The 121,401-nt window shown below is 28.6% G+C and overlaps 4 protein-coding genes and 1 pseudogene across 7 annotated transcripts; 2 read left to right on the top strand and 3 right to left on the bottom strand.

Annotated features, from left to right (window-relative positions):
• The first annotated feature begins 10,906 nt into the window (after positions 1 to 10,906).
• Positions 10,907 to 21,160, top strand: LOC135139826 (phosphoglucomutase-like; annotated as a pseudogene).
• On the bottom strand, positions 21,092 to 43,324 carry LOC135139827 (carbohydrate sulfotransferase 11-like). Its single transcript, XM_064070173.1, has 3 exons — positions 43,115 to 43,324; positions 21,607 to 21,858; positions 21,092 to 21,559 (listed from the first exon to the last, which is right to left on the bottom strand). The coding sequence occupies exons 1-3, from the start codon at positions 43,322 to 43,324 to the stop codon at positions 21,146 to 21,148; spliced, it is 876 nt and encodes a 291-aa protein (XP_063926243.1). The 3' UTR covers positions 21,092 to 21,145.
• A 7-nt stretch (positions 43,325 to 43,331) lies between these two features.
• On the bottom strand, positions 43,332 to 60,922 carry LOC135139829 (U11/U12 small nuclear ribonucleoprotein 25 kDa protein-like). 3 transcript variants are annotated; one of them, XM_064070175.1, is made up of 3 exons: positions 60,746 to 60,922; positions 55,370 to 55,601; positions 43,332 to 43,577 (listed from the first exon to the last, which is right to left on the bottom strand). In XM_064070175.1, exons 2-3 carry the CDS (start codon positions 55,598 to 55,600, stop codon positions 43,332 to 43,334), a joined length of 477 nt encoding a protein of 158 aa, XP_063926245.1. In that variant the 5' UTR covers position 55,601; positions 60,746 to 60,922. The 3 variants fall into 3 exon arrangements, with proteins under 3 accessions (XP_063926245.1, XP_063926244.1, XP_063926246.1); XM_064070174.1 differs by lacking the exon at positions 60,746 to 60,922 and adding an exon at positions 55,907 to 56,015; XM_064070176.1 differs by lacking the exon at positions 60,746 to 60,922 and having other exon boundaries at positions 55,370 to 55,689.
• On the top strand, positions 56,291 to 61,977 carry LOC135139830 (uncharacterized). Of its 2 annotated transcripts, none has more exons than XM_064070179.1 (4): positions 56,291 to 56,553; positions 56,609 to 56,767; positions 60,551 to 60,674; positions 61,738 to 61,977. In XM_064070179.1, exons 2-4 carry the CDS (start codon positions 56,613 to 56,615, stop codon positions 61,873 to 61,875), a joined length of 417 nt encoding a protein of 138 aa, XP_063926249.1. In that variant the 5' UTR covers positions 56,291 to 56,553; positions 56,609 to 56,612; the 3' UTR covers positions 61,876 to 61,977. The 2 variants fall into 2 exon arrangements, with proteins under 2 accessions (XP_063926249.1, XP_063926248.1); XM_064070178.1 differs by having other exon boundaries at positions 56,297 to 56,485.
• An 8,797-nt stretch (positions 61,978 to 70,774) lies between these two features.
• LOC135139825 (tyrosine-protein kinase transmembrane receptor Ror-like) lies at positions 70,775 to 111,817 on the bottom strand. Its single transcript, XM_064070172.1, has 10 exons — positions 111,754 to 111,817; positions 111,347 to 111,675; positions 104,932 to 105,422; positions 104,526 to 104,881; positions 104,329 to 104,473; positions 103,922 to 104,007; positions 103,751 to 103,869; positions 88,077 to 88,484; positions 87,781 to 88,013; positions 70,775 to 71,668 (listed from the first exon to the last, which is right to left on the bottom strand). The coding sequence occupies exons 1-10, from the start codon at positions 111,815 to 111,817 to the stop codon at positions 71,038 to 71,040; spliced, it is 2,862 nt and encodes a 953-aa protein (XP_063926242.1). The 3' UTR covers positions 70,775 to 71,037.
• Positions 111,818 to 121,401: the final 9,584 nt, after the last annotated feature.

The following is a 121,401-nucleotide window of genomic DNA, read 5'->3' as shown; positions in this document are numbered from 1 at the left end:
TAATTGTAAAATCCTTATTTTTCTACGAGAAATTACCATGTGAAATATGTTTTTAAGTAATCGTGTTGTACAAAGAAAACTAAATGTATTAATTAAAAAAGAAAAGCAAAAGAGAAGCCCCACCCATCCGTCTGGATTTCAATCGTGATGAATTTTTGATTCGTTGTAAAACCGAGGAGCGGAGCCTAATTGCAAAATCGATAATTTTCAACAAAAATTGTCAATAATTAACAATATTAAGAGCAGTCACCAGAATGAAGAGGGGGTGAGTGGGCGGGTCAACTGCTTGCTTGTAAAAGACTCTCTAGGAAAAAGCTTAAGTTAGCCCCGCCCACCCACCCGTTCTGTCATTACAGTACAACAAAAAAGTTACGATTAACGTTTTTTTCAGTTACTTAGCACTGCCACTTTGCAGAAGAACATATAATAAACCCCTCCCACCCACCCATCTCTATTTCGGTGATTAATTTTATAAAAAAAAGCACTACTAAAATTTATTGCAGCAGAAAGAAGACGAAATTTATTGATAAAAAAAATAACAGTTTAAATTTAACGAATTTAAAAATTAATGCCAAACTGTCCAAAATTTTTGGTCGGTTTAGACTATTACACTTGTATTTTATATTTTCCTTATTACACATTCTATTTTTTGGATTTTTATGTGACATGCCATTAACGTATGTTGTGTATGTAATATGGCGAATAAAATATCACTATCACTATCACTATAAACGAAGAAAAAAGCCTCGAAATACATACAAGGTATAGATCGAATAATTTATAAAAGGTGAATAACACTTTATCTGTTTTCTCACCATCGGTTTAACAGGTTTGCCGAAGATTGTAATAAGACAATAATTTTGTCAATAAATAATAGTATTAAGAGTGGTCACCAGAAGAAAGATGGGGCGGGTGGGCGGGGCTAATACTTGCCTGTAAAAGACTCTCTAGGAAAAAGTAAACTTAGCCCCACCCACCCACCCCCTCTTCTCTCACAGATTTTTCTTCTGAAATAAGAAATAAATCTTATAACAAATAGTACAACAAAAAAGTCACAATAGAGCTTTTTTACAGACTAGTTAGTATCAGTTACTTACCACTCCCACTCTGCAGAAGAATATATTGTAAACCACGCCCACATACCCGCCTCCATTTCGGTGATTAATTTTATTAAAACCGTACTTCTAAAATTTATTGTTTAAAAGAAAAAATTAACAGTTTAAATTTAGAGAATTTAAAAATTAATAACAAAATGTTCAAAATTTTGGTTGGTTTAGACTGTTTACACTTGTATTATTTATATATTTTATATTTTCCTTATTACACCTGCTATTTTTTGTATTTTTATCTCACACACCATAAACGAATGTTTTATGTATATGTAACATGGGGAATATAATGTTACTATCACTGTCACTATAAACCAAGAAAAAAATCCTCAAAATACATATAAGGTGTAGATCGAGTAATTTATAGAAGATGAATAACAATTTATCTGTTTTCTCACCATCGGTTTAACAAGTTTGCCGAAGATTGTAATAAGACAATAATTTTGTCAATAAATTAACAGTATTAAAAGTGGTCACCAGAATGAAGAGGGGGTGGGTGGGCGGGGCTAATACTTGCCTGTAAAAGACTCTCTAGGAAAAAGTAAACTTAGCCCCGCCCACCCACCCCCTCTTCTCTCATGGATTTTTCTTCTGAAATAATAAATAAATCTTATAACAAATAATACAACAAAAAAATCACAATAGAGCTTTTTTACAGGCTAGTTTGTATCAGTTACTTACCACTCCCACTCTGCAGAAGAATATATTTTAAACCACGCCCACATACCCGCCTCCTTTTCGGTCATGAATTTTATAAAAAAAAAGTACTACTAAAATTTATTGCAACACAAAGAAGGGGAAATTTATTGTGGAAAAGAAAAAATTAACGGTTTAAATTTATAAAATTTAAAAATTAATGACAAACTGTCCAAAATTTTGGTTGATTAATGACAAATTGATGATTGTAGGTAAATTTCGAATAAACGAAGAAGTGATTACGAATGCACTTAAATAACAAAAAAATTGAGGAGATGGCGCCTCGAGACTGTAGAAAAATCACTGTCGATTAAAATTTTTTGCGGTTCTTCAGGCTACGAATTTTTATTAAAATTAAAGTAGTTGTTGCCATCTTTACGTAGTTTACGTCGGAAAATAGAACATTCTACCCAGGTATATTACACGAAATTTTTTATTAATTAAATTTAAAAGTTGACAAAATCGAAGCAAAGAAGAAGAAGAAACTTAAAACATGTTTAAAGTGGTAAATTTTAGTAGAAAAATATGGATTTTGCAATTAAACTCCGCCCCTTTGTCTGATAACGAATAAAAAATTCATCACAACTGAGACAGGGGCGGGTGGGTGGGGCATAAATCTAATCTCAGATTTACTATTTAATATTTTAAGTATTTTATTGTTGAAAGAAGACTATGTATATGTACTAAAAAATCAAAGGGTAAGCCCCACCCACCCGCCCCGTCTCAATTGTGATGAATTTTTTATTCGTTATGAGATCGGGGGGCGGAGCTTAACTGCAAAGTATTCTCCCAAAAGCAAAAGGAGATCGAAAGAAGAAAACTATACAAAAATAAAAGATTTAATATTCATAGTTTGACTTCATCAAAAAGTCATAAAATCAGTGATCAGTTTTTTGACAATTGAATGACTTTTTAGTTAATTATTTCTGTCAGTTTTCGTCGCGTAATAATTATCTGTGTTCATTAATATTTTCTTTGTAAGGAATAACGAATGTATATATTTTTGTACTATTAAGATCGTGGTCGTAAACTGTGAAAATAAAGAAGTTAGATTATAATATTTTCTGTAATGGTTCAGAGAATAGTGTTCAGTGAGTTCCGTCTTGTAGCGATGGCTTTGGAGATGGCTTTCGGGAGGCTAAAAAGTCTTCGCTCCAACCAGAACAGGAAAAAACAATTTTTAAAGAGACTTATTTTGTGGTGAGTGTAAGAAAATATTTTTTTTTGTTGTTACTATACGAGTTCTAATGTCTTTTTGTTTAAGAATTAGTTTTTTTTTTTTCAAATTATACAATTTAGCAACGAAAGTGTGTCTGGATAATTTTAAATATTTTTTTATATTTTCATTTACATTTCGTCAGTGTAAAGGTTAAAAATCACATTTTTATTCAAGGTTTTTTGTGAATCTACAAAATAAATAAGCAGAAAAGCAAAAACACTCACCAAAAAAAAACACAAAACCGTTGAAACAAACTAATGCCATATAGCCCTTCAAAAGGCAGCTGGCAGCAATTACACGCTAGCTACCCCATGACGAGCCCTGTGGCACCAAGTTGACACCCAAACCCCAAACACCACCACAACTCCGACCAAAATAAACCCAAAAACCGTACTTTTCCTTTTATATCCCCACAGAGGAGGGGCTTTTTCCTGTCTTTCCGACTCGTGTCCTGCACCGATAGCGTTATCGCAGCGCTGCGGTTATTTTCCAACAATGCGAACCCAGCCCCCTGCACCCGACTTTCCTCACCCATCCCGGACCCACTACAGCCCAAAACCCCCCAAAAAACGTGTCAATTTTTTCTTTTTTCCAGTTTTCGGACCACCGGTCCAATTTTTCCACAAGCAACGCGATACCCCGCCGGAAGCAGCAGTCTCTTTTATCTCCGATAACGCACTCTTATCACTCCAGAACTCGCTGTCCAGCACACTAATTTACAAAAAATCTCGGTCTGACCACCGCTTCCCGGCCGCAATCAGCTTCCTTTCGATAATTCCAGCTCGTACTCGATACCGGGAATGTTGTTACGACACTTGTGTTAACACTCTTCGATACTGAAAAATTTGTTTGAAGCGCACAGAGCCGCCGATGGTGAAAAAATGGGCGACGCTTATGGCCGAGGGAATAGGGGCGAGAATCGCGGCTCGGCGCGATGGTAACGTGAGAATTCCGGCCGCCGACGAGGACGATGTTATGGTCGGGGAGCGAGTTGGAGTGAAATAATAATTGGGTGCGATATGAACAACGTCGATGCCACATGTGAAAAACAGAATCAACATGTGGTTTTCGATTGAAAGGGGAAAAAAATTGGAGGAGGCGGGCGCGGGGCGACGAACTGCTCGGAATTGAGAAAATTTTGACTATTGGTGCTTGGGCTTTTTGGCGGTGGAGATATTTGAAACGAATATTCCTGGTCCGAGAAACACAAGCAATACCGGAGCAATTCTGCATTTTGTTTTTAATGTTGTGGAGAAATATTAATTCGTGTGACAGAAATCACAGATTCGTCTCGATTCGAAGTTACATTTTTGAATAAAATAACATCGTGAAAGTCATTCTGGAGACGTCTAAAAGACTTCGTCCAAGATAATCTGAGTCGAAAGGAAAATTTTGTGTTTTTTGCTCGCATTTTTAGCGTGTTTTTTTTGTCTCTTTTTTGTTCGTTTTTGTTTTTAGGAGACCTTTTATTGTCGTTTTTGACACTTTGTTGATTCTTATCGCATTTTTTAGTCTAATTTTTGGGACTTATTTTCGCATTTTTGACTTTTTTCGTCAATTTTTGTGACAGTCGTCTTTTTAAGGATTTTTTCTCCTGTTTTTTTACCCTTTTTAGTCTCCTTTCTAACGTCTTTTTTCGCCTTCTTTTCCTTTCTTTTAGTTTCACTTTTTGTGGATTTTTTGTTCTTTTTTTGGAATTTTTTTTAACGATTTTTTGTCAACTTTTTGGTCTTTTTTTAACACCTTTTGATTTCCTTCTTTTAGTAACATTTTTGTCACATCTTTTCGCCGCTATTTTGTGACGTTTTGTAGTTTAATTTTTTGTTCGCATTTTTTTTTTCAGAATACCTTTTTTTGTCCAATTTTTGTAATTTTTTGTATCTTTTTTAAGGATTTCTTGTACTCTGTTTTTGTCACTTTTTGGTCGTTTTAATCGTCTTCTTTTTAATCACTTTTTATCGTTTTTTAGTCCTCTTTTGTAGTCTTTTTTGTATTTTTTTTGTGGCATTTTTTAACTTTCTTGTTTTAGACTAGTTTCGTGTGGATTTTTTTTTGCTTTTTTTTAACTTTTTCCGTCAATTGTTTGTAATTTTTTGTCCCATTTTTTAAAGAATTTTTTCTTCTGTTTTTGTCGTCTTTTTGGTCCTTTTTAAGCGCTTTTTTTATTTCCTTCTTTTAGTAACATTTCTGTCTTTTCGTCACCGTTTTTGTCACTTTTTGTAGTTTCATTTTTTTTTAGTCCCCATTTTTTTTAAGTGACCTTTTTTGTATTTTTTTCCCCTTTTTTGTGCCTTTTTGGTTGTTTTTTTCGTGTTTTTACGTCTCTTTTATGTTTTTTTCAATTTTTTGTGACATTTTTTTCTCTTTTTTTTGTTTCACTTTTTTTTGTCGATTTTTTGGGTGCTTTTTTCTCCATTCTTTGTAATTTTTTTTTTTGTAACTTTTTAAGGATTTTTCTATCACACTTTTTAGTCCTGTTTTTATTGTCTTTTTTATCGCCGTCTTTTCATTTCCTTCAATTAATAATATTTTTGTCATTTCTTTTCGCTTTTTTTGTCACTTTTATAATTTCCCTTTTTTTTGTTCGCATTTTTTTTCAGCCGAATTTTTTTGTCGCTTTTTTATCACTTTGTAATCACCTTTTTCTTGTTGTTTTTTATCGTGTTTTTTTGTCTTCGTTTATGGTCTTTTTTTGCAATATTTTGTGATCTTTTTTGAGCCCCTTTTTTTAGTTTCATTTCAGTATTTTTTTTGTCATTTTTTTGCTTTTTGTACTTCTTTTTTTTTCGAAAATTTTTGTGGTTTTTTTGTGACTGCAGCCGCTTTTTTATTGTTTTTTAGTCCTCTTTTATGTTTTTTTTTGTATTTTTTTGGTAGCATTTTTTTTATTCTTCTGTTTCAGTATCATTTTTTGTGGGCTTTCTTGACTTTTTTGCGTTTTTTAAACTTTATCCATTTGTAATTGTTTTTTGTCACATTTTTTAAAGATTTTTTTTTTCTTCTGTTTTGTCATCTTTTTGGTCCTTTTTAAGCGCTTTTTTTTATTTTCTTCTTTTAGTAACATTTTTGTCTTTTCTTCGCCGTTTTTGTCACTTTTTGTAGTTTCATTTTTTTTAGTTCCCATTTTTTTTCAAGTGATGTTTTTTGTCTTTTTTGTCCCTTTTTTGTACCTTTTTGGTTGTTTTTTTTTTCGTGTTTTTGCTTCTCTTTAATGGTTTTTTGCAATTTTTTGTGACATTTTTTTCTCCTTTTTTGTGTTTCATTTTTTTTTGTAGATTTTTTGGGTGTTTTTTTTTCCATTCTTTGTAATTTTTTTTTGTAACTTTTTTTTAGTCCTGTTTTTATTGTCTTTTTATCGCCTTCTTTTCATTTCCTTCAATTAATAATATTTTTGGCATTTCTTTTCGCTTTTTTTGTCACTTTTATAACTTCCCTTTTTTTGTTCGCATTTTGTTCAGCCGAATTTTTTGTCGCTTTTTTATCACTTTGTAATCGCCTTTTTCTTGTTATTTTTTATCGTATTTTTTGTCTTCTTTTATGGTCTTTTTTGCAATTTTTTGTGATCTTTTTTTGAGCCCCTTTTTTTAGTTTCATTTCTTGTGAATTTTTCGCGTTTTTTGACCTTTTTTTGTCAATTAAATTTGTAACTTTTTTTAGTTGTATTTTTTAAGGATTGTTTGTCCTCTTTTTGGTCCTTGTTTTATTGCCTTCTTTTGATTTCCTCCTTTCGTAAAATTTTTTCATTTTTTTTTTGCTTTTTTGTACTTTTTTTTTTCGAAAATTTTTGTCGTTTTTTTGTGACTTTGCAGTCGCCTTTTTGTTGTTTTTTAGTCCTCTTTTATGGTTTTTTTTTGTATTTTTTTGGTAGCATTTTTTTGACTCTTCTGTTTCAGTCTCATTTTTTGTGGACTTTTTGACTTTTTTGCGTTTTTTAAACTTTATCCATTTGTAATTTTTTTTGTCACATTTTTTAAAGATTTTTTTTTGTCCTCTGTTTTTGTCACCTTTTGGTCTTTTTTTATGGCCTTCTTTTGATTTCCTTCTTCCAGTAACATTTTTGTCTTTTCTTCGCCGTTGTTTTGTCACCTTTTGAAGTTTAATTTTTTTTTCGTCAATTTTTAGTCGTCTTTTTAAGGATTTTTGTTTTTGTTGCCGTTTTTAGTCTTCTTTCTAACGTCTTTTTTTCGCCTTCTTTTCACTTCCTTCTTTTAGTAACATTTTTTTTGCAACTTTTTTAAGGATTTTTCAGTATTTGTAACCGCTTTTTTGTCGTTTTTTAGTCTTCCTTTATAGTCTTTTAATGCATTTTTTGCGACATTTTTTTTATTCCTTTCTTTTAGTTTCACTTTTCGTGGGTTTTTTGTTCTTTTTTAACGATTTTGTCACCTTTTTGGTCTTTTTTTATCACCTTCTTTTGATTTCCTTCTTTTAGTAACATTTTTGTCATTTCTTTTCGCCGCTATTTTGTCACGTTTTGTAGTTTCATTTTTTTGTTCGCATTTTTTTCAGAATACATTTTTTGTCTTTTTTTGTCCCATTTTTTGTTGTTTTTTGTAGCGTTTTTGCTCTTCCTTTTTTTTATTTGTTTTGTGCTTTTTTTGACTCATTTCCATTAGTTACACTTTTATGGATTTTTTTGGATTCTTTTGACCATTTTTCGTAATGTTTTTGTAACTTTTTTAAGGATTTTTCGTACTCTGTTTTTGTCACTTTTTGGTCCTTTTTAATCGTCTTCTTTTTAATCAGTTTTTATCGTTTTTTAGTCCTCTTTTGTAGTCTTTTTTGCATTTTTTTATGGCATTTTTTTACTTTCTTGTTTTAGACTAGTTTTGTGTGGACTTTTTTTTGCTTTTTTTTTTAATTTTTCCGTCAATTGTTTGTAATTTTTTGTCACATTTTTTAAAGATTTTTTTTCTTCTGTTTTTGTCATCTTTTTGGTCCTTTTCAAGCGCTTTTTTTTATTTCCTTCTTTTAGTAACATTTTTGTCTTTTCTTCGCCGTTTTTGTCACTTTTTGTAGTTTCATTTTTTTTTAGTTCCCATTTTTTGTGTGACCTTTTTTGTAGTTTTTTGCAATTTTTTATGACATTTTTTTTTCTCGTTTTTTGTTTCATTTTTTTTTGTAGATTTTTTTGGTGTTTTTTTCTCCATTCTTTCTAATTTTTTTTTGTAACTTTTTAAGGATTTTTCTATCACACTTTTTAGTCCTGTTTTTATTGTCTTTTTTTTTGCCTCCTTTTTGTGCTTTTTTTTGTTGTTTTTTTGTCCCGTTTTCGCTCCTCTTTTATTTTTATTTTCGCTTTTTGCGGATTTTTTGGGCTTTTTTTGACCATTTACATATTTCTATTTTTTTTAACTTTTTTAAGGATTTTTCTGTCCTTTGTTTTTGTCACACTTTTTGGTCATGTTTTTATTGTCTGTTTTATGGCCTTCTTTTGATTTCCTTCATTCTGTAACATTTTTCTTTTTTTTTTCACATTTTTTTTACTCTCTTCTTTTAGTAGCATTTTTGTCTATTCTTCGCCTTTTTTTTTGTCACTTTTTGAATTTTAATTTTTTCATTCCCATTTTTTTACTTTTTTTAGTGGCTTTTTTGAAGCATTTTCTGTCCTCTGTTTTTATCATCTTTTTGTTCCTTTTTTTACCGTCTTTTTATCGCCTTCTTTGGACTTCCTCCTTTCGGTACCATTTTTGTGCTTTTTTGCCTTTTTTTTTGTACTTTCCTTTTTTTTATCGGTTTTTAGTCCTGTTTTATGGTCTTTTTTTGATTTTTTTTGTCGCATTTTTTTTGGCTCTCTTATTTTAGTCACATTTTCGCCGTTTTTTGTCTTTTTTTTATACTTCCATTTTTTTAGTTCGCATTTTTTTTCTTGTTGTTTTTTTTGTCGCGTTTTTCTCCTCTTTTATGTTTTTTTTGGAATTTTTGTGACTTTTTTTTCATTCTCGTTTTTCTAGTTTCACTTTTTTGGCGTTTTTTTGACCATTTTTTTGTAATTTTTCTGTCCTTTGTTTTTGTCATCCTTCTCTGTCCTGTCTTTATCATCTCTTTTATGGCCTTCTTTTGATTTTCTTCGTTTAGTCAAATCTTTTTAATTTTTTTCAGCATTTTTGTCACTTTTTGACTTTTCTTTTTTTGTCACAATTTTTTGTGACCCTTTCTTAAACTCCCTTCTTTCAGTCTCATTTTTTTGTTTATGTTTTCGCATTTTTTAAATTTTTTCGTTAATTTCTTATAATTTTTTTTTGAGTCGCATTTTTGAAGAATTTTTTTGTCACTTTTTTGGTCCTTTTGGCTTCCTTCTTTCAGTAACATTTTTTGTCACTTTTTATACTTTCCTTTTTTTTGTTCGCATTTTTTTCAGCAGACTTTTTCGTCGTTTTTTTTGTCACTTTGTAGTTGCCTTTTTTTGTAATTTTTTATTCCTCTGTTATGGTCTTCTTATTTTAATTCCATTTTTTGTGGACTTCTTTGCTTTTTTTTTTACTTTTTCCATCAATTGTTTGTAATTATTTTGTCCCTTTTTTAAGGATTTTTTGTACCTTTCCTAGTTCATGAATATGTAATATTTTATCACACTTTTAGTTCTTTTTTTTTGTCTTTTTGTTACAATTTCTTCTGCCTTTTTTTGACTCCCTTCTTTTAAACTCATTTTTAATATAATATTCGAGTTTTTTGACCCTTTTTTAATCAATTCGGTTGAACCAGTTTTAACCATTTTTTTTTGTAAAAATTTTGAAAAGTCAAAACTCTTTTTTGAATAAACGAGTTGTTGACGATTTCGGATTTGTAGTTGGCGGAAGATAATCTACAATTTAAGACCATTTTTCAGTCGATTGAACCCATTTTAACCATTTTCTTGGAAAAATTTTGAAAACTGTAGACTCATTTTTCACGTTTCTTTGTTTTTAGTAATGTGAAACCCCTGTTTTATTTTAAAACAAAGCAATTGGTTCCCGGAGATGGAGAAGGGGTGGGTGGGCGGGATAACTTTTTTTGAACTACAAAATTATTTAGGCCAAAGTTGCCTTTAGCACAACCAATACACCTGTAGAAAGAATTTGTTTCGTCGAAACGAATTAAAATTTTCCAGGGTCGGCACCCGCACGACTTTTTTTTTGCATTCGGGCAAAATTTACGCAAAAATTCCTTTTCAAAAGTCAAGCGCCTCCTAGAACCAAGTGATTTATTTAAAGCCAAGTATGTTGAACTTTTACAATAGAGTCATAACAAACAAGCCAATTAATTTTGGCACGTTACTTACACAAATTGAACTGATTCCAAGGCAATTTCATAGCGCCAGGGCCGCATAAAGAATTTTTGAGTCCCGAGATACATAAAAATATAAAAATAAATATTTCACATTTGCTTAGCAGCGAGATAACGGACTTGGTTGTGGTGGCTTGACAAACCACAAGTTGTGTAGCGTCATCTCAGAGATAACACCATCCGCTTGGAAATAAGGAAGTTGAAAAAAAATTAACCAACTACGAAATTAAACAATAAATTATTATCTCTTTTTAGTGTAACTAATATAGTATGAGTACATTTTTTATGAAATTGAGTCTTTAGAGTGGCCAACAATTGCCGCAATCCGGGCCTGTCCACTCAAACGTCAAATTCAAATCTCGCGCCGGTTTTTTACCCCACCCATGCGCACCATCGCTAACTTGACCTCTTTGACATTGAAAGTTCAAATTTCAAGAAATCGTAAAGATTAAAAACGGGATTAAAGCTAGATTAGACCGAATTACGCACCACAGACACGTATTAATCTAACCAAGGTAGGTGCTCGTCGCTTCAGTGAACCCCCCGACCAATTTCCTAACCTTAAAATTTTACAATTGCTCGTTTTCAATGAAAACTTTGTTCCCGTAGGCCGACAATGAGTCTCACTTCTGTCGTTATTCCCACTACCCCCTTTGAGGGGCAGAACCCGGCACCAGCGGGCTACGCAAGAAAGTCAAGGTGTTCATGGAGAAGAACTACACTGAGAACTTCGTACAGTGTATTTTGGACGCCTTGGGGGACAAGCTCAAGGGGGCGACGCTCATCGTAGGCGGCGATGGAAGGTACTTTTCGAAGCAGGCGATTAATATAATTATTAGGATCGCGGCGGCTAATGGGGTAATATTTTGTTTAAGGGTGTGTGAGTGTTTTTGTTTAATTGAGGGGTTGTTTTTAAGGTGGCCAAGTTGATCATCGGACAAAGGGGGATTTTGTCGACGCCTGCCGTGTCTTCGCTGATCCGCACACATAAAGTGTTAGGGGGGATTGTTTTGACGGCGTCGCATAATCCCGGGGGCATCAGGAACGACTTCGGGATTAAGTTTAATATTGAGAATGGGGGCCCGGCGCCTGATAGTTTCACGGATGCGGTGTACGAGCTCACGAAGAAGATTAGTCAGTATAAATTCACCCCGGATTTGGACTGCGAATTTTCGCAGACGGGGACCCAGACTTTCGAGGTCGACGGGAGGCAATTCGTGGTGGAAGTCATAGATTCTTCCGATGATTACGTTACTCTGATGAAGGAGATTTTCGATTTTGGGAAACTGAAGGAGCTGATTCGGGGGGATGGCAACAGGCCGCCTTTCAACGTGTTAATTGACTCCATGAACGGGGGTAAGTCTAAAAAAATTAATATTTATGGCCCCCATAATCACTCATGATAACGTCAATTAGTAAAAAAATTAACGATAAACTATCACTATTATTAGTCACTGGTGTCTACGTCACTCGAATTTTCGTGGAAGAATTAGGAGCCAGCCCTGATAACAACGTCCGTCGAATAATCCCCTTGGACAACTTCGGGGAAATCCACCCCGATCCTAATCTCACCTACGCCAAAGACCTCGTTGACAAGGTCAAAGACGACACCACCTACGACCTGGGGGCCGCCTTCGACGGAGACGGGGTAACCCTCATCTTCACACTCATACCAAGCCCTTAACAAATCTTACTCCAGGACCGCAACATGATCATCGGAAAGCACGCCTTCTTCGTCACCCCCAGCGACAGTCTGGCTGTGATCGCCAACAACCTGGACTGCATTCCGTACTTCAAGAGCAAGGGGGTGCATGGTTTCGCCAGGTCCATGCCGACGGCGGCGGCGGTGGACCGGGTCGCCGCCAAGCTGGGCAAGGAGATGTTCGAGGTGCCCACCGGGTGGAAGTACTTCGGGAATTTGATGGATGCAGGGCGGCTGTCGCTGTGCGGCGAGGAGAGTTTCGGGTGAGGGGCGGCGATAGCGTTATCGGGGGAATTGTGACGTAGCAAGGTCGGGTTTTAGAGGCGGCGTAAATGTTGTTTATGTTGGTAATTGGACTTTGTGGTTTGAGTTATTACTTTTTTTTGTTGGCTGAATTGATTGGTGGTATTGGGTAATTGATGGGTTATTATTTTTGCGATAAATATAGACGGCGCGGTTTTTTAATTAAGGCGGAAATGGGATTTATTGACGGTTGGTGGAGGTCGGGGTTATTTTAAATCCAGATTGGGTTTGGGTGTTTTCTTTTTTTTTGAAAAAAATCAGTTGGCAACATTTTTTTTCCCGGTTTTTGTGGCCCGTTTTTCGCATATATACAGTGACGCGGAAATCACCTTGTTTTGTAATTTTTTGTAGCGACGTTTTTTTTTCGAAATTGTTATGGAATTTTTTCATCTTGCGTTCTGTCACCTATTTTTGTCGCTTTTTTCCCATTGTTTTAACATGTTTTGTGGATTTTTTATCGCATTTTTTAGTTTTTTGGCACATTTTTTTATTCAAGTTTGTTGTAAATTTTATATAATATAAATTAGGAAACTTAAAAATCGAAAACGAACTATTATAAAATCGAAAATATTGAAAATTAAATTTTTCGGCTTTACAATTTTAAGAATTCTATAATTTTTCGATTTAATAATTTTTCGATTCGATTCGATTTTAAAGTTTTTCCATTTTTCGTTTTTCAATGTTTCGATTTTTCATTTCTTCAGTTTTTCGATTTGCAGTTTTTCGGATTTTGTAATTTACCGTTTTTTCAGCTTTTCGAATAAAAAAATGGAAAAATTGCAAAATTGTAAAATCAAAAGTGAAAAAAAAAAAACGAAAAAAGTATAAAACGAAAGCTTTGAAAAGTCTAAAAATTGGAAATCAAGAACTTGAAAAATTGAAGAAACGAAAAGTGCAAAAAAAAGCGAAATTAAAAAATCGAGAGATTGAAAAATAAAAATCAAGAACTGGGGAAACGAAAAATTGAAAAATCGCTTTTTGGCGTTTTTTTTCTACTTTTTTTTTGCAATTTTTTGTTCTCTGTTAGTGGCATTTTTTCGCATCTTTGTTTCGTCGCGTTTTTGTTTTTTTTGTATTTCTAATTTTTTAACGTGTTTTTTGGATTTTTTTGTTACCCTTTTTCTGAGTTTTTGGACACATTTTATAAATCTATTTGTGACTTTTTTTTTGTATTTTTTTTATTCAAGTTTTTTGTATTTTTTTTTCATTTTGTCTTCTGTTTTTTTCGCCCTTCTTTATAGAATTTTTTTAAAAATTAGTAAACTTAAAAATCGAAAAACGAAATATTATAAAATCGAAAATATTGAAAATTAAATTTTTCGGCTTTACAATTTTGAGAATTCTATAGTTTTTCGATTTAATAGTTTTTGGGTGTCCCAATTTTTCGATTCGATTCGATTTTAAAGTTTTTCCATTTTTCGTTTTTCAATGTTTCGATTTTTCATTTCTTCAGTTCTTCGATTTGCAGTTTTTCGGATTTTGTAATTTCCCGTTTTTCGAATAAAAAAATGGAAAAATTGCAAAATTGTAAAATCAAAAGTGAAAAAAAACGAAAAAAGTATAAAACGAAAGCTTTGAAAAGTCTAAAAATTGGAAATCAAGAACTTGAAAAATTGAAGAAACGAAAAGTGCAAAAAAAAGCGAAATTAAAAAATCGAGAGATTGAAAAATAAAAATCAAGAACTGGGGAAACGAAAAATTGAAAAATCGCTTTTTGGCGTTTTTTTTTCTACTTTTTTTTTGCAATTTTTTGTTCTCTGTTAGTGGCATTTTTTCGCATCTTTGTTTCGTCGCGTTTTTGTTTTTTTTTTGTAATTCTAATTTTTTAACGTGTTTTTTGGATTTTTTTGTTACCCTTTTTCTGAGTTTTTGGACACATTTTATAAATCTATTTGTGACTTTTTTTTGTATTTTTTTTATTCAAGTTTTTTGTATTTTTTTTTCATTTTGTCTTCTGTTTTTTTCGCCCTTCTTTATAGAATTTTTTTAAAAATCAGTAAAGTTAAAAATCGAAAAACGAAATATTATAAAATCGAAAATATTGAAAATTAAATTTTTTCGGCTTTACAATTTTGAGAATTCTATAGTTTTTCGATTTAATAATTTTTGGGTGTCCCAATTTTTCGATTCGATTCGATTTTAAGTTTTTCCATTTTTCGTTTTTCAATGTTTCGATTTTTCATTTCTTCAGTTCTTCGATTTGCAGTTTTTCGGATTTTGTAATTTCCCGTTTTTCGAATAAAAAAATGGAAAAATTGCAAAATTGTAAAATCAAAAGTGAAAAAAAAAACGAAAAAAGTATAAAACGAAAGCTTTGAAAAGTCTAAAAATTGGAAATCAAGAACTTGAAAAATTGAAGAAACGAAAAAGTGCAAAAAAAGCGAAATTAAAAAACGGATTGAAAAATAAAAATCAAGAACTGAGGAAACGAAAAATTGAAAAATCGCTTTTTGGCGTTTTTTTTCTACTTTTTTTTGCAATTTTTTGTTCTCTGTTGGTGGCATTTTTTCGCATCTTTGTTTCGTCGCGTTTTTGTTTTTTTTTTTGTAATTCTAATTTTTTAATGTGTTTTTTGGATTTTTTGTTACCCTTTTTCTGAGTTTTTGAACACATTTTATAAATCTATTTGTGACTTTTTTTTTGTATTTTTTTCTCTGTTTTTTGGCCCTTTTTTAACTCCATTTTTTTAGTTGCATTTTTTCTTGCTTTTCCATCACCTGTTTTTGTCAGTTTGAAAATTCAAAAAACTAGAAATCGATGTGTTCAAAAATTGCAAAATCGAAAGATAAAAATTAGGAAACTTAAAAATCGAAAAAGTGCAAAATCGAAAATATTGAAAATTAAAGAAATGGAAAATCGGATAATTGACAAATACAAAAATGAATCAAGAACTTGAAAAACTGGAGAAAAGACAAATTGAAAAATCGCTCTTGTTCGAATTTTTCATGGAATGTTTTATCTTGTGTTTTTGTCACCTATTTTTTGTTTTTGTTTTTTTTCCACATTTTTTTCGGACTTTTTTTGTGCTCTGTTACTCGCATTTTTTCTCACCTTTCTTTCGTCGTTTTTTTGTTTTTTTTTTTGTAATCCCATTTTTCGACTTTACAATTTTGACAATCCTATAATTTTTCGATTTAATAATTTTTGGGTTTCCCAATTTTTCGATTCGATTCGTTTTTTCCTCTTTTCAATTTTCGATTCAGTAATTTTTTTCGATTTTTAATTTTTTCCATTTTTCGTTTTTCAATGTTTCGATTTTTCATTTCTTCAGTTCTTCGACTTGCAGTTTTTCGGATTTTGTAAGTTTCCGTTTTTTCAGTTTTTCGATTTTTCAACTTTTCGAATAAAAAAATGGAAAAATTGCAAAATTGTAAAATCAAAAGTGAAAAAAATGCAAAAAGTATAAAACGAAAACTTTGAAAAATTGAAGAAACGAAAAAGTGCAAAATAAAAAAAACGAAATATTGAAAATTAAGAAAATCTGAATATTGAAAATTAGAGAAATCGGAAAATCGGTTAATTGAGAAATCCAAAAATTGCAAAATTCAAAATTTAAACTTGGAAAATCGAGGAATTGAAAAATTATAAAATCGGAAGAAGCATTGAAAAAATGAAGGAATGAAAAAACGAAACTGTCTGATATAAAATCGGGAAAATGTGAAATTAAAAAATCGAGAAATTGAAAAATAAAAATCAAGAATTGGGGAAACGAAAAATTGAAAAATCGCTTTTTGGCCTTTTTTTTCTACTTTTTTTTTTGCTATTTTCTGTTCTCTGTTAGTAGCATTTTTTTCGCATCTTTCTTTCGTCGCGTTTTTGTTTTTTTTGTAATCCCATTTTTTTAAAGTGTTTTTTGGATTTTTTGCTACCCTTTTTTTGAGTTTTTGGACACATTTTTTAAATTTACTTTTACACTTTTTTTTGTATTTTTTTTTAACGCCATTTTTTTTAGTTGCATTTTTTCCTGCTTTTTCATCACCTGTTTTTGTCAGTTTGAAAATTCAAAAAACTAGAAATCAATGTGTTTAAAAATTGGAAGATCGAAAGATAAAAAATTAGGAAACTTAAAAATCGAAAAAGTGCAAAATCGAAAAGAAGAAACGAAATATAAAATCGAAAATATTGAAAATTAAAGAAATGGAAAATCTGATAATTGACAAATACAAAAATGAATCAAGAACTTGAAAAACTGGAGCAAAGAAAAATTGAAAAATCGCTTTTGTTCGAATTTTTCATGGAATATTTTATCTTTTTTTTTTTGTAATCCCATTTTTTAACATGTATGGAATTTTTATCACATTTTTTTTTTAGTTTTTTGACACTTTTTTTTATTTTTTGTATTCCCGTTTTTTGTAGTTTTTCTGCGTGTTTTTTTTTTGTACAGTTTTCGTCGTAATTTTTGTTGCTCATTTTGTGACTTCTTTTTTTGTTCTCTTCGTTTAGTCGTTTTTTGCATCTTGTTTGGATTTTGGGTCCTCTGGTTTTTGGCTCTTTTTTGTCCTTTTTTTGTCAACTTTTTCCACTCCATTTTTTGTTCTCTTTTTCCCAGTGTTTTAACATGATTTGCGTTTTTTTATCGCATTTTTAGTTTTTTGGCACATTTTTTTTATTTTTTTATTCAAGTTTTTTGCAATTTTTTTTCAATTTGTCTTCTGGTTTTTTCGCCCTTCTTTATAGAATTTTTGCCTTATTAAAGGTTGTTTTGTTGCATTTTTTGTGACTTCTGTGACCTTCACTTGAAAAATTGAAAATCGGAAGATTAAAAATTACGAAACTTAAAAATCGAAAAACGAAATATTATAAAATCGAAAATATTGAAAATTAAATTTTTCGGCTTTACAATTTGGATAATTCTATAATTTTTCGATTTAATAATTTTTGGGTTTTCCAATTTTTCGATTCGATTCGTGTTTTCTTCTTTTCAATTTTTCGATTCAGTAATTTTTGTTCGATTTTAAAGTTTTTCCATTTTTCGTTGAACTTGAAAAACTGGAGAAAAGAAAAATCGCTTTTGTTCGAATTATTCATGGAATATTTTATCTTGTGTTTTTGTCACCTATTTTTGTTTTTGTTTTTTTTTACGACATTTTTTACGGACTTTTTTGTCCTCTGTTACTCGCATTTTTTCTCACCTTTCTTTCGCCTTTTTTTTGTAATCCCGTTTTTCGACTTTACAATTTTGACAATTCTATAATTTTTCGATTTAATAATTTTTGGGTTTCGCAATTTTTCGATTCGATTCGTTTTTTCTTGTTTTCAATTTTTCGATTCAGTAATTTTTGTTCGATTTTAAAGTTTTTCCATTTTTCGTTTTTTAATGTTTCGATTTTTCATTTCTTCAGTTCTTCGATTTGCAGTTTTTCGGATTTTGTAATTTCCCGTTTTTTCAGTTCTTCGATTTTTCAACTTTTCGAATTAAAAAAAAATGGAAAATTGCAAAATTGTAAAATCAAAAGTGAAAAAAATGAAAAATCTAAAAATTGGAAATCAAGAACTTGAAAAATTGAAGAAACCAAAAAGTGCAAAATAAAAAAACGAAATATTGAAAATTAAGAAAATCTGAATATTGGAAATTAGAGAAATCGGAAAATCGGTTAATTGAGAAATCCAAAAATTGCAAAATTCAAAATTTAAAAATTGGAAAATCGAGGAACTGAAAATACAAAATCGGAAGAATCATTGAAAAAGAAGGAAATGAAAAAACGAAAAAGTGTGATATAAAATCGGAAAAATGTGAAATTAAAAAATCGAGAGATTGAAAAATAAAAATCAAGAACTGGGGAAACGAAAAATTGAAAAATCGGTTTTTGGCGTTTTTTTTGCAATTTTTTGTTCTCTATTTTTGTTTCTTTCGTCGCGTTTTTGTTTTTTTTTTTTAATCCCATTTTTTTCAACGTGTTTTTTTGGGTTTTTTGTTACACTTTTTTTGAGTTTTTGGACACATTTTTTAAATTTATTTGTGACTTTTTTTTGTATTTTTTTAAATTTGTTTTTTTGGCCCTTTTTTAAACTCCATTTTTTTGTTGCATTTTTTCTTGCTTTTTCATCACCTGTTCTTGTGAGTTTGAAAACTCAAAACACTAGAAATCAATGTGTTCAAAAATTGAAAAATCGAAAGATGAAAAATTAGGAAACTTAAAAATCGAAAATATTGAAAATTGAAGAAATGGAAAATCGGATAATTGACAAATATAAAAATTGGAAAATCGAGAAATTGAAAAATTATAATATCAAGAAAATGAAAAATAAAAACTTGAAAAATTGGAGAAAAGAAAAATTGAAAACTCTAAAAATCGCTTTTTTTCGAATTTTTCATGGGATATTTTATCTTGTGTTTTTGTCACCTATTTTTGTTTTTGTTTTTTCCACATTTTTTACGGACTTTTTTAGTCCTCTGTTAGTCGCATTTTTTTACCTTTCTTTCGTCGCTTTTTTGTTTTTTTTGTAATCCCATTTTTTAACATGTATGGATTTTTTATCGCATTTTTTTGACACTTTTTTTTAATTTTTTGTAGTTTTTCTGCGTGTTTTTTTTTTTTTTGTACAGTTTTCGTCGTATTTTGTGACCTCTTTTTTTGTTCTAGTAGTTTTTTTTTTTTTTGGTCTCTTTATTACCATTTTTTGCATTTTGGGTTGTTTGCTCTTTTTTGTTGTCCTTTTTTTCACTCCATTTTTGTCGCATTTTTGTGTCTTTTTTTTGTTTGTTTTTCCCCTCGTGGTTACTTTTTATGGTTTCTTTACCGTCTATTTTTGTCTCCCCTTTTTTTATATTGAATCCATTTTTTTGTGGTTTTTTCTTTTTTGAGTGTTTTTCAGTCTTTTTACTCTCTTCTTTTTGTCGTATTTTTTGGTCTCTTTTTTATTGCCTTTTTTTGGACACTTGACCTTTAGTATTTTACTTTTTGTAGTCGCCTTTTTTTTCGCATTTTGTTTGCCCTTTTTTTAAACGTTTTTTTTTTGTTCCATTTAACCTATTCTGTCGCCTTTTTTTAACTCCATGAGCCGTCTTTATTTTTCTCTTTTTGTCCTTTTTTCTTATATCCTTACTTCCATTCAGTTTTCTAATCGCATTTTTTTTTGTTTCCATTCTTTTTTTTTTTGAAGCTTTTTTCCTATAGTCGCTTTTTTGTAACATTTTTGTTGATTCCCTTTTAGTCGCATTTTTTGATTTCGTTTTTTATGGCTTTTTTTAAATCATCTTTTCATTTTTGTCACTTTTGGTTTCTTGTTTTTTTTAACGTGGTTTTTAGTGGAATTTATTTGGTCCTTTTTTTCACATTTTATATGACCTGTTTTTATGGCCTTTTTTTGAGGACTTTTTTTATTCTCATTTGGTTGCATTTTTTTCTCACCTTTCTTTCATCACTTGTTTCTTGTTCTTAACAGTCGCCTCTTTTTAGCATTTTTAATTTTTTATCACTTTTTGTAGCTCCTTCTAATCGCTTTTTTTCCACATGTTTGTGAATTATTTTTTCAAATTTTACGTTTTTTCATCTTAATCACAAAATTTCATTATGAAAAATTGATTTGAAACGCAACAACATAGTTCTTTACCCCTGTAGCCAGTAAAAACGAGGGGTGGGTGGGCGGGCAGGGCTAATAGTTAAAAGTAGCTAGTATTTTCAGATGACGTTATCAGTTTTTTCGAGACAGCCAATAGACAAATTTTTGTTGGCATTTTACCATTTTTAGATATTCGTTAAAAGATTCTGCATCATGTGTATCAACATCTTTCACAAGAAAAACACGTGACGAATTTCACATTTTATAAAAATGCACATTCCGTGTCGTTACGCAACTTTCAAACAAAGCAAAAAGCGACATATGGCGACAAAAACTTCGATCCTCGTCAACTTTAATATTTATTTTGTAGCGTTAAGCTACCTTGAATGTTTTCTTGGAACGTCGTTAAATAAATAATGAATACATACTTTGCAAGGATAATTTGTTTATTGCAGCCTTTGTAACAATAAACAGTCGAGTAAATAGCGATTTCTGCACCACGCTATAATTATCCGTGAAGTCACACATAAAAAAAGTAGTTAAAACTAGTCGTAGTAATTATTTTAGCCGAAAACAAACAACTTGGAGTAGTTTACGTCAAAGTTTGTGCCACATGGGGTTTTGCAATTTTATAATTTTATTTGTTGTTGTTGTTGTCAGGACCGGCTCCGACCACATTCGCGAGAAAGACGGGATTTGGGCAGTCCTGGCATGGCTGTCCATCATCGCTCATAAGAACATGAGCGTGGAGGACATCCTCACCGAGCACTGGAAGACCTACGGCCGGAACTACTTCACCCGGTACGACTACGAGGAGTGCGACAGCGACGACGCTAATAAAATGATGGTCCACCTGGAGCACACCATCGCCGACGCCGCCTTCGTCGGGAAGACCTTCACGGCGGAGGGGAAAACCTACAAGGTCAAGCAAGCCGACAACTTCTCGTACGTGGACCCCATCGACAAGAGTTTCACCAAGAACCAGGTTCGAATAATCAAATAAATTAAAAACGGTTGTTAATTGTTTGACCTAGGGTATTCGGGTGCTCTTCGACGACGGCTCCCGAGTGATTTTCAGACTCTCTGGCACCGGCAGCAGCGGCGCCACCGTGCGCCTCTACATCGACAGCTACGAGAAGGACAACGTCACCTGCAGCGCCCAGACCATGCTGAAGCCCCTCATCAACGTGGCCCTCGACATCTCCCAACTCAAGAAGTTCACCGGGCGGGAGCAGCCCACCGTCATAACCTAAACCCTCCCCCGTAGAGTGGTGGCATTTATTGTGATCTTCGTTGCACATTTTCGATTGTTTTATTTGTCTATTTCTTTGTACAAAACTTAATAAATTACGGTAAATCAAAGCCGAGCAAGTCCTCGAGCGTGTACCCGAACAACCTGAAGTCGTACTCGTACTTCTTGTACAGTCCGCGGATGTCGTCCATGGACAGCTGCTGGAAGTACGTCCTGAGCTTGTGGGACGTGTTCGACGACCTGGTGAAGGGGAAGGCGATGGGCGGCGCGCCGATCATGTCGAGGAGGGCGGCGGCGTCCTCGACGAGGGTCTCGTACCGCCCGATGAAGCTGTAGTTGAGAGAGCAGGGGTGGCACAGGTCGAACACGGGCGCCCAGTGCTCGTTGGCGCTGCCGTCCTCCAGCACGTACCAGACGAACTCGCGGAAGGTCACGTTGGTGCCGGTGTCCAGGTCGCTGTCGGTGGCGTTGTGGCGGTACTTGCGGATGATGGTGCGGCCGTAGCGGAGCTGTAAGGGGGTGGAGTACTGGCACGACTTACTAGATTCGGGCTTACTTGGAAGTACTGGCTGTAGGTGTTCTCGAACTTGTTGCGGTAGGCGGAGAGGAGGCGCTCGAAGGGGTGGCGCACCATGACGAAGGCGGTGTAGTGCTCGAGGCAGTGGCGCACGGCGGGGGGGTCCAGCTGGGACAGCCTGAGGGTGGAGTTGTCGGCGTGGGCTAGGGACCCGGGGATGTCGACGAGGTTGGACGACGACGACGTGCCGGTCAAGACCATGAGGAGGCGCTTCCAGTTGGTGCAAGCCACCTGGACGACAAGTCAATTTTTAGAATTATTTATAAAGGTTTCATTTTCAGAATTTTTTAATTTCTATTTTCTCGATTTTTCAAAATTTTTTTTCACATTTTTTGGTTTTTTCATTTTTATTTTTCAATTATATTGAGTTTGAAAAAAAGTCGAATAAAAGAAAAAGTTTTAAAATCCAATAATTCAAAAATCTAGAAGTTGAAAAACGAAATTTGAAAACCGAAAAATTGAAAAAATAAAGACAATAAAAAATCGGAACGATTTGTTATTTCTTCAATTTTTCTGTTTTTCAAGGCACTGTTTTAATTTTTTCAATGTGACGTTTTCTAATTTTCGGATTTCTCAATTTTTGATTTGAAATTTTTCTAGTTTTCATTTTAAATATGTAGTGTTTCAATTTTTTTCACTGACTCGATTTTTCAATTTTTGGATTTTAAATTTTCAGTTTTTCGATCTTCCAGTGTTAGTTTTCGACATTATTTTTACGTTTCTCAATTTTTAGTTTTTCAGTGTTTCAATTTTTCGTTTCTTCAGTTCTTCGATTTGCAATTTTTTTTCAGTTTTTCGATTTATCAACTTTTCGAATAAAAAAAATGGAAAAATTGCAATATTGTGAAATTGAAAAAGCCAAAAATTGGAAATCAAGAGCTTGAAAAATTGAAAAATCCAAAAATTCAAAAAATAAAAGACTAGAAAAAACAGAAACAAAACATTGCAATCGAAAAATTGAAACATCCATAAGTTGGAAAATTTTTGACTTGAGTTTCTAAATTTTTCATATTTTTTTGTTTCTTCAGTTTTTCGATTTTCAAAAGTTTTGAATTTTACGTTTTTTTGATTTTGATGTGTGATTTTTTGTTTTTTCAATTTCTCATTTACTTCAGTTTTTCGATTCTTTATTTTTTCATTTATTGAAATTTTCGATTTTTCCATGTTCCGAATTATATTTTTTTTTAATTTTTCCTTGCTTGAATATTTCGATTACTGATTAAAATTTTTTTTCAATGTAGTTTTCTAATTTTTGGTTTGTAATTTTTCAAGTTTTCATTTTAAATATGTAATTATGATTTTTAAAATTTCACACTTATTTTCAACTTTTTTTCTTCAATTTTTTCGAAATGCGAATTTTCGAGTTTCCATTTTTAAATTTTTCAGTTTTTCCTTTTCTCACGTTTTGGATTTTTCAATGTTTCGTTCCTTGAATTTTCGATTTGCAATTTTTTCTAGTTTTCGTTTTAAATGTGTCAAGTATTTCAATTTTACTCTTAGGATTTTTCCATTTTTTAATTATTGGATTTTAAAATTTTTTCACTTCTTCGATTTTTCAGTGTTTTCGAATAAAAATTGCAAAAGTGTAAAACGAAAAGTTTAAAAAATCTAAAAATTGGAAAACAGACGAACTGAAAAATCAAAGATTGAAAATTTGAAAAATTGAATAAACGAAAAATTGCGATATAAAATCGAGAAAATGAAAAATTATAATTTCGAAATACTGCAAAATTGAAAAATTTGGAAGATCGTGAAATTGTTATTTATTCAATTTTTCATTTTGGTTTTTTATATTTTTAATTTGTTCAAATTTTCCGTTTTTCAATGTACTGATTAAATTTATTTTTCAATGTGTTTCAATTTTCCAATTTTTGAATTTTTCAAATTTAATAGTAATTTTTAAAATGTTACTTTTTCAATTTCAATTTTCAGAATTTCTCCATTTTTCAATTTTTCAGTTTTCGAATTTTTGATTTGCAATTTCTGGTTTCGATTTTTCCTTTTCTTTATTTTTTATATTTCCTCATAATTTTTTGTTTTTTCACTTTCAACTTTTCGATTTGCAATTTTAATTTTTACGACATGCGATTTTTCCAAGTTTTGATTTTTCATCTTTAAAGTGTTTCACTTTAAAGATGAAAAATAGAAAAATTTCACACTGAAAAGAGAAAAAAAAATTTAATATAAGAGCATTGAAAAACCGCGAAATTTTAAAAATAAAGACAATAAAAAACCGAAACGAAAAATTTAAGAAATAAAAAGTTGAAACATCCATAAGTTGGAAAATTTTTGACTTGAGTTTTTGAATTTTTCATTTTTTTTTGTTTTTTAGTTTTTCGATTTTTAGAACTTTACGTTTTTTAGATTTTGATGTGATTAATTTTTTTTTCAATGTAGAGTTTTCTAATTTTTGGATTTGCCAATTTTTGATTTGTAATTTTTCTAGTTTTCATTTTAAATATGTAATTATAATTTTTAAAATTACACACTTATTCTGTCATACGTTTTCAGAATTTCTCCATTTTTGATTTTCCATGTACTGATTAAATTTATTTTTCAATGTGTTTCAATTTTCCAATTATTGTTTTAAATTTATTCGATTTTCCATTTTCAATTTTTCGATTCTTGATTTTTAATTTTTTCGAATTTTTGATTTGCAATTTCTCGTTTCGATTTTTCATTTTTTTTGTTTTTACATGTTTTTCCTTTAATTTCACCACTTACGACTTTTCGAGTTTTCACTTTTAAATTTTATAATCTTTCGATTTTCAAACACTTGAATGTTTCAACTTATTTTTCGTTTTTTCACTTTTTGATTTCTCAGTTTTTGGATTTTTCAATACTTTTTCTTCAATATTTGATTTACCCTGTTTTTTGTTTTCATTTTAAATATGTAGTTTTTCAATTTTACTATTTTAGGATTTTTCCATTTTTCAATTATTGGATTCATTTATTCGATTTCCCATTTTCAATTTTGCATTCTTAAATTTTTTAGTTTTTTCATTTTAAATTTTCGAATTTTTCGATTTTCCAACTTTTTAATATTTCAACTTATTTTTCATTTTTTCACTGACTCGATTTTTCAATTTTTGGATTTTAAATTTTCAGTTTTTCGATCTTCCAGTGTTTTCGACATTATTTTTACGTTTCTCAATTTTTAGTTTTTCAATGTTTCAATTTTTCGTTTCTTCAGTTCTTCGATTTGCATTTTTTTTTTCAATTTTTCGATTTATCAACTTTTCGAATCAAAAAAATGGAAAAATTGCAATATTGTGAAATTGAAAAAGCTAAAAATTGGAAATCGAGAACTTGGAAAATTGAAAAATCCAAAAATTCAAAAAATAAAGACTAAAAAACCGAAACGAAACATTGCAATCGAAAAATTGAAACATCCATAAGTTGGAAAATTTTTGACTCGAGTTTCTAAATTTTTAATTTTTTTTTGTTTCTTCAGTTTTTCGATTTTCAAAAGTTTCGATTACTGATTAAATTTTTTTTTTTTCAATGTAGTTTTCTAATTTTTGGTTTGTAATTTTTCAAGTTTTCATTTAAATATGTAATTATGATTTTTAAAATTTCACACTTATTTTCAACTTTTTTTCTTCAATTTTTTCGAAATGCGACTTTTCGAGTTTCCATTTTTAAATTTTTCAGTTTTTCCTTTTCTCACGTTTTGGATTTTTCAATGTTTCGTTCCTTGAATTTTCGATTTGCAATTTTTTCTAGTTTTCGTTTTAAATGTGTAAAGTATTTCAATTTTACTCTTTGAGGATTTTTCCATTTTTTAATTATTGGATTTTAAAATTTTTTCACTTCTTCGATTTTTCAGTGTTTTCGAATAAAAAATTGCAAAAGTGTAAAACGAAAAGTTTAAAAAATCTTAAAATTGGAAAACAGACGAACTGAAATATCAAAGATTGAAAATTTGAAAAATTGCATAAACGAAAAATTGCGATATAAAATCGAGAAAATGAAAAATTATAATTTCGAAATACTGCAAAATTGAAAAATTTGGAAGATCGTGAAATTGTTATTTATTCATTTTTTCATTTCGGTTTTTTATATTTTTAATTTGTTCAAATTTTCCGTTTTTCAATGTACTGATTAAATTTATTTTTCAATGTGTTTCAATTTTTCAATTTTCCAATTTTTGAATTTTTCAAATTTAATAGTAATTTTTAAAATGTTACACTTTTTCAATTTCAATTTTCAGAATTTCTCCATTTTTCAATTTTTCAGTTTTTCGAATTTTTGATTTGCAATTTCTGGTTTCGATTTTTCCTTTTCTTTATTTTTTATATTTCCTCATAATTTTTTGTTTTTTCACTTTCAATTTTTCGATTTGCAATTTTAATTTTTACGACATGCGATTTTTCCAAGTTTTGAGTTTTCATCTTTATAGTGTTTCACTTTAAAGATGAAAAATAGAAAAATTTCACACTGAAAAGAGAAAAAAAATTTAATATAAGAGCATTGAAAAACCGCGAAATTTTAAAAATAAAGACAATAAAAACCCGAAACGAAAAATTTAAGAAATAAAAAGTTGAAACATCCATAAGTTGGAAAATTTTTGACTTGAGTTTTTGAATTTTTCATTTTTTTTTTGTTTTTTTAGTTTTTCGATTTTCGAAACTTTACGTTTTTTAGATTTTGATGTGATTAATTTTTTTTTCAATGTAGAGTTTTCTAATTTTTGGATTTGCCAATTTTTGATTTGTAATTTTTCTAGTTTTCATTTTAAATATGTAATTATAATTTTTAAAATTACACACTTATTCTGTCATACGTTTTCAGAATTTCTCCATTTTTCAATTATTGGATTCATTTATTCGATTTTTGATTTTCCATGTACTGATTAAATTTATTTTTCAATGGGTTTCAATTTTCCAATTTTTGGATTTTTCAATTTCACGTTTTCAGAATTTTTCCATTTTTCAATTATTGTATTAAATTTATTCGATTTTCCATTTTCAATTTTTCGATTCTTGATTTTTAATTTTTTCGAATTTTTGATTTGCAATTTCTCGTTTCGATTTTTCATTTTTTTTTTGTTTTTACATTTTTTTCCTTTAATTTCACGACTTGCGACTTTTCGAGTTTTCACTTTTAAATTTTATAATCTTTCGATTTTCCATCACTTCAATGTATCAACTTATTTTTCGTTTTTTCACTTTTTGATTTCTCAGTTTTTGGATTTTTCAATTTTTTTTCTTCAATTTTTGATTTACACTGTTTTTTTTGTTTTCATTTTAAATATGTAGTTTTTCAATTTCACTATTTTAGGATTTTTCCATTTTTCAATTATTGGATTTTAACATTTTTTCACTTACTTGATTTTCCAGTTTTTGGATTTTTCAATTATTGGATTCATTTATTCGATTTCCCATTTTCAATTGTGCATTCTTAAATGTTTTAGTTTTTTCATTTTAAATTTTCGAATTTTTCGATTTTCCAACTTTTTAATACTTCAACTTATTTTTCATTTTTTCACTTTTACATTTTTCAGTTTTTGGATTTTTGAATTTTTCGTTTCTTCGATTTTTGATTTGTAATTTTTTCTAGTTTTCATTTTAAATATGTAGTGTTTCAATTTTTTTCACTGACTCGATTTTTCAATTTTTGGATTTTAAATTTTCAGTTTTTCGATCTTCCAGTATTATTTTTACGTTTCTCAATTGTTAGTTTTTCAATGTTTCAATTTTTCGTTTCTTCAGTTCTTCGATTTGCAATTTTTTTTCATTTTTCGATTTATCAACTTTTCGAATCAAAAAAATGGAAAAATTGCAACATTGTGAAATTGAAAAAGCTAAAAATTGGAAATCAAGAGCTTGAAAAATGGAAAAATCCAAAAATTCAAAAAATAAAGAGTATAAAAAACCGAAACGAAACATTGCAATCGAAAAATTGAAACATCCATAAATTGGAAAATTTTTGACTTGACTTTTTTCAATTATTTTTTTTTTCTTCAATTTTTGAATTTTCAAAACTTTGCAATTTTCCAATTAGACCAATTTTTCTTTTTTTTCACGATATGTAACTGGGAAACGAAAAATTTAAGAAACAAAAAATTGAAACATCCATAAGTTGGAAAATTTTTGACTCGAGTTTCTAAATTTTTAATTTTTTTTTGTTTCTTCAGTTTTTCGATTTTCAAAAGTTTCGATTACTGATTAAATTTTTTTTTTCAATGTAGTTTTCTAATTTTTGGTTTGTAATTATTCAAGTTTTCATTTTAAATATGTAATTATGATTTTTAAAATTTCACACTTAATTTCAACTTTTTTTCTTCAATTTTTTCGAAATGCGACTTTTCGAGTCTCCATTTTTAAATTTTTCAGTTTTTCCTTTTCTCACGTTAGATTTTTCCGTTTTTGGATTTTTCAATGTTTCGTTTCTTGAATTTTCCATTTGCAATTTTTTCTAGTTTTCGTTTTAAATATGTAAAGTATTTCAATTTTACTATTTTAGGATTTTTCCATTTTTTAATTATTGGATTTTAAAATTTTTTCACTTCTTCGGTTTTTCAGTGTTTTCGAATAAAAAATTGCAAAAGTGTAAATCGAAAAGTTTAAAAAATCTAAAAATTGGAAAACAGACGAACTGAAAAATCAAAGATTGAAAATTTGAAAAATTGAATAAACGAAAAATTGCGATATAAAATCGAGAAAATGAAAAATTATAATTTCGAAATATTGCAAAATTGAAAAATTTGGAAGATCGTGAAATTGTTATTTATTCAATTTTTCATTTCGGTTTTTAATTTTTTTAATTTGTTCAAATTTTTCAGTTTTCGATTTGCATTTTTTTTCATTTTTTCGAAAAAAAAAAATGGAAAAATCGCAATATTGTAAAATTGAAAAAACGAAAAATTGAAAAATCGAACGTTGAAAACCGGAAGAAAATTGAAAAATCCAAAAATAGAAAAATTTCACACCGAAAAAAGAATAATGATAAAATTAGAACACTGAAAAACCGAAAAGTTGAAAAAATAAAGACGTTAAAAAACCGAAACAAAAAATTGGAAAATTTTTGACTTGATTTTTTCAATTTTTCATTTTTTTATTTTTTTGTTTCTTCAGTTTGAATTTTCAAAACTTTTCAATTTTCCAATCAGACCAATTTTTTTTGTTTTTTCGTTTCCATCTTAAAATTTTTTGGATTTTTCAATTTTTCCGCTTTGGGATTTTCAATTTTTTTAATTTCTTAATTTGTTCAGATTTTCGGTTTTTCAGTGTACTGATTCGTAATTTTTCTACTTTTCATTTTAAATATGTAATGATAATTTTTTAAATTTACCACTTTTTCAATTGTACGTTTTCAGAATTTCTCTATTTTTCAATAATTCATTTATTCGATTTTTGATTTACAATTTCTCGTTTCGATTTTTCATTTTCTGTATTTTATATATTTTTGCACATTTTTTTGTTTTTCCATTTTCAAAATTTAAAATTTTTCGATTTGCAATTTTTCAATTTTTTTTCTTCAATTTTACGAAACGCGACTTTTCGAGTTTCCATTTTAAAATTTTTTCACTTCTTCGATTTTCAGTGTTTCGGTGTTTCGACTTTTCGAATAAAAAATTGGAAAAACCGCAAAACTGTAAAATTGAAAAATCAAAAATGAAAAAGGGAAAAAGTGTAAAACGAAAACTTTAAAAAATCTAAAAATTGGAATCAAAAACTTGAAAAATTGAAGAAAGGAAAAATGAAAAATTGAGAAACTTAAAAATCGAAAAAACGAAATATTAAAAAATTGAAAAACCGACGAAATGAAAAATCAAAGATTGAAAATTTGAAAAGTTAAATAAACGAAAAATTCCGATATAAAATCGAGAAAATGAAAAAAATCGGGAAAATGAAAACTTATAATTTCGAAATATTGCAAAATTGAAAAATTTGGAAGGTCGAGAAATTGTTATTTATTCAATTTTTCATTTCGTTTTTTTATTTTTTTTATTTCTTCAAATTTTCCGTTTTTCAATGTACTGATTAAATTTATTTTTCAATATGTTTCAATTTTACAATTTTTGGATTTTTCAATTTCACGTTTTCAAAATTTTTCCGTTTTTCAATTGTTGTATTAAATTTATTCGATTTTCTATTTTCAATTTTTCGATTCTTGATTTTGAATTTTTTCGAATTTTTGATTTGCAATTTCTCGTTTCGATTTTTCATTTTTTTTTGTTTTTACATTTTTTTCCTTTAATTTCACGACTTGCGACTTTTCGAGTTTTCGCTTATTGATTTCTCAGTTTTTGGATTTTTCAATTTTTTTTCTTCAATTTTTGATTTACACTGTTTTTTTTGTTTTCATTTTAAATATGTAGTTTTTCAATTTTGCTATTTTTCCATTTTTCAATTAATTATTGGATTTTAACATTTTTTCACTTACTTGATTTTCCAATTTTTGGATTTTTCAATTTTAATAATAATTTTTAAAATTTTACAATTTTTAAATTTCACGTTTCCAGAAATTCTCCGTTTTTCAATTATTGGATTCATTTATTCGTTCTCCCATTTTCAATCGTGCATTCTTAAATTTTTAGTTTTTTCATTTTAAATTTTCGAATTTTTCGATTTTCCAACTTTTTAATATTTCAACTTATTTTTCATTTTTTCACTTTTAGATTTTTCAGTTTTTGGATTTTTGAATTTTTCGTTTCTTCGATTTCTGATTTGTAATTTTTTCTAGGTTTCATTTTTTAAATATGTAGTGTTTGAATTTTTTTCACTGACTCGATTTTTCAATTTTTGGATTTTAAATTTTCAGTTTTTCGATCTTCCAGTATTACAGTTTTCGACATTATTTTTACGTTTCTCAATTTTTAGTTTTTCAATGTTTCAATTTTTCGTTTCTTCAGTTCTTCGATTTGCAATTTTTTTCAGTTTTTCGATTTATCAACCTTTCGAATCAAAAAAATGGAAAAATTGCAACATTGTGAAATTGAAAAAGCTAAAAATTGGAAATCAAGAACTTGAAAAATCCAAAAATCCAAAAATTCAATTTTTTGAATTTTTGGATTTTTATAGTCTTTATTTTTATAAAGACTATAAAAAACCGAAACGACACATTGCAATCGAAAAATTGAAACATCCATAAATTGGTAAATTTTTGACTTGACTTTTTCAATTTTTAATTTTTTTTTCTTCAATTTTTGAATTTTTAAAACTTTGCAATTTTCCTATTAGACCAATTTTTTTGTTTTTCTAATTTCAATTTTTCTTTTTTTTTCTCGATGTGTAACTGGGAAACGAAAAATTTAAGAAACAAAAAATTGAAACATCCATAAGTTGGAAAATTTTTGACTCGAGTTTCTAAATTTTTAATTTTTTTTGTTTCTTCAGTTTTTCGATTTTCAAAAGTTTCGATTACTGATTAAATTTTTTTTTTTTCAATGTAGTTTTCTAATTTTTGGTTTGTAATTTTTCAAGTTTTCATTTTAAATATGTAAGTATGATTTTTAAAATTTCACACTTATTTTCAACTTTTTTCTTCAATTTTTTCGAAATGCGACTTTTCGAGTTTCCATTTTTAAATTTTTCAGTTTTTCCTTTTCTCACGTTTAGATTTTTCTGTTTTTGGATTTTTCAATGTTTCGTTTCTTGAATTTTCCATTTGCAATTTTTTCTAGTTTTCGTTTTAAATATGTAAAGTATTTCAATTTTACTATTTTAGGATTTTTCCATTTTTTAATTATTGGATTTTAAAATTTTTTCACTTCTTCGGTTTTTCAGTGTTTTCGAATAAAAAATTGCAAAAGTGTAAATCGAAAAGTTTAAAAAATCTAAAAATTGGAAAACAGACGAACTGAAAAATCAAAGATTGAAAATTTGAAAAATTGAATAAACGAAAAATTGCGATATAAAATCGAGAAAATGAAAAATTATAATTTCGAAATATTGCAAAATTGAAAAATTTGGAAGATCGTGAAATTGTTATTTATTCAATTTTTCATTTCGGTTTTTAATTTTTTTAATTTGTTCAAATTTTTCAGTTTTCGATTTGCATTTTTTTTCATTTTTTCGAAAAAAAAAAATGGAAAAATCGCAATATTGTAAAATTGAAAAAACGAAAAATTGAAAAATCGAACGTTGAAAACCGGAAGAAAATTGAAAAATCCAAAAATAGAAAAATTTCACACCGAAAAAAGAATAATGATAAAATTAGAACACTGAAAAACCGAAAAGTTGAAAAAATAAAGACGTTAAAAAACCGAAACAAAAAATTGGAAAATTTTTGACTTGATTTTTTCAATTTTTCATTTTTTTATTTTTTTGTTTCTTCAGTTTGAATTTTCAAAACTTTTCAATTTTCCAATCAGACCAATTTTTTTTGTTTTTTCGTTTCCATCTTAAAATTTTTTGGATTTTTCAATTTTTCCGCTTTGGGATTTTCAATTTTTTTAATTTCTTAATTTGTTCAGATTTTCGGTTTTTCAGTGTACTGATTCGTAATTTTTCTACTTTTCATTTTAAATATGTAATGATAATTTTTTAAATTTACCACTTTTTCAATTGTACGTTTTCAGAATTTCTCTATTTTTCAATAATTCATTTATTCGATTTTTGATTTACAATTTCTCGTTTCGATTTTTCATTTTCTGTATTTTATATATTTTTGCACATTTTTTTGTTTTTCCATTTTCAAAATTTAAAATTTTTCGATTTGCAATTTTTCAATTTTTTTTCTTCAATTTTACGAAACGCGACTTTTCGAGTTTCCATTTTAAAATTTTTTCACTTCTTCGATTTTCAGTGTTTCGGTGTTTCGACTTTTCGAATAAAAAATTGGAAAAACCGCAAAACTGTAAAATTGAAAAATCAAAAATGAAAAAGGGAAAAAGTGTAAAACGAAAACTTTAAAAAATCTAAAAATTGGAATCAAAAACTTGAAAAATTGAAGAAAGGAAAAATGAAAAATTGAGAAACTTAAAAATCGAAAAAACGAAATATTAAAAAATTGAAAAACCGACGAAATGAAAAATCAAAGATTGAAAATTTGAAAAGTTAAATAAACGAAAAATTCCGATATAAAATCGAGAAAATGAAAAAAATCGGGAAAATGAAAACTTATAATTTCGAAATATTGCAAAATTGAAAAATTTGGAAGGTCGAGAAATTGTTATTTATTCAATTTTTCATTTCGTTTTTTTATTTTTTTTATTTCTTCAAATTTTCCGTTTTTCAATGTACTGATTAAATTTATTTTTCAATATGTTTCAATTTTACAATTTTTGGATTTTTCAATTTCACGTTTTCAAAATTTTTCCGTTTTTCAATTGTTGTATTAAATTTATTCGATTTTCTATTTTCAATTTTTCGATTCTTGATTTTGAATTTTTTCGAATTTTTGATTTGCAATTTCTCGTTTCGATTTTTCATTTTTTTTTGTTTTTACATTTTTTTCCTTTAATTTCACGACTTGCGACTTTTCGAGTTTTCGCTTATTGATTTCTCAGTTTTTGGATTTTTCAATTTTTTTTCTTCAATTTTTGATTTACACTGTTTTTTTTGTTTTCATTTTAAATATGTAGTTTTTCAATTTTGCTATTTTTCCATTTTTCAATTAATTATTGGATTTTAACATTTTTTCACTTACTTGATTTTCCAATTTTTGGATTTTTCAATTTTAATAATAATTTTTAAAATTTTACAATTTTTAAATTTCACGTTTCCAGAAATTCTCCGTTTTTCAATTATTGGATTCATTTATTCGTTCTCCCATTTTCAATCGTGCATTCTTAAATTTTTAGTTTTTTCATTTTAAATTTTCGAATTTTTCGATTTTCCAACTTTTTAATATTTCAACTTATTTTTCATTTTTTCACTTTTAGATTTTTCAGTTTTTGGATTTTTGAATTTTTCGTTTCTTCGATTTCTGATTTGTAATTTTTTCTAGGTTTCATTTTTTAAATATGTAGTGTTTGAATTTTTTTCACTGACTCGATTTTTCAATTTTTGGATTTTAAATTTTCAGTTTTTCGATCTTCCAGTATTACAGTTTTCGACATTATTTTTACGTTTCTCAATTTTTAGTTTTTCAATGTTTCAATTTTTCGTTTCTTCAGTTCTTCGATTTGCAATTTTTTTCAGTTTTTCGATTTATCAACCTTTCGAATCAAAAAAATGGAAAAATTGCAACATTGTGAAATTGAAAAAGCTAAAAATTGGAAATCAAGAACTTGAAAAATCCAAAAATCCAAAAATTCAATTTTTTGAATTTTTGGATTTTTATAGTCTTTATTTTTATAAAGACTATAAAAAACCGAAACGACACATTGCAATCGAAAAATTGAAACATCCATAAATTGGTAAATTTTTGACTTGACTTTTTCAATTTTTAATTTTTTTTTCTTCAATTTTTGAATTTTTAAAACTTTGCAATTTTCCTATTAGACCAATTTTTTTGTTTTTCTAATTTCAATTTTTCTTTTTTTTTCTCGATGTGTAACTGGGAAACGAAAAATTTAAGAAACAAAAAATTGAAACATCCATAAGTTGGAAAATTTTTGACTCGAGTTTCTAAATTTTTAATTTTTTTTGTTTCTTCAGTTTTTCGATTTTCAAAAGTTTCGATTACTGATTAAATTTTTTTTTTTTCAATGTAGTTTTCTAATTTTTGGTTTGTAATTTTTCAAGTTTTCATTTTAAATATGTAAGTATGATTTTTAAAATTTCACACTTATTTTCAACTTTTTTCTTCAATTTTTTCGAAATGCGACTTTTCGAGTTTCCATTTTTAAATTTTTCAGTTTTTCCTTTTCTCACGTTTAGATTTTTCTGTTTTTGGATTTTTCAATGTTTCGTTTCTTGAATTTTCGATTTGCAATTTTTTCTAGTTTTCATTTTAAATGTGTAAAGTATTTCAATTTTACTCTTTTAGGATTTTTCCATTTTTTAATTATTGGATTTTAAAATTTTTTCACTTCTTCGATTTTTCAGTGTTTTCAAATAAAAAATTGCAAAAAGTGTAAAACGAAAAGTTTAAAAAATCTAAAAATTGGAAAACAGACGAACTGAAAAATCAAAGATTGAAAATTTGAAAAGTTGAATAAACGAAAAATTGCGATATAAAATCGAGAAAATGAAAAATTATAATTTTGAAATATTGCAAAATTGAAAAATTTGGAAGATCGTGAAATTGTTATTTATTCAATTTTTCATTTCGGTTTTTTATTTTTTTAATTTGTTCAAATTTTTCAGTTTTCGATTTGCATTTTTTTTTCATTTTTTCGAATAAAAAAAATGGAAAAATCGCAATATTGTAAAATCGAAAAAACTAAAAATTGGAAATCAAGAACTTGAAAAAACGAAAAATTGAAAAATCTAAAAGTTGAAAAATCGAAAGTTGAAAACCGGAAGAAAATTGAAAAATCCAAAAATGGAAAAATTTCACACCGAAAAATGAATAATGATAAAATTAGAACACTGAAAAACCGAAAAATTGAAAAAATAAAGACGTTAAAAACCGAAACAAAAAATTGGAAAATTTTTTAGTTGATTTTTTCAATTTTTCATTTTTTTTATTTTTTTGTTTCTTCAGTGTTTGAATTTTCAAAACTTTTCAATTTTCCAATCAGACCAATTTTTTTTGTTTTTTCGTTTCCATTTTGAAATTTTTTGGATTTTCAATTTTTTTAATTTCTTAATTTGTTCAGATTTTCGGTTTTTCAGTGTACTGATTCGTAATTTTTCTACTTTTCATTTTAAATATGTAATGATAATTTTTAAAATTTACCACTTTTTCAATTGTACGTTTTCAGAATTTCTCTATTTTTCAATAATTCATTTATTCGATTTTTGATTTACAATTTCTTGTTTCGATTTTTCATTTTCTGTATTTTATATATTTTTTCACATTTTTTTGTTTCTCCATTTTCAAAATTTAAAATTTTTCGATTTGCAATTTTTTAATTTTTTTTCTTCAATTTTACGAAACGCGACTTTTCGAGTTCCCATTTTAAAATTTTTCCGTTTTTCGTTTTTTCGATTGCACTATTTTAGGATTTTTCCATTTTTCAATTATTGGATTTTAAAACTTTTTCACTTCTTCGATTTTCAGTGTTTCGATGTTTCAACTTTTCGAATAAAAAATTGAAAAAACCGCAAAATTGTAAAATTGAAAAATCAAAAACGAAAAAGGGGAAAAGTGTAAAACGAAAACTTTAAAAAATCTAAAAATTGGAATCAAAAACTTGAAAAATTTAAGAAAGGAAAAATTGAAAATTGAGAAACTTAAAAATCGAAAAAACAAAATATTAAAAAATTGAAAAACCGACGAATTGAAAAATCAAAGATTGAAAATTTGAAAAGTTAAATAAACGAAAAATTCCGACATAAAATCGAGAAAATGAAAAAATCAGGAAAATGAAAACATAATTTCGAAATATTGCAAAATTGAAAAATTTGGAAGGTCGAGAAATTGTTATTTATTCAATTTTTCATTTCGTTTTTTTATTTTTTTAATTTGTTCAAATTTTCCGTTTTTCAATGTACTGATTAAATTTACTTTTCAATATGTTTCAATTTTACAATTTTTGGATTTTTCAATTTCACGTTTTCAAAATTTTTCCGTTTTTCAATTGTTGTATTAAATTTATTCGATTTTCTATTTTCAATTTTTCGATTCTTGATTTTGAATTTTTTCGAATTTTTGATTTGCAATTTCTCGTTTCGATTTTTCATTTTTTTTTGTTTTTACATTTTTTTCCTTTAATTTCACGACTTGCGACTTTTCGAGTTTTCGCTTATTGATTTCTCAGTTTTTGGATTTTTCAATTTTTTTTCTTCAATTTTTGATTTACACTGTTTTTTTTGTTTTCATTTTAAATATGTAGTTTTTCAATTTTGCTATTTTTCCATTTTTCAATTAATTATTGGATTTTAACATTTTTTCACTTACTTGATTTTCCAATTTTTGGATTTTTCAATTTTAATAATAATTTTTAAAATTTTACAATTTTTAAATTTCACGTTTCCAGAAATTCTCCGTTTTTCAATTATTGGATTCATTTATTCGTTCTCCCATTTTCAATCGTGCATTCTTAAATTTTTAGTTTTTTCATTTTAAATTTTCGAATTTTTCGATTTTCCAACTTTTTAATATTTCAACTTATTTTTCATTTTTTCACTTTTAGATTTTTCAGTTTTTGGATTTTTGAATTTTTCGTTTCTTCGATTTCTGATTTGTAATTTTTTCTAGGTTTCATTTTTTAAATATGTAGTGTTTGAATTTTTTTCACTGACTCGATTTTTCAATTTTTGGATTTTAAATTTTCAGTTTTTCGATCTTCCAGTATTACAGTTTTCGACATTATTTTTACGTTTCTCAATTTTTAGTTTTTCAATGTTTCAATTTTTCGTTTCTTCAGTTCTTCGATTTGCAATTTTTTTCAGTTTTTCGATTTATCAACCTTTCGAATCAAAAAAATGGAAAAATTGCAACATTGTGAAATTGAAAAAGCTAAAAATTGGAAATCAAGAACTTGAAAAATCCAAAAATCCAAAAATTCAATTTTTTGAATTTTTGGATTTTTATAGTCTTTATTTTTATAAAGACTATAAAAAACCGAAACGACACATTGCAATCGAAAAATTGAAACATCCATAAATTGGTAAATTTTTGACTTGACTTTTTCAATTTTTAATTTTTTTTTCTTCAATTTTTGAATTTTTAAAACTTTGCAATTTTCCTATTAGACCAATTTTTTTGTTTTTCTAATTTCAATTTTTCTTTTTTTTTCTCGATGTGTAACTGGGAAACGAAAAATTTAAGAAACAAAAAATTGAAACATCCATAAGTTGGAAAATTTTTGACTCGAGTTTCTAAATTTTTAATTTTTTTTGTTTCTTCAGTTTTTCGATTTTCAAAAGTTTCGATTACTGATTAAATTTTTTTTTTTTCAATGTAGTTTTCTAATTTTTGGTTTGTAATTTTTCAAGTTTTCATTTTAAATATGTAAGTATGATTTTTAAAATTTCACACTTATTTTCAACTTTTTTCTTCAATTTTTTCGAAATGCGACTTTTCGAGTTTCCATTTTTAAATTTTTCAGTTTTTCCTTTTCTCACGTTTAGATTTTTCTGTTTTTGGATTTTTCAATGTTTCGTTTCTTGAATTTTCCATTTGCAATTTTTTCTAGTTTTCGTTTTAAATATGTAAAGTATTTCAATTTTACTATTTTAGGATTTTTCCATTTTTTAATTATTGGATTTTAAAATTTTTTCACTTCTTCGGTTTTTCAGTGTTTTCGAATAAAAAATTGCAAAAGTGTAAATCGAAAAGTTTAAAAAATCTAAAAATTGGAAAACAGACGAACTGAAAAATCAAAGATTGAAAATTTGAAAAATTGAATAAACGAAAAATTGCGATATAAAATCGAGAAAATGAAAAATTATAATTTCGAAATATTGCAAAATTGAAAAATTTGGAAGATCGTGAAATTGTTATTTATTCAATTTTTCATTTCGGTTTTTAATTTTTTTAATTTGTTCAAATTTTTCAGTTTTCGATTTGCATTTTTTTTCATTTTTTCGAAAAAAAAAAATGGAAAAATCGCAATATTGTAAAATTGAAAAAACGAAAAATTGAAAAATCGAACGTTGAAAACCGGAAGAAAATTGAAAAATCCAAAAATAGAAAAATTTCACACCGAAAAAAGAATAATGATAAAATTAGAACACTGAAAAACCGAAAAGTTGAAAAAATAAAGACGTTAAAAAACCGAAACAAAAAATTGGAAAATTTTTGACTTGATTTTTTCAATTTTTCATTTTTTTATTTTTTTGTTTCTTCAGTTTGAATTTTCAAAACTTTTCAATTTTCCAATCAGACCAATTTTTTTTGTTTTTTCGTTTCCATCTTAAAATTTTTTGGATTTTTCAATTTTTCCGCTTTGGGATTTTCAATTTTTTTAATTTCTTAATTTGTTCAGATTTTCGGTTTTTCAGTGTACTGATTCGTAATTTTTCTACTTTTCATTTTAAATATGTAATGATAATTTTTTAAATTTACCACTTTTTCAATTGTACGTTTTCAGAATTTCTCTATTTTTCAATAATTCATTTATTCGATTTTTGATTTACAATTTCTCGTTTCGATTTTTCATTTTCTGTATTTTATATATTTTTGCACATTTTTTTGTTTTTCCATTTTCAAAATTTAAAATTTTTCGATTTGCAATTTTTCAATTTTTTTTCTTCAATTTTACGAAACGCGACTTTTCGAGTTTCCATTTTAAAATTTTTTCACTTCTTCGATTTTCAGTGTTTCGGTGTTTCGACTTTTCGAATAAAAAATTGGAAAAACCGCAAAACTGTAAAATTGAAAAATCAAAAATGAAAAAGGGAAAAAGTGTAAAACGAAAACTTTAAAAAATCTAAAAATTGGAATCAAAAACTTGAAAAATTGAAGAAAGGAAAAATGAAAAATTGAGAAACTTAAAAATCGAAAAAACGAAATATTAAAAAATTGAAAAACCGACGAAATGAAAAATCAAAGATTGAAAATTTGAAAAGTTAAATAAACGAAAAATTCCGATATAAAATCGAGAAAATGAAAAAAATCGGGAAAATGAAAACTTATAATTTCGAAATATTGCAAAATTGAAAAATTTGGAAGGTCGAGAAATTGTTATTTATTCAATTTTTCATTTCGTTTTTTTATTTTTTTTATTTCTTCAAATTTTCCGTTTTTCAATGTACTGATTAAATTTATTTTTCAATATGTTTCAATTTTACAATTTTTGGATTTTTCAATTTCACGTTTTCAAAATTTTTCCGTTTTTCAATTGTTGTATTAAATTTATTCGATTTTCTATTTTCAATTTTTCGATTCTTGATTTTGAATTTTTTCGAATTTTTGATTTGCAATTTCTCGTTTCGATTTTTCATTTTTTTTTTGTTTTTACATTTTTTTCCTTTAATTTCACGACTTGCGACTTTTCGAGTTTTCGCTTTTTGATTTCTCAGTTTTTGGATTTTTCAATTTTTTTTCTTCAATTTTTGATTTACACTGTTTTTTTGTTTTCATTTTAAATATGTAGTTTTTCAATTTTGCTATTTTCCATTTTTCAATTATTGGACTATATATAACATTTTTTCACTTACTTGATTTTCCAATTTTTGGATTTTTCAATTTTAATAATAATTTTTAAAATTTTACAATTTTTAAATTTCACGTTTCCAGAAATTCTCCGTTTTTCAATTATTGGATTCATTTATTCGATTTCCCATTTTCAATTTTGCATTCTTAAATTTTTTAGTTTTTTCATTTTAAATTTTCGAATTTTTCGATTTTCCAACTTTTTAATATTTCAACTTATTTTTCATTTTTTCACTTTTAGATTTTTCAGTTTTTGGATTTTTGAATTTTTCGTTTCTTCGATTTTTGATTTGTAATTTTTTCTAGTTTTCATTTTAAATATGTAGTGTTTCAATTTTTTTCACTGACTCGATTTTTCAATTTTTGGATTTTAAATTTTCAGTTTTTCGATCTTCCAGTGTTACAGTTTTCGACATTATTTTTACGTTTCTCAATTTTTAGTTTTTCGATGTTTCAATTTTTCGTTTCTTCAGTTCTTCGATTTGCAATTTTTTTTCAGTTTTTCGATTTATCAACTTTTCGGATCAAAAAATGGAAAAATTGCAATATTGTGAAATTGAAAAAGCTAAAAATTGGAAATCGAGAACTTGAAAAACTGAAAAATCCAAAAATTCAAAAAATAAAAACTATAAAAAGCCGAAACGAAACATTGCAATCGAACAATTGAAACATCCATAAATTGGAAAATTTTTGACTTGACTTTTTTCAATTTTCAATTTTTTTTTCTTCAATTTTTGAATTTTCAAAACTTTGCAATTTTCCAATTAGACCGATTTTTTTGTTTTTCCAATTTCAATTTTTTTTTTCACGATATGTAACTGGGAAATGAAAAATTTAAGAAACAAAAAATTGAAACATCCATAAGTTGGAAAATTTTTGACTTGAGTTTCTAAATTTTTCATTTTTTTTTGTTTCTTCAGTTTTTCGATTTTCAAAAGTTTTGAATTTTACATTTTTTTGATTTTGATGTGTGATTTTTTATTTTTTCAATTTCTCATTTACTTAGTTTTTCGATTCTTTATTTTTTCATTTATTGAAATTTTCGATTTTTCCATGTTCCGAATATTTTTTTTTAATTTTTCCTTGCTTGAATATTTCGACTGATTAAAAATTTTTTTTTCAGTGTAGTTTTCTAATTTTTGGTTTGCAATTTTTCAAGTTTTCATTTTAAATATGTAATTATGATTTTTAAAATTTCACACTTATTTTCAACTTTTTTTCTTCAATTTTTTCGAAATGCGACTTTTAGAGTTTCCATTTTTACATTTTTCAGTTTTTCCGTTTTTGGATTTTTCAATGTTTCGTTTCTTGAATTTTCGATTTGCAATTTTTTCTAGTTTTCGTTTTAAATATGTAAAGTATTTCAATTTTACTATTTTAGGATTTTTCCATTTTTCAATTATTGGATTTTAAAATTTTTTCACTTCTTCGATTTTTCAGTGTTTTCGAATAAAAAATTGCGAAAAGTGTAAATCGAAAAGTTTAAAAAATCTAAAAATTGGAATCAAGAACTTGAAAAATTGAAGAAAGGAAAAATTTAAAAATTGGAAAACAGACGAACTGAAAAATCAAAGATTGAAAATTTGAAAAGTTGAATAAACGAAAAATTGCGATATAAAATCGAGAAAATGAAAAATTATAATTTCGAAATATTGCAAAATTGAAAAATTTGGAAGATCGTGAAATTGTTATTTATTCAATTTTTCATTTCGGTTTTTTATTTTTTTAATTCGTTCAAATTTTTCAGTTTTCGATTTGCATTTTTTTTTTCATTTTTTCGAATAAAAAAAATGGAAAAACTAAAAATTGGAAATCAAGAACTTGAAAAAACGAAAAATTGAAAAATCTAAAAGTTGAAAAATCGAAAGTTGAAAACCGGCAGAAAATTGAAAAATCCAAAAATGGAAAAATTTCACACCGAAAAAATTAGGACACTGAAAAAATTGGAAAATTTTTGACTTGATTTTTTCAATTTTTCATTTTTTTTATTTTTTTGTTTCTTCAGCGTTTGAATTTTCAAAACTTTTCAATTTTCCAATCAGACCAATTTTTTTTGTTTTTTCGTTTCCATTTTTAAATTTTTTTGGATTTTTCAATTTTCCCACTTTTGGATTTTCAATTTTTTTAATTTCTTAATTTGTTCAGATTTTCGGTTTTTCAGTGTACTGATTCGTAATTTCTCTACTTTTCATTTTAAATATGTAATGATAATTTTTAAAATTTACCACTTTTTCAATTTTCAGAATTTCTCTATTTTTCAATAATTCATTTATTCGATTTTTGAATTACAATTTCTCGTTTCGATTTTTCATTTTCTGTATTTTTATATTTTTTCACATTTTTTTGTTTTTCCATTTTCAAAATTTAAAATTTTTCTATTTGCAATTTTTCAATTTTTTTTCTTCAATTTTACGAAACGCGACTGTTCGAGTTTCCATTTTAAAATTTTTCTGTTTTTCGTTTTTTCAATTTCACTATTTTAGAATTTTTCTATTTTTCAATTATTGGATTTTAAAATTTTTTCACTTCTTCGATTTTGTGTTTCGATGTTTCACTTTTTGATTTCTCAGTTTTTGGATTTTAAATTTTTTTTTTCAATTTTTGATTTACATTGTTTTTTTGTTTTCATTTGAAATATGTAGTTTTTCAATTTTACTATTTTAGGATTTTTTCACTTACTTGATTTTCCGATTTTTGATTTTTTCAATTTTAATAATAATTTTTAAAATTTTACAATTTTTAAATTTCACGTTCCCAGAAACTCTCCGTTTTTCAATTATTGGATTCATTTATTCGATTTCCCATTTTCAATTGTGCATTCTTAAATTTTTTAGTTTTTTCATTTTTTCACTTTTAGATTTTTCAGTTTTTGGATTTTTGAATTTTTCGTTTCTTCGATTTTTGATTTGCAATTTTTTCTAATTTTCATTTTAAATATTAAAGTTTTTCAATTTTACTATTTTAGGATTTTCGAATAAAAAAAATCGAATTATTGAAAATTATAGAAATCGGAAAATCGGATAATTGAAAAATCGAAAAATTTAAAAATTGGAAAATCGAGAACCTGCAAAATTATAAAATCGAAAGAAACAAAGTGAATAAATAAAAAAAATTGAGGAACTGAAAAATCAAAGATTGAAAAATTAAATAAATGAAAAATTGTGATACAAAATCGAGAAAATAAAAATGAAAAAAAAAAAATCATAAAAATAAAAAATCGAAATATTGCAAAACTGAAAAAACTTAAATTGCAAAATGTCGTCTAGGGTGAAAACTCACCACGGATTCATAGACCACAAATACAGAACTACCTCATTTTATTAAAATAAAAACAAATCAGCCAATTGTCGGTTGGTTTTTACCATCTACCCAGAAAAACACCCACCTTGGGCACGTAGCAATAGAGCATCTTGTGCTTATGGTCCACCAGTACGTGGTCGAGCTGGTCGTAGTCGATCCTGCGCGCGCCCCCGCCGTACCTGGTGCACCCTCTCGTCAGCTGCTCCTGCCTCGTCACCTGCTCCAGCCACGGGTACCGGCCCTGCACCACCAGCACCAACAACTGCCCGAAAATGAGTCTGTCGAACCCCACCATGCCCGCACTAACATGTCTCGGCTTTGCGCCGCAACTTCTTCCCGAAACGGATCTCCGACCTGTTCACCACCCCGTAGTTGCTCACCAGCTCGCCGTCCTTGCTCATCGGCTTGCCCCAGTGGAGCAGGTCGTACGTGCGCCAGACGTAGCCCCAGGAGATCTTGGTCTTGCTGCGGAGGCGCTGCTGGCGGAGGGTGAAGTTGCGCTGGATGGCGCGCTTGAGGTCGCGGACGGTCGTGCCCAGCTGGGGGATCTGGAATTCAGAAGGGTGTGATTTTCGGTATCGAAAAATTAAATTAAGTAAATGTTTTTGAAAATTTATTTAAAAAAAAATCGCATTCGGAGGGATGAGTGGGTCAACTCTTTGGTGAGAATTTTGATCAAAAATAAAGTTCACTGATTCATTCATTTTTTTTAATGACTTATATAAAATCTCAAAGTTCATTTTTTCAGACTAATTTAGGTTTTCAATAATTGAAAATTAACAGAAATTGAAAAATTCCCAAAATTGCGAAATCAAAACATCAAAAAGTCGTTAAATAAAAAACAGAGAAATCGAGAAACTGAAAAATCGACCTCAACTCTCCAAAAATTGGAAAATTGAAAAACCGAAAAATTGGAAAATCGAAAAAGCGAGGAACTGAAATAGCCCAAAATCGAAAAATTAATAACTGAAAAATTGAAAAACCCAAAAATTTAAAAATCAAGAAAATAATCAAAAAATGTAAAATTTTGGAAATCGAAAAATGGAAAAACCGAAAAATTGAAAAATAAAAAAAAAGAAACGGAGACATTCAAAAATCGAAGAATTAACTGAAAAATTTAAAATTCAAAAATTCCATAAATCGAAATATTGAAAAATCTATAGTTTAAAAAAACCGAAAAACCAACAATGGTAAAATTCCCAAAATTGAGAAATCTAAAAACCGGAAAATTGAAAAATCCAAAAATCGAGAAATTGAACAATCGAAAAATGAAAAATTTAAAATTGAAAAATCGAAAAAATCAATTTTAAAAACCAAAAAAACTTTTTTAATAAAAAATGTAAAACCGAAAAGTTGAAGGATGGAAAAATCGAATAATTAAAAAAATGAAACATCGGAATGTCGATAAATCAAAAAATGTTTAAAATTTAAAAAAATCGAAAAATTTTAAAACCCAGAATTGAGAAATCGAGAAGTTGAAAAATTCTAAAAATCGAAAAACACGAGGCTTGGGGGAGGGATATTAAAAAAATTTTAAAATCGGGAAACCTAAACATCAAAAAATCGAAAAATCGTCATGTGAAATTTAAAACATCGAAAAATTGAAAAATCGAAAATATAAAATTTACGAAATCGAAAACTCGAAAAACTGAACAATCAAAAAAAAAACCGAATTAAATTCTCGAAAAATTGGAAAATTGAATAACAGACACATGGAAAAATTGGAAAACCAAAAATAGAGAAATCCAGGAATTGAAATACATAATCCAAAATCAAAAAGTTTCAAATTAAAAAAATGGAAAAATTTAAATATCAAAAGAATTGAAAAATGTAAAAAATAAGAAACGGAGAAATTCAAAAACCGTAACATCTAGATATTGAAACAGTCCAAAATCGAAGAATTAACTGAAAAATTTTAAATTCAAAAATTCCATAAATCGAAATATTGAAAAATCTATAGTTTAAAAAAACCGAAAAATCAACAAATTGTAAAATTCCCAAAATTGAGAAATCGAAATATGGCAAAATTGAAAAATCCAAAAATCGAGAAATTGAACAATCGGAAAACCAAAATCACGCTCAATCGAGAAATCGAAAAATGAAAAGTGAAAAATTTAAAATTGAAAAATCGAAAAAATCAATTTTAAAAACCAAAAACACTTTTTTTTAATTAAAAATGTAAAACCGAAAAGTTGAACGATGGAAAAATCGAATAATTGAAAAAATGAAACATCGGAATGCCGATAAATCAAAAAATTTAAAAAATCGGAAAATTTAAAAACCAAAAAATGAAAAATTTTAACAATCGAAATCCGAAAAATCGAGCAATTGAAAAAACATTAAAAAATCGAAAAATTTTAAAATCCAGAAATTGAAAAATTCCCACAATTGAGAAATCGAGAAGTTGAAAAATTCTAAAAATCGAAAAACACGAGACTTGGGGGAGGGATATTAAAAGAATTTTAAATTCGGGAATCCTAAACATCAAAAAATCGAAAAATCGTCATGTGAAATTTAAAACATCGAAAAATTGAAAATTCGAAAATATAAAATTTAAGAAATCGAAAACTCGAAAAACTGAACAATCAAAAAAAAAACCGAATTAAATTCTCGAAAAATTGGAAAATTGAATAACCGACACATGGAAAAATTGGAAAACCAAAAAACCGAGAAATCCAGGAATTGAAATACATAATCCAAAATCAAAAAGTTTCAAACTAAAAAAATGGAAAAATTTAAATATCAGAAGAATTGAAAAATGTAAAAAAAAAGAAACGGAGAAATTCAAAAACCGTAACATCTAGATATTGAAACAGTCCAAAATCGAAGAATTAACTGAAAAATTTAAAATTCAAAAATTCCATAAATCGAAATATTGAAAAATCTATAGTTTAAAAAAACCGAAAAATCAACAAATTGTAAAATTCCCAAATTTGAGAAATCGAAATATGGGAAAATTGAAAAATCCAAAAGTCGAGAAATTGAACAATCGGAAAACCAAAATCACGCTCAATCGAGAAATCGAAAAATGAAAAGAGAAAAATTTAAAATTGAAAAATCGAAAAAAACAATTTTAAAAAGCAAAAAAACTTTTTTTTTAATTAAAAATGTAAAACCGAAAAGTTGGACGATGGAAAAATCGAATAATTGAAAAAATGAAACATCGGAATGTCGATAAATCAAAAAATTTAAAAAATCGGAAAATTTAAAAACCAAAAAATGAAAAATTTTAACAATCGAAATCCGAAAAATCGAGCAATTGAAAAAACATTAAAAAATCGAAAAATTTTAAAATCCAGAAATTGAAAAATTCCCACAATTGAGAAATCGAGAAGTTGAAAAATTCTAAAAATCGAAAAACATGAGACTTGGGGGAGGGATATTAAAAGAATTTTAAATTCGGGAATCCTAAACATCAAAAAATCGAAAAAATCGTCATGTGAAATTTAAAACATCGAAAAATTGAAAAACAGAACAATAAAAAAAAAACCGAATTAAATTCTCAAAAAATTGGAAAATTGAAAAACCGACACATGGAAAAATTGGAAAACCAAAAAACCGAGAAATCCAGGAATTGAAATACATAATCCAAAATCAAAAAGTTTCAAACTAAAAAAATTTAAATATCAAAAGAATTGAAAAATGTAAAAAAAAAGAAAAGGAGAAATTCAAAACCGTAACATCTATAGATATTGAAACTGTCCAAAATCGAAGAATTAACTGAAAAATTTTAAATTCAAAAATTCCATAAATCGAGATATTGAAAAATCCATAGTTTAAAAAAACCGAAAAATCAACGAATTGTAAAATTCCCAAAACTGAGAAATCGAAATATGGGAAAATTGAAAAATCCAAAAATCGAGAAATTGAACAATCGGAAAACCAAAATCACGCTCAATCGAGAAATCGAAAAAATGAAAAATTTAAAATTGAAAAATCGAAAAAATCATAATTTAAAAACCAAAAAAAATGAAAAATGTAAAGTCGACAAGTTGAAAGATTGAGAAAGTAAAAAATTGAAACATCTGAAATTAAAATAATTTAAAAATCTTTGAGAATTCTGGAATCTTTAAAGTCTCGGAATACCTCTGGAACTTTTGGGATCTTTATAATTTTCAGAATCCTTGGAAGTTTTAGAATCCGCAGAATTTTCAGAATTTTTAGAATTTCCAGAACCTTTAGAATCTTCCGAACCTTTCGAATCTCTGGAATTTCTAGCACCTTTGATATCTTTATAACCGTTGGAATTTTAAAGTATTTAGATTATTGGATCTTCAGCCTCCAAATTACTCAGAATCTTCAGAACCTTTAGAATATTCTGAATCTTTGGAGTCTTCAGAATCTTTAGAATTTCGGAAATTTCTAGAATCTCGGAAGATCCGGAATTATTGGAATTTCTAGAGTCCCGGAACATCCGGAATTTTTAAAATTCCTGAAATCTTTAGAATCTTTATATTCTTCAAAATCTTCAAAAATCTTAAGATTTTTTAGACTCTTCACTCTTCGAAATACTCATACTCTTCAGAATTTTTCGAATCTTTACAATCTTTGCAATCTACGGAATCTTCAGCCTTCAGATTTTGGAATTTCCAACCAAAAAAAAAACCTTCGAAATGCTCACAATATTTTGAAATTTCTGGAATTTTTAAATCTTTGGAATCTTTATAATCCAAAGTCTTAAGATTTTTTGGACTTTTCATGTTTTAGAATCTCTGGAAATTTTGGATTATTTGAAATTTTTAGAAGTTTTCAGTTTGCAGATTTTCTGGAATCTTCACTCTTGGAAAAATTCAGGGTCTTCAGAATCCTCAAAATCTTCAGAATATCTTTGGAATCTCCGTCGAAAATCTCGAAATTTCTGGAATCTCTGGAAGGTTTGGAATCTTTGAAATCTTCAATTTTCAAATTTTTTGGAATCTTTAGAACATTTAGAATTTTTAGAATCCCTGGAATCTCGGAATATCCAGAATCTTTGAGATTTCTACTATCTCTAAAATCTCGGAATAACTCTGGAACTTTTGGAATCTTTATAGTCTTCAGAATCTTTGAAATTTTTAGAACCTGAGGAATTTTCAGAATTTTTATAATCTCCAGAACCTTCAGAATCTTTCGGAATCTTCAGAGTATTCAAAATCTTTGGAATCCTCAGAATCTCCAGAATCTTAAGAATCTCGGGAATTTCTAGGGTCTCCAAGGATCCGGAATTATTGGAATTTTTGGAATCTCCAGAGTCCCGGAACAGCCGGAATTTTTTAATTTTCTGGAATCTCTGGACCTTTGCCAAATCAAAATGTCGAAACATCGGAATGTCGATAAATCAAAACATTTTCAAAATAGGAAAATCTAAAAACCGAAATCCGAAAAAGTCGAAAAATCAAGCAATTGAAGAAACATCAAAAAGTCGAAAAATCTAAAATTTATATAATCGAAAAACTAAAATATGGAAAAATATTAAAATCCAGAAATTGAAAAATTCCCAGAATTGAGAAATCGAAAGCTTGAAAAATTTTAAAAATCGAAAAACACGAGACGAAAAATTGGGATATTAAAAAATTTTTAAATCGGGAAACTCAAACGTCACAAAATCGTAAAATCGTCATGTAAAATTTAAAAAATCGAAAATGTACAATTAAAAAAATCGAAAACTTGGAAAACTGAAAAATCACAAAAAAACCCGAACTAAATTCTCGAAAAATTGGTAAATTGAAAAATTGAAAAACCGATACATTCAGATATTGAAATAGTCCAAAATCGAAGAATTAACTGAAAAATTTTAAATTCAAAAATTCCGCAATTGAAAAATCCAAAAATCGGGAAACTGAAAAATGAAAACCCGAAAAATCATAATTTAAAAACCAAAAAAAATGAAAATTGTAAAATCGACAAGTTGAAAAATTGAAACATCTGAAATTAAAATATTTAAAAAATCTTTGAGAATTCTAGAATCTTCAAAGTCTCGGAATACCTCTGGAACTTTTGGGATCTTTATAATCTTCAGAATCCTTGGAAGTTTTAGAATCCGCAGAATTTTCAGATTTTTTAGAATTTCCAGAACCTTTAGAATCTTTCGAATCTCTGGACTTTCTAGAACCTTTGATATCTTTATAACCTTTGCAATTTTAAAGTATTTAGATTATTGGATCTTCAGCCTCCGAATTACTCAGAATCTTCGGAACCTTTAGAATATTCTGAATCTTTGGAGTCTTCAGAATCTCCAGACTCTTTAGAATCTCGGAAGATCCGGAATTATTGGAATTCCTAGAGTCCCGGAACACCCGGAATTTTTAAAATTTGTGACATCTTTAGAATCTTTACATTCCTCAGAATCTTCAAAAATCTTAAGATTTTTTGGACTCTTCACTCTTCGAAATACTCATACTCTTCAGAATTTTTCGAATATTTACAATCTCTGCAATCTACGAAATCTTCAGTCTTCAGATTTTGGAATTTCCAACCAAAAAAAAACCTTCGAAATACTCACAATATTTTGAAATTTCTGGAATTTTTAAATCTTTGGAATCTTTATAATCCAAAGTCTTAAGATTTTTTGGACTTTTCAGTCTTCGAAATACTCAGAATCTTTAGAATCTCTGGAGTCTTGGACTTCATGGAATTTTTGAAATGTTTAGAATCTCCGGCAATTTTGGATTATTTGAAATTTTTGGAATCTCTATATTCGTTCGAAATTTTCAGTTTTCAGATTTTCTGGAATCTTCACTCTTAGAAAAATTCAGGGTCTTCAGAATCCTCAAAATCTTCAGAATATCTGGGAATCTCCACCTAGTCTCGAAATATTCGGAATTTTTGTGATTTCTGGAATCTCTGGAACGTTTGGAATCTTCGAAATCTTCAATTTTCAAATTTTTTGGAATCTTCAGAAACCTTGGAATCTTTAGAACATTTAGAATTATTAGAATCCCTGGAATCTCGGAATATCCAGAATCTTTGAGATTTCTACTATCTCTAAAGTCTCGGAATAACTCTGGAACTTTTGGGATCTTTATAGTCTTCAGAATCTTTAAAATTTTTAGAATCTGACGGATTTTTAGAATCTTTAGAATCTCCAGAACCTTCAGAATCTTTCGGACTCTTCAGACTATTCAGAATCCTTGGAATCCTCAGAATCTTAAGAAACTCCGGAATTTCTAGGATCCCGGAACATCCGGAATTTTTTAATTTTCTGGAATCTCTGGACCTTTGGAATCTTTATAATCTTTGCAATCTACGGAATCTTCAGTCTTCAAATGTTTTGAATTTTCAACCTTCGAAATACTCAGAATATTTTGAAATTCCTGGAATTTTTAAATCTTTGGAATCTTTATAATCCAAAGTCTTAAGATTTTTTGGACTTTCCGGTCTTCGAAATACTCAGAATCTTTAGAATCTCTGGAGTCTTGGACTCCATGGAATTTTTGAAATGTTTAGAATCTCCGGCAATTTTGGATTATTTGAAATTTTTGGAATCTTTATATTCGTTCGAAGTTTTCAGATTTTCTGGGATCTTCACTCTTAGAAAAATTCAGGGCCTTCAGAATCCTCAAAATCTTCAGAATATCTTCGGAATCTCCACCTAAAGTCTCGAAATATTCGGAATTTTTGTGATTTCTGGAATCTCTGGAACGTTTGGAATCTTCGAAATCTTCAATTTTCAAATTTTTTGGAATCTTCAGAAACCTTGGAATCTTTAGAACATTTAGAATTTTTAGAATCCCTGGAATCTCGGAATATCCAGAATCTTTGAGATTTCTGCTATCTCTAAAGTCTCGGAATAACTCCGGAACTTTTGGGATCTTTATAGTCTTCAGAATCTTTAAAATTTTTAGAATCTGACGGATTTTTAGAATCTTTAGAATCTCCAGAACCTTCAGAATCTTTCGGAATCTTCAGAGTATTCAGAATCCTTGGAATCCCCAGAATCTTTAAGAATCTCGGGAATTTCTAGGATCCCGGAACATCCGGAATTTTTTAATTTTCTGGAATCTCTGGACCTTTGGAATCTTTATAATCTTTGCAATCTACGGAATCTTCAGTCTTCAAATTTTTTGAATTTTCAACCTTCGAAATACTCAGAACATTTTGAAATTCCTGGAATTTTTAAATCTTTGGAATCTTTATAATCCAAAGTCTTAAGATTTTTTTGGACTTTTCAGTCTTCGAAATACTCAGAATCTTTAGAATCTCTGGAGTCTTGGACTTCATGGAATTTTTGAAATGTTTAGAATCTCCGGCAATTTTGGATTATTTGAAATTTTTGGAATCTTTATATTCGTTCGAAGTTTTCAGATTTTCTGGAATCTTCACTCTTAGAAAAATTCAGGGCCTTCAGAATCCTCAAAATCTTCAGAATATCTTTGGAATCTCCACCTAGTCTCGAAATATTCGGAATTTTTGTGATTTCTGGAATCTCTGGAACGTTTGGAATCTTCGAAATCTTCAATTTTCAAATTTTTTGGAATCTTCAGAAACCTTGGAATCTTTAGAACATTTAGAATTTTTAGAATCCCTGGAATCTCGGAATATCCAGAATCTTTGAGATTTCTACTATCTCTAAAGTCTCGGAATAACTCCGGAACTTTTGGGATCTTTATAGTCTTCAGAATCTTTAAAATTTTTAGAATCTGACGGATTTTTAGAATCTTTAGAATCTTCAGAACCTTCAGAATCTTTCGGAATCTTCAGAACCTTCAGAATCTTTCGGAATCTTCAGAGTATTCAGAATCCTTGGAATCCCCAGAATCTTTAAGAATCTCTGGAATTTCTAGGATCCCGGAACATCCGGAATTTTTTAATTTTCTGGAATCTCTGGACCTTTGGAATCTTTATAATCTTTGCAATCTACGGAATCTTCAGTCTTCAAATTTTTTGAATTTTCAACCTTCGAAATACTCAGAACATTTTGAAATTCCTGGAATTTTTAAATCTTTGGAATCTTTATAATCCAAAGTCTTAAGATTTTTTTGGACTTTTCAGTCTTCGAAATACTCAGAATCTTTAGAATCTCTGGAGTCTTGGACTTCATGGAATTTTTGAAATGTTTAGAATCTCCGGCAATTTTGGATTATTTGAAATTTTTGGAATCTTTATATTCGTTCGAAGTTTTCAGATTTTCTGGAATCTTCACTCTTAGAAAAATTCAGGGCCTTCAGAATCCTCAAAATCTTCAGAATATCTTTGGAATCTCCACCTAGTCTCGAAATATTCGGAATTTTTGTGATTTCTGGAATCTCTGGAACGTTTGGAATCTTCGAAATCTTCAATTTTCAAATTTTTTGGAATCTTCAGAAACCTTGGAATCTTTAGAACATTTAGAATTTTTAGAATCCCTGGAATCTCGGAATATCCAGAATCTTTGAGATTTCTACTATCTCTAAAGTCTCGGAATAACTCCGGAACTTTTGGGATCTTTATAGTCTTCAGAATCTTTAAAATTTTTAGAATCTGACGGATTTTTAGAATCTTTAGAATCTTCAGAACCTTCAGAATCTTTCGGAATCTTCAGAGTATTCAGAATCCTTGGAATCCTCAGAATCTCGGGAATTTCTAGGATCCCGGAACGTCCGGAATTTTTTAATTTTCTGGAATCTCTGGACCTTTGGAATCTTTATAATCTTTGCAATCTACGGAATCTTCAGTCTTCAGATTTTTGGAATTTTCAACCTTCGAAATACTCAGAGTTATTTTGAAATTCCTGGAATTTTTAAATCTTTGGAATCTTTATAATCCTCAGAATCTTCAGTCTTAAGATTTTTTGGACTTTCCGGTCTTCGAAATACTCAGAATCTTTGGAATCTCTAGTCTTGGACTATCCGAAATTTTTGAAATTTTTAGAACATCTGAGACCTTTGGATTCTTTATATTCGTTCGAAGTTTTCAGTTTTCTGAGATCTTCACTCTTAGAAAAATTCAGGGTTTTCAGAATCCTCAAAATCTTCAGAATATCTTTGGAATCTCCGTCTAACGTCTCGAAATATTCGGAATTTTTGAGATTTCTGGAATCTCTGGAACGTTTGGAATCTCTGAAATCTTAAGGATCTTTATAATAATGTTTACAATCTTCGAAATCTTCAATTTTCTAATTTTTTGGAACTTTCAGAAACCTTGGAATCTTTAGAACATGTAGAATCCCTGGAATCTCGGAATAACTCTGGAATTTTTGGAATCTTTATAGTCTTCAGAATCTTTGAAATTTTTAGAATCTGAGGGATTTTCAGAATCTTTAGAATCTCCAGAACCTTCAGAATCTTTCGGAATCTTCAGAATATTCAGAATCTTTGGAATCCTCTGAATCTTGCAATCTACAAAATGTTCAGTCTTCAGATTTTTGGAATTTTCAACCTTCGAAATACTCAATATTTTGAAATTCCTGGAATTTTTAAATCTTTGGAATCTTTATAATCCTCAGAATCTTCAGTCTTAAGATTTTTTGGACTTTCCAGTTTTCGAAATACTCAGAATCTTTCGAATCTCTGGAATCTCTAGTCTTGGACTCTCCGGAATTTTTGAAATTTTTAGAACATCTGAGACCTTTGGATTTTTTATATTCGTTCGAAGTTTTCAGTTTTCAGATTTTCTGGAATCTACACTCGTCGAAAGATTCAGGATCTTCAGAATCCTTGGAAACTTTAGAATGTTTAGAATATTTAGAATCCGTATTTTTCAAAACCGAAATGTGGAAAAATTGAGAACCCGAAATTTGAAAAATCGAGAAATCGAAAAATCTGATTTTTTTCCAAAAATCGCGATTCAAAAACCACAAGTTCAGGACTACGTTCCTTTTTAAACAACTACGGTAAATTCTTAATCAAAATGATGACGTCATCTCAAAATTTTGGCCAATAAATCCTAGTTAAAATGTTAATATTCTTTAGAATTGCTTACACAGGGTGAAAAAAAAATTGAGTCAATTTGTTGTATTGATTTAAACAGGAACTGCAAAATCGAATGATTTGAAATCTCGCAAATACATTTTTTAGAACTGTTTATACAGGTGACTCAAAGTGGATTAGCTCATTCATTAATTTTTTGAGTCACCTGTACAAATAACTACAAAAGCTATGAATGGAGTCCTAATATTTCGCCCATTACATCAACAACCTGAACGTACTCGCTGCGCTCGCATTCGAAAGGTTTGATTTTTTCAAGCAAAAGATTTATAATTACCAGACAGCTTCGTCGAAATTCTTTCTTAATTCCACGAGACTGAACAAGTTTCATTAAAAAAATTGGCACAAAACAAACAACAAAAATTTATCTCGAGAGTTTACCGCGAGATAATCTCGCATTTTCGTCAAGTTCGCAATTTTTACAAGCGCGACTTCCACGAAAGAAACCCAATCTGGTGACTCGAGCACGTTCATTTCCGCGAATATTTTCGAATATTAAATTTTATATTTAGAAACGGCGCAACGCGCTTTTACGAAAACAACCAAACCTTTACCACGAATCGGCTCAGTTATCGATTACCACATTTTATAGCCTTCCGGACAAACCTGAATCGGTTGAACAAACATCGTAAAACATCAATGAACGCATCACCGTTAGTCACAATTTACTTACTTACTTTCGATTTTATTGCAAAAACACGTGGTCGGCGTAAAATTTAATCGAGTCAATACGTACCAAGACACTGCAAACGAAATCAAGATTTATTGGGTAGAATCCACATTGCGTTAACGTAGAAAATGTTATCGCGATATCAGCACTCCACTTGGCACAAGCACAATGAATGAAAAAGATTCAAATACTCGCCTTAAACGAATCACTTGACGTAATCAGAGCGAACTGAAGAGCTTAATAAAAGTGAGTATTGAGTGGAAATTATCAATGTCAAAAAAAATATGAATTTTCGCTCCTAGTTTTATTGTAACATAGTACGACTTTTTTAGTTGTTGTTGTTACATTATTTAGTAAAATATTGACGTTCGCTAACGCATATCACACATGCGTTAGCAGTTTAAGTGTCTTGATGGAAGGACGTTTAAGGATTAATCAAGACCATGAATCACACCGCTAACTCGAACTGTTAAATGTTTGCATTTAATTTGTTCAATTTATGACATCACGTGTCGTGACTTTGATTAAAGTAGGAAGATTACAATAGAAAGGACGTTAATTGTAGTTTACTGAAGTCATCAAAAAGCAATAACAGAGCCCCGATGACGGAGATAACCACCACATAATTACTATTATCGAAGTTATAAAGCCTTAACGAGATTAATTAAAGTGCACATGTTGGCGTTACGGAACTAATTATACCAATCCCACAATAATTTTCCAAAAAAAGTCGCATTTTAAAAATCACCATGTATAAAAAAAATGCACATAACCTCATTTTTCTTACCACGACGTGCAGAGGAGTCTCGTAGTGCCTCAACACCACCACCGTGATGGACTTGCCCTGGGCCACTGCGATCTGCGCCAGCACCTCCTCGGTGGTGACATCCCCCGGAAGGTCCTGAAGAAGGGGGTCCGCGGCTATTAACCTCCGCAGACTGCTCTGCGTGATCTCACACAAATCCTCGTAGCTCAAATTATCCAGTTCTTGCTCCAAGTTCTGTTTATCGTCGTCCATCCTGCGTGAAAATAAGCAGAGCGTTCAGTCCAAACAACAATAAATATTGAGGTTATGACGACACGGGTTTGACGTTTGACAGACGACAGTGGCGTGTCTAGAATTATTATTATGTGACGCACGCCACTGAAACTGGTAATTAATGCGGGAAAAAATCGCTTTTTGGGTTAATCGTTGCCGAAATGGGTGGTGGAGGGGGTGGGTGCGGTGGTGGTGGTCCACGAAGGGGTGTCATGCAGTTAGAGTAGACGTACACACTCGTGGTGCTCGTGGACACAGTTTATGAATGAAGAGGGAAAAACTCACCACTTTTTTTTCGAAATTGTTGAGTCGTTCGAGCGGAAAGAGCGTAAAAGTTGGATAATTACCGCGACCTTCTGCGGATTAATTTTAAATGTTTATGATCTAACAAGCTGAAAAATTATTTTACAAGGTAACAGTCGGCCAGGTGGTTGGTCGCCAAGGTGCGTGAAGGCGAGGTTTGAGTGAGGATTTGGGCGACTATGAACCCACCTGTGGCATTTGTGAGGTTCACCTGAGAGGCGTGGCCTCAGAGTCATAGAACTGGAGTCATAAATCGGGTTTTTCCGCTGGTCATAGCACGATTTTTTTCACTAAAAGCAATCACTGGCTTATTCTACGATACCTAATTTTGCTTGTTTAGTTACTTATCGACTACTCGAGTTTAAACAATTTATGACACTTCCATGACTCGCTGCGCTTTCCGCCCAACTTCTTTCACTTTTCGCGGTCAACGCGATTTCTTCATCGCTGGAGGACCGTTTACCGTCGCCCGTCGCTGTGACTAATACCTGCTCGTTGCTGGTTTGTTGACGACGGGTTTAACAGTTCTAGTCCCAGAAGGCTTTGAGTATTTTCGAAAAAGTGAGTATTTCGGGCTAATTTCGTGCTATCCAGTGTTAAAAATTGTTGATTTGTTTGGTTTAATAACGGTGAAAGTTTTGTCGAGTTTGGCTTGTGGGCGACTCTCAATTTGGTCATTTTTAGCAAAATGCATACGTCATTCGTGGTGTTGGGGCTCGTGGTGCTCCTGGGGGTCGTGGGGGCCAAAGACATGATGAGGAACATCGTCTTCGACAAGAACACGCCAGATGTTTTCTACTGTCCCATTCACAAACCTACTGGATTTGACAAAATGATCGTCAAGTAAGTTTTTTTGGTAATTAACACGAATCACGTGGGCTGGAAAGTTGTGTTGTGTTTTTAAAACATGTTTTTTTATTATTGTTAAAATGACACAAGATTTTTTTTTCTCCTGATGCGAAATCTTTAAAAGAGCCAATGAAATTTTTTTGTTTTGTCTGAGATCGTCCATTTGCCCTTGTAGAATCCCCCTTTCACCTCAGAGCTAATAAAATCACTGTTATGTCTGGACAAAGATGGTAAAACTAGCCCCACCCACCTCCTTTCTCCGTTTATTTACTGTAAAATGGGAATTGAATTTCATTTTGACAAGACATTTAAAACAAGGTCTAAAGCGCCCCCGCCCACCCACCCCGATTCCGTCTTGATCGCTTATTTTCTTGGCTCTGAGACACAAGTTTTTTTTGTATTGACGAATTTAATTTTTTTAATTTTTTTTGAAAACGCGGTCGCCGTCAAAGTTTACACTTAAATAATAACAAATCACGTAAAGTAAACACAATGAAGTACAATTGTAAACGCCGCCCTTCTTCTCCGGGCCAATGAAATGATTTATTAAGGTGGAGTTTGTGTGAGTGGGAGGAGCCTCAGCAGTATTGCATTGTAAACATGATTCTCTTTCTAGATACTTTGTTTAACAATTTATCTATTTTGTCACCAACGATTTACCAGATTAACCCCGCCCACCCACCCCTATTCCGTTTTGATCACTTATTTTATTGGCTTTGAGACAGATGTTGAATTTTGTATTGACAAATAATAGTTGGAATCTAAGATTACATTTTTTTTCTCGGAATAAAATTTAGTTTACAATATTATGTACGCTTGGTTATAAAAGATTCTGTTGAAAAAAGTCAAAATTAGCCCCGCCCACCCACCCTTTTTCTCATTTTTTTGTCTTCTGAAATAGGAACTAAATCTTATAGCCTATAGTTTAACAAAAAAATACCGAGTACCGCTTTTTTTTTCATACATATTTTCGGTTTTAGTTTTGGGATTTTTCTCTTTTGCGCTTTTAGTTTTCTAATTTTTCGACTTTTCGATTTGCAGACTCGTTGATTTCTTGATTTTTCGTTATTTCAACTTTTTTTAACTTTAAATTTTTTGATTTTTGAAGTTCTAGATTTCTTTTCGAATTTTTAGTTTTTCAATCTTTCGATTTTTGACTTCTCGGTTTAGATTTTTCAGCTTTTTATCGGTGTTTCGTTCAGTTTTTCGTTTTTTCTGTTTTTCAATTTTTCGAATTTTGAATTTTTCGATTTCTCGATTTTTCAATTTTTTAATTTTTCGATTTATAAAATATGGTTTTTCTGATCTTCGAGTTTATTTAGATTTCTTAATTTTTTGGTTTTTCGATTTTCAATTTTTCTTTCGTTTTTTCGATTTTTCGGGTATGTTGATGTTTCGAATTTTTTCATTTTAAACTTTTCAATTTTTCATTCTGTCGATTTTTGATTTCTCGGTTTTAGAGTTTTCAGTTTTTCCATTTTTCTTAATTTTTCTTTTTTTTTTTGATTTATCGATTTTTTAAACTTTAGATTTTTCTATTTTTTGGTTTTTCTATTTTCAATTATTCGAGTTCGCAACTTTTCAGTTTTTTAAATTTCATATTTTTCGCTCTTAACTTTTTCAATGTTTTGATTTTTTGTTTAATTTTTCTATTTTTCTATTTTAGATTTTTCGGATTCTCATTTTTTTGATTTCTCAGTTTTTCGATTCTCCAATTTTTAGATTTTTTGATGTTTCGCTTTCTCAATTCTTCAATTTTTCGATGTTTCATTCAGTTCTTCATTTTTTCTGTTTTTTCAATTTTTTGATTTCTCAATTTTTCAACTTTTTAATTTTTCGATTTTTTAAATGTGTATTAGATTTTTCGATTTTCCGATTTTTAGATTTTCCAATTTTTCAATTTTTCGATTTATAAAATTTAGTTTCTCTGATTTTTCGATTTCATTATCTCGAATTTTAGATACTTAATTTTTTGATTTTTCAATTATTCAATTTTTCAAACTTTGGATTTGTCGATTTTCAATTTTTCTTTCGTTTTTTCGATTTTTCAGGTTTTTTGACGTTTCGATTTTTTTCATTTTAAAAAATTATTCCATTTTTCATTCTGACTTGTGGGTTTTAGAGTTCTCAGTTTTCCCATTTTTTCTTAGTTTTTCTCTTTTTTTGATGCTTCGATTTTTCGAGTTTCCGATTTTTCAATTTTTTTATTTATCGATTTTTTTAAGTGTTAATTTTTCAGTTTTTAATTTTTCGTTTGGGTTATCTTAATGTCTCAACTTCTCGATCTTTTCATGTTTCGATTTCTCAATTTTTCTACATTTCAGTTTTGGTATTTTTTAATTTATCTATTTTTCAGTTTTTCGCTTCTTCGATTTCTCGTTTTTTTTATTTTTCGGTTTCTTAATTTTTCAATGCATTTATTTTAATTTTTCCATTTTTTTAAATTTTAGATTCACTTACTTATTTTATTGATTGTAAAATAAGAATTGAATTTTATTTTGACAAGTGGTGGAATCTAAGATTTCAAACAAAGTCAAAAGTGGCCCCTCCCACCCACCCCTATTCCGTTTTGATCACTTATTTTATTGGCTCTGAGATAGAAGTTGAATTTTGTATTGACAAATAATAGTTGGAATCTAAGATTACATTTTTTTTCGGAATAAAATTTAGTTTACAATATTATGTACGCTTGGTTATAAAAGATTCTGTAGAAAAAAGTCAAAATTAGCCCCGCCCACCCACCCTTTCTCTCATTTTTTTGTCTTCCGAAATGGGAACTAAATCTTATAGCATATAGTTTAACAAAAAAATACCGATTAGCCTTTTTTTTTTCTTTTTTTTAACAGCGTAGATTTTATTAGTTCGCATTCCCACTCTACCGAATCATTAGCCCCGCCCGCCCACCACGCCCCCATTTCCATGATTCGTTATATTTGGTGTGAATCAAAGGTGGATCTTATACTGAGCCGAAATAAAATCGTTTTAGAATGATAACAGCGCGAGTGGGCGGGATTAGTACCCTGTTAAGATAAGACTAACTTTGGCAGATGATACAGCCCCTAAGAAAATAGAGGGTGGGTGGGCGGGGCTAGTACTTGCTGATTCTACTCTGAGACAGAAGTGCGATAAATAATAGGATCTAGAATGAGATTTTTTTTGTTAATAAAAATTAATTTTTTTAACAACTACCTTGCCGAAAATAGACCCAATGAAGTACAATTATAAACTCCGCCCCCTTCTTTTCCGAGCCAATGAAATGATTCATTAAGGCGAAGCTTTTGCAAGTGGGAGGAGAATCGCTAATTTTGCTTTTTAAATATGATTATCACGTTTGGTATGCTTATTTAACACCAGATTAATACTTTGTAGATGCTTCATTTAACAATTTATCTGTTTTTTCACCAACAATTTAACGGATTTTTCTAAAATTGTAATAAAATAATAAATGGTAATCAATGAACAATATTGAGAGTAGTCATCAGAATGGAGAGGGGGTGGGTGGGTGGGTCGACTGCTTGTCTATAAAAGACTCTCTAGGAAAAAGTTAAACTTAGCCCCGCCCACCCACCCGTTCTCCTTTTTTTTCTTCTGAAATAAGAAATAAATCTTATAACAAAAAAAGTTACGATTAGCGATCAGAAAAATATAATTAGCCTTCCATTTTTAAAGATGGCGGATTTGAATTTTTAAATCCGACAATTTTTTCTGTGAATCACAAATATTAGCAAACCTGTTACGTAAAACACAACCACATTAAAATAATTTATTTATTTTTAGAGCTAGACCTTTGAAGAAATTATGCGAATTTGAAGGCGAACCTCTTCCCGACGACTACAAGAGCGACTGCTACCAAGACATAGACGAAACGAGTTACGCATGCAAAGAGAAATACAGGATTATGGTAAATTGAGTGTTGGTGAATTAATGGCTTCAATGAGGAACATGATAACAAAGACACAAAATTATACGTACTGTTTTGTAAAAAATGCCGGACGTATAACGTGTTTTCGGTTCAAAGTCTTGAAAGAGACCCGTTTGCCACACGTGTTGCATTTTTCATCTAGTTTAGAGTTGTTGTTTTACGAATAACGATTAATTAATGAATTGGAATTAACTCGAGTGGAGAAGTAGTTTCTACAATTAGCAGTGTTTATGTCACTGAGGAGATAGTGAAAGTTGGTGCATGTAAACAAGTGTTAGGGGTCACCACTGTGATAAAAACGAAATTTAAATAGAGATGATTTTTATATGATAATTTTTTGTGTGGAAACTGCTTCGTTCTCGCTTTTATAACATAATACGTCAGTAGTTTTTAATAGGCGGTGATGGTAGGGTTAGAATTAGTGTTAGTTAATTTCGTAACTAAATTGTGTAGCTAAAACTTCACTCCTCACTTAGTATATAGTGGTATTGTTAGAACTACATCATTTTTTTAATCACTCTAATTTTGGAAACACGTGTGGCATATTCAAAAAACACACATATGTGCAGGCATTTTTTATAACATACAGAGTGTCCACTGCTTGCGCAACGGGAAACTCCACTCTTTTTAAACATGTAAACAGTTACATGTTTAAAAAACTTTCCCGTTGTGCTGAGCCCGACCACCCTGTATATTAAAATCGATTTTTTTCAGAAACGACTGAAAAAGGCTTCATTTGAGGAATAACGACAAGCTCTTAATCCAATAACAGCTTTAATCATTAACCCCCACCCCTTGCTTATCATTTAATCCCTTCGGTATTGTAAGTCCCGACTTAGATTTATTAGACATAGTTGAGGTATAGGGTAAACCCGGTTTTGTAAATTTAATAAACAAATTTAATAATTCAATAAAACGTGCAACGAAGACGAGAAGATACGTAACCACACAATAACGAGGAAGGGCGCTTCTTGGTGTGCGCTTTTTGTGGCGGTAATCGGGGCTCTAGAACGTGACGAAGCTCTGACTTTGCTTTCCACAGATGCGGATGCATCCACCAGGTGGTGAAGACGCTTTCGAGGGAGACAGGTTGGCCAGGTTTATTGATGTTGACAGAGAGTTTTATGTCATGAAGGTGGACGATAAGAAGAAGGTTCACTTGAAAAATAGGTTAGGTTAGGGCGAGCCGGGCCTCCACTAAATCCATTAACGCGTCTAATTGTTATAGTTTTGTACATACTAAATTTGTTAATATGTTATTAATAAAATAGTTTATCGGAAATGTGTGTATTGAATTTCAACGTGCCAAGAATACTCGATTCTGGTTGGTCACCGTTTTTCATTCGACGTTTTTTGACAGCAGTGTGGTTTAATCACCGACATACACAACCTTACTAAGGATAACTCGATTAGAAACTATGTTGGTAATCCGATATAACAAAAATTGTTTGTTCCTATTCCGTCAACTGACATCAACAAAGAAATCTACAAATCTTGGTTGGATTTTTCATTTATTTTCAAAATCTGAAAATACGGAGCATCTGCAGATTTTCCAAGCAAGACTCGATTCCAAATCTTTTGGCCGATTTCACTTTTTTTTAAGTGTTTTATTTATAAACTAAAATTTTTCGTTATTCAATGTGTTTGAAGTTATCTTTGATATGTGTATGTTGGGTTGCATAATCCCGTCTTTTAAAATATGAACCAGAACTAAATGTAATGGTGTTCAATTGAAAAACCACTTAAAGAAGCCTTTGGAATTTCATTTGACACGAACGGCATGTCTGTTCTTATAACATCCATTTGGCAGAAACATAACCTGTTACATGCTATACATATGTTACAAGAACAGACATGCCGTTTGTGTCAAATGATTTTCCAGTGTCTACTCTGACTGATTTTTCAATTTAACGAACTATTTTTAACAGCCTAGGTTTTATTAGTTCGCATTCCCATTCTATAGAAGAATATATGATTAACCCCGCCCACCCACCCGCCTTCATTTCAGTGATTTATTTTATTTGGTCCGAATGAAACGTGGATCTTATACTGAACAGAAATAATATCGTTATAATGAGAACAACTCGGGTTAAGTCTGATTTTAGCAAATGGCATATACTCTAAGAACATAGAGGGCGGGTGGGCGGGCCCAATTCTTGCTAAGATAAGGTTGATATTGGCATATCACATATTCTCTAAGAAATTCAAGGGTGGGTGGGAGGGGCTTAGTTTTCATTAAGATAAAACTGAACAATATTCGGAGTAGTTGCTAGAATGAAGAGGGGATGGATGGGCGGGGCTACTTCTTACTTATAAGATTTTCCAATTTTCAATATTTAGATTTTACAATAATTTTCGTGTTTTCGACCGCAATTTTTCGATCTTTAAGTTTCTCAATTTTTAATCTTTCGATTTTTGAATTTTCCGTTTCTTCAATTTCTCAAGTTTTTAGATTTCTCGAAGCTTTCATTTTATACTTTTGCGTTTTTTCATTTTGAGTTTTCTATTTTACAATTTTTCTATTTTATAACTTTTCCATTTTGTTTATTCGAAAAGTAGAAAATTGGAAAAATTGAAAAATCGGAAAATTAAAAAATTGGAAAAAATTGAAAAAACAAAAAATTGCAAAATCGATAAAACGGAAAATCGAATGGAATTTGTTTTTACGATTTTTTAACTTCGATTTTCTAAATTTTTTAATCTGTATTTCAATTTTTCGATTTTTGGAATTTTCTGTTTCTCATATCTAGGTTTATCGATTTTTTTGAGTTTTTCGATTTTTCCGTTTATCTTTTTTTAAGTAAATATTTCAATTTTCCGATTTCGGCCTATTTCGATTTCTCGATCTTTTGAAGTCTCAAGTTTTCGATTTCGATTTCTTGGTTTTTCGATTTTCAAAATTTTCGATTTTTCTAGTATATATTTTAAATTTTCGATTTTTAAAATTTTTCATTTTTCCCTTTATAATTTTTATGTTTCGATTTCCCGATTTTAATTTTTTAATGTGTTTCAATTTTTCCATTTTTGGAATTTTCGATTTCTCATATCTCAATTTTCCAATTTTAAAAATTTTTCGATTTCTCGATTTTTAAGTTTTCGCTATCTCAATTTTAAACATCGCAATTTTGGGAATTTTTCCTTTATTTTTTAAATGTTTCTTTGGATTTTATAATTTTTTGTTTATTCAATTTTTTACATTTTCAATCTTTGATTTTTTAAGTTCCTGATTTCCGATTTTTTTATTTTTCGAAGCTTTCATTTTGTACTTTTTCAGTTTTACAATTTTTCTATTTTATAATTTTTAGATTTTGTTTATTCGAAAAGTTAAAAACTCGAAAAAATGAAAAATTGAAACAATGAAAAACTAAAAACCGAGAAACTTAAAAATCTAAAAAAATGAATGAATCGAAGAATGGGAAAGAAGAAAAACCATTCGAATTGAAAAATTGGAAAATCCAAGAATTGTAAAATCGAAAAATTATAGAATCTTGAAAACTGTAAAGTCCAAACACTGTGAGATTCAAACACCGAAAAATTGAAAAACTCCAAAAACGAAAAACTGAAAAAGTGAACAACTTTAAAAATTATAATTTATTAGGAGTGTTACATAATTAAAATGAAAACTAGAAAAACTGCAAATGAAAAATTAAAGAAACGGAAAATTGAAAGCCGAAAATTGAAAAAATAAAGAAAATTAAAAACCCACACGAAAATTGCAAATCGAAAAATTGACGAAATTAAAAACTGAAAACTCGTGAAATTTGCAAACTCTAAAATTTGAAACATCTAAAAGTTGGAAAATCAAAAACTGAAAAATCGAGAAATCGAAAATTTTCAAAACTGAAAAATCGAAATTTGGAAAATCGAAAAACCGAGGAATTCAAACTGAAAAAAGATCGAGAATTCAAGATGTCGAAAAATCTAAATATCTAAAATTTAAAAAATAGAAAAATTACAATAACGAAAAATTTAACATTAAAAAAAAAACACAAAATTAAAAGGTCGAAAAATCGAGAAATCGAGAAATGGATAAATGAAAATTTAGAAAAACCAAAGATTGAAAAGCATAAAAAAATTAAAATCGAGAAATCCGAACGTAAAAAAAAATAAAATCGAAAAATTGAAAAATTTTAAATTTAAAAATTCGAAAACTTGAAAAACCGAAAAACCGAAGAAATGAAAAACTAAAAAATCGACAAATTGAAAAATCTCAAAACTGAAAAGTCGAAAAATTGAAAAACCCAAAAATCGATTTCCGGTAAGTCGAAAAATTAAAATTTAAAAAGTTGAAAAATGAAAATATCAAAAAACTGGAAAATATAAGACATTCTCAAAATTGAAATGTTGAAAAATTGAGAAATCGAAAACTTGAAAAATCCAGAAATCGAAAAAAAGAACGAAAAGTAAAAACATTTTAAAATCGAAAAAACGAATAATTGAGATGTAAGAAATCGAAAATTCCAAAATCGAAAAATTGGAATACACGTTAAAAAGATTAAAATCGGGAGATCGAAGCATAACAAAACATAAATCGAAAAATGGAGAATTTTAAAAATCTAAAAACTTGAAGAAATAAAAAATTGAAAAACGGAAAAGCCGAGAAATCGAAATTTAAAAAATGAGACATCAAAAGATCCGAGAAATGGAGAAATCGAAATAGCCCGAAATCGAAAAACCGGAAAATTTAAACCTGAAATACATATTTAAACTTAAAAAAAAACGATAAATCAAAATATTCAAAATTCAAAAAATCAGAAATTTAAAAAATCGAAACATCGAGAAATCGAAATATCAAAAAAGTGAAAAATTTTAAATTAAAAAATTGGAGACATTGAAAAATCCCAAAATTGGAACAACGAAAACTTCAAAAATCGGTAAATTCGAAAGAGGAAAAATCGAAAAATCAAAGAATTGATTAATAGAGAAATTGAGAAATGTTAAAATGAAAATTTAAAAAAGGCAAAAATTGAAAAATCGTAAAACTAAAATATCGAAAAATTAAGTAAACTAAAAATCGAGAAATCAAGAAATCGAAAAATTGTAATTCAATTTTGTTTTATTTTTCCACAAAAATTTCGATGTCGAAGATAAAAATTCAACACGGATTCATAAACCATAGATACACTGTTATTTTTTTTTAATTTATATAACATTTATTTGACAAAACTGTAGAACTGAAGAAACGAAAAATAGAAACATTGAAAAACTAAAAATCGAGAAAAAATTAAAGAATCAAAGAACGAATTAAATCGAAAAATGTAAAGTCCAAAAACTAACATTCAAAGATCGAAAAATTAAAAAATTCCAAAAACGAAAAATTGAAAAAGTGAACAACTCTAATAAAAATTATAATTATTACATATCTAAAATGAAAACTAGAAATCCTGCAAATCAAAAATTGAAGAAACGAAAAATTGAAAACAAAAAAAATTGAAAAATACAAAAACTGGAATAAATAAGGGGTGGGTAGGCGGGGCTACCAGCTTAGCTCTAGAAAAAAGTTAAATTCAGCCCTGCCCATTTTCTTTCTCTATTTCACTGACTTATGTAAATAGTAAAAATCATATAAAGTAGACACAATGAGATACAATTATAAACGCCGCCCCGCTTCTCCGAGCCAATGAAATGATTGATTAAAGTGGAGTTTTTGGGAGTAGAAGCGGAATTTTCTTTTCACACTGATTTTATTAAAAGTGTCCGCCATTTTTCCTTTTCCACTTGTCATTTTTTGACATTTATCATTTATTTGTGGTTTAATCACAGACATGCAAAATGTTTTCCAGGGATGACTGGATTGCAAATAATGTTGCTCGCCAGCTCGCCCACTATTTCCAATATCTTTGGTTTGGGAGTGTTAGTTTTAATGTTTAGTACACGAAAAAGTGTGGTTAGGTTACATCATTCCGGTTCTACCATAGATTAATATAGATGCGACATACAGTCTGATTTTACAAAACCACCCTTATTGACATTGGAGTCCTCAACCGCCAAAGGCAAGCGCCAAATTTAAATAGTAGATGCCAATAAAAAAACTTGTTTCACTACAACTTGTCGCCTGAGAACTTGTTTGATCTACAGACCAGAGCGCGCTCAGGCCAATGTCGACTCTAAAATCGAGATATCTAATAATCGAAAAATCGAAACCTTAAAAAATCGTAAAACCGAAACATTGAAAAATTGAAATATCGAAGAACTGAAAATCGAAAAAATGTAAAATTCAAAAATCTAAAATTTAAAAATCGAATAACGAAAAATTGAGAAATCGAAACTCCCAAATTTAAAAAGTCGGATAACTGAAAAATCGAAACATCGAAAAACTGAAAAATCGAAAAATCAAAAGATCAAGAAATCATGGAGTCGAAAAGTCGAAGAATTGAGAAACCGAAATAGGCCTAAATCAAAAAATCGAAAAGTTAAAAATTGAACGATTTATAAATTGACAATCAAAATATCGGAAAATCCAAATCTCGATAAATCGAGAAATCAAAAAACTTAAAATTCGAAAAATTGAAAAATTGAGAGATTGAATGATCAAAAGAACGAGAAATCGAAAAGTGATGAAGTCGAAAAATTGAAAAATAGAGAAATCGACAAACAAAAAGTTAAAAGTTGAAAAATTGGAAAAGCGGAAAAATAAAAAAAAACGAAAAAATGGAAAACTGGAAAAAATGAGAAACCGAAATAGGCCAAAATAAAAAATTGAAAAACTGATAAATCGAAAACCTGAACAATCAAATCTCGATAAATCGGGACTCAAAAATTAACAAATCGAAAAATTGAAAAACAGAACAGCTAAAACCAGGAAGTCGAAAAATCGAAAGACTAAAAAATATTGAAAAACTAAAATATCAAAAGACTGAACAATCTAAAATTTAAAAATCCAAAAATTCAAAAATCGAAAAAGTAAAACACATCGAAAAATCCAGAAGTCAAAAATAGAAAAACCGAGAATTGAAATATTGAAAAATCCTAAAACTGAAAAATCGAAAAATCAAAAAAGTGAAGTCGAAAAATAGAAACCTCAAAAAATCGAAAAATTGAAAATTCAAAAACCTGAAAAATAAAAAAAATAAAGAATTGATGAACAGAAAAATCGAAGCACTCGAAGGTCAAGAAATAGGAAAATCAAAGCATCGATTTATTGAAAAATCTAAAAATTGGGAGTTTATAAAAGTCAAATTTGAAAAATTAAAAAATCGAAAATTTGACAAAATGACATGTGAAAAACAGAAAATCTAAAACCGGGTAGTCGAAAAATCAAAAGATTAAGAAATGGAAACATTCGAAAACTTGAAAAATTGAAATATCGCAGAACTGAAATGAAAAATCGACAAATCGAAAAATCTAAAACTTTAAAAATTAAAAAATCTAAAATTTGAAAATCGAAAAATTGAAAAATCGAAAAAGTAAAAAAATCGACGCATCGAAAAATCCAGGAGTCAAAAATCGAAAAGTCGAAAAATCAAAATATTGAAAAATCCCGAAACTGAATCGAAAAACTGAAAAATGAAAGAAAAACTGAAAAATGGGAAAACCTGAAAAATCCGAAAACTGAAATATCCAAAAACTGCGAACCTAAAAAGTCAAAAAATTGAGCAATCGAAAAATCCATAAAGTGGAGTCGAAACCTTAAAAAATCGAAAAATTTAAAATTCAAAAAGCTGAAAAATCAAAAAATTAAAGAATTGAAGAACAGAAAAATCGAAACACTCGAAGGTCAAGAAATGGGAAAATCAAAACATGGATTAATTGAAAAATCGAAAAATTGAGAGTTTATAAAAGTCAAATTTGAAAAATTAAAAAATCGAAAATTTGACAAAATGACATGTGAAAAACAGAAAATCTAAAACCGCGAATTCGAAAAATGAAAAGATTAAGAAATCGAAACATTTGAAAAATTCGAAAACTTGAAAAATTGAAATATCGCCGAACTGAAATGAAAAATGGAGAAATCGAAAAATCTAAAACTTTAAAAATAAAAAAAATCTAAAATTTAAAAATCGAAAAATCGAAAAAGTAAAACAATCGACACATCGAAAAATCCAGGAGTCAAAAATCGAAAAGTCGAAGAATCAAAATATTGAAAAATCCCAAAACTGAGATATCGAAAAACTGAAAAATGAAAGAAAAACTGAAAAATCAGAAAACCTGATAAATCCGAAAACTGAAATATCCAAAAACTGAGAACCTAAAAAGTCAAAAAATTGAGCAATCGAAAAATCCATAAAGTGAAGTCGAAAAATCGAAACTTAAAAAAAACTAAAAAATGAAAAATCAAAAACCTGAAAAATCGAAAAATTAAAGAATTGAACAGGAATATCGAATCCCTCGAAAGTCAAGAAATGGGAAAATGAAACCATCGATTAATTGAAAAATCGAAAAATTAACAGTTTATAAATGTCAAATTTGAAAAATTGAAAAATCGAATATTTGAAAAAACGACAACTGAAAAACAGAAAATCTAAAACCGGAAAGTCGAAAAATCGAAAGATTAAGAAATCGAAACATTTGAAAAATTGAAATATGGAAGAGCTAAAATGAAAAATCGAGAAATAGAAAAATCTAAAATTTTAAATATTGAAAAATTACAATACAAAAAAATTGAGAAATCTAAAATTTAAAGATCGAAAAAGCAAAAAGTCGACACATCGAAAAATCCAGAAGTCAAAAATGGAAAAGTCGAAGAACAGAAATATTGGAAAATCCCAAAACTGAAATATCGAAAAACTGAAAAATGAAAGAAAAACTGACGAATCGAAAAACTGAAAAGTCCCAAAACTGAAATATCCAAAAACTGACAATCTAAAGAATCTAAAAATTGAATAATCAAAAATTTGCAAAATCGTAAGATCGAAAAATTGAATAATAAGTAAACTGAAAAATCCTAAAACTGGAATGTCGAAAAACTGAGAAAATAAAAAATTGAAAAATTGAGAAATCGAAAAATCAAAAAAGTGAAGTTGAAAAATCGAAACCTGAAAAAATAGAAAAATTGAAAAACCAAAAAACCTAAAAAATCAATTAATTGAAAAATCGACAAATAAAGAATTTATAAAAGTCAAAAATTGAAAAATCGAAATATTTAAAAATCGTAAAATTGAAGAGAAAAACTGAAAACCGAGAAATTGAAAAATTGAGATATTAAAAATTAAATAATAAATAGGAGTAAACTGAAAAGTCCCCAAACTAAAATTTCGAAAAACTGAGAATTCGAAAGTTGAAACAGCAAGACATTATAGGTTAGAATGTGTATCAGATCACGGATCGTGGCTTATAAATCAAATCGTTTCCGAACGCTTAGAGTCGACATTGGCTTGAGTGCGTTCTGGTCTGTAGATCAAACAAGTTCTCAGACGACGAACTGTAATTCGTGTGATCTGAATGAAAGTCAAGGAAACAGTAAGCAGCTTGTAATATTCTGGTAAATCTAGTGTCAATTTATCGAAACTAAAACGCGTCGTTAAAAATATTATTACATTTTTTCTAGTTAATTTTATTCTCAGTTAGAAACGAACACTGTTGCCAACATAAGTCAAGGAGTCAACAACCGTCAATTAATTTAAACTATGACGCTTCTCTATGTTCTCTGGTTCTACCATGGAGGAATATAATTTTTTCCTCCATGGGTTCTACGTTGACAGCTGTCATTGATTAAATTTTGGGGTTAAATATCTGAAAGCACAAAAAAACTAATGTCTACTTGATGGCAACCTACTGTTCCCGCGACACAGGCGTACCAACACAGACAAAGCAAGAGAGGGGGCTTTTGTGGAGAGGGATTTGTCTATGGGTACCAACCTAAACATAAAATTCAAGTGCCACAGATGAGCGTGGGCGTAAAATAAACTCAGTCTCTACCAAATGCAATTTAGTTTTTTTCTAACTAGTAAATTTTGATTTTTTTTCCATTAATTGCTTCTTCTGAATTGGTAATTCTAAATGGAGCTTTATCTTTAATATTTTTGAACTTCAAAATATTCAGTTACAGCGTTCTCTTTTAACTTAAACTATAATTTTAAAAATACATAAGAAAGGACTTTACACAAGTAAGTAAAAGCATCAGTCCCTTAATAAAAATATTTTATAAAAATTCCATATATATTTTATAAACACACAGACAGACATACACGTGAACATGTTACAGTAATGAAAGAATGCCACGAAATAAATAAAAACTAAAAACCACATACAAAACCCATAAAAATTTGGCTTAAACTGACTCGATCACCTAAAATGGCAAAAACTTAACCGATTTTGGGAAAAACTAGGAACGAAATTTCCAATCAAGTCCGATATGTAAACCGACACACAAAAACCGTACAACAAATTCTCCACAAGTCAGTCAGTGCGACAGCTTGATCTCCACGTTGTCTCCGTTCGAGCTGACCACCGTGTTCTTGCGGTCCAGCGAGTCCTCCTTCCTCCGGTGGCTCCGCCTGTTCTTCGAGTGCTCGTTGCTCAAGCTCGTGCTCTGCGTCTTGTTGCCGAGACTCGACGACCGCGACGTCAGGCTGCTCTGGCTCTCGTGCAGGCGCTTGCGCTCCCACGTCGCCGCCCCCTCGTCGGCCGCCGCCGCCGCCGAGTCCGAGTGGCTGGACTTGGAGCCGTGGGCGGGCCGGTGGCCGTCCACCTTGAAGTAGGCACCGTTGGAGGTCCCGTTCTGCTTCCAGACGCGCAGGCGGTGGCTGATCTCGGCGAAGCTGGGGCGCCGGATGGACAGCTCGGCCCAGCACTCCACCATGAGGGCGTAGCAGTAGCCGGGGCAGGCGTCGGGGCACGGCAGAAGCTTGCGGGACCGGATCATGTTGATCACCTCCTGGTTGTTGTAGCCGTAGTAGGGCTGGAGGCCGTAGCTGTAGATCTCCCAGAGGACGACGCCGTACGACCAGACGTCGCTCTCGGTGGTGAACTTGCCGTAGAGGATGGACTCGGGGGGCATCCAGCGCACGGGGAGGAGGGATTTTGATTGGACTCTGGAATGCAGAGGTGGTTTTAGGTTTTAGATTCGTTGTAGTGGCAGCATTTATTAGTGTAGTAAATCGAGAAATTGAAGAATCGAAACATTGAAAAGTCGAGAAATCAGAAAATAATAGCATCAATTAATCGAGAAATTGAGAAAAATTGAAAATAGAATAATCGAAAACTGAAAATTCAAAATTTGAAAAACTAAGAAATTGAAAAATCGAAACACAGAAGGTCGAGAAAACATGAAATTGGAAAATCAAAACATCGATAAATCGAGAAATTGGGAAATCAAAAAGCTTTAAAACTCCAACAATTGAAAAACCAAAAATTCAAAATTCGAAAAGACAAACATGAAAAATCGAGAAACTTAAAAATATAAAAGTCGAAAAATTTAAAAAATCGGAAATACCGGGATGTTAAAACATTAAATATCAAAATATCGTAAAATCGAAAAACCTAAAATTTAAAAAATTTAAAAATAAAAATGCCGAAAAATTGAAAAATTAAAAAATCTAAAAATTGTGAAATAAAAAATAAAAAAAAATTTAAATATTAAAATATCAAGAAAATCGAGAAATCTAAAAATCTAAAAATCAAAATATCAAGAAATCGTAAAATCGAGAAATGTAGAATTAAAAAACCAGCAGAATTGAAAAACAAAAATATTGAAGAATTGAAAACTGGGACATCAACGAAAAATTTAGAAATCGAAGTAAAAAGTTGAAGAATTAAGAAATTTATAATTCGAAAAATCAAAAACCTGAAAAATTGAAGAATCGAAAGGCCGAAAAATCGAAACATTGAAAAGTCAAGAAAACAAGAAATTGGGCAATGAAAACATCTATAAACAGAGAAACTGAGAAATCAAAAAGCTTTAAAACTCGAAAAATTAAAAATTGAAAAATTAAAAAGTCTAAAATTTAACAATTGAAAAGTCGAAAAATAGAAAACTGAAAAATGCCAAAATTGATTCATCGAAAAATTGGAAAATCTAAAATTTAAGAATTGAAAAATTGAAAAATCAAAAAACTGAAAAAAACGAGATATTGAAAAATTCCAAACCTCAAATGGTGAAAAATTGAAAAATCGAATCATCAAAAAATTGCAAAATCGAGAAGTCAAAAAATCAAAGAATCTAAAAATTCAAAAACTGAAAAACATCGAAAAAGTCGAAATATCACCGAAATATCAAAACCTGAAAAATAGAAGAGTGGAAAAACCGAAAAATTGAAACTTTGATAAATCGAGAAAACAAGAAATCGGAGAATCAAAGCATCGATAAATGGAAAAATTGAGAAATAAAAAAAAAATTGAACAATTAAAAATTCCAAATTCGAAAACACGAAAAATCGAGAAACCTAAAAATCGAAAAATTCAAAATGGAAAAATCAAAAAATTGAAAAATCAAAAATTTGAAACTTCGAAAAATTGAAAAAAAAAATCGTACATTTGAAAAATCGAAAATTCTAGATATCCAGAAACCGAAAAACCTAAAATTTAAAAAAATGCAAAATAAAAATGTCGCAAAATTCAAAAATTCAAAAATCTAAAATTTAACAATTAAAAAATCGAAAAATAGAAAAGTGGAAAATCGGAAACCGAAAATCCAAAATTTTAAAAATAAAAAAAATAACTAAATCAGAAAATTGAATCGAAAAACTGAAAAAAATGAGAAATTGAAAAATTGAAAAGCCGAAAATCCAAAATAAAAAAAAAACGTAACATTGGAAAATGAGGATATTGAAGAATTGAGAAATTGGAAAAAAAAAACTAGAAACTGAAAAATTCCAAACCTGAAATTGCGAAAAATTGGGAAATCGAAAACTGAAAATTCAAAATTTCAAAAACTAAAAAATTGAAAACCCCCAAACTGAAAAATTCCCAAAATTGAAATGTTGAAAAATTAAGAAATGGAAAACATAAAAAATCAAGAAACCTAAAAATCGAGAAGTCGAAAAATTTTAAAAATTGAAAAAAATATCGGATATGAAAAATTGAAAAATAAAAAAATCTAAAATTTAACAATTGAAAAGTCGAAAAATAGAAAACTGAAAAATGCCAAAATTGATTCATCGAAAAATTGGAAAATCTAAAATTTAAGAATTGAAAAATTGAAAAGTTGAAAAACTGAAAAATGGTAAAATAAAAAAATCGAAAAACTGAAAACAACGAGATATTGAAACATTCCAAACCTCGAATGGTGAAATACTGGGAAATCCGAAAATTGAAAAATCGAATCAACAAAAAATTGCAAAATCGGGAAGTCGAAAAATCAAAGAATCTAAAAATTCAAAATCTGAAAAACATCGAAAAATTCGAAATATCAACGAAATAACAAAAACCTGAAAAATAGAAGAATGGAAAAACCGAAAAATCGAAACTTTGACAAATCGAAAAAAAAATTGAACCTCTACAAATTGAAGAATCAAAAATTATTCCAAATTCGAAAAGACGAAAAATCGAGAAACCTAAAACTCGATAAATTCAAAATGTAAAAATATAAAAAAAATTGAAAAATCGAAAATTCCAGAAATCTAGAAATCGAAAAACCTAAAATTTAAAAAATTGCAACATAAAAATGTCGCAAAATTGAAAAATTGAAAAATCTAAAATTTAACAATGAAAAAATCGAAAAATAGAAAACTGCAAAATCGGAAACCGAATATCCAAGATTTAAAAAATAAAAAAACTAACTAAATCAGAAAATTGAATCGAAAAACTGAAAAAATGAGAAATTGAAAAATCGAAGCATCAAAAAATCGAAAAATCGGGAAATAGGGAATTAAAAAAAAATCGTAAAAGTGCAAAATGAGGATATTGAAAAATTGTAAAAAAAAAACTAGAAACTGAAAAATTCCAAACCTGAAATTGCGAAAAATTGGGAAATCTAAAAATTGAAAAATCGAATCGAAAAATTCAAAAAGTGAAAAATATTGAAAAATCGAAACTACAACGAAAGATTTAAAAATCGAAAAAGTAAAAAGTTGAAGAATCGGGAAATTGAAAAGGCGAAGAATCGGAAAGTTGAAAAATCAAAAACCTGAAAAATTGAAAAATCCACAAATTGAAAAATTCCCAAAATTGAAACGTCGAAAAATTAAGAAATGGAAAACAAAAAATCAAGAAACCTAAAAATCGAGAAGTCGAAAAATTTTAAATGGAAAAAATCAAAAAATTGAAAAATCAAATATTTAGGACTTTGAAAAGTTGAAAAAAAAAATCGTACATTTGAAAAATCGAAAATTCTAGATATCCAGAAATCGAAAAACCTAAAATTTAAAAAATTGAAAAATTAAAATGTCGCAAAATTGAAAAATTCAAAAATCTAAAATTTAACAATTAAAAAATCGAAAAATAGAAAAGTGGAAAATCGGAAACCGAACATCCAAAATTTAAAAAATAAAAAAATTAACTAAATCAGAAAATTGAATCGAAAAACTGAAAAAATGAGAAATTGAAAAATTGAAAAGCCGAAAATCCAAAATAAAAAAAAGATGTAAAATTGCAAAATGAGGATATTGAAGAATTGAAAAATTGGAAAAAAAAAACTAGAAACTGAAAAATTCCAAACCTGAAATTGCGAAAAATTGGGAAAACTGAAAATTCAAAATTTGAAAAACTAAAAAATTGAAAAATCGGAAAATTGAATCGAAGATTAAAAAAATGAAAAATTGAAAAATCGAAGCATTGAAAGTCGAGAAAACATGAAATCGGAAAATCAAAACATCGACAAATCGAAAAACTGAAAAAAACGAGATACTGAAAAATTCCAAACCTCGAATGGTGAAAAATTGGGAAATCCGAAAATTCAAAAATCGTATCAACAAAAAATTGCAAAATCGGGAAGTCGAAAAATCAAAGAATCCAAAAATTCAAAAACTGAAAAACATCGAAAAATTGGAAATGTCAACGAAATATCAAAAACCTGAAAAATAGAAAAATGGAAAAACCGAAAAATCGAAACTTCGACAAATCGAAAAAAAAATTGAACCTCTAAAAATTGAAGAATCAAAAATTATTCCAAATTCAAAAGACGAATAATCGAGAAATCTAAAACTCGATAAATTCAAAATGGCAAAAATAAAAACATTGAAAAATCGAAAATTCCAGAAATCCAGAAATCGAAAAACCTAAAAATTAAAAAATTGCAAAATAAAAATGCCGCAAAATTGAAAAATTCAAAAATTTAAAATTTAACAATGAAAAAATCGAAAAATAGAAAACTGCAAAATCGGAAACCGAATATCCAAGATTTAAAAAATAAAAAAATTAACTAAATCAGAAAATGGAATCGAAAAACTGAAAAAATGAGAAATTGAAAAATCGAAACATCAAAAAATCGAAAAATCGGGAAATGGAGAATTAAAAAAAAAAAACACGTAAAAGTGGAAAATGAGGATATTGAAAAATTGTAAAAAAAAACTAGAAACTGAAAAATTCCAAACCTGAAATTGCGAAAAATTGGGAAATCTAAAAATTGAAAAATCGAATCGAAAAATTCAAAAAGTGAAAAATATTGAAAAATCGAAACTACAACGAAAGATTTAAAAATCGAAAAAGTAAAAAGTTGAAGAATCGGGAAATTGAAAAGGCGAAGAATCGGAAAGTTGAAAAATCAAAAACCTGAAAAATTGAAAAATCCACAAATTGAAAAATTCCCAAAATTGAAACGTCGAAAAATTAAGAAATGGAAAACAAAAAATCAAGAAACCTAAAAATCGAGAAGTCGAAAAATTTTAAATGGAAAAAATCAAAAAATTGAAAAATCAAATATTTAGGACTTTGAAAAGTTGAAAAAAAAAATCGTACATTTGAAAAATCGAAAATTCTAGATATCCAGAAATCGAAAAACCTAAAATTTAAAAAATTGAAAAATTAAAATGTCGCAAAATTGAAAAATTCAAAAATCTAAAATTTAACAATTAAAAAATCGAAAAATAGAAAAGTGGAAAATCGGAAACCGAAAATCCAAAATTTTAAAAATAAAAAAATTAACTAAATCAGAAAATTGAATCGAAAAACTGAAAAAATGAGAAATTGAAAAATCGAAAAGCCGAAAATCCAAAATAAAAAAAAGATGTAAAATTGCAAAATGAGGATATTGAAGAATTGAAAAATTGGAAAAAAAAAACTAGAAACTGAAAAATTCCAAACCTGAAATTGCGAAAAATTGGGAAAACTGAAAATTCAAAATTTGAAAAACTAAAAAATTGAAAAATCGGAAAATTGAATCGAAGATTAAAAAAATGAAAAATTGAAAAATCGAAGCATTGAAAGTCGAGAAAACATGAAATCGGAAAATCAAAACATCGACAAATCGAAAAACTGAAAAAAACGAGATACTGAAAAATTCCAAACCTCGAATGGTGAAAAATTGGGAAATCCGAAAATTCAAAAATCGTATCAACAAAAAATTGCAAAATCGGGAAGTCGAAAAATCAAAGAATCCAAAAATTCAAAAACTGAAAAACATCGAAAAATTGGAAATGTCAACGAAATATCAAAAACCTGAAAAATAGAAAAATGGAAAAACCGAAAAATCGAAACTTCGACAAATCGAAAAAAAAATTGAACCTCTAAAAATTGAAGAATCAAAAATTATTCCAAATTCAAAAGACGAATAATCGAGAAATCTAAAACTCGATAAATTCAAAATGGCAAAAATAAAAACATTGAAAAATCGAAAATTCCAGAAATCCAGAAATCGAAAAACCTAAAAATTAAAAAATTGCAAAATAAAAATGCCGCAAAATTGAAAAATTCAAAAATTTAAAATTTAACAATGAAAAAATCGAAAAATAGAAAACTGCAAAATCGGAAACCGAATATCCAAGATTTAAAAAATAAAAAAATTAACTAAATCAGAAAATGGAATCGAAAAACTGAAAAAATGAGAAATTGAAAAATCGAAACATCAAAAAATCGAAAAATCGGGAAATGGAGAATTAAAAAAAAAAAACACGTAAAAGTGGAAAATGAGGATATTGAAAAATTGTAAAAAAAAACTAGAAACTGAAAAATTCCAAACCTGAAATTGCGAAAAATTGGGAAATCTAAAAATTGAAAAATCGAATCGAAAAATTCAAAAAGTGAAAAATATTGAAAAATCGAAACTACAACGAAAGATTTAAAAATCGAAAAAGTAAAAAGTTGAAGAATCGGGAAATTGAAAAGGCGAAGAATCGGAAAGTTGAAAAATCAAAAACCTGAAAAATTGAAAAATCCACAAATTGAAAAATTCCCAAAATTGAAACGTCGAAAAATTAAGAAATGGAAAACAAAAAATCAAGAAACCTAAAAATCGAGAAGTCGAAAAATTTTAAATGGAAAAAATCAAAAAATTGAAAAATCAAATATTTAGGACTTTGAAAAGTTGAAAAAAAAAATCGTACATTTGAAAAATCGAAAATTCTAGATATCCAGAAATCGAAAAACCTAAAATTTAAAAAATTGAAAAATTAAAATGTCGCAAAATTGAAAAATTCAAAAATCTAAAATTTAACAATTAAAAAATCGAAAAATAGAAAAGTGGAAAATCGGAAACCGAAAATCCAAAATTTTAAAAATAAAAAAATTAACTAAATCAGAAAATTGAATCGAAAAACTGAAAAAATGAGAAATTGAAAAATCGAAAAGCCGAAAATCCAAAATAAAAAAAAGATGTAAAATTGCAAAATGAGGATATTGAAGAATTGAAAAATTGGAAAAAAAAAACTAGAAACTGAAAAATTCCAAACCTGAAATTGCGAAAAATTGGGAAAACTGAAAATTCAAAATTTGAAAAACTAAAAAATTGAAAAATCGGAAAATTGAATCGAAGATTAAAAAAATGAAAAATTGAAAAATCGAAGCATTGAAAGTCGAGAAAACATGAAATCGGAAAATCAAAACATCGACAAATCGAAAAACTGAAAAAAACGAGATACTGAAAAATTCCAAACCTCGAATGGTGAAAAATTGGGAAATCCGAAAATTCAAAAATCGTATCAACAAAAAATTGCAAAATCGGGAAGTCGAAAAATCAAAGAATCCAAAAATTCAAAAACTGAAAAACATCGAAAAATTGGAAATGTCAACGAAATATCAAAAACCTGAAAAATAGAAAAATGGAAAAACCGAAAAATCGAAACTTCGACAAATCGAAAAAAAAATTGAACCTCTAAAAATTGAAGAATCAAAAATTATTCCAAATTCAAAAGACGAAAAATCGAGAAATCTAAAACTCGATAAATTCAAAATGGCAAAAATAAAAACATTGAAAAATCGAAAATTCCAGAAATCCAGAAATCGAAAAACCTAAAAATTAAAAAATTGCAAAATAAAAATGCCGCAAAATTGAAAAATTCAAAAATTTAAAATTTAACAATGAAAAAATCGAAAAATAGAAAACTGCAAAATCGGAAACCGAATATCCAAGATTTAAAAAATAAAAAAATTAACTAAATCAGAAAATGGAATCGAAAAACTGAAAAAATGAGAAATTGAAAAATCGAAACATCAAAAAATCGAAAAATCGGGAAATGGAGAATTAAAAAAAAAAAACACGTAAAAGTGGAAAATGAGGATATTGAAAAATTGTAAAAAAAAACTAGAAACTGAAAAATTCCAAACCTGAAATTGCGAAAAATTGGGAAATCTAAAAATTGAAAAATCGAATCGAAAAATTCAAAAAGTGAAAAATATTGAGAAATCGAAACATCAACGAAAGGTTTAAAAATCGAAAAAGTAAAAAATTGAAGAATCGGGAAATTGAAAAGGCGAAGAATCGGAAAGTTGAAAAATCAAAAACCTGAAAAATTGAAAAATACACAAATTGAAAAATTCCCAAAATTGAAACGTCGAAAAATTAAGAAATGGAAAACAAAAAATCAAGAAACCTAAAAATCGAGAAGTCGAAAAATTTTAAATGGAAAAAAATCAAAAAATTGAAAAATCAAATATTTAGGACTTTGAAAAGTTGAAAAAAAAAAAAATCGTACATTTGAAAAATCGAAAATTCTAGATATCCAGAAATCGAAAAACCTAAAATTTAAAAAATTGAAAAATAAAAATGTCGCAAAACTGAAAAATTCAAAAATCTAAAATTTAACAATTAAAAAATCGAAAAATAGAAAAGTGGAAAATCGGAAACCGAAAATCCAAAATTTTAAAAATAAAAAAATTAACTAAATCAGAAAATTGAATCGAAAAACTGAAAAAATGAGAAATTGAAAAATCGAAAAGCCGAAAATCCAAAATAAAAAAAAACGCAAAATTGCAAAATGAGGATATTGAAGAAATGAAAAATTGGAAAAAAAAAACTAGAAATTGAAAAATTCCAAACCTGAAATTTCGAAAAACTGGGAAATCCAAAACTGAAAATTCAAAATTTGAAAAACTAAAAAATTGAAAAATCGGAAAATTGAATCGAAGATTAAAAAAATGAAAAACTGAAAATTCGAAAAGGCGAAAAATCGAAACATTGAAAGTCGAGAAAACATGAAATTGGAAAATCAAAACATCGATAAATCGAGAAATTGGCAAATCAAAAAGTTTTAAAACTCGAAAAATTAAAAAATCTAAAATTTAAGAACTGAAAAGTGGAACGAACAACTGCAGATCCAAAATAAAAAAATGGAAAAATTGAAAAATGGTAAAATAAAAAAATCGAAAAACTGAAAAAAAGGAGATATTGAAAAATTCCAAACCTCAAATGGTGAAAAACTGGGAAATCCGAAAATTGAAAAATCCAATCGTCAAAAAATTGCAAAATCGAGAAGTCGAAAAATCAAAGAATCTAAAAATTAAAAAATTGAAAAACATCGAAAAAATCGAAATACAAAACCTGAAAAATAGAAGAATGGAAAAACCGAAAAATTGAAAAATCAAAAATTTGAAACTTTGAAAAATTGAAAAAAAAATCGTAGAAATGAAAAATCGAAAATTTCAGAAATCCAGAAATCGAAAAACCTAAAATTTAAAAAATTGAAAAATATTGAGAAATCGAAACATCAACGAAAAATTTAGAAATCGAAAAAGTAAAAAATTGAAGAATTGAAAAACAGAAAAATCGGAACATTGGAAAGTCGAGACAACAAGAAATCGAAAAATCAAACACTTCAAAACCCGAAAAATTAAAAATTGAAAAATCGAAAAGTCAAGAATTTTAAAAATCGAAAAATTGAAGAATCCACAAATTGAAAAATTCCCAAAATTGAAATGTCGAAAAATTAAGAAATGGAAAACAAAAAAATCAAGGAACCTAAAAATCGAGAAGTCGAAAAATTTTAAAATCGAAAAATTTTAAATGAAAAAAATCAAAAAATTGAAAAATCAAATATTTAAGACTTTGAAAAATTAAAAAAAAAATCGCAGATATGAAATATTGAAAATCCAGAAATTGATAAATCGAAAAACCTACAATTTAAAAAACTGAAAAATAAAAATGGCGAATAATTGAAAAATTAATTCTAAAATTTAACAATTGAAAAGTCGAAAAATAGAAAATTGATTCATCGAAAAATTGGAAAATCTAAAATAAAAAAAATCGAAAAATTGAAAAATGGTAAAATAAAAAAATCGAAAAACTGGAAAAAACGAGAATCATCAAAAAATTGCAAAATCGAGAAGTCGAAAAATCAAAGAATCTAAAAATTCAAAAACTGAAAAACATCGAAAAATCGAAACTTTGATAAATCGAGAAAACAAGAAATCGGAAAATCAAAGCATCGATAAATGGAAAAATTGAGAAATCAAAAAAAATTGAAACTGTAAAAATCGAAAAATTCAAAATGGAAAAAATCAAAAAATTGAAAAATCTAAAATTTAAAAAATTGAAAAATCTAAAATTTAAAAAATTGAAAAATAAAAATGTCGCAAAATTGAAAAATTCAAAAATCTAAAATTTAACAATTAAAAAATCGAAAAATAGAAAACTGCAAAATCGGAAAGCGAAAATCCAACATTTAAAAAATAAAAAAATTAACCAAATCAGAAAATTGAATCGAAAAACTGAAAAAAATGAGAAATTGAAAAATCGAAACACCAAAAAATCCAGAAATCGAGAAAGCGAAAAATCTAAAATTTAACAATTGAAAAATTGAAAAATCGAAAAACCGAAAGTCCAAAAAAAAAAAAACATAAAATTGCAATATGAGGATATTGAAGAATTGAAAAATTGTAAAAAAAACTAGAAACAAAAAATTCCAAACCTGAAATTACAAAAAAATGGGAAATCTAAAAATTGAAAAATTGAAAAATCCACACATTGAAAAATTCCCAAAATTGAAATGTCGAAAAATTAAGAAATGGAAAACATAACAAATCGAGAAACCTAAAAATCCAAAAATTGAACTTTTTTTAAAATCGAAAAATTTTAAATGAAAAAAATAAAAAAACTGAAAAATCAAATATTAAAGATTTTGAAAAATTGAAAAAAAAAAAAATCGAAGATATGAAATATTGAAAAATCCAGAAACCGAAAAATCGAGAAAACTTGAAAAATAAAAATGGCGAATAATTGAAAAATTAATTCTAAAATTTAACAATTGAAAAATGGAAAACCGAAAATCCAAAATTTCAAAAATCGAAAAACTAAAAAATCAAAAAGCCTAAAAATCAATTAACCGATAAATCCAAGCAAAAAAAAAATAAAAATTGGAAAATAAAAATAAATAATTGAAAAATCGAAACGTCGGAAGTTTCTTTTTCAAATTTCTGGATTTTTATCAGTTTTGCACTTTTCAGTTATGGAATTTTTAATTGAAAATTGGAATTTTGAAAAACTTAGAAATTGAAAATATGACTAATCGAGAAATATAAAAATCGGACTGTCAAAGAATTTAAAAAATCGAAAAATTGAAAAATCCACAAATTGAAAAATTCCCAAAATTGAAATTTTGGAAAAATTAAGAAATGGAAAACAAAAAATCAAGAAACCTAAAAATTGAGAAGTCGAAAAATTTTAAAATCGAAAAATTTTAAATGAAAAAAATCAAAAAATTGAAAAATGAAATATTTAAGACTGAAAAATTGAAAAAAAAAAAAAATCGAAAAACCTACAATTTAAAAAAAAAGTGAAAAATAAAAATGGCGAATAATTGAAAAATTAATTCTAAAATTTAACAATTGAAAAGTCGAAAAATAGAAAATTGATTCGTCGAAAAATTGGAAAATCTAAAATTTAAGAATTGAAAAATTGAAAAGTCGAAAAACTGAAAATCCAAAATAAAAAAAATCGAAAAATTGAAAAATGGTAAAATAAAAAAATCAAAAAACTGGAAAAAACGAGATATTTTAAAATCGAATCATCAAAAAATTGCAAAATCGAGAAGTCGAAAAATCAAAGAATCTAAAGATTCAAAAACTGAAAAACATCGAAAAATCGAAACTTTGATAAATCGAGAAAACAAGAAATCGGAAAATCAAAGCATCGATAAATGGAAAAATTGAGAAATCAAAAAAAATTGAAACTCTAAAAATCGAAAAATTCAAAATGGAAAAAATCAAAAAATTGAAAAATCTAAAATTTAAAAAATTGAAAAATAAAAATGTCGCAAAATTGAAAAATTGAAAAATCTAAAATTTAACAATTAAAAAATCGAAAAATAGAAAACTGCAAAATCGGAAACCGAAAATCCTAAATTTAAAAAATAAAAATATTAACCAAATCAGAAAACTGAATCGAAAAACTGAAAAAATGAGAAATTGAAAAATCGAAACACCAAAAAATCCAGAAATCGAGAAAGCGAAAAATCTAAAATTTAACAATTGAAAAATTGAAAAATCGAAAAACCGAAAGTCCAAAATGAAAAAAAAAACATAAAATTGCAATATGAGGATATTGAAGAATTGAAAAATTGTAAAAAAAAACTAGAAACAAAAAATTCCAAACCTGAAATTACAAAAAATTGGAAAATCAAAAAATTGAAAAATCAAATATTTAAGACTTTGAAAAATTAAAAAAAAAATCGCAGATATGAAATATTGAAAATCCAGAAATTGATAAATCGAAAAACCTACAATTTAAAAAACTGAAAAATAAAAATGGCGAATAATTGAAAAATTAATTCTAAAATTTAACAATTGAAAAGTCGAAAAATAGAAAATTGATTCATCGAAAAATTGGAAAATCTAAAATAAAAAAAATCGAAAAATTGAAAAATGGTAAAATAAAATAATGGAAAAACTGGAAAAAACGAGATATTGAAAAATCGAATCATCAAAAAATTGCAAAATCGAGAAGTCGAAAAATCAAAGAATCTAAAAATTCAAAAACTGAAAAACATCGAAAAATCGAAACTTTGATAAATCGAGAAAACAAGAAATCGGAAAATCAAAGCATCGATAAATGGAAAAATTGAGAAATCAAAAAAAATTGAAACTCTAAAAATCGAAAAATTCAAAATGGAAAAAATCAAAAAATTGAAAAATTCAAAAATCTAAAATTTAACAATTAAAAAATCGAAAAATAGAAAACTGCAAAATCGGAAACCGAAAATCCAAAATTTAAAAAATTAAAAAATTAACTAAATCAGAAAATTGAATCGAAAAACTGAAAAAATGAGAAATTGAAAAATCGAAAAGCCGAAAATCCAAAATAAAAAAAAAACGTAAAATTGCAAAATGAGGATATTGAAGAATTGAAAAATTGGAAAAAAAACTAGAAACTGAAAAATTCCAAACCTGAAATTGCGAAAAATTGGGAAATCGAAAACTGAAAATTCAAAATTTCAAAAACTAAAAAATTGAAAAATCGGAAAATAGAATGGAAGATTAAAAAAATGAAAAATCGAAAAGCCGAAAAATCGAAACATTGAAAGTCGAGAAAACATGAAATCGGAAAATCAAAGTTAAAAATTGAAAAATTAAAAAGTGTAAAATTTAACAATTGAAAAGTCGAAAAATAGAAAACTGAAAAATGCCAAAATTGATTCATCTAAAATTTAAGAATTGAAAAATTGAATAAAAAAAATCGAAAAATTGAAAAATGGTAAAATAAAAAAATCGAAAAACTGAAAAAACGAGATATTGAAAAATTCCAAACCTCAAATGATGAAAAATTGAAAAATCGAATTATCAAAAAATTGCAAAATCGAGAAGTCAAAAAATCAAAGAATCTAAAATTTCAAAAACTGAAAAACATCGAAAAAGTCGAAATATCAAAACCTGAAAAATAGAAGAGTGGAAAAACCGAAAAATCGAAACTTTGATAAATCGATAAAACAAGAAATCGGAAAATCAAAGCATCGATAAATGGAAAAATTGAGAAATCAAAAAAAATTGAAGAATTAAAAATTCCAAATTCGAAAACACGACAAATCGAGAAACCTAAAAATCGAAAAATTCAAAATGGAAAAAATCAAAAAATTGAAAAATTAAAAATTTTAAACTTCGAAAAATTGAAAAAAAAATCGTACATTTGAAAAATCGAAAATTCTAGATATTCAGAAATCGAAAAACCTAAAATTTAAAAAATTGCAAAATAAAAATGTCGCAAAATTGAAAAATTCAAAAATCTAACATTTAACAATTAAAAAATCGGAAAATAGAAAAGTGGAAAATCGGAAATCGAATATCCAAAATTTTAAAAATAAAAAAATTAACTAAATCAGAAAACTGAAAAAGTGTGAAATTGAAAAATCGAAAAGCCGAAAATCCACAATAAAAAAAACCGTAAAATTGCAAAATGAGGATATTGAAGAATTGAGAAATTGAAAAAAAAAAAAACTAGAAACTGAAAAATTCCAAACCTGAATTGCGAAAAATTGGGAAATCGAAAACTGAAAATTCAAAATTTCAAAAACTAAAAAATTGAAAAATCGGAAAATTGAATCGAAGATTAAAAAAATGAAACATTGAAAAATCGAAAAGGCGAAAAATCGAAACATTGATGAGAAAACATGAAATCGAAAAATCAAAACATCGATAAATCGAAAAATTGGGAAATCAAAAAGCTTTAAAACTCCAAAAATTGAAAAACCAAAAATTTAAAATTCGGAAAGACAAACATGAAAAATCGAGAAACTTGAAAATATAAAAGTCGAAAAATTTAAAAAATCCGAAATACCGAGATGTTAAAACATTAAAATTATCAAAATATCGTAAAATCGAAAAATTGAAAATGAAAAAAATCGAAGATACGAAAAATTCCAGAAATTGAGAAATCGAAAAACCTAAAATTTAAAAATAAAAATGTCGAAAAATTGAAAAATTAAAAAATCTAAAATTTAACAACTGAAAAATCGAAAAATATAAAGCTGAAGAATCGAAAAATTTAAAAATTGTGAAAAAAAAAAATCTAAAAATCTAAAAATCAAAATATCAAGAAATTGTGAAATCGAGAAATGTAGAATTAAAAAAATAGCCGAATTGAAAAACAAAAATATTGAAGAATTGAAAACTGGGACATCAACCAAAAATTTAGAAATCGAAGTAAAAAGTTGAAGAATTGAGAAATTGATAATTCGAAAAATCTAAAACCTGAAAAATTGAAGAATCGAAAGACCGAAATATCTAAACATTGACAAGTCAAGAAAACAAGAAATTGGGCAATGAAAACATCTATAAACAGAGAAACTGAGAAATCAAAAAGCTTTAAAACTCGAAAAATAGAAAACTGAAAAATGCCAAAATTGATTAATCGAAAAATTGGAAAATCTAAAATTTAAGAATTGAAAAATTGAAAAGTTGAAAAACTGAAAAAAAACGAGATATTGAAAAATTCCAAACCTCAAATGGTGAAAAATTGAAATATCAACGAAATATCAAAAACCTGAAAAATAGAAGAATGGAAAAACCGAAAAATCGAAACTTTGATAAATCGAGAAAACAAGAAATCGGAAAATCAAAGCATCGATAAATGGAAAAATTGAGAAATCAAAAAAAATTGAAACTCTAAAAATCGAAAAATTCAAAATGGAAAAAAATCAAAAAACTGAAAAATCAAAAATTTGAATTCCAGAAATCCAGAAATCGAAAAATCTAAAATTTAAAAAATTGAAAAATAAAAATGTCGCAAAATCAGAAACCGAAAATCCAAAATTTAAAAAATAAAAAAATTAACCAAATCAGAAAATTGAATCGAAAAACTGAAAAAATGAGAAATTGAAAAATCGAAACACCAAAAAATCCAGAAAGCGAGAAAGCGAAAAATCTAAAATTTAACAATTGAAAAATTGAAAAATCGAAAAACCGAAAATCCAAAATAAAAAAAAAAAAACAAAATTGCAAAATGAGGATATTGAAGAATTAAAAAATTGTAAAAAAAAGTAGAAACTAAAAATTCCAAACCTGAAATTACGAAAAATTGGGAAATATAAAAATTGAAAAATTGAAAAATCCACACATTGAAAAATTCCCAAAATTGAAATGTCGAAAAATTAAGAAATGGAAAACATAAAAAATCGAGAAACCTAAAAATCCAAAAATTGAACTTTTTTTAAAATCGAAAAATTTTAAATGGAAAAAATAAAAAAAAAATCAAATATTAAAGATTTTGAAAAATTGAAAAATCGAAAAACCGAAAATCCAAAATAAAAAAAAAAACAAAATTGCAAAATGAGGATATTGAAGAATTAAAAAATTGTAAAAAAAAGTAGAAACTAAAAATTCCAAACCTGAAATTACGAAAAATTGGGAAATCTAAAAATTGAAAAATTGAAAAATCCACACATTGAAAAATTCCCAAAATTGAAATGTCGAAAAATTAAGAAATGGAAAACATAAAAAATCGAGAAACCTAAAAATCCAAAAATTGAACTTTTTTTAAAATCGAAAAATTTTAAATGGAAAAAATAAAAAAAAAATCAAATATTAAAGATTTTGAAAAATTGAAAAAAAAAATCGAAGATATGAAATATTGAACAATCCAGAAATCGAAAAATCGAGAAAAACTGAAAAATAAAAATGGCGAATAATTGAAAAATTAATTCTAAAATTTAACAATTAAAAAATCGAAAACCGAAAATCTAAAATTTCAAAAATCGAAAAACTGAAAAAATTAGAAACTGAAAAATCAAAAAGCCCAAAAATCAATTATAGGAGATCAACAATGTGAATTTCTTTGTAATCCTTGAAATAAAGCTTGCAACGTCGCATTCGTACTCGTTTTTTTTTTACCAACGAACAAAGGGATAATCACCTGTAATAATCGCAACTGTACATGTCCCTGCTGAGCCCGAAGTCGCTAATCTTGACCACCAAATCCTTCGAAACCAAACAATTCCTGGCGGCTAGATCCCTGTGGACGTAATGGTTGTCGGATAAGTACTCCATTCCCTGAGCGATCTGGATCGCGATGTGCAAGAACTGGTTCTGCGTCAAACTTTTTCCTTCACTGGGTGAATTCGTGATGAGAAACTCGTGCAAATCCCCCTAAAACCAAACCAAACCATCATCAAGACAAAAAAAAAAAAAAAACAAAAAAAAATCCCCAACCTCTGACATAAACTCGAACAGCATACACATTGGCTCCTGCTTCACCACCACCCCCAGTAAGCAAATGATGTTCGGATGCTTCAATTCCGAGATGAGCTCGATCTCCCTCTGGAAGTCGGCCTGCGTTTTGGCGCTCGCGTTCTCCTTGAGCGACTTGACGGCGACGATGACTTTCCCGGATTTGGTCTTGAGCTCGCCTTTGTACACTTTCCCGAAGGCACCTTCGCCCAGCTCCTCCACGAAAGCCACCTCTTTGTACGTGTACTGGGGCACGTTTTGGTAACCGTTTTTCGAGGCGTGGTGGCTTTTGTGGGGCGGAATGTTGGGCGGGAGGAGGTTGTTCATTTCCATGGGCGAGTTGGGGCCGGTGTTTCCGTAGATGTTCTTGTCGGCGGTGGGGACGTTCATCTAGAAGAGGCGGGGTTTTGGTGGGGTGGGTGTTTAGTGCGAAGGGGAGTGTCTTGACGTATTATGGCGTTTTTAAGAGTGAGATTCTAAAATTTTCCTTTTTATTGTACAAAAAAAAAGTTTAAATTTTTAGTTTAATTTATGACAAACTGGCAATTTAAAACTTACAATTTGGTGATCAAGTTTCGTTTTTTGTAAATATAGAGAGAACTTTGTCAATGAGATGTCAATAAATCGTAAAATCGAGAAAGAAATATAGAACTGAAAAATCAAAAAATCCAGAAATCGAGAAATCGAAAAACTTAACATTTAAAAAAGTGAATGAATAGAAATGCCGCAAAATTAAAAAATCTAAAATTTAACAATAGAAAAGTCGAAAAATCGAAAACTGAAATCCAAAATTTTAAAATCAAAAAAATGAAAAATCGGAAAATTGAATCGAAGAACTGAAAAAATGAGACACTGAAAATCGAAAAGCCGAAAAATCGAAGCAAAGAAAAATTCAAAATTTGAAACACCGAGAAATCAAAACACCAAAAGATCGAGAAATCGATGTCGAGAAAAATCTAAAAATTAAAACTGGAAAAATCGAAAAATTTTAAAGCGAAAAAATAAAAAGAGAAATTGAAAAACAAAAAAATCAAAAATTTAAAACTTCGAAAAATTGAAAAATAGAAATATCGAAGATATAAAACATCGAAAAGCCTAAAATTTAAAAAAGTGAATAGAAACGCCGCAAAATTAAAAAATCTAAAATTTAACAATAGAAAAGTCGAAAAATCGAAAACTGAAATCCAAAATTTTAAATTCAAAAAAATGAAAAATCGGAAAATTGAATCGAAGAACTGAAAAAATGAGACAGTGAAAAATCGAAAAGCCGAAAAATCGAAGCAAAGAAAAATTCAAAATTTGAAACATCGAGAAATCAAAACACCAAAAGATCGAGAAATCGATAAGTCGAGAAAAATCTAAAAATTAAAACTGGAAAAATCGAAAAATTTTACAGCGAAAAAATAAAGAGAGAAATTGAATAACAACAAAATCAAAAATTTAAAACTTCGAAAACTTGAAAAATAGAAATATCGAAGATATAAAAAATCGAAAAGCCTAAAATTTAAAAAAGCGAATAGAAACGCCGCAAAATTAAAAAATCTAAAATTTAACAATAGAAAAGTCGAAAAATCGAAAACTGAAATCCAAAATTTTAAATTCAAAAAAATGAAAAATCGGAAAATTGAATCGAAGAACTGAAAAAATGAGACAGTGAAAAATCGAAAAGCCGAAAAATCGAAGCAAAGAAAAATTCAAAATTTGAAACATCGAGAAATCGAAACACCAAAAGATCGAGAAATCGATAAGTCGAGAAAAATGTAAAAATTAAAACTTGAAAAATCGAAAAATTTTAAAGCGAAAAAATAAAAAGAGAGAAATTGAATAACAAAAAAACCAAAAATTTAAAACTTCGAAAAATTGAAAAATAGAAATATCGAAGATATAAAAAATCGAAAAGCCTAAAATTTAAAAAAGCGAATAGAAATGCCGCAAAATTAAAAAATCTAAAATTTAACAATAGAAAAGTCGAAAAATCGAAAACTGAAATCCAAAATTTTAAAATCAAAAAAATTAAAAATCGGAAAATTGAATCGAAGAACTGAAGAAATGAGACACTGAAAAATCGAAAAGCCGAAAAATCGAAGCAAAGAAAAATTCAAAATTTGAAACATCGAGAAATCAAAACAGCAAAAGATCGAGAAATCGATAAGTCGAGAAAAATCTAAAAATTAAAACTGGAAAAATCGAAAAATTTTACAGCGAAAAAATAAAGAGAGAAATTGAATAACAACAAAATCAAAAATTTAAAACTTCGAAAAATTGAAAAATAGAAATATCGAAGATATAAAAAATCGAAAAGCCTAAAATTTAAAAAAGCGAATAGAAACGCCGCAAAATTAAAAAATCTCAAATTTAACAATAGAAAAGTCGAAAAATCGAAAACTGAAATCCAAAATTTTAAATTCAAAAAAATGAAAAATCGGAAAGTTGAATCGAATAACTGAAAAACTGAGACACTGAAAAATCGAAAAGCCGAAAAATCGAAGCAAAGAAAAATTCGAAAATTGAAACATCGAGAAATCAAAAACCAAAAGATCGAGAAGTCGAAAAGTCCAAAAATTGAGAAATCGAGATGGACCAAAATCTAAAAATTAAAAACGGAACAATTTTAAATAAAAAAAATAAATAAAACGAAAGAAATTGAATAATAAAAAAATCGTAAAATCGAGAAACGTAGAATTAAAAACATATATACAGAAAAATTGAAAAGCAGAAATATCGCAGAACTGAAAACTAAAAAAATGCCGGAAATCGAAAAATCGAACCGAAAATTTAAAAGTAGAAAAACTAAAATATCGTCGAAAAATTGAAAAATCTAAAATTTAACAATTGAAAAATTGAAAAGTGGGAAAAATGAAAAATCGAAGAATTGAGAAAAAATCGGAGAATCGAAAAATTCAAAAACTAAAAAACAGGAAAATCGAAACATCAACGAAAAATTTAGAAATAGAAGAAGGAAAAATGGAGGTTCAAAAAATCGGAAAGTTAAAAAACCAAAAACCGAAAAATCGAAACATTGCAAAGTCGAGAAATCAAGAAATCGGAAAATCAAAACATCGATAAATCCAGAAATTGTGAAACCAAAAAAAAATTTAAACTCGAAAAATTAAAAATTGAAAAAACCAAAAATCAAGAATTTTAAAAATCGAAAAATCCATAAATTGAAAAATTCACAAAATTGAAACATTGAAAAATTGAGGAACCGAAAACATGACAATCGAGACACGTAAAAATCGAAAAGTTGAAAAACCGAGACATCAAAAAATTAAAATATCGTAAAATCGAAAAATTTAAAATGGAAAAAAATTGAAAAATCCAAAAATCGAGAAATCGAAAAACTTAAAATTTAGAAAAAAGGAAAATAAAAATGTCGAAATATTAAAAAATTTAACATTTAACTCAAAAGTCGAAAACTGAAAATCGAAAATTTTTAAAATCAAAAAATTGAATTCAAGAACTGAAGAAATGAGAAATTGGAAAATCGAAATTTCGAAAAACTACAGAATCGAAAATTTTCAAAGTGAAAATCATCGAGAAATCGAAACATCGGCGAAAATTAAAAAATTAATAAAATTAAAAAATTTAGAAATCGAAGAAAAAAAATTGAAGAATCGAAATATTTGAAAAATTCCAAAACTGAGAAATCGAAAAATCTAAAAATTAAAAATAAAAAAACTGAAAAATTTTAAATTAAAAAAGGGAAATTGAATAACAACAAAATCGAAACGTCGGAATATTGAAAAATTCCGAAACTGAAATATCGAAAACTTGAAAAATGGAAGAAAAGTTTAAGAATCGAAAAATTGAAAAATGTCAAAATTGAAAGATCGAAAAATTGAGAAATCGAAAAATCTAAAAATCGAAAATTCGAAAAATTTTAAAAATCGAAAAAACCACATGTTAAAAATCAAAAAACTGAGAAATAAAAAATTTTAAAAACTTCGAAAAATTGAAAAAAAAATGGTAGATATGAAAAATTGAATAATCAAAAAATTGATTCATCGAAAAGTTGAGAAATCGAGAAAATAGAACAATAATTAAAACTTAAAATTGAAATATCGAACTTTCCGGCGTTTGAATTGTTCGAATTTTCCATTTTAAGTTTGTCAAATTTTCAAAGTTTATTTTTCAAATTCAAGAAATTTTACAATTTTTCGATTTTTTAGTTTTGGAATTTTCAACAGAAAATTGGAGCATTCTAAAATCAAGAATTTTAAAATTCGAACAAATAAAACATCGAAAAATTAGAAAAACTAAGAAAACGAAACAGGAAATGCAAAATTAAAAAAAAATATATAGAAGAATAGAAAAACAGGAATATAGAAGAACTGAAAAATCCAAAAATCCAGAAATCGAGAAATCGAAAAACATAAAATTTAAAAAGTAGAACAATTAAAATATCGAAAAATTGGCAAATCTAAAATTTAAGATACGAAAAACTGAAAAACTGAAAAGTCGAAAAACCGAAAATCCAAAATAAAAAAAATTGAAACATCGAAAAATAAAAAAAAGTTGAAGAATCGAGAAATCGAAGTCTAAAATTCAAAACGTTGAAAGATCAAAAACCTGAAAGTTGAATAATTGAAAAACTGAAAAATCAAAACATCGATAAATCGCCAAATTGAGAAATCAAAAAACTTTAAACCTCGCAAAATTAAAAAATCAAAAAGTCAAGAATTTAAAAAATCGAAACAGCGGAATCTCGATAAATCGAGAAATCGAAAGATGCTCGAAAAAAGTAAAAAATCAAGAAATTGAAAAAAAAAAATTGAAGAATCGAAATATCGGAGAAATGAACTTAAAAAATGCCGGAAATCAAAAAATCGGACCGAAAATTTAAAAGTCGAAAAATTAAAATATCAAAAATTCGAAATTCGAAAAGGAGCAAAATTGAAAAAGTCTCAAAATTAAAACATTGAAAAATTGAGAAAACCGAAAACATGAAAAATCGAAGTCGAAAAACCGAGACATCAAAAAGTTAAGATACAAACAAAATGTCGTAAAATCGAAGAATTTAAAATGAAAAAAAAAAAAATTGAAAAATCAAAAAAGTTCAAAATTTAAACTTCGAAAAATTGAAAAATAGAAATATCGAGGATATGAAAAATCGAAAACTCCAGAAATCGGGAAATCGAAAAACCGAAAGTTTAAAAAAGCGAAAAATAAACATGTCGAAATATTAAAAAATCTAAAATTTAATTAACAATTGAAAAATCGATAAACAGAAAAAAAAAATCGAAAATTGAAACATTCAGAAATCGAAACACCAAAAGAGAAAATGAAGAATAAAAAAATCGAAACAGCGGAATCTCGATAAATCGAGAAATCGAAACATGCTCGAAAAAAGTAAAAAATCAAAAAATTTTAAAGCGAAAAAATAAAAAGAGAGAAATTGAATAACAAAAAAATCAAAAATTTAAAACTTCGAAAAATTGAAAAATAGAAATATCGAAGATATAAAACATCGAAAAGCCTAAAATTTAAAAAAGCGAATAGAAATGCCGCAAAATTAAAAAATCTAAAATTTAACAATAGAAAAGTCGAAAAATCGAAAACTGAAATCCAAAATTTTAAATTCAAAAAAATGAAAAATCGGAAAATTGAATCGAAGAACTGAAAAAATGAGACACTGAAAATCGAAAAGCCGAAAAATCGAAGCAAAGAAAAATTCAAAATTTGAAACATCGAGAAATCAAAACACCAAAAGATCGAGAAATCGATAAGTCGAGAAAAATCTAAAAATTAAAACTTGAAAAATCGAAAAATTTTAAAGCGAAAAAATAAAAAGAGAGAAATTGAATAACAAAAAAATCAAAAATTTAAAACTTCGAAAAATTGAAAAATAGAAATATCGAAGATATATAACATCGAAAAGCCTAAAATTTAAAAAAGCGAATAGAAATGCCGCAAAATTAAAAAATCTAAAATTTAACAATAGAAAAGTCGAAAAATCGAAAACTGAAATCAAAAATTTTAAAATCAAAAACATGAAAAATCGGAAAATTGAATCGAAGAACTGAAAAAATGAGACACTGAAAAATCGAAAAGCCGAAAAATCGAAGCAAAGAAAAATTCAAAATTTGAAACATCGAGAAATCAAAACAGCAAAAGATCGAGAAATCGATAAGTCGAGAAAAATCTAAAAATTAAAACTGGAAAAATCGAAAAATTTTACAGCGAAAAAATAAAGAGAGAAATTGAATAACAACAAAATCAAAAATTTAAAACTTCGAAAAATTGAAAAATAGAAATATCGAAGATATAAAAAATCGAAAAGCCTAAAATTTAAAAAAGCGAATAGAAACGCCGCAAAATTAAAAAATCTAAAATTTAACAATAGAAAAGTCGAAAAATCGAAAACTGAAATCCAAAATTTTAAATTCACAAAAATGAAAAATCGGAAAATTGAATCGAAGAACTGAAAAAATGAGACACTGAAAAATCGAAAAGCCGAAAAATCGAAGCAAAGAAAAATTCAAAATTTGAAACATCGAGAAATCGAAACACCAAAAGATCGAGAAATCGATAAGTCGAGAAAAATCTAAAAATTAAAACTTGAAAAATAGAAAAATCTTAAAGCGAAAAAATAAAACGAGAGAAATTGAATAACAAAAAAATCAAAAATTTAAAACTTCGAAAAATTGAAAAATAGAAATATCGAAGATATAAAACATCGAAAAGACTAAAATTTAAAAAAGCGAATAGAAATGCCGCAAAATTAAAAAATCTAAAATTTAACAATAGAAAAGTCGAAAAATCGAAAACTGAAATCCAAAATTTTAAAATCAAAAAAATTAAAAATCGGAAAATTGAATCGAAGAACTGAAGAAATGAGACACTGAAAAATCGAAAAGCCGAAAAATCGAAGCAAAGAAAAATTCAAAATTTGAAACATCGAGAAATCAAAACAGCAAAAGATCGAGAAATCGATAAGTCGAGAAAAATCTAAAAATTAAAACTGGAAAAATCGAAAAATTTTACAGCGAAAAAATAAAGAGAGAAATTGAATAACAACAAAATCAAAAATTTAAAACTTCGAAAAATTGAAAAATAGAAATATCGAAGATATAAAAAATCGAAAAGCCTAAAATTTAAAAAAGCGAATAGAAACGCCGCAAAATTAAAAAATCTAAAATTTAACAATAGAAAAGTCGAAAAATTGAAAACTGAAATCCAAAATTTTAAATTCAAAAAAATGAAAAATCGGAAAATTGAATCGAAGAACTGAAAAAATGAGACAGTGAAAATCGAAAAGCCGAAAAATCGAAGCAAAGAAAAATTCAAAATTTGAAACATCGAGAAATCAAAACACCAAAAGATCGAGAAATCGATAAGTCGCGAAAAATCTAAAAATTAAAACTTGAAAAATCGAAAAATTTTAAAGCGAAAAAATAAAAAGAGAGAAATTGAATAACAAAAAAATCAAAAATTTAAAACTTCGAAAAATTGAAAAATAGAAATATCGAAGATATAAAACATCGAAAAGCCTAAAATTTAAAAAAGCGAACAGAAATGCCGCAAAATTAAAAAATCTAAAATTTGACAATAGAAAAGTCGAAAAATCGAAAACTGAAATCGAAAAATCGGACCGAAAATTTAAAAGTCGAAAAATTAAAATATCAAAAATTCGAAATTCGAAAAGGGGCAAAATTGAAAAATTCTCAAAATTAAAACATTGAAAAATTGAGAAAACCGAAAACATGAAAAATCGAAGTCGAAAAACCGAGACATCAAAAAATTAAGATACAAACAAAATGTCATGAAATAGAAGAATTTAAAATTAAAAAAAAAAATTGAAAAATCAAAAAAGTTCAAAATTTAAACTTCGAAAAATTGAAAAATAGAAACATCGAGGATATGAAAAATCGAAAATCCAGAAATCGAGAAATCGAAAAACCGAAAGAGAGAAAGTGAAGAATAAAAAAATCGAGAAATCGAAAGATGTTCAAAAAAAGTAAAAAATCAAGAAATTGAAAAATAAAAAATTGAAGAAACGAAATATTAAAATATTCCGAAATTGGAGAAATCAAAACACCAAAAGATCGAGAAATCGAAACATCGAGAAGTCGAAAAATCTAAAAATTGAGAAATCGAAATGGACCAAAATCTAAAAATTAAAAAGTGAAAACGGAAAAATTTCAAATAAAAAAAAAAATAAAACGAAAGAAATTGAATAATAAAAAAATCGTAAAATCGGGAAACGTAGAATTAAAAAAATATATATAGAAAAATTGAAAAATCGGACCGAAAATTTAAAAGTAGAAAAATTAAAATATCAAAAATTCGAAATTTGAAACCGAGCAAAATTGAAAAATTCTCAAAATTGAAACATTGAAAACTTGAGAAAACCGAAAACATGAAAAATCCAGAAATCTAAAAACCGAGACATCAAAAAATTAAAGTACAAACAAAATATCGTAAAATCCAAGAATTTAAAATGAAAAAAAAAATAGAAAAATCAAAAAAATTCAAAATTTAAACTTCGAAAAATTGAAAAATAAAAATATCGAGGATATGAAAAATCGAAAAATCCAGAAATCGGGAAATCGAAAAACCGAAAGTTTAAAAAAGTGAAAAATAAACATGTCGAAATATTAAAAAATTTAAAATTTAATTAACAATTGAAAAACCGAAAACTGAAAATCGGAAATTTTAAAAATCAAAAAATTGAAAAATCGATAAACCGAAAAAAAAATTCGAAAACTGAAATATCGAGAAATCGAAACACCAAAAGATCGAAAAATCGAAACATCGAAAAGTCGAAAAATCTAAAAATTAGAAATCGAAATGGACCAAAATCTAAAAATTAAAAATTGAAAAGGGAAAAATTTCAAATAAAAAAAAATTAATAAAACGGAAAAATTTCAAATAAAAAAAAAATTAATAAAACGAAAGAAATTGAATAATAAAAAAAAATCGTAAAATCCAGGAACGTGGGTGGATTTAAAAAAATTTATATAGAAAAATTGAAAAACAGAAATATCGGAGAAATGAAAACTAAAAAAATGCCGGAAATCGAAAAATCGGACCGAAAATTTAAAAGTCGAAAAATTAAAATATCAAAAATTCGAAATTCGAAAAGGAGCAAAATTGAAAAATTCTCAAAATTAAAACATTGAAAAATTGAGAAAACCGAAAACATGAAAAATCGAAAAATCGAAAAACCGAGACATCAAAAAATTAAAGTACAAACAAAATATCGTAAAATCGAAGAATTTAAAATGAAGAAAAAAAATAGAAAAATCAAAAAAATTCAAAATGTAAACTTCGAAAAATTGAAAAATAGAAATATCGAGGATATGAAAAATCGAAAAATCCAGAAATCGGGAAATCGAAAAACCGAAAGTTTAAAAACGTGAAAAACAAACATGTCGAAATTTAAAAAAATCTAAAATTTAATTAACAATTGAAAAATCGAAAACTGAAAATCGGAAATTTTAAAAATCAAATAAATTGAAAAATCGATAAACCGAAAAAAAAATTCGAAAACTGAAATATCGAGAAATCGAAACACCAAAAGATCGAAAAATCGAAACATCGAAAAGTCGAAAAATCTAAAAATTAGAAATCGAAATGGACCAAAATCTAAAAATTAAAAATTGAAAACGGAAAAATTTCAAATAAAAAAAATTAATAAAACGGAAAAATTTCAAATAAAAAAAAAATTAATAAAACGAAAGAAATTGAATAATAAAAAAAAATCGTAAAATCCAGGAACGTAGGTGGATTTAAAAAAATTTATATAGAAAAATTGCAAAACAGAAATATCGGAGAAATGAAAACTAAAAAAATGCCGGAAATCGAAAAATCGGACCGAAAATTTAAAAGTCGAAAAATTAAAATATCAAAAATTCGAAATTCGAAAAGGAGCAAAATTGAAAAATTCTCAAAATTAAAACATTGAAAAATTGAGAAAACCGAAAACATGAAAAATCGAAGTCGAAAAACCGAGACATCAAAAAATTAAGATACAAACAAAATGTCGTGAAATCGAAGAATTTAAAATGAAAAAAATTGAAAAATCAAAAAAGTTCAAAATTTAAACTTCGAAAAATTGAAAAATGGAAATATCGAGGATATGAAAAATCGAAAACTCCAGAAATGGGGACATCGAAAAACCGAAAGTTTAAAAAAGCGAAAAATAAACATGTCGAAATATTAAAAAATCTAAAATTTAATTAACAATTGAAAAATCGATAAACAGAAAAAAAAAATCGAAAATTGAAACATTCAGAAATCGAAACACCAAAAGAGAAAATGAAGAATAAAAAAATCGAAACAGCGGAATCTCGATAAATCGAGAAATCGAAACATGCTCGAAAAAAGTAAAAAATCAAAAAATTTTAAAGCGAAAAAATAAAAAGAGAGAAATTGAATAACAAAAAAATCAAAAATTTAAAACTTCGAAAAATTGAAAAATAGAAATATCGAAGATATAAAACATCGAAAAGCCTAAAATTTAAAAAAGCGAATAGAAATGCCGCAAAATTAAAAAATCTAAAATTTAACAATAGAAAAGTCGAAAAATCGAAAAGTGAAATCCAAAATTTTAAAATCAAAAAAATTAAAAATCGGAAAATTGAATCGAAGAACTGAAGAAATGAGACACTGAAAAATCGAAAAGCCGAAAAATCGAAGCAAAGAAAAATTCAAAATTTGAAACATCAAGAAATCAAAACAGCAAAAGATCGAGAAATCGATAAGTCGAGAAAAATCTAAAAATTAAAACTGGAAAAATCGAAAAATTTTACAGCGAAAAAATAAAGAGAGAAATTGAATAACAACAAAATCAAAAATTTAAAACTTCGAAAAATTGAAAAATAGAAATATCGAAGATATAAAAAATCGAAAAGCCTAAAATTTAAAAAAGCGAATAGAAACGCCGCAAAATTAAAAAATCTAAAATTTAACAATAGAAAAGTCGAAAAATCGAAAACTGAAATCCAAAATTTTAAATTCAAAAAAATGAAAAATCGGAAAATTGAATCGAAGAACTGAAAAAATGAGACAGTGGAAAATCGAAAAGCCGAAAAATCGAAGCAAAGAAAAATTCAAAATTTGAAACATCGAGAAATCGAAACACCAAAAGATCGAGAAATCGATAAGTCGAGAAAAATGTAAAAATTAAAACTTGAAAAATCGAAAAATTTTAAAGCGAAAAAATAAAAAGAGAGAAATTGAATAACAAAAAAATCAAAAATTTAAAACTTCGAAAAATTGAAAAATAGAAATATCGAAGATATAAAAAATCGAAAAGTCTAAAATTTAAAAAACCGAATAGAAATGCCGCAAAATTAAAAAATCTAAAATTTAACAATAGAAAAGTCGAAAAATCGAAAACTGAAATCCAAAATTTTAAATTCAAAAAAATGAAAAATCGGAAAGTTGAATCGAATAACTGAAAAACTGAGACACTGAAAAATCGAAAAGCCGAAAAATCGAAGCAAAGAAAAATTCGAAAATTGAAACATCGAGAAATCAAAAACCAAAAGATCGAGAAGTCGAAAAGTCCAAAAATTGAGAAATCGAGATGGACCAAAATCTAAAAATTAAAAACGGAACAATTTTAAATAAAAAAAATAAATAAAACGAAAGAAATTGAATAATAAAAAAATCGTAAAATCGAGAAACGTAGAATTAAAAACATATATACAGAAAAATTGAAAAGCAGAAATATCGCAGAACTGAAAACTAAAAAAATGCCGGAAATCGAAAAATCGAACCGAAAATTTAAAAGTAGAAAAACTAAAATATCGTCGAAAAATTGAAAAATCTAAAATTTAACAATTGAAAAATTGAAAAGTGGGAAAATTGAAAAATCGAAAAATTGGGAAATCCAAAAATCGGAGAATCGAAAAATTCAAAAACTAAAAAACAGGAAAATCGAAACATCAACGAAAAATTTAGAAATAGAAGAAGGAAAAATGGAGGTTCAAAAAATCGGAAAGTTAAAAAACCAAAAACCGAAAAATCGAAACATTGAAAAGTCGAGAAATCAAGAAATCGGAAAATCAAAACATCGATAAATCGAGAAATTGAGAAATCAAAAAAAAATTTAAACTCGAAAAATTAAAAATTGAAAAAACCAAAAATCAAGAATTTTAAAAATCGAAAAATCCATAAATTGAAAAATTCACAAAATTGAAACATTGAAAAATTGAGGAAACCGAAAACATGACCATCGAGACACGTAAAAATCGAAAAGTTGAAAAACCGAGACATCAAAAAATTAAAATATTGTAAAATCGAAAAATTTAAAATGGAAAAAAATTGAAAAATCCAAAAATCGAGAAATCGAAAAACCTAAAATTTAGAAAAGAGGAAAATAAAAATGTCGAAATGTTAAAAAATTTAACATTTAACAATTGGAAAATCGAAAACTGAAAATCGAAAATTTTTAAAATCAAAAAATTGAATTCAAGAACTGAAGAAATGAGAAATTGGAAAATCGAAATTTCGAAAAACTAAAGAATCGAAAATTTTCAAAGTGAAAATCATCGAGAAATCGAAACATCGGCGAAAATTAAAAAATTAATAAAATTTAAAAATTTAGAAATCGAAGAAAAAAAATTGAAGAATCGAAATATTGAAAAATTCCAAAACTGAGAAATCGAAAAATCTAAAAATTAAAAATAAAAAACTGAAAAATTTTAAATTAGAAAAGGGAAATTGAATAACAACAAAATCGAAACGTCGGAATATTGAAAAATTCCGAAACTGAAATATCGAAAAATTGAAAAATGTCAAAATTGAAAGATCGAAAAATTGAGAAATCGAAAAATCTAAAAATCGAAAATTCGAAAAATTTTAAAAATCGAAAAAACCACATGTTAAAAATCAAAAAACTGAGAAATAAAAAATTTTAAAAACTTCGAAAAATTGAAAAAAAAAATGGAAGATATGAAAAACTAAATAATCAAAAAATTGATTCATCGAAAAGTTGAGAAATCGAGAAAATAGAACAATAATTAAAAGTTAAAATTGAAATATCGAACTTTCCGGCGTTTGAATTGTTCGAATTTTCCATTTTAAGTTTGTCAAATTTTCAAAGTTTATTTTTCAAATTCAAGAAATTTTACAATTTTTCGATTTTTTAGTTTTGGAATTTTCAATAGAAAATTGGGGCATTCTAAAATCAAGAATTTTAAAATTCGAACAAATAAAACATCGAAAAATTAGAAAAACTAAGAAAACGAAACAGGAAATGCAAAATTGAAAAAATATATATAGAAGAATAGAAAAACAGGAATATAGAAGAACTGAAAAATCAAAAAATCCAGAAATCGAGAATTCGAAAAACATAAAATTTAAAAAGTAGAACAATTAAAATATCGAAAAATTGGCAAATCTAAAATTTAAGAAACGAAAAACTGAAAAACTGAAAAGTCGAAAAACCGAAAATCCAAAATAAAAAAATTGAAACATCGAAAAATAAAAAAAAGTTGAAGAATCGAGAAATTGAAGTCTAAAACTCAAAACGTTGAAAGATCAAAAACCTGAATAATTGAAAAACTGAAAAATCAAAACATGGATAAATCGCCAAATTGAGAAATCAAAAAACTTTAAACCTCGCAAAATTAAAAAATCAAAAAGTCAAGAATTTAAAAAATCGAAACAGCGGAATCTCGATAAATCGAGAAATCGAAAGATGCTCGAAAAAAGTAAAAAATCAAGAAATTGAAAAATAAAAAATTGAAGAATCGAAATATCGGAGAAATGAAAACTAAAAAAATGCCGGAAATCGAAAAATCGGACCGAAAATTTAAAAGTCGAAACATTAAAATATCAAAAATTCGAAATTCGAAAAGGAGCAAAATGGAAAAATTCTCAAAATTGAAACATTGAAAAATTGAGAAAACCGAAAACATGAAAAATCGAAGTCGAAAAACCGAGACATCAAAAAACTAAAATACAAACAAAATGTAAAATCGAAGAAATTAAAATGAAAAAAAAATTGAAAAATCAAAAAAGTTCAAAATTTAAACTTCGAAAAATTGAAAAATAGAAATATCGAGGATATGAAAAATCGAAAACTCCAGAAATGGGGACATCGAAAAACCGAAAGTTTAAAAAAGCGAAAAATAAACATGTCGAAATATTAAAAAATCTAAAATTTAATTAACAATTGAAAAATCGATAAACAGAAAAAAAAAATCGAAAATTGAAACATTCAGAAATCGAAACACCAAAAGAGAAAATGAAGAATAAAAAAAAAACGAAACAGCGGAATCTCGATAAATCGAGAAATCAAAACATGCTCGAAAAAAGTAAAAAATCAAGAAATTGAAAAATCAAAAATTGAAGAATCGAAATATTGAAAAATTCCAAAATTGAAATATCGAAAAGTTAAAAAATCGAAAAATTGAGGAATCGGGAAATAATCTAAAAATCGAAACATCAAGAAATCGTAAAATCGACGAATGTAAAATTAAAAAAAAAATAGAAAAACTGAAAAACAGAAATATGGAAGAACTGAAAAATAAAAAAATCCAGAAATCGAGAAATCGAAAAACCTAAAATTGAAATGGTTGAAAAATTAAACAAACTAAAATTTAACAACTGAAAAAGCAAAAATCCAAAATAAAAAAATTGAAAAATTGCAGAATAGGAAATTGAAAAATCGAAAAAGTGAAAAAAAAAGAGAAATTGAAAAATCGAATCATCAAAAAATTGGAAAATCGAAAGGTCGAAAAATCAAAGAAATCGAAGAAAAAAACTGAAGAATCGAAATACTGAAAAATTCCAAAGCTGAAAAATCGGGAAATCTAAAAATTAAAAATAGAAAAACTGAAAACTTTTAAATAAAAAAGAAAGAAAAAAAAAATCGAAACATCGGAATATTGAAAAATTCCGAAACTGAAATATCGAAAACTTGAAAAATGGAAGAAAAGTTTAAGAATCGAAAAATTGAGAAATCGAAAAATCTAAAAATCGAAAAGTCGAAAAATTTAAAACTTCGAGAAATTGAAAAAAAATCCAAGATATGAAAAATCGAGGAATCCAGAGAACGAGAAATCGAAAAATTGAAAACTAAAAAATTGAGAAATCGAATAATCAAAAAATTGATTCATCGAAAAATTGAGAAATCGAAAATTTTGAAAATCCAGAAATTGAAAATATGACAAATCGAGAAGTCTAAAAGTCAAAAAGTTGAAGAAAAATCGTAAAATCGGGAAATGTAAAATTAACAAAAAATAGAAGAACTGAAAAACAGGAATAAAGAAGAACTAAAAAATCAAAAACTCCAGAAATCGAGAATACAAAATAAAAAAACACGAAAAACTGAAAAATTAAAGAATCGAAAAATTCCAAACCTGAAATGGTGTAAAATTGGGAAATGCAAAAATCGAACAATCGAAGCATCGAAAAATTCAAAAACTGAAAAACAATAAAATACTTAAAATATCAAATGTTAAATTTGAGGTTAGAATTATGTTTTATATATGTTTAATTTAATTGCAAAATCCAATTTTTGGAAAAAGTGTAATCACTTCTTCGTTTATTCTAAATTTACCTGCAATCACCAGTTTGTGATCAATTTCTAAATTCTCTAAATCGAAACTGTTAATTTTTTCTTTCAAACAATAAATGTCTCTGTTTCACTCTTAAAAACGGCATAATACGTCAAGGCACTTTGGTGTGAGTCTACTAACGTTTTGTAAATTTCTGGCAAGTTTATTCTTCTTTCGGCAACAGAAGACCCCAAATAATACTGTGCATGCTACGGAAATCGCCACGAAAGTACCGACGACGTATAGCCATATTACGTGATCTACAAGGACACTCCATAAGGAAGAATTTGTGCGAAAACTACGACAACTTACTACATCTAGTGACGTTGCAAATTTCTTTTCTAATTGGATCACCATCTACGTAACAGAACGGTTGGGATTCGGCGCCACCAGGATTTCTACAAAGTTACACAAAAAATTATTCTATTATTATACTTGACTCTAACAGAGATGATGGTGCTTATAACTTGACTCTTTTTTCTAAGAATCTATTGTTTGCCAATATAATCTGTTTTTGATCTCACAGCCAATAAAATCAGTCTTATGTAAATAAGCACTAGCCCCGCCCACCCACCCCTTCGCCTTTGTAACGACTAATTTTAATACTGTTACTTTAATTTCAACAAATAGGAGAATTCAAGGTTAGAATGGAGTTGATCTGTTTGATTTGCGTGTTTTATACAACTCCCTGAATGGAAAAAAATTAATTAGCCCCTTACCTGCAATAGTTATGCCCTGTCAATTCCGGGTGTTGAGACAAATCGACATTGAACTGGTGGGCCCACCTCAGGCACTTATTCCCGAATTCGCTCTCGTTCTGGACACCCCTATACAGCGCCCCGTTGTCCCAAAAGCACGTATCCTCTACAAAAAAAAAATATATAATAATCACATCTTGTCGAAAAAATCCCCCAACCTTTGTCGACGCTCTCGTGGTCCACCCCCAATTCGAGACAATGCCTCGAGCTCGCCTCGGTCTCGTTCGGGAGGAATTGGCACTCCTCCAACTCCAGCGTCTTCCCGATCACAGGATGCCTCTTCGCTATCGCGTACTCCTTGCTGCACAACTCCGTCTCCAGCAAAATACAATCCTCCTTGCAAATCCGCCTCAGGTGAATCCCGAACTTGTTCCTGATGTCCTTGTAATCCGCCATCTTCGTTTTGCTCATCCTGGTCTGGTCGATGTTGACTTGTTTCGGGTCCGCACACAACGGAAAGGCCGAGTAGCAGAGGCTAGGTCTGGCGAATTTATCGCAGCTGGCCGAGATATCGCTGTCAAACAAAAAAATCAGTCAAGGGGGAAAAGAAGTGTCTAGACTTACTTGGACTGCGAGATGACCAGAAAGGCGTCGTGGAGCATCTGTTCGATGTCGTTTTGGCTGTATGGGGGCTGCACGAACACGTGTTGGTTTTTCAAGTAGTCTTCACAGGTCTCACCGGTGTAGATTTGGCAGAAAGGGGTACTCAGATTGTACTGACGCGTGATTTCGATCATTTTTCCGGTCGATGTTAAGTCGAAGGTTTTCCCGTTGGTTTCCTGGAGGGGTTGTCCGTGGGGGAAGTCCGTCAGTTTGGCTTCGAACACGCCCGAAACGGGCTTGTTCGGTAGGATGGTGGTTATTTCTCGGTCTATTTTGAGAGTGTTGAGCGAAGAAGTGCTACTACTCCGGCTGACGTCACCAAAGACGTCCAAGACCCCATCAGACTGGATTTTATCTTTGCCGTTGGACGCCGTACAGTCGTAGAAACCTTTATCGAACACCTCGACGTTGCTAATGCGTAAGGTGGATTTGAACAAGTGGCGCTCCTTATCCTGAAACCATAACAAAAAAAAATTCAGGAACGTAGATCTCGACAAGCTGTTTCCAAAAATATAGCGTGTTAATGGTCACAGAGCAACATTTTTTAAAGAATAGCTACGAAATGCGAATTTTATGAGAATTTCTAAAAATCTCGATATTTCAAAGGTCGATTCTGGAAAAACGGTTGCAGCTATCAAAAAAACGAGGACGGAACTGAGTTCTAGAGCTCGAAATCTGCAAGAAAATGTGTTTAGTTGTGTTTCGAAAATGTCAAAATTTGGCCGAAATGTGAAGAAGGGGGGACCATTGGAAAAATTTCACTTTTAAAAAAGTCGTCTAAAAATTCTGAAAAAATTCAGGGACGTAGATCTCGACATGCTGATTCCAAAAATATAGGGTGTTGGTGGCCCCGGAGCAACATTTTCGAAAGAATAGCTACGAAATGCAAATTTTTGAGATTTTCTAAAAATCTCGATATTTCAAAGGTCGATTCTGGAAAAACGGTAGCAGCTATCAAAAAATCGAGGCCGGAACTGAGTTCTGGAGCTCGAAATCTACAAGAAAACGTGTTTAGTTGAGTTTCGAAAATGTCAAAATTTGGCCGAAATGTGAAGAAGGGGGGACCATTGGAAAAATTTCACTTTTGAAAAAGTCGTCTAAAAATTCTGAAAAAATTCAGGGACGTAGATCTCGACCTGCTGATTCCAAAAATATAGGGTGTTGATGGCCACGGAGCAACATTTTCGAAAGAAGCGCTACAAAATGCGAATTTTTGAGAGTTTCTAAAAATCACGATATTTCAACGGTCGATTCCGGAAAAACTGTTACAGTTATCAAAGAAACGACACCGGAACTGAGTTCTAGAGCTCCAAATCTACAAGAAAACGTGTTTAGTTGAGTTTCGAAAATGTCAAAATTTGGCCGAAATGTGAAGAAGGGGGGACCATTGGAAAAATTTCACTTTTGAAAAAGTCGTCTAAAAATTCTGAAAAAATTTAGGGACGTAGATCTCGACATGCTGATTCCAAAAATATAGGGTGTTGATGGCCCAGGAGCAACATTTTCGAAAGAATCGCTACGAAATGCGAATTTTGGAGAATTTCTAAAAATCACGATATTTCAACGGTCGATTCCGGAAAAACTGTTACAGTTATCAAAGAAACGACACCGGAACTGAGTTCTAGAGCTCCAAATCTACAAGAAAATGTGTTTAGTTGAGTTTCGAAAATGTCAAAATTTGGCCGAAATGTGAAGAAGTGGGGACCATTGGAAAAATTTCACTTTCAAAAAAGTTGTCTAAAAATTCTGAAAAAATTCAGGGACGTAGATCTCGACATGCTGATTCCAAAAATATAGGGTGTCGATGGCCCCGGAGCAACATTTTCGAAAGAATCGCTACGAAATGCGAATTTTTGAGATTTTCTAAAAATCTCGATATTTCAAAGGTCGATTCTGGAAAAACGGTTGCAGCTATCAAAAAAACGAGGCCGGAACTGAGTTCTAGAGCTCGAAATCTACAAGAAAATGTGTTTAGTTGAGTTTCGAAAATGTCAAAATTTGGCCGAAATGTGAAGAAGTGGGGACCATTGGAAAAATTTCACTTTCAAAAAAGTCGTCTAAAAATTCTGAAAAAATTCAGGGACGTAGATCTCGACATGCTGATTCCAAAAATATTGGGTGTTGATGGCCAGGGAGCAACATTTTCGAAAGAAGCACTACGAAATGCGAATTTTTGAGAATTACTAAAAATCTCGGTATTTCAAAGATCGATTCCGGAAAAACTGTTACAGTTATCAAAGAAACGACACCGGAACTGAGTTCTAGAGCTCGAAATCTACAAGAAGATGTGTTTAGTTGAGTTTCGAAAATGTCAAAATTTGGCCGGAATGTGAAGAAGGGGGGACCACTGGAAAAATTACACTTTTGAAAAAGTTGTCTAAAAATTCTGAAAAAATTCAGGGACGTAGATCTCGACGTGCTGATTACAAAAATATCGGGTGTTGATGGTCGCGGAGCAACATTTTCGAAATAATCGCTACGAAATGCGAATTTTGGAGAATTTCTAAAAATCACGATATTTCAAAGGTCGATTCTAGAAAAACGGTTGCAGCCATCAAAAAAATGAGGCCGGAACTAAGTTCTAGAGCTCGAAATCTACAAGGAAATGTGTTTAGTTGAGTTTCGAAAATGTCAAAATTTGGCCGAAATGTGAAGAAGGGGGGACCATTGGAAAAATTTCACTTTCAAAAAAGTTGTCTAAAAATTCTGAAAAAATTCAGAGACGTAGATCTCGACATGCTGATTTCAAAAATATAGGGTGTTGATGGCCCCGGAGCAACATTTTCGAAAGAATCGCTACGAAATGCAAATTTTTGAGAATTTCTATAAATCTCGATATTTAAACGGTCGATTCCGGAAAAACTGTTACAGTTATCAAAGAAAGGACACCGGAACTGAGTTCTAGAGCTCGAAATCTACAAGAAAACGTGTTTAGTTGAGTTTCGAAAATGTCAAAATTTGGCCGAAATGTGAAGAAGGGGGGACCATTGGAAAAATTTCACTTTTGAAAAAGTCGTCTAACAATTCGGAAAAAATTCAGGGACGTAGATCTCGACATGCTGATTCCAAAAATATAGGGTGTTGATGGCCACGGAGCAACATTTTCGAAATAATGGCTACGAAATGCGAATTTTGGAGAATTTCTAAAAATCACGATATTTCAACGGTCGATTCCGGAAAAACTGTTACAGTTATCAAAGAAACGACACCGGAACTGAGTTCTAGAGTTCGAAATCTACAAGAAAACGTGTTTAGTTGAGTTTCGAAAATGTCAAAATTTGGCCGAAAGGTGATGAAGGGGGGACCATTGGAAGAATTTCACTTTTGAAAAAGTCGTCTAAAAATTCTGAAAAAATTCAGGGACGTAGATCTCGACCTGCTGATTCCAAAAATATAGGGTGTTGATGGCCACGGAGCAACATTTTCGAAATTATCGCTACGAAATGCGAATTTTGGAGAATTTCTAAAAATCACGATATTTCAACGGTCGATTCCGGAAAAACTGTTACAGTTATCAAAGAAACGACACCGGAACTGAGTTCTAGAGCTCGAAATCTATAAGAAAACGTGTTTAGTTGAGTTTCGAAAATGTCAAAATTTGGCCGAAATGTGAAGAAGGGGGGACCATTGGAAGAATTCCACTTTTGAAAAAGTCGTCTAAAAATTCTGAAAAAATTCAGGGACGTAGATCTCGACCTGCTAATTCCAAAAATATAGGGTGTTGATGGCCACGGAGCAACATTTTCGAAAGAAGCGGTACGAAATGCGAATTTTTGAGAATTTCTAAAAATCATGATATTTCAACGGTCGATTCCGGAAAAACTGTTACAATTATCAAAGAAACGACACCGGAACTGAGTTCTAGAGCTCGAAATCTACAAGAAAACGTGTTTAGTTGAGTTTCGAAAATGTTAAAATTTGGCCGAAATGTGAAGAAGGGGGGACCATTGGAAAAATTTCACTTTTGAAAAAGTCGTCTAAAAATTCTGAAAAAATTCAGGGACGTAGATCTCGACATGCTGATTCCAAAAATATAGGGTATTGGTGGTCACGGAGCAACATTTTCGAAATAATCGCTACGAAATGCGAATTTTGGAGAATTTCTAAAAATCACGATATTTCAACGGTCGATTCCGGAAAAACTGTTACAGTTATCAAAGAAACGACACCGGAACTGAGTTCTACAGCTCCAAATCTGCAAGAAAATGTGTTTAGTTGAGTTTCGAAAATGTCAAAATTTGGCCGAAATGTGAAGAAGGGGGGACCATTGGAAAAATTTCACTTTTGAAAAAGTCGTCTAAAAATTCTGAAAAAATTCAGGGACGTAGATCTCGACATGCTGATTCCAAAAATATAGGGTGTTGATGGCCACGGAGCAACATTTTCGAAAGAATCGCTACGAAATGCGAATTTTGGAGAATTTCTAAAAATCACGAAATTTCAAAGATCGATTGTGAAAAAACGGTAGCAGATATCAAAAAAACGAGGCCGGAACTGAGTTCTAGAGCTCGAAATCTACAAGAAAATGTGTTTAGTTGAGTTTCGAAAATGTCAAAATTTGGCCGAAATGTGAAGGAGGGGGGACCATTGGAAAAATTTCACTTTCAAAAAAGTCGTCTAAAAATTCTGAAAAAATTCAGGGACGTAGATCTCGACATGCTGATTCCAAAAATACAGGGTGTTGATGGCCCCGGAGCAACATTTTCGAAAGAATCGACACGAAATGCGAATTTTTGAGAATTTCTAAAAATCTCGATATTTCAAAGGTCGATTCCGGAAAAACGGTTGCAGCTATCAAAAAAACGAGGCCGGAACTGAGTTCTAGAGCTCGAAATCTACAAGAAAATGTGTTTAGTTGAGTTTCGAAAATGTCAAAATTTGGCCGAAATGTGAAGAAGGGGGGACCATTGGAAAAATTTCACTTTCAAAAAAGTCGTCTAAAAATTCTGAAAAAATTCAGGGACGTAGATCTCGACATGCTGATTCCAAAAATATAGGGTGTTGATGGCCAGGGAGCAACATTTTCGAAAGAAGCACTACGAAATGCGAATTTTTGAGAATTACTAAAAATCTCGGTATTTCAAAGATCGATTCCGGAAAAACTGTTACAGTTATCAAAGAAACGACACCGGAACTGAGTTCTAGAGCTCGAAATCTACAAGAAGATGTGTTTAGTTGAGTTTCGAAAATGTCAAAATTTGGCCGGAATGTGAAGAAGGGGGGACCACTGGAAAAATTACACTTTTGAAAAAGTTGTCTAAAAATTCTGAAAAAATTCAGGGACGTAGATCTCGACGTGCTGATTACAAAAATATCGGGTGTTGATGGTCGCGGAGCAACATTTTCGAAATAATCGCTACGAAATGCGAATTTTGGAGAATTTCTAAAAATCACGATATTTCAAAGGTCGATTCTAGAAAAACGGTTGCAGCCATCAAAAAAATGAGGCCGGAACTAAGTTCTAGAGCTCGAAATCTACAAGGAAATGTGTTTAGTTGAGTTTCGAAAATGTCAAAATTTGGCCGAAATGTGAAGAAGGGGGGACCATTGGAAAAATTTCACTTTTGAAAAAGTCGTCTAAAAATTCTGAAAAAATTCAGGGACGTAGATCTCGACCTGCTGATTCCAAAAATATAGGGTGTTGATGGCCACGGAGCAACATTTTCGAAAGAATCGGTACGAAATGCGAATTTTTGAGAATTTCTAAAAATCACGATATTTCAAAGGTCGATTCTGGAAAAACGGTTGCAGCTATCAAAAAAACGAGGCCGGAATTGAGTTCTAGAGCTCGAAATCTATAAGAAAATGTGTTTAGTTGAGTTTCGAAAATGTCAAAATTTGGCCGAAATGTGAAGAAGGGGGGACCATTGGAAAAATTTCACTTTTGAAAAAGTCGTCTAAAAATTCTGAAAAAATTCAGGGACGTAGATCTCGACCTGCTGATTCCAAAAATATATGGTGTTGATGGCCACGGAGCAACATTTTCGAAATAATCGCTACGAAATGCGAATTTTGGAGAACTTCTAAAAATCACGATATTTCAACGGTCGATTCCGGAAAAACTGTTACAGTTATCAAAGAAACGATACCGGAACTGAGTTCTAGAGCTCGAAATCTACAAGAAAACGTGTTTAGTTGAGTTTCGAAAATGTCAAAATTTGGCCGAAATTTGCATAAGTGTTAAAATTTCATTTTTGAATACGCAAGTCGTCTAAAAATTCACAAAAAATTCTCTTCGTGAAAATTTCAAGACACGTTTTGTTCAGTTAACCAATAAATATATGTCAACTTTTTTTTTTTGGAAAATAACCGAAACATGAAATAATAATAAAAAATATTAATTTTCAACATTATGGTTAGTGTTTTTTCCATTTACCTTCGTCATTTTGGTGTTCACACGTCCGCTCTTCTCCACCGGCGCGTTATTCTTCCTCCACGAGAACGTCACTCGCGTCCCATTCGCGTCCAAATTCTGCACTTCGCACACCAACTTGACGACCTTCTGCCCCACGTCCACGGTCACGTTCTCCAGCCGCTTCGTGAACACGAGGGTCGCGTTCGTGGACGAATTCGTCGCCGCCTTGTCGTCATCCTCCTCCTCATAGTCGTACTCTTCGTCGGTCCCCAGCGCTGCAACACCACCCAACTCGTTGAAAACTCGACGCGAAAACTCAAAGCCCGCTCGAAACAACAAACACGCCCGACCTTGGGGGTATTAAGACAATTGAAACGACGTCGTTGTTTATGTAATTAACAAGTTTGTGTTTATTTGCGGAGTGCGACCTGATTTATGGTCGAAGCGAATTATTGAAAGAAAAATGACACGTGGAAAATCTGATGACTTCATATTGAATCACCGCGTCGTAAAGTTGGTAATTTGTTGTTGGAAAGTCGTCGGTCCTCAGAATCTTGATTCGGCGGGATGTAGGTTAGTACGATAAAATTAAAAATACGGCAAATTATTGCCGACGAACAGTATTTTGATGAGTAATAAAAGTATACATCATTTTGAAAAATGGAATGACGGAAAGTCTGTTTGCCGGTGTGTTAGCGAGAAATAAAATAAACAACATAAAAATCTCTTTGAGTCTTTTTATTTCAGTTGTCGATGACATTTTTATGATATATCAAAAATAGACCAGTAGTCGATGCAGTTATCTAAGATAATTTATAAACAGTGATTCACTTAAGGAATTTGCGCTGATAAATGTTTTCGGTTTTATCGAAGTCTGGAAAGTACACAGGACTGAAAAAAATCGGTGATAATAATCGATACGTGGTGACAATTTTGTGTACTATAAAAATTAAAATTGGCTTCTCGTTTTTCTCATTTTGTGATAACGAATCTAAACCTGCCAAACACTTGTATATTTGAAAATAATTTTTTAAATGCAGTTCACATATGAAATAATAAAGTTTAGCCCCGCCCACCCAGCCCTACTACATTTCTTTGATTTTGTCTAGCAATAACAAGAAAAATGATCAAAAAACGTAAAGCAAAATGTCGAAAAAGACGCCAAAACAGAACAAAACAGAAAAAAATGTAAAAAAGCGAAAAAAATGCCAAAAAACCGAAAACGAACATTAAAAGAGCGAAACAAAGAGGTGCTAAAAAAAACAAAAATTTCTATAAAAAAGGTACCAAAAAAGCGCCAAAATATAACGCATCAAAACAAGGACAAAAAAACAAAAAAATCAGACAAAAAAGCACAAACACAAACCTCTTTAAAGAGCTCAGAAAATGTTCAGAAAAAAAAGAAGCCAAAATTAACCAAAAAAACAAAAATATGCAAAAAGAAACGGTCGATTTCACGATTTTTCACTTGTCAATTCTGCAAATTTTCGATTTTTAATTTTTCGTTTTTTAAATTTTCGCCTTTTGGATTTTTCAATTTTTCAATGATGATTTAACCATTTTTTAAAATTTTGAAATTTTCAAATTCCTTTTTTCGTTCGGGTTATTTCGAATTCTCGATCTTTTCGTGTTTCGATTTCTCGATTTTTCAAATTTTCAATTATTCGATTTCTCAGTTTTTCAGCTTTTTCAATTTTCCAATTTTTCAATTTCGATTTCTCGTTTTTTCAGTTTTTCTAAGTTTTAATTTTGGAATTTTTCAATTTATCAATTTTCCCATTTCTCGATTTTTCAAATTTTCGATTTTTCAGGTTTCTGATTTTTCAAATTTTCGATTTTTCAGGTTTTTGATTTTTTCGACTTTTCGATTTCTCCATTTTTCTATTTTTCCATTGTTCAATTTCCCGATTTTCAAATTTTACAATGATTTGATTTAACCATTTTTCAAAATTTTAAAATTTTCAAATTCCTATTTTCGTTTGGGTTATTTCGATTTCTCGATCTTATCGTGTTTCGATTTCTCGATTTTTCAATTTTTGATTTCTCAGTTTTTCGGCTTTCCAATTTTTGGATTTTCCAATTTTTCGATTTTTCAATTCGTTAATTTTTCGATATTTTAGGTTTTTTATTTTTTTAAATTATTTCTTTCTTAAATTTTCGCGATTTTTCGATTTTTTAAATTTTTGAATTTTCGATTTTTCAATTTTTCAATTATTCGATTTTTGATTTCTCAGTTTTCAGCTTTCCAATTTTTGGATTTTCCAATTTTTCAATTTCGATTTCTCGTATTTTCAGTTTCTCGTTTTGTTTAATTTTTCGATTTTTCGGGTTTTTGATTTTTCAGTTTTTCTAAGTTTTAATTTTGGAATTTTTCAATTTATTAATTTTCCCATATTTCGAATTTTTATTTTCGACTTTTCAAATTTTCGATTTTTCAGGTTTCTGATTTTTCAAATTTTCGATTTTTCAGTGTTTTGATTTTTTCGACTTTTCGATTTCTCCATTTTTCTATTTTTCGATTGTTCAATTTGATTTAAACATTTTTTAAAATTTTGAAATTTTCAAATTCCTATTTTCGCTTGGGTTATTGCGATTTCTCGATTTATTCGATTTTTGATTTATCAGTTTTTCAGCTTTCCAATTTTTGAATTTTCCAATTTTCCAACGTTTCAGCTTCGGGATGTTTCAATTTTTCGATTTTTCAATTCGTTAATTTTTCGATTTTTCAGGTTTTTAATTTTTAAAATTATTAATTTTTTTTATTTTCGATTGTTCAATTTCACGACTTTTCAATTTTTTGATTTATCCATTTTTTTAAACTTTGAAATTTTCAAATTTCTATTTTTCGTTTGGGTTATTTCGATTTCTGGATTTTTCAATTTTTCAATTATTCGATTTTTCATTTCTCAATTTTTCAGCTTTCCGATTTTTGGATTTTACAATTTTTCAAATGTTTCGATTTCCCATTTTTTCGATTTTTCAGTTTTTCAATTCGTCGATTTTTCGATTTTTTAGGTTTTTGATTTTGAAAATTTTCGATTTTTCGACTTTTCAATATCTCTATTTTTCAATTTTTCGATTGTTAAATTTTTCAATGATGATGATTTAACCATTTTTTTAAATTTTGAAATTTTCAAATTCCTTTTTTCGTTTGGATTATTTCGATTTCTCGATTTTTCAATTTTTCAATTATTCGATTTTTGATTTCTCAGTTTTTCAGCTTTCCAATTTTTGGATTTACCTATTTTTCAATTTCGATTTCTCGTTTTTTCAGTTTCTCATTTTGTTTAATTTTTCGGGTTTTTGATTTTTCAGTTTTTCTAAGTTTTAATTTTGGAATTTTTCAATTTATCAATTTTCCCATTTTTCGATTTTTCAATTTCAACTTTTCAAATTTTCGATTTTTCAGGTTTCTGATTTTTCAAATTTTCGATTTTTCAGTTTTTTGATTTTTTCGACTTTTCGATTTCTCCATTTTTCCATTTTTTTAAATTTTGAAATTTTCAAATTCCTATTTTCGCTTGGGATATTTCGATTTCTCGATTTATTCCAATTTTGATTTCTCAGTTTTTCAGCTTTCCAATTTTTGAATTTTCCAATTTTTCAACGTTTCAGTTTCGGGATGTTTCAATTTTTCGATTTTTCAATTCGTTAATTTTTCGATATTTTAGGTTTTTTAATTTTTAAAATTATTCATTTTTTAAATGTTCGCGATTTTTCGATTTTTAAAATTTTTGAATTTTCGATTTTTTGATGTTTCGATTTCTCGATTTTTCAATTTTTCAATTATTCGATTTTTGATTTCTCAGTTTTTCAGCTTTCCAATTTTTCAATTTCGATTTCTCGTTTTTTCAGTTTCTCATTTTGTTTAATTTTTCCATTTTTCGGGTTTTTGATTTTTCAGTTTTTCAATTTATCAATTTTCTCATTTTTCAATTTCGATTTTTCATGTTTCTGATTTTTCAAATTTTCGATTTTTCCGGTTTTTGATTTTTTCGACTTTTCGATTTCTCCATTTTTCTATTTTTCGACTGTTCAATTTCCCGATTTTTAAATTTTTCAATGATTTGATTTAACCATTTTTTAAAATTTTGAAAATTTCAAATTCCTATTTTCGTTTGGGTTATTTCGATTTCTGGATTTTTCAATTTTTCAATTATTCGATTTTTCATTTCTCAATTTTTCAGCTTTCCAATTTTTGGATTTTCCAATTTTTCAATTTCGATTTCTCGTATTTTCAGTTTCTCATTTTGTTTAATTTTTCGATTTTTCGGGTTTTTGATTTTTCAGTTTTTCAATTTATCAATTTTCTCATTTTTCAATTTCGATTTTTCAAATTTTAGATTTTTCAGGTTTCTGATTTTTCAAATTTTCGATTTTTCAGGTTTTTGATTTTTTTAGACTTTTCGATTTCTCCATTTTTCAATTGTACAATTTCCTCAATTTTTAAATTATTCCATGATGATGATTTAACCATTTTTTAAAACCTTGAAATTTTCAAATTCCTTTTTTCGTTTGGGTTATTTCGATTACTCGATCTTTTCGTGTTTCGATTTCTCGATTTATTCGATTTTTGATTTCTCAGTTTTTCAGCTTTCCAATTTTTCAATTTCGATTTCTCGTTTTGTTTAAGTTTTCGATTTTTCGGGTTTTTGATTTTTCAGTTTTTCAATTTATCAATTTTCTAATTTTTCAATTTCGATTTTTCATGTTTCTGATTTTTCAAATTTTCGATTTTTCAGGTTATTGATTTTTTCGACTTTTCGATTTCTCCATTTTTCTATTTTTCGACTGTTCAATTTCCCGATTTTTAAATTTTTCAATGATTTGATTTAACATTTTTTAAAATTTTGAAAATTTCAAATTCCTATTTTCGTTTGGGTTATTTCGATTTCTGGATTTTACAATTTTTCAAACGTTTTAGTTTCGGGATTTTTCAATTTCCGGATTTTTCAATTTTTCTTCAGTTTTTTCCTTTCCATTTTTTTCAAAATTGCAAGAAAAAAAACCGAAGCAGGCAACAAAAAGATGAAAAAGAAACAAAAAAGATGAAAAAAAGATTTAAAAAAAGGCAAAAAACGAGCAACAAAGAGAAAAAAAACAAAAAAAAAACGAAAAATAGCGAAAAACAGAACAAGCAACAAAAAAAAAATAACAAAAAAGGCGTAAAAAAGACAATAAAAAATCTGTTAAAAAAAGCAGCGGCCAAAAAAAAGGTGCCAAAAAATTACAAAGATACTTAAAAAACAGACAAAAAATTAACAAAAACCGCGATAAAAAGTAGAACAAAAGACGTGGAAAACTGTGCCAAAAATCAAAAAGAGCGTCCAAAAATAAAAATCGAAAAAAAAGGAACAAAAAAGGCGTCGAAAAAGAGAAGAAAAATAAAAAAAGGAGTCAACAAAGGAACAAAAAATTAAAAATAAGAAAAAAATGCGACGTACAAGCGAATTGATTTTATGATATAAGTCATAAACCGTAGTTTTACAATTTTTTTTTCCAAAAATCTAGTCGTCAAATGTACAAAATAAAAAAACTACACACTCTGTGTGGATTATGTTGTGTCGTCCTTGACATTTTTAAACATATTTCGTCGGCGACTATTTACCATTTTTTAATTATTTTAGCCCTCAAAAAAACACATTTAAAAAAAATTCCACCCCCTCGAAAAAACCCAGTCCCCGCCTCTGCTCTGTTTGACCTTATTTTAATTAGTGTCACTAAAAACGTAAACACGCGTGTTTGTATATTTTAATCAGCGTGTAGGTCGTAATCCTCCAAAAACAAACACCTCCACCGCATTCCCGACCCATTCCCGCCGCCGCGACAAAATCCAGCAAAAAATGAATGAACCCACTTAGCACTCTAAAAAAAATCTGTCATTAACCCTCGACCGCCACACTTGGCCCCGACCCAACGAAAACTGTGACATCAACAGCGACAATAATCGCACTCGCCGCCCCCCCGCCCCCCGCAAATCATTTCGCGACCCCAAGCCACGCCCACCGCCGAATATACTCCAACATTCTCGAAATAAGACGCCGATAAATTTAGATCCCTCTAGATTATAAACAGTCGAGCGCCGCGACGCCGTGCGTCGGACAAGGAAACAACGCCGCCCCCGCCCCCCGTCCCGGCGTCCGCGAAATCACAACTCGACTTAGTCACGTTTCCGAGATCGCAATCGCCGGAGCGAAGTCGCGGCCTCTCAATTGGAGGGTTAGAACGCGACGTCACGCCATTGGTTCGGGCCACCACGTGACGGAAAGGCGCGATGACGTAACGGGGCGCGTTTGGCGTTCGAACCCCGCCGAGCACCGGACAAATATTTATAACGCTCAACATTTCGACACGTGCTAATAACCGGCGAGATGTAAACAGCGAGGGTGGCGAGATGGGCGCCCGAGTGCTTGTTTACCATGGGGACTACCATAAACAAACTCGTTGGGTGTTTTTGAGCCGATGAGAAGTATGTCAAAGTCGACGAATATGCTGAGAACGAGACGAAGGGACAACAACGTCAAGCCCAACAGGAGGTGAGTTGACACACTAGGACCCAAAATTCGAGTACACGCAGCGAGAGGTTATATACGTGTCGTGGTTTTTGCAGGGACGCGGCGGGGTGCAGGTCCGTACCCAGTAGTTTTTTTAATTTTTTTTTATTTTTTTTCGAAGGCGGTAAATTTTTTCGTTGTTGCGCAGGTTGGACAGGAAGTCGTCGAGGGGCATGATTTACGAGAACGAAGAGCTGAGATTGAGGACGATCAACATCAACGCGGAGATCGAGAGAGGTAAAGTAAATAGTTTGAGAGAGCGAGGCTTCGGGTTCTATTTTAGAATTGCCAATTTCTAAATAATCCGATTGAAGATTTTTGTTTACGCGGGTTATTCACGATTTGTCACTTGTCAAAATGTGACAGGTGTTTAGCGAAAGCTGGATGATTCGTTATAATTTTATTCTGGGCGAGGAAGTGGTGTGGATATTTTTTTGGGGCACAGGGAATTAGCAATTAAAGAATTGGCTTGAAGTTGTTTACACGGAACTTTCCTCGCCACTTTGATAAATTGTAAAATTTGATTATGTGAATTTTATTTTTCTGTTTTGATACCTCCGATATGTTCCAATATCAGTAAATTCTTTCAAAAATTAAACACCAGGGGTCTCCAATGTTCTTTCGATTTCCAAAAAAAGAAAAAAAGAAAGAAAAAGTCCTTCAGATATTTTCAAAATTTCAAACGAAACACAAGGAATCCTGAAGATTCTTTCACAACATTAAAAAAATAGTCTAGGGGCCCCAAGAATTTTTCAACATAATTCAGAAAAAAGGAATCTTCAGATTTTTTTTATTTTTTTCAAAAATTGAACACAAAATACTTCAGGAATCGCAAATTCTTTCAACATTTTTCAGAAAAAAACACAGCCCCCCATCCTCCACCAGTCTCGAGTAGTTTTACAAATTAAAAAAAAAATGAAATAAAACAAGGAGTCCCAAAGATTTGAAGATTTTTTTACAAAATTCTTAAAAAACCATACTAGGAGTCCCATCGGAGATTTTTTTTATAAATTTTTTCAAAAATAAAACACAAAAAATCATCAAAGTACTTTCACAACATTCCTTAAAAAAACGTAGCAGATCTTTTCAACATTCTTAAAAAAAAAAAGAAACAGGATCCCGGAGATTTTTTTTTCAAATTATTTCAAAAATAATAACGCAAGAGGTCCCTAAGATTGTCAAATTAAAAAAAAACCCTCTTAGGGTCCCTTTGATTTTTCAATATTAAAAAAAAAAATACGAAAAGTACCTGAAATTTTTTTCAAATTTTCACACGAAACACGAGGGACTCGTAGATTCTTTCAACATATTTTCGAAAAAAAAAAAACACCAGGGGTGCCAAAGAGATTTTTTCAAATCACTTCAAAAATAATACTCAAAAGGTTCCGAAGATTCTTTAAAAAAAAACACTCTAGAGGTCCCAAAGATTCTTGAATATTTTTCAGAAAAAAAAGATCACCGAAGATTTTTTTTTTTTTTAATTATTTCAAACACTGGGGGGGGGGCTGAAGAATCTTCAATCTCTCTAAAAAAAAAAAAAATTCAAACGGATCACGAGGCACTCTGAAGATTCAACATTTTCCAGAAAAAAAAAGCCCCACGCCCCGGATTTTTTTTTTCTAATTCTTCCAAAAATAAAACACAAAGGGCCCTTAAAACAGGAGTTCCAAAAATTGTTTTATTATCTTTCAGAAATAAGTACAAGGGGTTATTTTTCTACAAATTCTGCCAAAAATAAAACTCAAGAGGTCCCGAACATTGACTCTAACATTTTTAAAAGAACACTCTTAGGGTCCCAAAGATTCCATCTTTCAGAAAAAAAAATAGGGGTCTTTTCGGAGCTTTTTTTAATTCTGTCAAAAATAAAACGCAGGGGGTTTCGAAGATTCTTTCACAATATTCTTAAAAAAAAAACACCAGAGGTCCCACTGGAATTTTTTACAAATTCTTTAAAAAATGAAATACAAAAAAACTCAAAGATATTTTCACAACATTCCTTAAAAAACCGTCGGAATTCTAAAGATTCCTTCAACATATGTATTTAGGAAAAAAAACAACAGGGGTGCCAGAGATTTTTTCGAATCCCTTCAAAAATAATACTCAGGAGGTTCCGAAGATTCTTAAAAAAAACACTCTAGAGGTCGCAAAGATTCTTGAATATTTTTCAGAAAAAAAAGATCACCGAAGACATTATTATTATTTTTTTTTAATTGTTTCAAACACTCTGGGGGAGAGAGGGGGTCCTGAAGAATCTTCAATCTCTAAAAAAAAATTCAAACGGATCACGGGGCACTCTGAAGATTCTTCAACATTTTCCAGAAAAAAAAGCCCTAAGCCCCGGAGATTTTTTCTAATTCTTTCAAAAATAAAACACAAAGGGCCCTTAAAACAGGAGTACCAAAAATTGTTTAATTATCTTTCAGAAATAAGTACAAGGGGTTATTTTTTTACAAATTCTTCCAAAAATAAAACTCAAGAGGTCCCGAAAATTGACTCATAACATTTTTAAAAGAACATTCTTAGGGTCCCAAAGATTCCATCTTTCAGAAAAAAAATATTAGGGGTCTTTTCGGAGCTTTTTTGATTCTTTCAAAAATAAAACGCAGGGGGTTTCGAAGATTCTTTCACAATATTCTTAAAAAAAAACACCAGAGGTCCCACTGGAATTTTTTACAAATTCTTTAAAAAATGAAAGACAAAAAAACTCAAAAATATTTTCATAACATTCCTTAAAAAATCGTGTAAGTTCCAAAGATTATTTCAACATCTTAAAAAAAAAAACACCAGGGATGCCCCAGAGATTTTTTTCAAATCCTTTAATACCCGAATTTTTTTTCAAATTTTCTGACTATGAAGATTTTTTCAACATTTTCCAGAAAAAAAAAACACTATAAGCCCCGGATATTTTTTCAAATTCTTTCAATAATAAAACACAAAGCGTCCTCAAGATACCTTCCTAAAAAACATTGTAGGGGTCCCAAATTTTCTGAAAAAAAAAGGTTTTATTCTTAGGGTTCCAAAGACTTTTTTCAACATCTTTCCGAAAAAAAAATGACAGGTCCATCAGTTTTTTTTTTTTTAATCTTTTAAAAATAAAACACAGGGGGTTTCGAAGATTCTTTCACAATATTCTTAAAAAAAAAACACTCTTGGCGTCCCAAATATTCTTACAAAATGTTTCAGAAAAAAAAAACACCAAAAGTCCCACCGGAATTTTTTACAAATTCTTTCAAAAATGAAATACAAAAAATCTTCAAGGTATTTTCACAATATTCCTTAAAAAAACCGTAGAAGTTCCAAAGATTCTTTCAACATCTTTTCGAAAAAAAAAAAAAACAGGGATGCGCCAGAGATTTTTTCAAATCCTTTAATACCCGAATTTTGTTTCAAATTTTCTGACTATGAAGATTTTTTTAACATTTTCCAGAAAAAAAAAACACTATAAGCCCCGGATATTTTTTCAAATTCTTTCAATAATAAAACACAAAGCGTCCTCAAGATACCTTCCTAAAAAACATTGTA

The sequence above is a fragment of the Zophobas morio genome, unplaced genomic scaffold, assembly GCF_036711695.1.
Source record: "Zophobas morio isolate AGI-343-1 ecotype UQ-CSIRO unplaced genomic scaffold, CSIRO_AGI_Zmor_V1 ptg000035l, whole genome shotgun sequence".
Lineage (NCBI taxonomy): Eukaryota > Metazoa > Arthropoda > Insecta > Coleoptera > Tenebrionidae > Zophobas > Zophobas morio.
Note: the sequence above shows the minus strand (reverse complement) of the source record. Positions and strands in the feature narration are given on the sequence as shown.

Coding starts and splice junctions, on each gene's coding strand:
- LOC135139827 (XM_064070173.1), bottom strand. CDS start 43,324: ATGGTGGGGTTCGACAGACTCATTTTCGGGCAGTTGTTGGTGCTGGTG. Junction 21,859..43,114: donor TCTATTGCTACGTGCCCAAG/GTGGGTGTTTTT, acceptor CTTGTCGTCCAG/GTGGCTTGCACCAACTGGAA. Junction 21,560..21,606: donor CCTACAGCCAGTACTTCCAA/GTAAGCCCGAAT, acceptor ACCCCCTTACAG/CTCCGCTACGGCCGCACCAT.
- LOC135139829 (XM_064070175.1), bottom strand. CDS start 55,600: ATGGACGACGATAAACAGAACTTGGAGCAAGAACTGGATAATTTGAGC. Junction 43,578..55,369: donor AGACTCCTCTGCACGTCGTG/GTAAGAAAAATG, acceptor TCTGAATTCCAG/ATCCCCCAGCTGGGCACGAC.
- LOC135139830 (XM_064070179.1), top strand. CDS start 56,613: ATGCATACGTCATTCGTGGTGTTGGGGCTCGTGGTGCTCCTGGGGGTC. Junction 56,768..60,550: donor TTTGACAAAATGATCGTCAA/GTAAGTTTTTTT, acceptor ATTTATTTTTAG/AGCTAGACCTTTGAAGAAAT. Junction 60,675..61,737: donor AAGAGAAATACAGGATTATG/GTAAATTGAGTG, acceptor TGCTTTCCACAG/ATGCGGATGCATCCACCAGG.
- LOC135139825 (XM_064070172.1), bottom strand. CDS start 111,817: ATGAAGTCATCAGATTTTCCACGTGTCATTTTTCTTTCAATAATTCGC. Junction 105,423..111,346: donor TGAACACCAAAATGACGAAG/GTAAATGGAAAA, acceptor TTATGGTTTCAG/GATAAGGAGCGCCACTTGTT. Junction 104,882..104,931: donor CTGGTCATCTCGCAGTCCAA/GTAAGTCTAGAC, acceptor TTTGTTTGACAG/CGATATCTCGGCCAGCTGCG.